Below are 144,179 nucleotides of genomic sequence, written 5' to 3'. Positions count from 1 at the left end.
TCCTTGAAGCATAGAATGAATGAAGATTACTAAAAAGAGCACTGCCATTGCTAGCAACAGGCCACAGGCTCAATGCCAACTTCTCAAGGCCTCAGTCCTGTTCTACAGGGTTTGTTATCAACCTGTTGTGAGAACCTGACCTGTGAATGGGAGCTTGGTGCCAGACATCTATTATGAACTAGAGTTTAATGTGGGATAACAGCAAAGGCCTTGAAAATATTGGAACAGGTTGAAAACCGAGAGCCCAACAGTATAAACAACTGGTTCTCATAGGATACAAGCTATGAGAAAGACTCCTCTGAGCATACCAAAGAACAGCAGCTAAGCAAGAGAATAACAAATGAGCAACAGGAGGCGTTTGCTGAGACCTGAGAAAGGAGGGCTCCACAGTACCACAAGGTGTGCGTACAGCTTAAGGGTGTAGTCCAAAGGCTGCCTGCCAGCTGTCTCGGGCAAACCATCATTATGGGGATCTGCAGTCATGATGTGGGGGTATTGACAGGGCTGCAAGTGTGCTACCTGCTCTCCCTGCCCGTGCTAAGGGTCCTGATGCCCCCTGCCCGCTTGCCCCATGATCTCTGGCTCCTTAAGGATGTCTTGACCTGCCAGCTCATCAGGAACATGTACATTAGGATCAGGTCCATGCATTTTTTTTCCCAAAAATATCCTGTGCCTTTTTCCTGTCCAGCACTTAAAATGTTTAAATAAAGCCTTACTGTGTCTAAGCTCAGTTCAGCTGATTATGGTTCCTGGGCAGAAAGGATGATTTAACAATAAGGTCATAATAAAATCTAACAGTTAGAAGCTGGGAAAAAAAAAAAAAAAAAAAAAAGGAAAAAAAAAGGAGAGAACTGAAATCTGAGGTAACTAACTTTGAAGCACTTTATCTAGGATGTGATAGGTTCACTCACACAAGTCTTTAAATCAAGTCTGGGTGCCTTCCTATGGATATGCAGTAGCTCATCTGTAAATTACAGGTTCCATGCAACAAAAGTTATTAAAATTCTCTCAGAATTCAAAGAAGTCAGACTGGATTATTATAATCACCCTTTCTGGTATTAAAATTTAGAATTTTGGTTTGGAAAGAGAAACTCAAACCTCCCATCCAAACCAATGATAGCTATAAAATGGTCTGTACTAAGCATCGTCTGGCTTACATGGTGTCAAAATAGAAATTTTCAGAATTAAGGGCGCTTTTGAAATGTGCCTCAACATTGGCAAGTTAGTCACTGAAGTCATTGACTGATGGTTACCTTTGATAACAGCTGACTGGGACAGTGAATTTACAAGCTGTTTTGTTCTCTTTTTTTTTATATTAATTTTCTGAAAATGAAAGCATGCATTGCTATTTGTAGTATTATACTTTGACATCATTTCTGGTATCTTTCTCCCAGTAGTTTCCCAGTGTTCAGTAAGCATGCTGAAGTTCAGGAGGACCTTTTGTTCATAGGTATTTTATAAGTAAGTCAGGGTGGAACCTGTAGTACTTCCGGCACTGTGAAAATCTAGATTTTGTATCTTCAGTACCAAAATCAGTAAGCTAGTGCTGCGTAGCAGGCAGTTTTCACGACAGCAGTAATGAGCATCCACATCTTACTTCAGCTGAATGGTATAAAACATTGGTCAAGCAAAGAAGCTGTCTTAGTACTTTTAGATAAATGTGTATCTCATTTCCCTCCATTATCTCCCAGATGTTTCTTGCTGGTTGGACATTGAAGTAAATTACGGACTTGGTTGTAGCCATACACAAAACTCTTAAAGTGGCTTAATTGTTTCACTGAGGTTTTGTTGACAATTTCTTGACTTACACGCTATGTAACCAGTCTCTCTGGATCATTTGATCCAGGGCATTGAATAAGAAGTAGCTAAATTTTCCTTTTCTCAGTGTCATAAATCAGCTTGTAGTAAGATTTGCAATTATTCTGCATAAATTAAGAAGTATACATTAAGTTGCACTGAAGCCTTCACATAATATGAGGCTCAATATAGCACATTTTAATTTGCTCCTAAAACCTGACATGGTATATGTGCATGTTAAGATGTTTAGATTGTTTATGCCATACCTCTATCTTAAAGATGCCAGCCTTGGATCAGAGCACTATCTGAAAGTTCACTTACATCTGTAAATGAACTACATGAGCTTTTCCTGTCGTTAGTTATGTTTTCTGGAAACAGTGCAAACAGATTTTAGTAGCAGGACATCTGCAGTTAAGATCCCTCATCCATGAAACTGTTTCCTAATATTTCTTCAACATCAATCTGACAAGTATAGGCTTGTATCTGACTGGTATAGGCTTGGGGAAGAGTGGCTGGAAAGCTGCCTGGCAGAAAAGGACCTGGGAGTGCTGGCTGACAGCTGGCTGAACATGAGCCTGCAGCATGTCCAGGTAGCCAAGAAGGCCACCGGCATCTTGGCCTGTATCTGAAATAGTGTGGCCAGCAGGACCAGGGAAGGGATTCTCCCTCTGTACTTGGCTCTAGTGAGGCTGCACCTTGAGTACTGTGTTCAGTTTTGGGCCCCTCACTACAAGAAGGGTAACGAGTGGTTGGAACATGTTCAGAGAAGTGCAACAAAGCTGGTGCAGGGACTAAAAAATGAATTGTGAGGAGTGGCTGAGGGATCTGGGGTTTTTTAGTCTGGAGAAAAGAAGCCTGAGGAGAGACCTCATCACTCTTTACAACTACCTGAGAGGAGGGTGTCGGTCTCTTTTCTCAGGTGACAAGTGACAGCATGCATGGAAATGGCCTCCAGTTGTGCCAGGGAAGGTTTAGACTGGATATCAGGAGGAATTTCTTCATGGAAAGGATGCTTAGGCATTGGAATGGGCTGCCCAGGGAAGTGGTGAAGTCCCCATTCCTGGAATTATTTAAGAGACATGTGTATGTGGTGCTTAGGGACATGGTTTAGTGGTGGACTTGTTAGGCTGATGTTTGGATTTGATGATCTTGAGGGGCTTTTCCAGCCAAAATGATTCTATTATTCTATAAATCTAAGTGTCTGGACCTAATGCGAATCCAATCACTTAAATCTGTAATGAGTCATGTTTATCAGTTAAACAAAATATTGGGATTTATTTCTGGAGCTGACATTTCAGAGCTTACAAAGCCAGATATGTTTACCTTTCTATTTGTTGGACTAGAAAGTGTAAAAATAATCTCAGGTCTCTTTGCAAATGCAAACAGATTCAGGGTCACTCATTATTCAGTTATCTTACAAACACTGGGATCCAGAGAAAATGTGGATGTTACCAGGAGATGTCCTTGATTTCTATGAAGACTGCTATTGAGAAAGGTGAATGTTAGTGGTAGAACAATTTTGCCAACCTCTACAAGTGTATTGTTTCACAGTGTTTTGCCTTCTTAAATCTCAGCATTTGGAACGGAGAGATTTTATGCAAACCTATAAGTCTGGATTTGCGAACAGTTTTCTTGGCTATATGACCAAGAGATGTGACCTATGTTTGACAAAAGGTGACCTGAATGCAACCTAAATGCTCAGAAATAAAAAGTAAAAAGAAAAGGCCCAGCTCCAGCTCTTCACCCTGCTTTTCAGTAGATTTTTTTTTTAATTGGACACTTGGGATTTCCAGTACCAGTAGTCACTTAGATGCATTCAGCAGAGGCTGTCAGTCAGGTTTCACAGGGCCAGCACTGAATGTCATCAAATTTTGCTGGTGTAGTCTTGGCAAGAACCTTGGCCAATAATCCACTCTCTGCCAAACCCCTTGAAGCTGTGGTAATTTTCACCATGATCTATATTTATTATCTAGATTGTGGAATGGCAAAATATAGCTCTTTAGAGATATATCTTTAATCTTCACTAAAGATTTTTACTGTGTTAGTATGTTCTTCACCTACAACACAGTACCAAGCCAACATACCTAGGAGTGTTTGGCCTACTAGTTTAATGTTTGAGCACAAGAACGAAGAGGCCACCAAAACAGATTCTTAATTTGCTATGATATCAGAAACACTTTTATTGTGAACATGGCTGGTAGTAAGCTTGCTGAAAATGTTTATTCTCAAATTATGCCAGAACCCTTCATGCTGCTCCAGCAGGGCATGAATGGTCCTGCAGGCTGGAGGAGCACCTTCTGGCCAAGGCTGAAGCACAGGCAAGACCTGTCCTCTACCTGCAAGAGGTAACTGACTGCAGTTACCCTCCACAGGGCTAATTACTGGAGCCCATCTCTTATGCTCACATATGCTGGGTACCTGAGGCAGGAAGAAAGGCCCAGCTTAAGTGCCATAAGGACAAGGAAAAGAAGAGTCAGAAAAGGAGTCTGGAGACCTAGACAAGAGGAAGGACAGGGAAATTGTGAAAAGTGCTTTGGCCTAGTGAGGAGATGGTTGGACAGGGAAGGACGATGATTGTGACAAGAGGAAGGAAGGTCTGGAAGCTAGTAGAGAAAATGGAAGAGGGAACCAGAGAAGACATGTTTGACAGAGGGAAGAGAATTTTAAAATGTGAGGTGAACAATGGGACTAAGACTAGTTGGATAAGTAGACGGGGAATCACTGATCCCTATCCTCAGTAGGTGGAGTAGGGAGATAGATCTGGCAAGAAGCAAGGTTGCAAGAAGAAATTAGGATAACCTGAATGAGAAGACAGAGAGAATTAATGAATCATGCATGTTGAAGACAAAAGCAAGGGGCAAACCGGGATAAGGACATGGAGTGGGAAAACAGGAGTACTGGGGCAAGGAAACGGTTAAAAAAGATTAACAAAGCAGATGGATGAACTCCAAAACTCTGCAATGTGATCCCAAAGAGAGTAGGCCACATAATTACACTCATACTCTGACTGACATGCAAAGACATTGTTGCACTCATTCCAAAGAAAACTATCACACTATATTCAACATTTACAAACAAAGAGCTGATTAAGTTGTTGATGAGTTTGGCAACAGACTATTGTTTGCACTTCCAGCCTGTTAGAGTGAACACCCTCTACAGGGAGTGACTTATGACTGAATTGTGGAGACTGATGAGATGAAATAAAACAACGAATAATTAAACAATGAGCACAACTTAATTATTTGGAAAGGCAGAGAACATATGGAGAATATAGCATTTGGTAAATGAAGAGAATAGGTCAGAAGAATCATAAAACTCTACATTATGTCTGTGGGGCTCCAAGTCTGAAAGCACTACTTCCAACATTTCAAACCAGTGTCGGTACTTAACGTCAGCCATCTTCCAATCTTTCTCTCAAATTGCTTTGTGAAGTTTTACCTCTAGATTTATAGAACCTGTTAATAAGCACTTGCCAAAACTCTTTGTACTTTTGCTGTCTATTGTCAGCAAAATCATACGGGAGAAAAAAAGAAAATCTAGCAGTTTCCTCAAAGTCAAAGCAATAAATAAACAAAGCTGATGCCTATGCATGTTCCTCTTCTTAAACATTTCAGATAACCTTTTTCTGTACTTAAAAGAAAGTGATACTTGCAGAAACCATTGCCACTACTCCTTCAGGTGCTTTTTGTTTGTTTGTTTGTTTGTTTGTTTTGGTGTGTGTGTGTGTCTTTTTTTCATGGAAAGTTGCTTTTAGGACTTGAATTTGTGGCAGAACTGAATTATTTTCCACTTCCGTGGAAATCCTGAATCAGTGTCTCTCTTTGAACTCCAGAGCTCCTCAACTCTCAGCGTCCTCTCAAAATATGCTGCGAATTGCTTTCATTCTTGGTCTGTCATCTGTTCTAGTCATATGCCCAGAGATGATGCTGTGTCTGATCACTTTCAAATGCTAAGGTGCTAAGGACATATCAGAAAATATAGATATTATAAAATTCAGACAAAAATTACATATATATATATATATATATATATAGTGATCTATAACAGATAGCATAATAGAGATCTCAAATGGTATGGTAGGTCATTGGGGAGGGATTGTGAAAGGAAGTCACAGGGAACTACCTGGAACTGTAATAGCTACCTGCAGGAAATAAGTGACTTGGAAACTACTATGTGCATATTAAATAGGATCACAGTGCAACATCTTCCAGCTCCACTGTGAGGGAGCAGAATATTATAACTTCAGCGAGTAACCTAATGGCAAGACCACAAGGAAATTGGATTATTGGGCCCCAAAGCTGATATGCACCAAAAGAACTTTTGCAGAGATATACTAGAGCAACTAAGTCTTGTGTTCTGTTTTGTTCTGTTTTCCCAGATGAAAAGATCACAGTAAGATCATACTTAATCAGTAGAGGTCTCTGCCTCTAATCAAACATGCTCTTATCCCCAACTTTTCCATGACAGTTGATGTCAGCTCTTAAATTTGCCATACATATTCATTGACCGCAATCACTCCTTGCCCACATCAGTCATCACTGACTACAGCTTCCTTTAGTATCTGCTTCTTGAAAGCTGTTCAGTCAGGATACTGTTTATTTTTTACAGCCTGTCACACTCCACTTTGTTCATGCTTTGTTGGCTTGTTTGAAACTTTCCATCATAAGAGTGAAGGTAGTAGGATGCTGGCAAATCTATCTTGAATTTATCTTGCTCTTTGTACCTTCCACCAGTGATAATCTTCATTAACAACTACATCTCCACCATAGTCTGTGATTCTCTTATTAGCAGCCTCTATAATTGAATGTATAATTGAGAAGCAACAAATTCCTCAGCTGTTATCTAATCAGATATCCACAATATGCCCAAAGATATCATCTCCTGTACTGGTCAGTGCTACGCAGTAGTATTATCTGTTGGCAGTGCATCAGTATTGTGCCACTGCAACATGAAGAAAGTGTTTTTCTTTTCTTTTTTTTTTTTTTTTTTTTTTTTTGCTCTGGTGCTCAAATACTAAGTAATTTTCCTCCAATCCTTCTTCCTGTGTTCAACTGCATATATACTGGACTATGAAGTATGTATTCGTGATATGTGTTTCTGTCTAACACATTCCTTCAGTTTGTGTTGTGTGGTTGCTCAGCTTTAGTGCTGAGCAATTCCTATTCTGATTCAATGCAATTCCATTTTGTTTCCTCCCCTGGAAAGCTCAGCTCCTTCTTCAAGACACATCTCCAGCACTAGAGGTTTTTTCCCAGCTGTCTTTCTGGTAAACTGAAATCATGTTTCCAGCAAGCAGCCCCATCTGTAATTAACGAATGCCCAAACTCACATATGGATGTCAGAGTTGCCAGTTCTTTAATGTAATTATCTATTCCTTCCTTAAATTCTTGGCTTAAGAAATGCTCTTCCCATGTACGAATTGATGGCACCAAACTCATTAGACTTTATCAGCTTCTTTAGCGTTCAGGCATCAGTCCTTGCAAGCCCCTCACTTCTCACATCTTTTCCCTCAATAATCTCTGTTTTCACTTTTCCGTTTTCAATATGTACTGATAAGATCTAGATACAGATAAAAAAATATTTTGTTATTTTTATTCTTAGAGCTGGAAATTCAGCTTTCTAGTAGCTGGAGTCCCTCCAGGCTTCTAATTTATCTGTTTTCTCATTGCTACTGTGTTTTGCAGTTAATTATAATTTCCTTTTATTGGTGGGTGTTATTATTGTTATTTCCACCCCTGCATCACATGCTGAGAAATACACAATAGGACTCTGTGTTTGTATAACTACATTATTTCTTTATGAAAAGGATCAACAAAAGAGGTTCTGTAGGTGCAGCCAGTATTGAAAAGCAAGCATGCAAACAGTTTAATATCTGGGTATTTACAGTAAACTCACTCCCCACCCCACACAAATGCACCCCTTTTCTTTCCCATCAAGTCACATGGAGGTTTCCTAACCCCTGAAGTCTTGCAGAACCCTGAGCCATAACAGAGCCACCCTCAAGGCACCCACTGCTTTTCAAGATTTTCATTCAGTCAGATTTCCAACATCTGCACATTCCTTTAGCAGCAATGTCTGTTTTGGCAGCTCCCCGTAGTAAAGCTTATCTTGGAGACTGGCCATAACCAGTGTTTCACTCCCCCAGTCTGATTCCAAATGTTTACTTTCAAAGTGCTGGTGATTCAAAGACTGCCAGTTGAACATGACTAGTCTTGATCACATTTGAGAATTATGTTAACAAATGCAGTTAAGTTTAAAAGGCAGCACTGTGCCACTTCAATATATATAATCCATATGTATATGCATCTCCGCAATACAATTTGAAATATTGTCATGAACCTACTAAGCATCAGATCATCAGTGAGACTGCTACTTAGCTGGTATAGATAGATTGATGCTCACACAAAAATATCTAGAACAACTGGCCTTGTTACTCTTTTTTATTCTCCTGGACAAATCATAAACTTATTTATGTTAATTCGCCCACTCCTGAAATGCAGCAAGTCTTCAATTAGAATGCTGCATGAAACACGTTCTGGTTGAAAGTGAATAATGCTGCTCTTTGAGACTGAAATGGCAAAGGGAATTCAAGTCAGAAGAATAATTACCCAAACTGGAGTTTCACCAAGATGCTGCTATTCTTGTGATATGTGTCATGGGATACCTCATGATCAAAAGCCTTTGTAATCTTGACTTCAGTTTTAAGCTTTTTTCTTTATTACTTTGTCTCCACCTAGTACCACAAGTGTGCAGCAGTTCTGTTCCTCCTTAGAGCAGAGTGCCATCTACTGAAGCACCACAAGTAACTTTAGGTCTTCAACTATTTTTCTTGGATGTCTCCTATCTAGCCATTGACTAAGCCTGATTTTGCTTATTTTTATGACCAAAACCTCAGAGGCATTTCTGACTAGAAAAATAACTCCAATTGAAAAAAAAAAACTCAAATAAAAGCATAAGAACACATCCCCCCACACCAAGCCCCACACTGAGAACCAAAAATTAAAGATCAAGTGGAAATCATATATAATACCAAAACATAGAAGTGTCTACAAATCTAGAAGTATGTATCCAAAAAAGCTCACTATATAATATCCATCCATTCAAGAAGCCAAAAGAAAGTAGAAAAAAGGAATTAAAAGGTTATTCAAAAGCAACAGTAGGGTAACATTTGACAGATCACTGAATGAATGGAATGTTTTCTTACAGAAGGAAGGGATCAAGATATAGGTACTTACTGAGTTACAATGCATATTAAATGAAGGAATCTTGAGTATATGCAATGTGATTAGGAGGAAATGAATATATTAAATTAAGATTTTTGAAAGCAGCTTGTGTCTTCAAGATGACCATGAAAAGGCTTAGCAGTTATGGTAATAGACTGATATGGAGCTGGGCTGGAAAGAAATTTAATCACATAAACAATTTTTCTGCCAATCAAGATTACGTTTTCCAATGTGAACTACTTCTGAGCAGAGACTGAAAATTCCTCCATTATTCTAAAAATATGGTTAGCTAGAACAGAACCAAGACTGTAAAAGAAATGACAGATGTGTAATCAGGAAAAGATAATAACAAGAATACACTTCACAAGAAAAGCAATTCCAGTTAGGAATAATAGAAGAGGTCTCCCTTTGTGTAAATGAAGACATCTTTACCATGGTAATTTCTGTCTGTCATAATCTACCGTAGTAAAATTAATGCAGGCCAGTAAATTGTAGCTTTGTAACAGCAACCTCCATACATACATTTGCATGAACGCTCTGTAATGACAGAAATAGAATACATAGGATAAGAAGTTACCAAAAATAGACTTGTAGAGTCACTGGCTAAAAGCTACCCGTCACTTTTGGTAACAAAGGGTAGCAACACGCAGAGGCTTAGACTGCAGGGAGCATGACTCTTCCTGCTGCTCTCGTGTGTCCTATTCCTACCTTTATAGCTCTGCAGGTGGGAAGGAGTGGGCTGAAAAGAACAACCACTTTCTGCACCATTAGCTGCTTCCAACCTCTTAAGTCATCATCGCATCAGATAATGTTCTGTGTCTCTGTTTTGCCAGTGGGAGGGTGACTTACCCCACAACCATGCTGATGGGACTAGAGATACAATTCATATAATAGAAGCATATACATGCATATTAGAGATTCACATTTAACTCCTGTGCTGTGTAAACTTACTAATTTCTGCTGTATGGAGAGGAATCAACCTTGTCCCAAGTATAGATAAATATGCAGTTGCACTATGTTCCCATTTTCATGGTGCTTGTATACTTTTATGTGTGAATAAATGACAGAGACACGTGCATTAAAAGAAAAAAGAAAAAAAAAAAAGTAAACATCTCAACCTACTAACAGTTCCAGAGGTTATCATGTGGTTGCTCATAGCAATGCCAAGTTACAAACGTGTCTTGAGTCAGAAGCCTGCACAAAGCACAGCACAAGGGAGAGGAAGTAAGGAGTGTTTTCCAAAAAATCTGCCAAAATATGCGCTCAAATATTATCATGGATACTGTATCATAGTTATTGAACTGTATTACCTTACCTGAAACCATATATACAAACCTATATTTAGTTATTTTTATACCTGGTGCTAATCATTACATCCTGTATTTCATACTATACACAGTAATGTCATTACAGTTCTCAGACCATGTACAGTGTAAAACTTTATCTTACAGACAATCTTGCAGCGCAGGAAAACCTCTGTACCTTTTGTGTATGCTGTACATGTTGCTCCTATGCACCTCTCTGAATTACAGCTTTTAAAAACAGGTCAGGTCTTGTTATATTTTACTGTCTCTCTTCCTAATGTAGCAGACCTGGGAAAATGTAAGAATAAGCACTGTTCTTTTTATCTGTATTCAATATACTTGTCAAGTAGCAGAGGAGAAATTAATTTATTTCAGTAGCACAGGAAAAGAGACAGTAATACAAAGGCATAGAAAACAATCTTGCAAAGCTTTAGTCGCACAGTTTATCTTAGGCTTCCTGAATGTCAATTTCTGACATCTCTAGAAATTGAGATATTTTAACAGTTAGCCATAGATCCTTCAAAAAGGATTTGAGCTGACAGAAATTCTGCAAGCATGTTAGGGCAGATATTTATTTTCTCTTTTACTGTCTTATTCTTTATCAAATCCAGCACTGGATAGGCTTTTCCTTGTTGTCAGACATTGTTAAGTGTGATTTTATCATCCAAAGGCTAAGATGTTTAATATGATTTAATTTGTCTACTTACATTATTATGCTGTTTGGACAGTATCTGAAAACTGATCAGGCCATGATGGCTGGGGCACAGAGATGGGTCATGGGTGAAACAAATAATCCTAGGTTTTTCTTTCCTCTTCCTTCAGCCATAAGGAAAAAGGTTAGGAAATCAGAATTAGGAAACAGGCCCCTTGGTAAAACTATATTCCTTTTCTTACACTACCAGCAAGATGTTATGTGGATGTGCATAACCCTTATCATGCCTAAACTTTTCTTTCTTTCTTTTAAATGGTCAGGGAGGAATTGGTTCCTCAGTGTCTTTGAATGACTACTATCATAATACATTTAGGTTTGTAGTCTCTAAGCATTATTATGGAAATAACAACAGACAGATAAAAGGTCACTATTTGTTCTTAAATATATTTCTTAAATTTATTAAATATATGTTCCTAATTATTTATTCTTAAATATGACACATAAATTTACAAAGTTACCTATAAAAAGTCAGTAGGAAATGAATGGACCCCATACAGTATTTTTTGCACTTGCTACTTATTAAGAAATAACCACAAAGAATTGTGGTTGTCAAAAGTATTGAGACACAAATACTTTTGCATTTGATATTGAGCTTCAACATTTGGAGTGATTTTTCTTATACTAAACTCATTTGAATCTTTCTTTTACTTAGGGAAAATAATAATAGGAAAAAATAACCACTGAGAATGATAATATTTTCAAAATGAAGAAAAATAAAACTTGAGCACTACCAAGCTTCTCAAAAGGTCATACCAAGTCAGGGAACTTATTAGAAATAGTAAAAGTGAATATGCTAAGGCCCTTTAATTTTATGCCTCTATTTGACCTCTTTTGTGTTATGTCCTTTTAATTGTATAACTCTATTTAACCTGTTTTATGCCTCTATATAACCCTTGTTAGTAGCTCATCTGTCTTGCTCTGCTCTTGCTCATTTGGTACCAAAGCTTATACAAAACAACCCAATATGGGGGTGGGATGAAGAGGTATGTGAATGATTTAATTCTGTGACAGATGAAAACACCTTGAGAAACTTTTTGAAAGGTTGTTCTCAGAGGTACCGTTGGTTAATTTGCCTGTAAAATTTTCAAAGCTCTAGTAGCGTGTTTTTCAGCTTACCTGAACATATGGAGGCATTTTCCTCACAGGTCATACATCTAAAATACTTTCCTTAACTCTGAGATTAATGCTGAATACAGGCATAGCTGCCTGGTGCATAGCATAAATTCCCTTTGTTAACAGCTACCAGCTAGGCAGGTCTTCCAAAAATTATTCTATATATCCAAAACAGTAGTGTCAGCCCATAAATCTCTGCAAAACTAAGGACCTGTTGGAGCCACTGTCTATCACCTGACCTTTACTGCTGAGGACCTTCAAGATTCACTGGCAACACGAACAGGTACCGCAGCACAACCCCAAGGCACACGCTGGGTGCACAGTGACCTGGATTTCAGAGGAGCCTAGGGGCAATGAGGTAGAAAAACGCGCATTGTTCCTTGCACCATGTACTAGTAATGCTCTGGCACCAAATTTGAGTAGTGACTTATCCTCTGGGTAGCTGAGCCATGAGCAGGGCTGCTCTAGGGTGAGCATCACACCCGCAGAACAAGGCAGGATTTTCATAGATGGAGAACTGCACAATGGTATAATTAAACATGTAATTAAGCATTTACTCAATGATTGAATTATTCCATTTACAGCCTGAGTAACATTCAAAGAATGTTTGTCACTAGCCAAACACATCATATTGTTTGACTGGGCAGCATTTCGTACCTCCTGCTGTTACTAGCTGGGTCCACCTAACTTCACTTGGAGATTACACAGTGTGAGCACATCTACACGTCAGGCTGCAACACTGGGACGTCCTTAGATGCATAGACTCAGAATACTGAAAAACGGAGACAAATGACTGAGCTGTTCCCTAATTGCTGTTACTTAGACTGCTTAGCAGCTCAGGTGACTAAAAAGTGTAAAGGTCTCTGACAAGTCAAATCCCAGGAGCTGGAGGAATGCTTTTTTTTTTTTTTTAATCCAGAGTGGGTACTTATTTAGATGACAATCATATTTCAAAGAATAGGTCAGCATGCTGGGATGTTTAATAACAGCAGTTCTCACCTGTGTGTGCAGGCTTGAACTGTCACACTGAGTCGTGTCATAGCTCTCACTTTGGGCAGCTGGGAGTGATCTTAGGGTTTTCAGTCGTCTTCTGAGGCACAGAACATCTGTTTAGGGCAGAGGTCAATTTTCTGTAATTGCAGCAGGAGGGACTGAGTATTGGCGGAACTCACTGCTGACTAGCTGACAGCTTTAAAATAAAATATATTTTCTATCCTTCCCAAAACAAGAAAAATGATAAAGAAACCTGGTTGTAAATGCCAGCTCCTGTATTAGGACTCTAAAATAAAGCCTATGCCTCTGTATTTGTTGAAAACGGAGCATGTGGTATCAAGACCACGGGCTGAAGATACACCCTGATGAGTAATATTACTATTTTTGGCCTGCAAATACCAGCCTAATAGTACCTCAGCGAGACAAAGGATTTGGGGGCACAAAATCCTAAAAATCCCTAAAATTCATCACCAAAAAAAAAAAAAAAGTCTTCAAGTGTTGACTTGATCTTGAAAGAGTTCTTTTTAAGCTGACTGAAACTGAAAGCTGTATCTAATTTATACCAAAAAAGCATCTTCAGGTTATTTACCATATTTGTAAGGAAGGGCAGTTGACATGGTATGACTGCATTTCCTACATGATGAAGACAGCTGGCCAACCAACCAGTTGCTTTGCAGTATGTTATTCCTTACGTGGTAACATCAGAGCTAGCTCAGACTCAGAGTATATTCCTGCATGAAACAACATTTTAAAATGTTATTTTGTCCAAAATTGGAAAGAATGAAGAGTATTTCAAAATTTACTACAAAACCTTTTTTTTAGAAGCATTCAAATAATCTCTGAAAACATTGTTCTTTCATCTCAATATTACTTTAGCTTATTTATTCCATATTCTAGTTATTATAAATGAAGCATTTAAATCTTAGAAATACTTCAGCCTCTATTTAATTTTTTGATTATTTCTCCTAGGCCTTCAAATTCATCGGTCTATTTATAAGCTTGATTTCCTAGATTCTAATTCTTTTGTGGAAAACTGCTTCCACTGACATTTTAAAAATCATATACTATTATATCTTATAAAATATATTATTAAAAAATGAGCAGCTACTGAAATCTCAGGCCACAATCTCATCTGATAAAGGTTTCCAATTGTGACTCATTACCCAATTCTTATGAAAACATCTCAGTGCTTTCTGTATAAAACATTTCAAGAAGCTCTTTGGCTTTGGGTAACCGCACGGTTGGGATGTGGGGTGCCACTTGCCAGCCATCGCTAAAGTCTGATTTTGTACAAAGTAGCCTCTTATCTTCTTGTGTTATTGCAGTCTGGCAATCTCTGACCTCTGGACAATGGATTGACATGACACACAGATGAAAAACATCTGTCTTATGTCAATATGGGCTGAAAAATTCACTGGGAAAGGCTATTCCCCCTTCTCTGCCTGAGACTTCCAGATGGTGCCTGAGCAAGCTTTCAGGCAGAAGGAAATGAAGTCCTCAGAGAGCTCAGTGACACCAAGGAGCTCCTGCTCAGTTGAGTAGCAGGTTTTTTAACACGCAGATTTATCTCCTCGCGTTTCAAGAGGCTTTAGAGTTTGCCACCATGGTCACCCCTCAGCGCCTCAGACAGGCCCCCTCTGCATCCTGCTAACAGCCAAGCCACCCGTAACACCCCCGCGGCCCTCTCTGATATTGGTACCCATAATAATCACAACGTTTAAAATAAAAACTCAAAAGCAGGTTTTGGTGTGGAATTTTTTATTTTTTAAAAGATTGTTACGCTTCTCCTCGCGACGCTTTCCTGCTCAGCCCTCCCCCGCCTTCCCTCTCGGAGGTACCGGGCCGAGGGCAGCCCCCAGCCCCCTGGGGACAGCCGGGGTCGGAGTGGGGGTCCCCAGGGACCCTCCTGGGGCCCTGCCGGGGCTGAGAGAAGCGGAGCGGCACAGCCCTGCCGGCGGCGAGGGGGCCGGGCGGAGGCAGGCCCGGCTGCCCCAGCCCCCGCCTCTCTCCTCCCCGCGGCCCGTTCATTCCAGCCCCTTCCTCTGCGCTGCTTTTCCTCCTCCTCCTCCTCCTCCTCCTCCTCCTCCTCCTTCTTCCCCAGCCCGGCCGCCCACCCGCTCGCACGCCGGCAGCGGGGAGGGCCGTGCCCGCCGCAGCCATGGCTGCCGAGGGGGTGGACGAGCGCTCCCCGCTGCTCTCGGCGCCCAGCTCCGGCAATGTCACCCCCACCGCGCCGCCCTACCTGCCGGACACCAGCCCCCGAGGTAAGGCGGGGACGGACCCGGGGACACGGAGCCGCTGCCGGCCTTTGTGGGTGGGTGGGTGGGCGGCAGGGGTGGTGGGGAGCGGGGTCGGATCCCCCCCATTTTGGCCCCGAGTCCCCCGCAGTACCCCGGGGGAGATGGGGGGACCCCGGCCCGGTAACGCCGTGTGCGCCGCGTAGGCCGTGCGCTGCGCCGGATTGGGTTCCCTAAAAAAACAAATAATACCAAAAAAAAAAAAGATAATAATAACCGCTTAGAGTCGCAGAGCAGGTCCGGACCAGTCTGCCTCATAACCAGCTCGCAGGTCGGAGCTTGCGAGGTAATTGTGGGACTTTGGTTTTCCCATTAATTAGGAGCTGGATTAAGTCAAAGATGCTTAGTGCGGAGTGCCTGAATTCAGTAGGGCGAGCTGCAGGGCGCTGACTGGGGGAGGTACAGCATTAAAGCGTCCAGGCAGGGCAAATAAAGCATCCAAATCGCTGTTTCATCCCTGGCCATCATCAGAGCACTTCAGCAGATGGGTTTGTGCCCTGGCAGCCGGGTACGGTGGTAAGGTAGCCCACTGCAGCGTGGTGGTCGATGCCCACGATCACTGGGATGTCCTTGCAAACTCATTTCAAGGCCATAGCTGGTTTGGGCTTTATTCTTAGGAAGAGCCAGAAAACACAGCTACGAATCTGGAATCTGGACTTAAAATGATGTGGTATTAACTTCTGCAGACTTACAGAAATCATCTTGTTGATCAATACTGAATATTTAGTAACCAGGTGAAAATTTTTACTTATGAAGCTTAATGTGACTTGTAAGCCTTCAATTTTAATATATTTTTTTTTATCCACTTAAACATTTCACAGCAGAAATCAAGGAAAACAAATCTGATGTTTAAGACTGAATAAGATTAGTGTAGCTTTACTGGCCTTTGAAATGTAAGATTACAGTTCTGCTGTCACTGGCTCCAGTGTGTTGGCTATTTCTCAAGGATTTTTATATAATTGTATAGATTTATTGCATATGTATGTAACTAGAATGCTACAAGTGAGCACGTATGCTTTTTGAATAATATTTAAACTAGTGGCCAGCTAGGCCTCTTTGCCTTGATATGAACATGTACTTCAGTTAGTGCTATGGCTGGTTAACTTCCATTTGCACAAACAAGTACCAGACTGAAAAACAAGAGAGTGTTTTTTTTATTATCATTATGTTTGCAATGAAGTTGTATAGGATTGCCATCATCCCTGAGGTTTTGTAGTTTAAAAATTCCAGACGTTCACTGTAGTTTGAAGTCTCCTTACTCAATATTTTTGTTCTTAGGAATCCTTGTTACTTTTGTGTACATTTCAATCTATTAAAAAAAAAAGCCTTTATATACTTGAAAAGTAATGAAAATGTATCAGATCAGTGACCCATGTTTAAACCTGGGTTAAAATGTGTGACCTAGGAACAAACTGGACCCCATGTGCACATTTTGGTTAGTACCCCTGTCCTGCTGTGTCTGTAACTCCTGTTAACTAATTTGGCAGCAGTGGCTGGGTGTGGTACTCGAGATAAGCAGCTTGTTCTCAGCGAGGAGGGAGTGTAAAGCTTTCTTTAAATGCCAAACTTCAAGTAAGTTTAGAATCTCGTTTAATCAGTTCACAAGCAACTGAACCTAGTACCACTTGATATATATATACATATATATATATATGTGTGTGTGTATATATATATGTGTGTATATATATGTACACGCATACACACATACTGCTTTATAAAACTTGAAGAAAAATATCTGCAAAGCAAAATTTTGCAAAGGGGTCACTTGGACCAAATAGCCCTAGTTCCCTTGCTCTGTACCTGTGTGCACCAGTTACCCTCAGAGAAAGCAGCTCCTGGGGTGTGCCAGCTAAACAGCCTTCTTATCTAACGGGCAGTCTTTATCTCTCTCCCTAACACAAGCAGGGTGAAGAAGCATTCTCATGGGGAAATGGAGTTTGTTTTTAAAGCCCATTTCTGCAGTGCTTCCTTGCTTGACACTACCAGAACGCCATGGAGCTTGAGAGGTAGAGGAAGGAGGAAGAAGCCCTCACTGCCCAAAACTACCACCTGAATGTACGCTAATAGATTTATCCCCATACTTGTAATTATCTGCTGTGCCCAATGTGTAATCCCGAGCTATAAATTAGAGAGGCTGTGGTTTCACAGTAGTCTCCTCTTCCCTTGTTGGGCTGCAACTGGGACCCAGCTGACCCTTTTCTGCACAAGTTGGTGGGTGGTTGAACGCTTGAGTCCTGGCCATGGCAGTGAGCAAGAAAAAATCTTTTAGATGCGGACACAGGGCACAGTGTTTAAGAAACTTTTCACATGGACAAAGGCAGGGACTGTCAGCTCTGCTTCCTGTAGCAGAGCGATTATTGTGTTACTCTTTTTTTTCTTTTTTTTTTTTTCCCCATTTGTCTTGTTTTTTCAGGCTTTTTCAGTCCTTAACTACCAGTCCCTGACATACATCACTAACTTTTTACCTCCACCCCCTCCCAGGTCAGCATAAAGCATCTGTATTTAAAAAACTACCCCTCCAAAGCCAACAAACCCATTTATATTTGACCAAGGTAAGCTGCAAGCAGTTCCCTGTGGCTCCTGCCTTTTGGAATATAAAAGGAGGAAAGTGCCCAAATACAGCAATTTTCTAAGGGTGAATATGTGTTTTCTTCCATTGCATCTCTCTCTCCTGTGAGGGTGATGGGGGAATTGTAAGTTAGAGTAAGCTCTACTGCATGGCAGGGTACTCTAATTGCTGTTGGTTTATTATTTTTTTAGAAGAAAAAATGGTAACATGGCAATAAACTAGAATGTCAGTAGCAGAATCCTGACATTCAGTATCTCATTAGATGCATTCTGAAACCTCAGCATGTATGTGAAATTTGTCTACCAACCATTCACATCCAGCACAGTGGACCTTCATGAACTGTTCCTTTAGATGTTAGCCTGTAATTTAAGCTGCTAAAAAATAGGAGAAAAAAAACAGAGAGACAAAAGTCATACCAAGTACATATGTTAATACGATTTGAAAGTGGCTAGTCTTTTTAGTAAGGGATAATGAGCAGAAAGCTGAGACAAGACAGTTCCTTTATTTTCCTTTTTAGCTTTTTCCCCCACTGTATTTCTCTTTACACTTTTTTTTTTTTGGGGGGGGGGGGGCACTTTGGTAGTTTTTCTCTTCTGAGCTTTTCCAAGTGCAATTCTTTAAACATGAAGGTTGCAGTGCCAAGATACTTCCAGCTTTCTGCTCTATAGCAAATGTTATTTGCTGCAGCACCACCCTGAAAAGCAGCCATTATTTGCTTGCTATTGTAAATCTGCTGAGGCAGCAGGACAGGAGTGAAGAGGCTGCTTACCTGGAAGCCAAGCAGCTCCAGTATGAGGCTGGAGAAGTGGTTGTCTCGGTGCTTGCATACATTATCTGACCAACTTCCAAAATCCAAGGAGTTGTTGCTTACAGGGAGGATATAGAATCTTGTAAATATCTGGAAGAGTATAGTTGCAGATTCTTAAAGTATTCCAGGATCACAGAAAGCTGAAAGGCTTGGGGATATGCCTTTTTTTTTTTTTTCCCCTCTCTAGTACCCTTGTTTGCCTTTCCTCAATACCTCTGCCCTGTGCTCCGCTGCCAGGAGTTGAAAACTCTCACTGTAAATGGAGAGGACCATACAAAGAAGGCCTGCAACCTGGTTGTTGCTTTACAGAAGTGACCTGGCAGCTGGGACTGAACCGCAATTTCTTGACAATGTTTGAAGAAGGTGCCTTTTCCCTGTTTTGTGTCTCCTTTTCTTTGTAGCCAGGGAGCGTACCATTTGCTAGCTGCAGAAGCAGTCAGGGAGCCTGCTTATGGCCAGCAAGCCCCTCGCAGCAACCTTAACTCGAACACTCACAGCTAAGATACTGCTCTTCCAGTTGTCTAAATTTCAGAACTGTTTTCTGCATTTCTTATGATCTAGTGGGCTTCAGATTGTTTCTGGTTGGCGAAGTATGTTTGCTATATTTTATAGGTTGATATTTTTTTGTTCTTGTTTTGCTTTTGTGTTTTGTTTTCCTGTTCTTGTGTTTTGTACCTTGCTATATCTTTTTCCCTGTATGTGGCAGTCTCGTACTGAAAATGCACGATTGCAGTATTGCAAAATAAAGCTACTCTTAAAATTTTTCAACTGTACGCTATAATTTCTCAGAAACAGAAAAAAAATCAGAAGAACATTCTGTTACCTGATATTTCTTAAGGATGTTGGTTTCTGCAACCACAATATCAAAGCTGAAGGTGTGAAGTTCCCTATCTCAAGTCGTGGAGCATCAGTCTGTGCGATTACATCAGAATTGCATTGCTGCATATAAGTGAATTTTGTCTCATCAATTCAAGTAATTCAAGTATGCTGGATGCTATCCTGAGATCCTCGAGATGTCCACCTGCCTCTGGCGAGAGTTCAAATGAAGTGCTGGGCTGGATTGTTTGTGGACCAAGTAGAAAAGAGAGCATGGAACAACGAAGATGCTGTAAAGCTTTGTGATGGTGTTTTGTATTTTAAGGACAGATGGAATTTCTTAAATCCCTCCATTTTGCAACATTGATGTTAAAACAGAGTCAAGGAGTGATGTGTGCCTCCTTAGAGGCTTAAATTTAATGCTTGGGCTTGTCAGCTTTGATAGTAGCCTGTGATTTCCCTCCACTTCAGCAGATACTGCTTTGTTTATAAGCTGAAAGACCGCTAATCTCATTACTTCTGTGAAGACTTCAGTGGCTGGTTGGATGTAATCCTGAAATAATTTATTGATGTCCAAGGCTGCAGAGTATTACAAATTTATATTCAAAAAAAGTTAATTATGAACTACTAAATATGCCTGTTCCTTATTTGTTTACCTGAAGAACCCTGAGCTTGATGAAATAAAACCTGTTACATGCCAAATAATCGTGGTAGTAAGCTTGTGAGAGTTTATGTGGAATTGTTTTCATTCCAAGGATTCTTAAACTGAGAAGGATCCTGAGCGTTTCCTCCCTCGTTCGTTGTGGGCTCGGGAGCTGAAATTGGCTCTTCCACAGAAGCACAAGGCTTCTATGTTCCCTGTTGTGCTACTCTAGTTTAAGTGACTAAAAACCCCCCTGTGCATCCATACTTTGGCTTTTGGTCAACAGAAATATCCGGAACCCTTGAAAGCAGAAGCTATTAAGGTTCAGTTCATCTATTTTCAAAGTGTTCTTTTGTTGGACCTGAAAAAAAGGAGCATTTCCCATCCAGGAGATGGACTGGTCTCTTGTAGGATCTGCTGTGTATGCCCTCACCTTTTCTTTTTTAAATGCTGGGAGTCCTGGCCTCTGTTATATGCACCGAGCATTGAGCTAGTTGGGGCTGAATACCTTGATCTTTACAGTGATTCATTTCCATAATTTTTCCTCTTTAACGAGACTTTTATTTTTACCCATCTGCAATGATTTCTGGTGGTTTTGTGTTGCTGATAAGTTTTATGTAGAGCTATGATTGAGGTACTGTTACACAGAATTGGGGGATATTATATAATATTATATAATGTTTTTAATATTATATACTATTTGTCTTATGTTTATACTAATCATTAACTTCCATGTTTTTTTTCCCTTTAATTCATTTTTTTTTCCTTGAGGTTGTGGCTGTTAGAGACCGTATTTGCTGCCTGTTTTAGGATCCAGTTTGATTTTTCACCTGAGATTTCATGATCTCTTACAGCAGAGCTTCCACCTCCATATACTGCCATTGCAAGTCCAGATGCCAGTGGTGTTCCTGTAATTAACTGCCGCGTGTGCCAGTCACTAATCAATTTGGATGGCAAGCTACACCAACATGTGGTTAAGTGCACAGTGTGCAATGAAGCTACGGTAAAAAATGGATTTTGAGCATTTTCTTTCTGTGGAGGGAAGCGGTGGGAAGCTGAATGGTGTCATTCATAGGCCCTGACCTACAAAGGGTGAGCCTCAGGCTGACATCCCTGCTGATGCCCTGTCAGTGCAACCCACTGCTAGTGTACCTGGCGTGCAAGTTCAAGGGTTGCTGGTACAACTAGCTGCCTTAAGCAGCTAGAACAAACCTTCATATTCTGACCAGCCATATCAGCAGGCTTTCATTCAGAGGCAGGGGACAAAAAGCAAAGGTTTTGTTTAAGTAATTACTCCTCCGTGAAGAAGGGCAAAATGTTTTCTGAAATTATTTTTAGTGGGATGAAGAGAAATGAGGACTTAATTATTTTTCGACTGGAAGAAACAAAGTTATTTAATCCATACTTTTCCCTGGATGTGTGTTTTCTTCCTGGAATTCTACTAGGTCAATTTGTTAGCATGCTAACAAACCACTACACAACAGTTTTGAAACACAGAAATTACAGGTTCTGGTCCACTTACTGTAGTGATCGCAGACCTTTTTGCTCTTCCTCCTCTTTTCTTAATTCAAGCCTTCAGCTTTTGAGCTTCTGCTTCTATTTTTTTTTCCCGTCTGGTTTTACTTTGGGGATCTGATAACTGGGGCACTCCAGATCTACTGGGGACATTTTCTTGCAAAATACTGGATTGTATTTTAGAAAAAGCACTTTAAATTATATCCAGAAAAAAGACTCCTTAAATCTGTAGGAAAACTTTTTCTTTTTTCACTTCAAGAGTAGAGAACCTTACACTAATACTCACTTTCCCTGCCAATATATAATGTTTCAGGCCACAGTATTATCCAGGTTTTGAGACTTGTGATTTTCTGTATGAAAGAGATCCAGAAACTCGACTGCCAGGTTTGAAGAAGATGAGTTCAATACACTTTAAAATAATATGACAGTTCAGCTAAGTCTGCATATTCTGGTAATAACTGAGAGCCAGACTTTGATCCTTTCACTTTTAAATAAACCCATTACACCAGGCAAAGAGGATTTCTTGATATGTTGATGTTATTTTTTAAAAATATACCACTACTTAAGTTCATTTATTTTTTTTAAATATGAGCTTAAGTCTCGTGTTCTTTATTGCTAAAATATGAATGCTTTTTTCCATTAGTTTTCAGAATTTCTTGTTACTGAAAATATTCCTGTGTGGAATTTTCACTTCTTCCTCTTTTGTGGGGGGAGGGAGGTAGAGGAAACTTTTAATTTTTTCTTGACTCACAAGTTTCCATCTGTAAGAGGAACTGTATTCCTCTGTTAAGAAGATCTTGTCAGTCTTAAGTTGTTCTGTTTTCTCATACTTTTAAGAGGAAGAAAGTGAATTGCTGTGACTTCTCATGTGTGTTCTGTGCTTTTTTTGTTTAGCCAATCAAAAACCCTCCTTCAGGGAAGAAGTATGTTAGATGTCAGTGTAATTGTCTTCTTATCTGTAAGGATACCTCTCGGAAAATAGGCTGTCCAAGACCAAACTGGTAAGAATAACATCCATAATTTCCTGCAAACTTAATTACTGCAAATGCACAGGTTGCTCACTTTGCCAGGTTCAGAGTGGGGATTTCAGAATGAAACAGGAAAGGAAGCAGTAGGTTGGCTTCGGTCCTGTCCTCCTTTCTTTGTTACACTGAGCTTTCAATCTCTTCTTAACTCTCAACTTTAATTTACGCATTGTTTAGAATAGAAACAAGCGTGATTGCCACAGTGGGCATTCTTACTGTTGGGCTTACAGTGTTAAAGATCCCACTGGGGTAGGAGTGTTTCATTTTCAAGTGTTTCAGCCCAAATAGGAGAGACTGAAATGAAAGCTGGGTCTGCAGATACTTGAACAGAGACTACCACACTGAGTGCCCTAGTCACCAGTCTGTTGTCTCTTCTGGTTTTGAGTCATAGTTTGAGGTGGGAGAGGGGGAGGATTTTTTTTTTTTAATTTCTTTTGATTACTATGGTATTAGGGAAAACCAATAACATTGGGAATCTTTTTGTAGAGGGAAAAGTGTTCTGGGAAACTTCGGTTGTAATGCATCATACGTTTGGTAAACAGGTTGAAGCAGAAGGTCTCCAATTTTATTAAAAGACTTCTTGAAAGACTGCATCTCAGCAGTTTTCCTAAGATAGCCTGTGTATTTGTCTTATTAAAAGACAAGTAAAATTGGAGTAGTTTGAAGCAAAGAGTTGGGGAGTATGCTGTAAATGGAAGGCTCTAGTTTGAAGGAAGGCCATCCAGCCTACGATGTTGGTTGCGTAAGTGTAGATAAGATGTAGTACAAGTTAAATAATACTTTCATTTTTCCCTTCTCTTTTTTTTTTTTTTTCATGGTAGGAAGTCTGATCCTTGTTTTGCTTTTTGGTTCTTAAAGTGGGTACTGTCGTTTTGGATGACAAATTGTATAATTAAGTTGGAAATGCACTGAACATAAAAGCAAATGCTTACGATCTAATTTTTTCCTCCAGGTGAAATAATTGTGTTTAGTCAAAATAGGGTGTTTTTCCTCTGATTCACTCAATTTGAACAGTATTTTTACCATACAAATGCAGAGATGCTGCTTATGTTAACTTGTTTGTCAGTAGTGTGGGAAGAAGCAGAATCTGACTTGGGAAGAAGAGTTAGATTATGAAAGAGCAGGGACTCTTTCAACATGTTTCGCATAGGCATGTACATTCCATTTCACAGGCTTGCTCAGCCTAGTTATTAAGATTTCTTTTTCCTGAGGAGTGTTTCTACCATCATATGACAAGTCTTTGATCTGTACGGGGTTCTGGCTTGTGTGGCTGATAGCGAAAGAATGTTTTTGAAACTGAATGAAGACACCTTAGAGAAAAACCAAAATGTGGTCCATCATCTCTTTAAAAATACTATTGTAGCTTAAAAGTATAACATATTTGGTAGTGACTGACTGAACTAATTGCTTCAGTGCATCATCCTTTTGCCTGCTTAATTACGTGTACACTTAATGTTCTTAACACAGTAGACGCATCATTACTCTTGGTCCAGTAATGCTGATCCCAGAAGAGCAGCCAGCTCAGCCTGCCTTGCCAGTTCAACCAGATGGAACTAGAGTGGTGTGTGGGCACTGTGGAAATACATTCCTTGTAAGTAAAGCACCAGATTCTCCTCACCAAAACATGGTATTGCTCAGGCTATTGTAAACACTTCTAAGAACGTATTGTCTCACTCTATGGCATCTTTGAGGAACTAAAGCTTCTTCTGTGCTCATGTTGCTGTGGATATCTAGTCTGTATTGGTTAATCTTTGCATTTCAAGAAAACACCTATTGGTTTTCCTGTGCATGCATGGGTAAAGCCCAAAGTCACTGTTTCCTCTCAGAGATACAAGAGTTGACAGTGCTGGAAGAGGAAGTTACACTTACTGGGTTCTGTTTGGGTTCACAATGATGGCTATGTTCTGCTGTGGCTAAGATGGCATAGTTTCTGCCTTTTTTGCATGGGACCCTGAATTCTGTTGATTATAGCACTAACCCATTAGTCTGTCTGTCAGTTGTTAATGATGTGGAGATTATGGTTTATATCCAAGGCTGGAAGTTTCTCCTGCTCTTGTAGTGGAAGGATGCAGAATACTCTTTTGTTGCTAAGGCATTTTTTCTTTTATATCAATAAGGGTCTGCTGTACTTGAATTCTGAGTTGGGAACGCTCTCTGCGATAAGTAAGGTTTAACTATTACCTAGGAGTGCTGAAATGTTTGTCGGTTTTCTTAGTTACGGGAAATAGCTAAGATCAGTGATACAGCTGAATGACCTGTGTTTAGCACTGGAGTGTTGTTGTGTTCCTGAAACAAAGGACTGTAAAATATGTGAGGGCCAGGGAGTACTTGAGTGCATTTCATGAAAGGAAAAGGGAAGCTTGGAAGGTGGCACTGCATGTTGTCATGTATCAGCAGAGAGAAAGTGATGGGTTCTGTAATGGAATAGACATGTTCCTTCAAATCCTTGCATCAGGCTTATGGTTCAGTGGGGTGTGTGATAACGGCTTAACTGCTATGGTAGGTGAAGAATGCAGGGAGCAAGGGATGGCTCTTAGTTTTGTAAAAGGGGAAATAAGAATTTGATTGTGAATTTACAAGTAGTGTAGTATCGGAGAAACCATTAGATGCTTGAGAAATTCTTTCTAGTAATTCTGCCTATATATTAAAAACATATATATATTTAATCCTATTATAAGCCCTACTGAAGAACAGTAGTCTATAGTTAGAGATAGCTGGAGTGGGTTTTCTGTTTGCTTTTATTTCTTTCTTTTAAATGCAAGTCTGTATGTGAACTTAATTAGTAAGAATATAATATTAAAAATAATGTTACTAACAGAAAATTACTGGACCTGTGGAAGAGAAAGGCCTTTTTTTTTTTTTTTTTAGGTATTTTTTAGTATAGTACCACATTACCACCTTAGGTACCTGCATAAAAAAAAAACTGTAGTCTGATACAGAGTCATAATTTTATTTTGTAAGGTAGTTATATTGTTTAGTGCTGTTTTAAAACTGCATAGGCAAAAGTAATGCTGTAAAAGAGTTATGGTATTAAATTTTATTTTGTTTTCTTAACAGAAAGAAAACATCTCCGTGGTTTAATAATTATTTTTTTTATTAGAGTCATGAAGTATAAATCTCATTAGTAAATTGCTGGACTAACTTTGGCTCTCGTAAGCATGGGGTTTTTATTTTAGTCCCATTTTCTTTCTCTATGGAGAGAGGCCAAGTTAATTTGGTAGTTTACACTTTGAACTGATGAACTGGTGAAATTCTGCTGTGAAAAGTTAGCATAATATAAGAAAAAAACACAAAAGGTTAGTATTGTGTATAAGTGCCAGATTAGGCCTTAAAAAGCTAAGGTTTCTAATTGGGAATTTGTGCATGTGACTTCAGATCTGATGGTTGCTTTAATGAACTGCATAACTTTGAAATTCATAGTCCTATCTGCTGGTAAGGCTGGTTTACAGTGTTTTAAAAAGAAACCCTCAAAATCATTAGAAATTTGAGACTTGTATTCTCTTATGAGAATCAAGAAATAAAACCTTTTTCTTACTTTATACAGCTTTCCCACTTTTCTTTGCTTCTGTCTTTTTCCATTATTAAGTTTGAGGTTCTCCAAATAAACTTCTTTCATTAGGAAAAATCAGCAAATTGCTTGGGGTTGGGAGTGAGCAGGGAAGCAACATATAGTAGCAGTGCTTTAGGAAATCTGGAAATTCAAGTTTTGTGAGGGTATATCTGCACTTTGGCATGTCCACACTGTAAAGCAAATATGTAACACTAGATGCATCTCTCAGCAACTCCATAAGGTATCTCCTTTGATTCACTTGGCAGTAAGATCATTAATATACATATATATATTAATATATTATATATATACATATATATATAAATAAAATTATATATATAATTAATATATTAATAAATACATTAATATATATATATATAATGTTATATATATAAACTTTATGTAGGGAGAAATATATTATTTTTACATACATAATTTTTAATATAAACTTTATCCATATATGAACTTTATGTATAAATGTAGTAGACAGGCAAAGCTAGAATGCCTGGGATGAGAAAGTCAAATTGCCAGTTGCTTTTTCTGTGTTGTCTTCTAAGGGTATCAACTTACCACCTTTCAAAGAGGTTATTTTTGTTATAAAAAACATGATTATGGACTGCTCCCTCATACCATGTGTGTAGTGTTCTTTTTAACTTATTAAAAACATGCTATGCAGCACCCTCAGGTTTCTCAATTGGGAAAATAAATTATTAGTGAAGTGATGCAATAGCTGAACTACGGTAGTTATTTGCATTTTGTTCATCAGAATATTTTTTTTTCTTGGATAACCTGATAGTAGCCTTATTTGTGTTAAAGTTTCCACTGTTTCTGGCAGATTTCAAAGTTGGACGCATGGAAAAAGTGGTAGAATAGAAATGGAGGGCAAGACAAGTGTTTAACTGTTGTGCTAAATCGCAGACAGATCTGGGTTGGGTGTTTTTGAGAGCTTCTGGACCTGTTCTGTGGCTGAGTTACTGTGCCTGCCAGCAGTAAATCACTCCCTGCATCCCTCTGCCAGGGGCTCTGCTGCTGATTTGTAGCCATCGGAGCCAGGGGGCTGAGCTGCATTTGGAAATGGTGGCAGGTAGGAGCGCGGGGGCCTGTCCCCCCATCCTCCTGTGACCTTCCTGCCTCCAGAGACCCTTGAGGGCCAGAAACCAGGAGCAGACTGCATAAGGCACAGGCTGGAGGATAAGCACTGTGCTCTGTCAGTTTGTGCTCTGTCAGTTTTGTTTGGTAAAACTAATCAAATAAAAAAATAGTTAGAAATAATTTAATTAAAAAAAAAAAACACTTAAAACGTTAAAACATTTCATTTTTTTCTAAAGAATTTAAATTTGCAGAAGTGTCTTGCTTTCCCCAGGGACTCCTGGGGTGGCACTGGGGTTAGGTGAGGAGCTTTTTTGGCCGAAGCACCTGTGTGTGGCTGGGTAAGTCAGTTTAAAGAACCACACTCTCTCATTTTGTCTTGTACTGAATGCATTGAGAACTATTCTAGGCTGAGAAGGTAGAAAGTTGTGTCATATTCTGCTAGTAATTCCCCCACCTGATGTTTTTTTTTTTTATCCCCAGTTGAAATGTGTAAGAGTTCTCTATAATTGTCTCCTAATTGGTGATGTGGGTAATCATTTATTGTGTTGTTTCAATTGGACGGGGAGCAGTTGTCTGTGGAAAGCTAATGTATCTAAACTCAAATTTTATTAACACCATGGAACAACATCAGGTACTTCAAAGCACTCTGGCACGTCCCTAAAAGCACCAGCTATAAGTGTAGCTTAAACTACTTGTAAACACACGTATACATATAAAAATGACCTTTCCTTACTTCGCTAATGTGATCTGAATTCTTGTAGTTTGAATGTTGTTAGTTTTTTTGTTCTTCCTACCAGTATGTCCTGTGCGTGCAGAAGGGATCATAATAGTTGGTGCTCCTGGTACTTCCAGGTAACTTGTAATGAAAACAGAACATGAATGCTTTTGAAGCTCAAATGCATTTGAGCTTGTATCAGTTCATGATTATGGTTAATAATTAATAAGGAATCTTAAATAAAACCATAGAAAGATCATTAATGAGTAACTTTGGAAATACAGTTGCCTACTCTGGAATAAAACAGTATACAGAAGTGAAGTTGAATTACAGATATGCAAAATGTAAGCCCTGGGTTTAGACTGGCTTCTATTTCTGGAATTGCAGTTTAAGTAGCTGAAAAACCATCGCTGAAGAGGCCTGGTGCTATCTCTGGTATGGACCACTGCGTGTTACCCAATGTCACTGAGGACACCTAAGGGAAATGAGAGTAGTTTTTGGCACAGATGCATGCAAATAATCAACTTCTTCCACGTTCCTGCTAAAGGAATTAGCTTTAATGCTCATAAAATGAGTTGCTCAGATGGGAGCAGAATTACAGAAGCTTTCGTTTTATCCTTTTAGGGATCAAACCAAACTGTGTTAAATCAGTTTGGCTGAGTCCTTGTTCAGAACCGGGGGGGTGGGAATAGTAGAGAACTTTCCCCATTAGAATTAAATAAAACTGAGGGACAGAGGCAGGAAAAATGTACAGTAAGCATTATGAACCAGATCCTTGCTCACAGAAAAAACTACTAGTATGGCTAGGCATTATAGGCCACATCCTCCGTTTGCTTGCATAGAAGATCATAAATTTGTTCTTGGTGCTGTGGTGTAGCTAGGTCCCATGTTCTCTGGGGCCTGTATGTATGGGCTCTGATTTTGATTTGTGTTTGTAGCAGTTAAAAATACGATTTGCTTCAGTGGACTGACTTCTGATTTCTCACAGAGATAAGGAGGATCTGAATGGAGGCATTATATCCTGGGCAATAGCTTCTAGGTGCTAGTAATTTGCAGTGTGACTCTTGCATGAATTATGAGGGGAGGGGAGAATTATGCTTAACAAGGAAACTGTGCTAACTCCCTCCAGTTGGGAAAGGCAGCAGGGAAGAGCTGCAATTACACTATAACTACTTACAGAGTGAAGAACAATGGTGTTACACCCTTGTTCAAGGCAAACATCTTTGAAATGCCTGCTTAATACCCGTATTACCACAGAAGGCAGTGTAAGAAATGCTGCTGTTTTTGTGCAGGTACATGACTGCAGCCTTTGTTGGAGGTAGTGCTAGGTGTTACTTCTGCTGAGGCTGTTCCCAGAGAGACTTTAGTCTGCGCATGGAAGGTTGTGACTATACTATGCATGGTTTTATGTATCACCTTTTTGAAATGTTAGCTAAGTAGCCAATAGCATTCTTTATTTTATTTGTGTAAAACTTGTATTTTAGAAAATAGGTGTCCTTGTTCTTTAATCTTTGAATGTTTAACTCAGCCTTCCCAAGTGATGCAAGGGTTGGGGAAAGATGGGAAAATGCACTTATCGGTAATTATGCCAAAGAAAACACATTTATTTTGATTCAGGGGATGTTCGTAGACTTGGAAGTAAGAGGGGAAAAAAACTGTATTAATATTATGTTGCCCATACTATGCCTGTGGCTGAAACCACATTACGTCAAGTGAATCTTGTAATGCTAAGACAAGTCATGGGAAATTTTCGCATGGAAATCCTAATCCTATGTTGCCACTGACAAAAGGGCACCCCATTTACGGAAGAAAGCAAGAAACAAGTCAAAGAAAGCCTGAGAAGCAAAAATGTTTTCACAGTGACGTTTAGCATGAAGTACAACAAACATTTTCTCAGGCCAGTTTTTCAACCTTTTTATTTTTTCTTCTTACAGTGGATGGAACTGAGGTTTAACACGCTAGCAAAATGCCCGCACTGCAAAAAAATGTAAGTTTTACGAAAGCAAGATTACACAATCTAACTTTAAAATAAGTTACCAGTTTCTTCCATAGAAGTCTTTGGAGTAAAATCTGTTTGCCATGCTGAGTATTTTTGCCATGTTCATCTGAATTTCAAGGCTAAAGAGCATGTTATGTGCACATGAATTTTCCACTGTATGTATGAGTCGGTAACTTTTGACAAATCCAACCTGGGTTTATTAAAGTGCTCTGGTTGAATTGTCAGAGGCAAAAATAAGCTGCTAACAATAGACAGAAATGGGTTGCTAAAATTAACGGCGGCTAGGAATATTTTTCTTACATCCTTGAAATTTTCATTTCAAACTCCTTCATGCAGTTAATCAGGTAACATGTTTAAAGTAGAATTTGAATCGTCTTATTGTGAATGATGGAAAGGAAATAAGCTTGTCAATTTCAAAGAGGTTTTACTGATTTCATAAACTCAACAACTACCTTATGTTAAGCATCTTATTAAGTTTGCTAGTTTAATATTTATAAACTGGAGTAACTCGTCTACTTTTTTGCTATTACTTCAGTAAGAGGGAAGTATTCCTTGTCAGAGAAAAATTAGAAGATGAGAGCTATAAAACGGCTTGTTTGATTTGGCTTTTGTTTTTTTCTTTTTGTTCTGAAGATTTGTTTTGCCATTTTTAGGAGAGGATGGCATTATTGGATTGGCATATATGGATTATTAGGTTGAAATAACGTTGATCTTAAAAGTTACAGCACCAACATACTTCAAATTTGTATGGAATGTCAACCACAGTGTGTGGAATACAACTTAAAAATCTTACTTCAGAGACTTTCTTGTCCTGCTGGTTTATTTACAAACTTGCCTTCCTTTGATAGGGAAGTGCAAGTTCCAGTTAAAGGAGCAAATGCTTTATATATTGGGAACAGAGAACTGCAGTTATGTGTTACAGGAAAACTAGCGGGTCCCTTAGGAAACAGGAGGCTTAGAATAAATGTACTTAAGCTGTTGGCATAGCTTGGCCTTCAGAAGTGATAAAAATCTTTTAGCAGAGTATTTGATAGAGAAGTCATTGTAGTGGTATGTGTAACTTCAGGAGTGTAAGTGATTGGGTACGGAACAGTGGATGTGTTTGAGTTTGCTGAGGTCAAATAAACTCAAGATCTTGATGAAATGTTGCTTTGCAGTTTTTTTGTTTGTTTTTACTGGCTGCAGTCACATTCATTTTTTTCGTTTTCAGGGCTGGGGGAAGGGCTGATGTTTTGTGGGGTTTGTTTGTTTGTTTTGAAACTAGTTGCAGTTAATGTTTTTTCTTATCACTTAACACTTAACAGCTAACCTCATGCCATCTTTCTTTTTAGACTGTCCTTAAGTACAGAATAATTGACTTGCTGTTTAACCTTTTGGGCTGTTGCTGTTGGGAGTTTTTCTTTTTCTTTTCCTCTTCCCAAAAGTTATACCATGTGATCTTTTGGCCTGCCTGCTGTTGATTTATGTCACTTGTATTTTAAAAAATAGCTGGAGTCAAAGATCCCTTAGCATTTTGTCTTCAAAGTGCAAAGCATGCTGTGTGTATGTAATAAAACTGGACTATCTCTGCAGTGCAGCCTGGGAAAGTGACATCTTAAGCAGCAGCTGAGTTGCAGAATACAAAACAGATTTTAACAAATAACCATTTCTGTCCATGAGCTGAGGATGCAAATCATTAAATACTATAATATAACTTTGAATGGATTGCTTGGTGTCTTCCTGCCTTTGCGATGAGACGGCCAGGAGTTCTGCACTTCCAGCAGCATAAACGCTTCTAATGCATGGATTTAGGGCACAGCATAGGTGAGGCAGAACTTTGAGCTGTGGTGATGGAATAAACAACCGCAGTGACCTGCTGCTTTCTCTCAGCCCTTTGTCCGAGGTCGCTGTATCTGTAGCCAGGTACACAGAAGGGAACCTGGGGTATTGCCAGCTAGTGCAAAACTTTCTTCATTAGTAGCTGACGGGTCGGATATAAAAGTGTTCGTTTCTTCTGTTGAAGCAGTTGGTGATTGTCACTTAAAAAAGGATAGTATAGATCGAAACAAAAGACACCTCAAGTACTGCAACAGTACGGCTTTCAAGAAGACATCTGTTGAGACTGAAATTCTCAAATACTTTTCGTGACTTTTTCCACAAACTTAAACTGCAGTGAATCTCTGCAAATGGCTTGTTTGTGACCACCTATCTGGCTGATGCAAACTAGATCTTAACACCAAGAATACCTTGTAAAATTGTAGGGATACTCAAGATTTATTTTACAAGAAGGTCAATAATGAACAACATTCAGAGAAAATGAAATGGTTGCAGCTCAGAGTACATAAATTAAACAGAAAATCCTTTCAGGCCTGGTTGTTCTACCTGCCACCATTGTGGTCCCAAATTTATTATTTATTTTATTTTCTGTCCTCTTTCCTACATGTAAAAATCACTTTTGAAAAAGGAAAGAAAAAAAGCACTTGTTAGGAAATGAGCTGCGATACAGCCTAAAATCACTTTTCTGGTAACCAACCAAATCTTTTTGGAGATGGATTACAAAGCTGCTCATGGCAATGTGGGTGAGGTGTTCGTGAAAGTCATAGCAACATGCATGTTATCTACTGCATCAGGACAAACAAATGTAGTTACTGAGGAAGTTGTTGCAATAGGTTTTTATTTTATTGTATAGACAGTGACCTGAGAACAGGGGGCTAAACTGTTTCTTTCACTGTTGTAGTGTTGTGTGTTTCAAAATACCAGTTGTTTGTCAGCCTGTTCTCCCACCTCCCCACCGGAAAGGAACCCAAATTAATTTACTATTTTTTGCCCCCATAAAACCCGCAGGACCTTTAAGCAAGAGAGAGGTTGGGATTCTGGCATTATTGCAGCCTCTAGTTCCAGCACTGCTTTTCACCTTCAAAATAGTGTCATTTTGATTTTTTCCTCTTAAAAACACTCCTAAAGGCACATCTGAAATCATGGTAATAACTCCTATTATTTGGAACATAAAGAGGCCCTCTGTTCTTTTCTGGGCCACTCCTTTAATAGACTCTGTCCCTTGTGGTTTTCCACTTACTACCACCTGATGCTTAATTGGCTTTGGTGTCTCTTCTGTACCTGCTACTGCTGCCTAAAGGTCTGCAGGTGTCTTTGCTTACTAAGCAGTAGCTTGGTAAGACAGGATTTTAGATTAACAAAATGGTTTGGGTTGGAAGGGGTCTTGAAGCCCATCCAGTTCCACCCTCCTGCCATGGGCAGGGACACCTCCCACCAGACCAGGTTGCCCAAAGCCCCATCCAGCCTGGCCTTGAGCACCTCCAGGGATGGGGCACCCACAGCTTCTCTGGGCAGGTGGACTGCTGCCTTCTCATTGGCTTTGTAGTGTCTTCACCCTCGTTAGTCACACAATGAAAACAGCTTCTGCTATTGAAAAATGTTCTTTGACCCTAGTTTTATTATTCCTGAAGTTGACTGTCAAACCTAGTGCATTTCGTATGTTTTGGGATATGGTTCAGCTTTCTTTATTAAAATTAGATTGTATGATTGTGTGTCTAAGTTGGGGTAGGTAGAATGAAACCTCACTATTTAGAGTGGCCCAGTGGCTAGTATCACTGAAAAATAAATTCTGATTTATCAGGATTGCTGAATATTCCCATGCTTGTTATGCGATGTTAGAAATTTACTATTTGTATTTCAACTTTACTTTCTGTAGGATGGAAAAAAATGCAGTTAAAATTAAATGAAGACTTTTTACTTTTCCTCCATCATTTGAGGACATTTCTCCCCCGACTTTTTTTATGGGTAGTAGGGGGCAGAGCTTGAGAGAAATATGAATGGAAAATAAACATGGCACCTTCACTACTATGGTTACAAAAACAGGATCATAAGTCAGACAGCTCTGAAAGTGAAGGTTTCTTTCCCAAAATGAACTTTTCCTGTGAAATATGGAGTGCAGTAAATATCATGCATATTTTAGGTGTGTTAAGCATGACATTTCTACCAGCTTGCTGGCTAGGTACTACTGATTTTAAGTTATCCAGCTCCATAATGGAAATAACTTTGAGTATAGAGCTGGCAAGTTCTGCAGGAGGAAGGAACCTACGATCAATTTGGCAAGCTCAGTGCTCATCAACTCAATTTTTACAGACTTGACTCCCTACTTTCCCTCTTACACAGCTTCTGTTCGGTTTTGTTTTCCTCCAGTAACTTGGAATTAGACAACACATTCCTCCTCTAGAATGGCTGTAGAAGTATTGCTGATAGTGACCATTAACCAGCAATAAGGGTGAGGGAATTTCCACTTGGGGAAATAGCAGTACCTATATACAACCCTTGCCTGACAAGATGAAGCTCAACCTGTGCACGCTAGTTTGAGGACTTTTTTTTTTTTTTTTTTCCTGGGGCATTTTAGAAATTCCTTGGAGAGGAATAATATTGGAGTAAAGCTGCTTAAGCCAATCTATTTGAAGGCTTTCTAAGGTGAATGCTTTAAAAATTCTAGTCACATGCAAAGCATATGAGGCCTTACTATGTGGTTAAGTAACTGGAGCCAGAAATTTGGTCAGTCATATGACAGATGCGCTACTTTAGTCCAGCAGGGCTTTCTTCTGTTACGTGTTTATCTCAAATATGTTGAACCATCATGGGATGAAAATGACTTTCTCTTGCATCTTTGCACACAGTACAAGAATCCCAGTATTTCCAAAGGCATGCCAATCTCCCAGAGTGGGAGCAAGTGCGCTTTAATGATAACATGCTTCAGGATGCTTTGAAACTACCCCTAAGACAGATGGTAAATGTTTCATGAAAGCATCTCGACCTCTTTGGCTCTTTCAGTTCTCTGTATTTCAATGGAATCAAGTAATGTTCCTCATTAGTATAGCTGTATGTGATTGGAAATGCTTGACAAATAAACCTTAAGTCAACCAATACTGAGCTTCTAGCCAAAACTTTCTAACCTGTAGTGAAGAACCTAACGTTTTATTAGCATTTTATATTCAATTTAGCTGAAGCGCTGTAGTAGTTTGTTTAATGCAGCAGGCAGAGACTGCTGTCTGTCTTGGAGTTGATAGCCTAGATGATGAGTGACAGAACTTCCAAGGGATTTATTTACCTTGGTTGCCAGCAGTGGTTTGCACAGCTAATTCAGCTTGCAGCAGAACTCTAAAAGAAAACTGGAAAGCAAAAATAACTCGTCAGATTTTTGTAGTTACTAAAACTGACTTAAATGTCTGAGGAATTCCTCATGCTGAACATGAGAAGTTTTTTCTCATGTTTCTGACTAAAACAGTTGGGGGGGAAGGTTGTTGTTTGTGTTTTTACTATTCAAGAAATGGGGTAGCATTTAGCCAATTCACAATACTGAGTGAAATATTCCAGTAAATAAATTGTGCAGATTGTTACTGTTAAGACAATTTGGGGCATGAGAACTCATTTCCTGGTACTTAGTTGCAGTGGGTGTATTAAAGACGTGTATTGATGAATTAAAAGACTAAAAGGTGTCTTACAACCTACACTGAAGCTTCAAAGCAAACTTGGGTTTTGCAGTCCAAAGGCTACTCAAGATTCCTACCTGGGTGCACTGTGAATCCTGTATGTGGATGCACACAAACCATAGGTGTGTTACTACTCTTTGTTGCAAGTACCTAAATATTGAGATTTTGGGTTGTTTTTTTTTTTTGTCCATCTTCATCTGTAGTGCCCCTTTAAACAAACGTGGACTCTCCTTCACTGTTCGGTATACTTGTAGAATTTATCTTCAATTCCATAAACTCAAAATGGTGTATATGTATTGCCATTCTCTCCCCTCCTCTCCCCCATTTAGACTGATGATACTTTTGTGTGGTTCTCTTCTTTGAATTTAAAGTACCATTTATTTTCTAACAGTTCTTCTGTTGGAAGTGCACTGCCTCGGAGACGTTGCTGTGCATATATTACAATCGGAATGATATGCATCTTCATTGGAGTTGGATTAACTGTGAGTGATGTACTGTTTTATACTTGCAATAGCGCAGAGGATCTCCCTGGACTGACTGCCTCTTCTCTCCCCCAGCATTTAAGCAAAACCTCTTAAACTTGTGTATTTTTGTCATCTCTGTTAAAACCACGGACTTAATCATCTGAGTTAGCTAGAAAAATGAAATGTTCCTAAAAGATCTTCACTCACTTTGAGATTCTTTTCTTCCTGGTGTTAAATTTTTCATCTTTCTATGAAGAATAGTTTTACTTCTTCTTAGAAATACCAGAATATCTTGCTCTCGCAGGGCTCTCAAAACTTCTAGGTTTCCAGAAATACATATTGCTGCATAGCCAGAAATATAAGTCTTGCTGCAGTGGAGAGGAATGGGACTCCAAAAAAGTTGGAACTTGTACAAATTATAAAGGAAAACACATGTTTCTAAGGAGTAAAACCTGATAATAAGCTATTTACAAACTAAAGGACTCACATTGCTATTATTCTGTTACTCAGAAAATTGTCTGGTTTACTTCATGCTGAAGTATCTGGTAGTGATTACTAGAGCCAACTTTTTACCCCGCAATCATAAAAATAAATATTGAGAAATGCCAGTAGTTGGACTCGTGTGATTGTCACTATACCTCTAACTTGTGTTACAACCTAAATAACATATGTGTGTGAGCTTAAATGAGTTTTGAAGGATTTTTCCATTTTTTTTCCTACTAAAAACAGTTGCACCCAGAAATAGAGACAGATTATTTTTTGACAACCTTCCTGAATTTGATCAAAATATTTCATCATGAGGTATGCCCAAGAGGCTTGGCATGTGCAGTCTCCATCCTTGGAAATTTTTGGCACCCAACCAAATTAGAACCCTGAGCAATTTGGCTGACCCTGCTTTGATCAAGAAGTTGGATTAGAGACCTCCTGATGTCCGTTCCAAGCTCATGATCACGATCCAATTTTAGGACCGTAAAATTGAGCTAATAAAATATTTGCTTGATCTTTAACAAAGTGAAAAAAGATGCTGAAATACTTCTTAATACAGCTTCTTCCCTGAAGAGCAGGTAGTGCTGTGTTTCACACTGTTTATTTTCTCTTTTTTTCAGGTTGGTACGCAAGATTTTGCCAGGCGATTTCATGCAACGTATGTTTCTTGGGCTATTGCTTATCTCTTAGGTTTAATCTGCCTCATTCGAGCCTGCTACTGGGGAGCCATAAAAGTCAGTTATCCAGAGCACAGTTTGGCATAGAGAAATTGTTAGATTATAGCAGATGAGCATCTAGTAATTCTGGATATTGCATCTTGGACACTTTTAAATCTTTCCTGTAAGGATTCCATTCTGTTCAAAGTAGTTCTAAGACTGGGGGTCTCTAAGAACAAATGTTCATTGCACTACATAATATGCAACTAGTTTGTTTTGCTGCTAGATTCCCTAGCTCTGAATACTAAAGCTGTGTTTACATGTTCATAACTCTGTCTTTATAGGTGTTGAATTTTATTTCAACAGACAGTATTAAGTTTTACATTTCTTTTGTTATGTTAAAATCAGTCTGCCATTTTTCTAGATGATCAGTAACAATTCAAAAGCGAGAGTGTTTATAAGTGTTTCTACAGTAGCTTCACATTTGTACTTAACATTTTAACTAAAATTACATTAAAGTGGCTTGCTTTAAAACCTAAGCAATAAGCATTTTGCTTGAACTGCTTACTGTATCTTTTGCCTAAGATCATAGTGACCTTATTCAGGAAATGAAAGTTACCAGTGTACTTCAAAAGACTGTGACACTGTTGCTAGAGAGACATTTGTAAACACTGTATGCTTTGAGATTTTCAGGTAAAGAGATGCTCTTTTGGTAGTCCAATTAAATTTCCACTTATCCAGGACTGGATTTCGGTTAGGATAAATGCTTTCTTCTCAAGGATCCTGGGACTTTGGTGGGTTTTTGTTTTTATGTTTTAACTGGCAAATCCTAAAAGCCATGCTCGGATTATGGAACTCCAGTTACTTGTGCAAGTTCCTTTACAGGGTCTAAGGGAAGCATTTCATATGACTTGTTTAGAAATACTTCAGTGTCACGTAGGTGACTATAAGGTGGTGATGGGTTGCCTCTTACTTTCCTTTGATCATGTCAGATTTTCCCTGTTTGGGAGAGTTATGCACTGGTCACTGCAAAGGGAGACACTGTAAATTCACATTTACTGCTGTAGTAAGAAAATGAGCATTACTTGGATCATTCCAAAGTAAGTCAAAGTACATCTAGTCAATTTAGCACTGACTTACTAAGAGAATACGGAAACAGAAAGCTTTTTCTAATGATGTATTCACAAAGGATTGAGGGACCAGTTCTTGCACTGCTCATCTTTACAGTTTTAAACAAGTTTTTGCTAAATTCAGAAGGAATGTCCTGAGTAATTTAGACTGTAGTCATTTAGGTAATGGGGTTGGATGAGTAAATTAATGTGGATGTTTCAGGGATACATGTAATTTAAATTAAATCTGTGTTTCTCCGAGGACAAAATGCTATTCAGATATGGATTTTGGAGCACAATAAATGTAAATGATCAAACTGTAAATGATCTGTCTTTGTATGATGCTAAATGTATAAAAGCAGTAGCTCAGGATTACATTGTACCTTTTACAAATAAACTAATAAAGAAATAAAGATTATTATTCAAACTTAATATATTTTGTTATTTATAAACAAAAATACAGAAGTGGAAGAATTCATTAATAATATGTAGAAACAACATAGATACTGTGCAACAGGAGTGAGCTTTGCCTTTTTTCCAAATGGCAGCTTCAGGAACGTGAACAAACTGCTGTTTTCCTGATGGTTTTGGTAGAATTTGGAGAAAATAAATAAGGGATGAGACCACTGTTGAGGTTAGCAAGGCTCTCCGTAGTCAATGGCTTATTGAGGGGAATATGGTGATGTAGTCTATGGATCGCTGTGCTCCTTTGCATCTTAAACCTTTGAATACTTTTTTTTCTTGTTGTTTTGTATTTCAGAATACTATCTGCACACTACATCCTGAAAAAGAGTAGATTGGGGCTGTACAGAAAATCATCCACTGCTTTTGTAACTTAAGAGGTTAAAAAAAAAAAAGCTGGCTATAATGTTAGATTAATCAATCAAGAAACTTGTACTTTTTTCTCCCCTCTGTTAACCTGTACTTTATTTCCTAGCTCATGCTTTTCCTTTTTCTTCTCATCCATTTTGAGTGGAAGGGAAGATACATGGACAGCATAATTTCTCTTTGTGCCATTCTCTCGATGCAGACAAAATATTTACTACTGTTTCCTTTTGCGGAGTAAACCATTGTAGTTATTTCTATAAAAATGTAAAACATTGTCATTACGTTTCAACCAATTTTTGGTACAGAAAAGTCATGATTTTTAAACACATAAAAACGGTAATATAGAAATCAAAGGGACTGTGATCTATTCCAGTTCTTGGTAACTTGTGGAGCAGGCTTGTTTGCAGACAGTCCTTGTCTTCTGTGCCAGATTACATCTCAGTCCATTAAACTTTCCTCTAAGCTTTAAACTTAAAGGATCCTGTCCTGTCCTTCCTGAAGAGGTTGAAGGTTTGTTTTTAATCACTAGTTTATTTTGTTGAATCTTAATGGTCTCTTCTGTGATGGTATTATTCTGTATTGGGTAGGGGAATTGGCTTTCTGAACTCACAGTGAAGGGCTCCTGTGCTTTCAGGTTTTATCTTTCCCCTTTTTGTTACTTTCCTTCCCCTCCTTCCCACCCAAGAATTTTTATACAAACTGATTAAAAACTGTTCAGACCGTAAAAACCCTATTTTCTAATTATGAACCCACTATGAGCATCTTAATGGTTTTGTTTGAATCCCTCATCAGTGGTGATATATCTCATTTTAAAAATAGAGACTAGAAGAAAGCGTTTCTGAAAGCATTTGCTGTTTTGATTATCAGGAGATCTTTGACATCAGTAGCATGTTGAAAGGAGATAAAGGTTTCAAATCAGCCAGATAAGAAATTCATTATGAAGTGCTTAGAGAAGGTGCTGAAACAACCTTGGAGCCATTATTGTTGGAAACTGGGTGATGAGCAATATTTACTTTTTTTGTGGTCTTTCAAACAGTGTATGTCTTCACACACAGAGGGAAAGACAAGGCAGCAGCTTAATACCAAATGTTAGAAAATCCCTGTAACTAACTATATGGACTTGAAAAAGTAAATATGTGAGTAGCAGCGAAGATGAGTTGTTGTGTTAGATCAAGCTAACTGCCTTTCAAGGCAGGGCAAAAATACTGCACTGAATGCAACATGCCCTCTAATCATCAGCAAGGCTTCTAAAAATACTTGTGAAATGTTCTTCTAAGCCAGTTTGTGAAATATAGCAGTAAAATTATTCAAAATTATCAAACTGGGGGGAGGTAGTTGGCACGTATTTGCCACTTAGAAATACTTAATGGTCTTGTATAGTTTGTGTGTTCTTCATCATCATGTGTTTCATTCATGATAAAAAGCCAATACAAACTGAAAGCAAGTTGACCAGCTGGATTCAAAGTCAAATTCTTAAATTGAGAGGAAAATACAAATAAGTAAATTCCACTGCAAAAATCCATAGCAAGGAAGGAATGCTTTCTAAAATGCCTTCTCCGGCATGACAGTGCAATGGGAGCACAGACTAGGTGATGAAACATATTTCTGCTTCTCTGATGTATTACAAAAGCCCTACCTGAATCGCTATCTCCAGTTTGGGATGATGCATTTCAAGTAAGATAACAATTGATTGCTTCTAATACGGAAAACTGAAAAGGATAACTGGAGATATTGGTCTTCTCAGCCTCCTCATGCTTTTTACAAGGGAATATTCAAATAAAGACAAGGCTGCAACACATAACCAGGGGATAAAAAGTGGACATGGAAAAGAAATGACATAGATTGAAAAGGAGTCTTAAGTTAGACTAGAACCGTAGGCAAAACATTCTTACAGTAAGGAAAGTTAAAATGCAGTTGTGAGGCAGCCATGAAGTTATAACAGTGCCCGTTAGGAATGGGATCGATGTGCTTAATTGTACCGGGAGAGGGAAAGTCACACCTCTCATAGCCTTGTTCCCCATCATATTGGTTCTAAGGTACTTCTGGTAGCTTCTGATGCCTAAACCACTGACTTGTAAGTTTTGAATCAATTATTAGATTAAATTCTAGATGCATTAAATATAATTAGAGGTGTTTTTTGTTTTTTTTTTTTTAAATACACCTTAGGTCATCATGAAAACAAGCACTTTTGACCAAGACCCTCAGATCCGAAACCAAGTTCCAGAAGACCAGACTGATGCAGTGCTTTTCTTGCTGTGTATCAACCTGTACAGTCTTTTCCTCTGTGAAGGTCTCCTTATTGACTTATCACCCTAACAGTGAAACAGTATTTTCCTCTTAGATCATATCAGGAATTAAATAAAAAGCAATAAAACAAAGCCCAAACTCTATTTTTTTAATGCATGAAAACTTTCTTTCCCAGAGTTGTTGAAAGTCACTGAGGATTTCATTTTCTGATTTTTGCATGTGAAAAATGTGGAGATCAGAGAATAACAAGTAATGACTGTTTGATTTGCATTAACCTTTTTTTTTCTTTTTTTTTTTCCTAAAAAAAATGTGAAACATCAAATTTACTTTGCTGGTTTGCATTTTTGGCCAAAAAGATTAGAGATTGACTGTATTTGCTCATCAGTACTCTGTCATAACATCTAAAATCCTTTCTGATTTCAATCATAGAAGAATTAAAGTGTGCAAAACAAGAGCTTCACAGAAGAGAGCCACAGCTCAGTGCCTCTGCTGGAAGGCAGGCCAGTGACGGGCTGTTTGCCTTGTGGCCCAGGTAATCAGCTGGCATCAGCTGGGCGATAGCACAGCTCAGGGACTGCAGTGGGGTGTCATTGGGGACTACAAAGGGTGACACTATAGGAAAGAAAATGTGAGTTTGTATTGAAAGCAAACTCAATCGGTTCACTCACTTGTGGAGCAAGTTGTTTGCTTTTCTGAGATTTCAAATATTTCAGTTAACCTAGCCTGTCTTCCTGCTTATTTTCTTTGTGTGATTTTGGTTTGTAATGGCAGTGTCTGAGGTTTCTCTTTCCGCCCCAAAAAAATAAAAAAAATCAGTCTTGAAGAAATGAGAACTGCTCTTCTCTTTGCAATAGAAAACTGTAATCATGGCATTTGGTATACTGCATAACTTTTTAAAGCTGGATGCTCATTAAGCCCTCTCAATACCAAGGTTTCTTTTCTTTCTAATAAAGTTAAAAATACATTTGTCTGAGCCAGGTCAGATTAAACTGTCCCCATTCCTTAGCCCTTCACTGTTGTCTGTCCCCGTGCTGTGGTTCAGCAGCAGTGCTGTACTGTCAGAGGGCTGTCAGCGATTGCACTTTAAGAACATCACCGGAGGAAAAAGCTTAGTAGAAAATAACTGTAAAACCACCTCGATTCAGATTACTTTCAGTGATTTTGTTGGCGCGGTTGACGTGCAGTTGATTGCTTGAAGATGAAGGAACAAAAGGCTGGAGGTCACGAAGGAGAGGGGAGAGAGGAACTTAATCCAATTGAAATTACCTGCAAGATTTTGTTATGGTTATTTGAGCCACCACGGAAGAATATCTAGACTCAGTTCCTTACAGCTTTAATCACAAAGGGGCTTTTTTGGGGAACAATGATGTTATTTGTTAGCCTGATTAGCTCGCAGCTTGTCGTGTTACACTTCACTGGAAGCTAGAAGGGTCTGCTAAGGAGGTATCCCTCTGTCATTGTCTGCTTTTTATTCATCTGTAGGCATTCTCGGCTGCTTTTGGAAAAAAAGGACATTTGGGCTAAACAGATCCTTGATCTGGGCCTGCACAGCTGTTTTTAGGGTTCCTTTTTAACAGATTATTAGCAAGAAGTGCATTCAGCTAAATCTTGTGAACAAACGTGGCAGCTCTTGACAGCATAATGGGTTGGAAATTGCTGATCTGGATGATGGATCAGATGTTGTTGCAATGATTTAGTAAAATGATTATCCAGTGGCTTTATTAAGAATGCTAACTATAAACAATGGCTAAAAGACAAAACTGGATGAGAAGCATGGGTTCGTAAGGACAGTTGCACATTATGGTTTTATTCGATAGAAGTGCATCTCTTTATGGAGAAACAACAATTTATTTCCGAATAAACATAATAATACCTCTTTGTATAGCTTTCTATCAATTTGTAATGAAATGATTGATGTTCCAGCTTGCTTAAAGTTGAGTATGTTTCTCAGTGTTTAAAAAAAACTGGGGGAGGGGCAGAGGCCTGGGGTTAGAAAAACACCTCAGAGGGCGTGCTGTTTATTTCCCTTGGAATATTTACTAGGAAAAATGATGTGGCTGATGGATTTTCAAGACTGACTGGAGTAGACGCTCTGTGAGAAAGAAGTTGCTATTAAGCTTAGGGGTCCTGGCCTGAAGACATGCAGCACGTTACCTTTGTAGTAAGACCAGGCTGAATTTCTAGTATTTCCAAAGCAACATCTTTAAATTTTCTCTGGTATTTAATGAAGTCTCTTATACATGTAATGTCCTTCTAGCTATGTTTTCAAACCTTTATTAAGGAAATTAATGTAGTTACCTGAATAGAAAATAAGCAGGGAATTTGATTTTATGCTCTTTGCCCCCCAAATTTTCCTACTTAATATTACTTTATTATTTTTTGTAATGAGATTTTCATATTTTTGTATCATTTTCAATTTTATATCTGTAACTGATACTACTGTATGTAAAATCTACCAGTCTCAAACTCTTGAAATACTTTGAATTTTTGCCTAATTAAGGGATGCCTGTATTCGAAGACATAAAACATAAAGCACCTTGAAGGAATGAATCTCAAATAGAATTTCTATCTAATATCAATCTGAAAGGTATCATGCACCTCCTGAGAAGCCCTGCAAGCTTAGAGCGTCTTACCCTGAGCAGGCTGCATGGAAAGGCACCCCAAACGCCTCCCAGGTGAGCCAACAGAGAGCACGCAGGTTTTCCAGAGGGGTCTGGGTCCGTGTTTCATTGGAAATGCAATCACCATAGGAGTCTGCCCTTCAGAAATCGGAGTTTGCTAAACTGGCATTCTCTGAATTTTTTCCCCATCACAAAATTTCTCAGCCAGCCCTAATCTGCGCTGAAGAGAGCTGTAAGAGCCTGCAGTGCTGTTTGCAGTTTGTATGCCTTTGTTGTTTAGGAGGCAGAAAATGGTCCTGTACCCTTTAACACAAATGCACACTATTGTTATTTTGATGGGAAGGCCAATGAACTGGAAAGTGTGCTTTACAAAATTATATTTAACTTTTTCTTTCTCTAAGATTTACCTGTCTTTTATTTCTGAATTGATGCTTGTAATGTCAAACATTAACCTTTTAGTTTAAAAAAAATAAATCCATCACAGGTGTCTGTCTCAGGCATATTTTCTGTGCAGTTTCAGTTTAAATAGTGCAGGTTTTTCCAGGAATGTGAGCAGGGTGAAAACTCTTTGTTTGTTTATGCTCAAATAAGACAACGGAGCCAGAAAATTCCAGCTATCCCTACCCGATATGTTGAAACAGTTTCACAAGATTAGTTGGCATTCTGTCCAGCATGTTTTCAACTCTCCTGAGAACGTGTGCTGAAATACGGCTGAGTTACAAGACTCCGAAAAATTTCCCTTGTGTTCTCAGTAGATGCTTGTTAGAAGATGCCAGCTGAAATCTCAGGAAATGTGTTTTATACTGGACAACTCCTGCTTCCTCTGAATCTGTCAAATTGGTACCTTCATTCCAGAGATACAAGGAATACAGAAGGCTTCCTGTAACTCCTCTTCCTCCCATACCTGAGAGAAGAAAAAGATTGCCTCCTCCAGTGCTGTGGACTATCTCATTGGCAACAAGAAGGAAGAAAAGAAATAACAAGGAGAGTCAGAATGAAGGAGTAGCCTGCATGAGCACAGTGATACAAAAGCAGATGCAGGAAGCACGATTTGTGAGAGTCAGGCCAAGGAACAGGAATAGAGGAAATCACACTGTGGAAAATGAGGAAGAAATACTTGATAATTTGTTGATAACATTAATTTCTGTTTAAGCCAAGCCTTATGCAGACTGCTCCTTTTCTGTGTTGTATGCCTTTTGGCATAGTATCTAGTCCGTAGAGGGTTGCAGCATCCCTCCAAAGTTTTAGTACTTCCAATCCCTATCCACCTGACTTCAAAGCCAAGGATGAGGATGGAGGGACCCTGGGCTACGAGCTGGGCTTTAATCTTTGCAACTGTCGTTGTCTGCATCAGTCTACCCGGTGTCAGCTAACAAGAGCTGGAACACCTACAGAAGCAAGAGCCCTCCTTGAGATTCAAGTGTACTCATGTTCACCACAAGTCCTCCATCAGCACCGTGTTACGTGACCGAGGGACTTTGGAACTCCTGGCAGAAGTACCCAGAGCTTGACAGTGCCTGAGGACATCCCGTGTGTCCCAGGAAGGGGGGAGCCAATATAAATTTTGGAGTTAAACCCATCACCCAATGGCCAAAACAACTGAGGAACAAGAGCTACAAAAGCAATCTTAATTTTGCATTTTTTAAATTTTAAATGAGTAAATTTATAATTTAATAATTTAATGCCACTTTACAAAGCCATTCTATGTAATATTGTGTTTAGATTGTCTAAACTGGACACTTGGATAGAGTTAAGCAAAATTGTTAAAAATGCATGCATGGTAAATGAAAAATCAAAGCATGCTATGAAATGGCTTAGATTTTGCCCAGAGATCTGGCTCACACAAAAAAACACCCACAACCCATAGGGTTCTCATCACTGCAATGCATTAATCTCTTCCTAAGTTTGTGTGCTGTCAGCCTTCTTCACTAGCCCCAGTAAGGTTAATGAAACTCACCCTGTTACAGGGCATCACTGTGTACGTACTGTCTTATACAGAGCTAGCACGAGAACTGTCCCCAAATCCATTGATTTTATTCTGATTAGAAAAACACTGAAGTGATCTTATTAACATATTGCTGAACAAAGCAGATGCTGCAGGTTTCCAGAAAAAAAAAATAAGGAGAATCTGCATTTCTATTCAAAATACTTGCAGCTTTGTTTAAAATGCAATTTTTTTTTTCAGCAAATTAGCATGTTTTGTGACTGTTAGCGAAAAGAAGACACAAACATTACATATGGGCTTTCCTTCCCAATTAGAAAAAATATAATGTAGCAGCTGTCATTTATAGTAAAGCCTCAGATGTACAAGCACACTAATTTATTTTGAAAAGGCAGAAATGGCCCAGTCATAAGACACAACATAGTTCTGGTATTGTGCTCATAGGAGGAAGCTTAACAAGAATGCTTTTACCACATCACCAAAGTAAAAAAAAATTAAAAAAAAATAGTGAGAATAAATTTTTTTCTTCATCTTTGTTTTAAAGTAAAATGCAGAAAATGTAATTGTTAAATATATTGTCATTTTCAAACCAATTTCATAAAACCAGAACAAAAAAAATATTGTGCAGCCCCTTCTGTTTCAAGTTACATTACAAATGGTCTGGAGCTATAGCAAAAGTTCACACAATTTAGTGCAATTGGCTTGAAGAAAATATATATATATATTTAAAGAGATCCAAACTGAAAGCTTGGCATATATCTCATTTTGTGAGGGAGCAAATGAAAGCTTTCTAATCCATAGTTTTCCACCTGACGGGTTACAGAAAGAATATTGCCAACTCTAATTCAGGCTTTGTCAAGTGAACTGCTGCATTTCCCTGTGCTTTTGCTGTTAAGAAGACAGAGCAGGTTCGGAGTGGAGAATTCTTATGTCATGCTTCACTGGCTGTGGGTAAAGCAGTGCTGCTGTCACGCACAGACCAAAGACTGGTGCTGCAGTGTGTGTGACACTGCCCATTTCCAAGCCAACGAAAGAGTCTGACTGCCCCCCAGCCAGCCAGCAGTGCGGTGATAAGAGCAGGAGCTTCAGCCCTGACAGCCAACACGTTACCACAGAGCAGTTTGTAATCCTGTTATGCCCAAAAGAGCTCATATTTTTTAATGCAGCATTAAGTGTATTGGACTGTTGCTAACGCTGATTTGATTTTTGAGAGCAGGCAAAGGAAGAAGATGATAAAATTTACAATTTAAATCTCTGAGTGCATGCTCAGAGAACAGACTGATTAACAAACGGTATTTCCTCCTTAGAAATGAGAACTTGATCTGACTTTTTGATTTCTTCTTATTTTTAGTGCAATGAGTCTAAATCCTTCTGATTGTGCCAGTTAGGGGACCACAAAAACACCGTGCTCATTCTCAGTAATGTCAAAGACTTCCGCTGTTCGTTTTGCAGACAGAGAACTTTTTCCAATCTACACACCGAACAGACTTGGGTATTCAAAAAATCAAATTAACTTTGATCCTTGTGGTGGTTGTAGGGCTTCAGTTGCAGAATAAAGTTTCTAGGCACTACTTTTACTTTTTTTGGTGTGATTTGGATTAAACCTATGTTTGGTTGACAGCATCAACAATGATTTTGTTTCTGGTCTGCTCCTGTGCCCTGTTTGTATTTGCTGTTTGGTGACCTCTGCCTTTGCCCCGCCTTTGTCAGCATTTAAGAAGAGCACAGTAAGCTACAGGATAAAACCCAGAGCATCTGGGTGAGAAAAACAACTTGGCCAGATCAACCTGCTATCCCAAGTTATGTTACCAGCCAAAATTCGATGGGTCCACTGCTATGTTGAAGTGGCAAGCTGAGGTGATTGAGCATAAGCAAACGACAAGTGTATTGCAGCATAAATAGCACTGTTTCTGTCTTCTATTAGCTGGGTAATCCCCAGTAGGGAACGCCAAGCCCCACAAAGCATTCATTTTCCCTTAGTGCACCCCGGTACTGTTTCAGTTTTAGGCAAGACACCGGCTCACCCCCTGCTTTGTCCTTGCCCTGCTCCCAGAGGGAGTTGGAGGCATGAATTGGGAAGAGGCTGCAGGGTGCTGCAGTAGTTCTCACAGTCCTTTTCCAAGATTAGCACATACCTGCTGGATATTACACGACACATGAGCTATTCTGGAGCACAAATACAGGTGCAAAGACAGAAAGGACTGGAAAGCACTTCTGCTGTACAGTGCTTTTAAAACTCTAATACACATGTACATAGAAAAACACAGAACCAGAGATGACATTATGTAATGCAGAAGATCAGTAAGTGCTAAAGTTACACTCTGGCTGCTGTCTGGTAGTTTGTCATTACTGTCAGATACACTCTACCACCTAGAAAAGCAGAGGGAACTGGCTTAGGACAGATACTAAACTGAAAGCTATAGAAATATTAATCTCTTGTAAATAAATTAAAACTTGAATGGCAATATATGTAAGAAACTTTATTCTGTTTCATTATAAAACAGTCCTACCCTGCATTTAGGAAAAGCTAAAAGAGGTCAGAATTCTTCCATTCCAATATTTGGTAATTTCCATTTAGCCATTTTACAAAAAATATATTTTAGGATGACAAAGCAAAGTTGATTTCCAGGGGTGAATTTTCATGAATGTTATTCTTACCCTTATAAATATATACACTCATCTGAATGCATAACAGTTATGTTGGAATTGTACTTCCTATTTGGCATGTAAAGTAAAATTGTCAACAATTTTGATAACTACTTTTGCCCACATCTGTGACATAAACAGATTATCATCATCTCAGTCCTGAGAAACATGAATGCGTAGTTTTAATGTGGATGAATTTTCATTCATGCATTTGTTCATTCATTCTTAGTTGAATATTTTTAGGACCACAAATCTTTCCTACCTTTTCTTCTGCTTTTGTTAATACAAAATATGAAATAAGCAAACAATAGGTATCTTGATATTTTCTGCTTGTCTATGGATATCCTCCTACATACACAAAGGCAGTTAAGCTGTTAGGAGCAGTATAGCAGTTTTCCTCCTCAAGGATTAACAGTCCTATAGCATCTTCTTCCACATTATCCAATGCAATTATACCAAAATAAAGCTCTGCATCTGAGATATGCCTTCCACATGCTAGTTCCTTCAAAAGAGGCAACGGTTAGCATCCCAAAACCAAAAGGGCAACTCTGAGAAGTGTGCAGCACCAGTGCTGGTGTGGCAGCAGCCCCTGATGCTGATGTAAAACCCGTGACATAATAGATCCTGCTGGTTCCATTGGCCTTTCTGCCTTTTAATCCTCCTGCCAGTAGCTTCTTGGATCCCCTCTGTGAAGCTGGAAGTGCAGATGATTCTCAGAGCCTACAAAATAAGGTCAGCTGAAATTACGATGTTCAGTGTCTACAGTCATTGAGAATACTCAGTTCATACAGCTCTGAAGGCACCGTTCAGTTTAGATTCTGTAATTAACCTCTATGTTTCAGTATTGCCAGCTCTCAATGATGAGAGATAAGCAAGGCAGTCCTTCCCTAAAATAATGAATGTTTAATTTTTATATATCTTTTATATGCCTATTTATAAAATTATTTTTATTTGCCCTTTGGGCATTTATTGGTATTTTTTTTTGGTTATTTTGATCCATGTTTTCAAGATTCTTCACATCCACAAAAATTAGAAATTTGGAAGAAAAATGTTGAGACTCTGTTACAATTAATGATCTCAGAAAATTAACTTTAAAGCAAAACACATAATCGTAATGAAAGAGAAGCATGAGAGTTGACAGAAGTGAAAGTTTTGTATGTGAAGAAAATATATTTGCATATATTAATGTGCATAGTATCATAAACATTCAAACCTCTTTTTAGTTACATGTTTTGTAATTACTAACTGCAGCAATAGCTTCCTCCGTTTAATTCAACAGTTCCTCTGGTCAATAAGATTAATCATCATGATTAATATTCTCAATTCTCAAATCTATGAAAAAGAAGAGAACATCATCACTATAGTAAATTGGTCAACGTCAGGAATAAGTGGGAGTAAAAAAGCATTTGCATTCTTTCCTTGTGCTGTTGCCACAAGACTAGCCACTAGTTCAGCTGAAGAAGTCACTTCACAAAGTAGCTGTATCACCAAAATACAACTAAAATCTTCTATATGCACACACATACATATATACACACGTCTTGCAGTGTTTTTTCTACTGACTGACAAATAAAGCATATAACACTGGAAATAATGTTTTTTTTTTCCTTTGTGGTGAATTTACTTTGAAAGTGGTCTTAGAAATAAAAATCTCACCCAAACAAGTAATGCTAAATAAATCACAGTTACATATGCAAATAAACTGATTGCACTTGGCTGCACAACTGATTGACAAATTACACTGAAAATGTCTTTTTAAACTTGCAGCTAAAAGTCTGCCTCCAGGCTAGCCCAAGAGTCCTTTCATTTTAGCACAAAGACATTACTTTGCTACTACCTGCCATCCATTTGGAAACTAAAATAATGTAAATTACAATTACATGCTCATTTAGATGTGCAATTGCTCATTTTTACACGTGCAATATGGATATTGTCTTTCATAAATGTTTTATGTTTTCTTGAACTGTATCTACTACAGGGAGTAAGTGCGACTGTGTGATGCAGGCTTCACGAGCACAAACACTAAAAAAAGAAATAATCTCTTCTATTAGTTCACCAAGTAGAAGCTATATATTTTTTTCTTTATATGTAGATTTTGCTCACACATCAATACAAACTTTATTCTATTTTTATTCTATTTTTTTATTCTATTCTATTTTATTCTATTCTATTTTTATTTTATTCTATCTATTTTTCTATATATAATTAATTTCTCATGAATAAATCTGTCATTGTTTCTTCAAATTAATCACTGTGTATATCGGATATTTGAGAGAACAATGGATAATCAACATGTAATGTAAGAACATAACATCAAAGGAAGTAGAAATTTCCACTAGGGTGGAACCAGCACCAGGAAAACTGGGAGGGAGTGGACAATGTGGAAAAAGAAAACATTAGCTTATGCTTTCAATTTCCACAGTCAGGAGCAGGATGCTCTCTAGTCACAGGCAAAGTATCACAGCAGGTTGCTGGGCTCTACAAAATGGCTGTGGTCCAGTGCTCCCTCTCTGCCTGTGGCAGAATGCTGGAAAGCTGGTCGCGCTGCTACTGCTGGTATTGCCAAGTCACGGGTGGCAGCGTGTGAGGTGATAACTGTTCCTGCTGGGATGGTCAGTGCCTCAAAACAGCCATTACCAGCCCTAATATTCCCATCTTCCCAGCAGGACCAGGAGCAACAAGCTTTCAAAATAGCTGGCACACACAACGTCTTTCCACTTCATGCCCTATCTCTGCTCCTGCCTGTTCTCCTTCCATTATACATTGACAGCAGCAGCACAGCCTACAGCCCCTGTGAAATATACATGTAAGGTCTTTACTTTTTAATTCATCCTTAGCATATTTAACCCTGCAAAAATACTGGAAGGATATGTGAGACTACATCACTGTACATGTATCATTTTGATACATCAACCACAAGAAAAATTGTGCTGATTGTGTGGGAATCTGTTTTGCAGTGCTTGACACACTTCTTACAAAAGCACAACAGCCCTGTGAGAAACTGTACCTTCATCTTGGTTGCCTCATCGATTTTTCTGTCAGGAGCTGTTCTGGAGTAGCAGCAGATATTTAATATTTATTTGTATGTACATATTAGTAATTAGTGCTGATTTAGCTAAGGGAGATGGTTGACATGAGTAAGGAGGTAACTGTTTTACATGATAATCTTGGGAGAATAGATGACATGGTTCAGAAGAAACGTCTGAGTATAATACACTTGGGAGAAATGACTTCAAGTCTTATCAAAATGGCAGCACGTGGGTTAACATCAGTGTAAGAATGAGACGGTGCACTGTGCACCAGGAAACGAGCTGGAAGATGGTGTGTTATGAGACAAGACTCCAAGTACACAACATCTTTATCTATCAGACACTACTTCAGGGCCAGTATCCAATTCCGCATACCTGATTTCAGAAAAACAAAATTCAGAGGTTGCAGCAAAGAAAAATCAAGATGCTTGGTGAAACAAACAAACAAACGAAATAAGTCTTTATATATAAAAACTAAGATTTTTAAGTCTTAACAATGGATATTAGTAATTGAATGGCTATTTAATTTATTGAAATACCTATAAATACCTATATACTTGCTATATATGTAATGAACTTGTATACTCAGTGTTACCTATTCTGAATCTCTGGAGTCAGTAAGTGTTATGATATATATATATATATACACATATATAAAATATATGTGTATATATATATATATATAAAGAATAAAAAAAAGGATTTTTAATTAAGATTGTGTACCTAAGTAACAAATAAGTTGACTACCTGGAATGGAGGAAATTAACATCAGTGAATTTTAGTCTGCCTCCTTGGTAGTTAGCAGGCCTTATCCACTGTTGCTGTTGATCACATACTGCAACAAAAATATATTTACATTTCAAAACCGTGCAGGACACCATCACTTTTGTGCCTGAGAAGATGGTGGCAGTTCCCTGGTGCCCAGTACCTGTGTGAGGAGCTGGTACCTTTGGGCAGGTTGGCACGGGCAATTTTCCAGGCTCACAAAACACCTGCCTGCTTTCTCCAGCCTCTGGATTTTCCTTTTCTTTCTGGATGGCTGTAGTTAGGGAGGATGAGTCACTTATTTTCTCCTTATTTCTACTGTTAACCTGTAATACCTGAAGAATGAGAACTTCATTTTGTAGGAGGGATGAGTGACTTGAGGAGCAAACAGACTGCGTTTTTGAACGAGTGGGAGACCTCATTAGCTGCCAGCACACCAAGGCAGCACCATGTGAAGAAACATCCAGACACCGACTGACCCCAAACCTTGCTTTTTATGGCCACCACGGCAACCTGGCCAGAAGTCAGGCTGGAGGAGCACACACACCCCCCTCCCTCCCACCCGAGGCCGGAGCTTTGCCCCCTGACCGGCCTCGGGCCACCGTTCAACGGCCGGCGGCGATCCCGCACCCGGCTGTGGGACAGCCGCCGCCCCGAGGGAGCGCCGTGGGGCCAGGGGAGCTGCCTGAGGCGAGGGGCGAGGGGAGCCGCTCCGGGGGGCGGCCACAGCGCAGCTGGGCACCCCCTGGGGTCCGCGGCCCGAAGGGGAGCCGGGGAGGGGGATGGCGGCTGGGCTAGGCTGGGGCAGGCTGAGGTGGTGCTGCGATGGTGGGTGACAGCGTGGATCTTGGGGGGCTGTGGGGTCAGGCTGAAACAGGGAGCCCCTCTGGGCAAGGGGGGCGATCTCTGTTCTGTACTCGTGTGCCCACCTCGGGGCTTGGGGGATTTTTTTATAAGAGTTTTATTAGTGCTCTTTCAGGGAAGCATTGACCCATACTGTCCCTGTGGAGTCCTCGTGAGCTCGTTGCTGAGAACACCCTGCTTCCTCAGATGCTCAAAAAATAATCATACAGAAATCCTGCTAGACCTTACTGCTTCTGCAGAGGGCTTCCTCGCTGCTGGGCCTTCCTCTCAGGAGGTGAAAAAAAAAATAAACTTTTGAGGAGCGATGTGGGCTTGGCAAGGGGAAGGCCTGGGGCTGCAGCAGGTGCCCCTGTAGTGATAGCCTCTCCTGGAGGCAGTTTGTTTCTCAGCTACTAAAGCTAATTTTTCACCACTTTTCTTGATTTTATTAAGATATTGTATTACTAGGATAATTACTATGATATTGTGTAAATCCGTATCAGGCTAGATGATTTGTTCAGAGCTCATCTAGCCTCCTCCTTCTACTGAAAGGACTTAAAAAGGAGGATGTGGAACTATTTCAATACCGTAATGGATTTCACCCTTTCCCAAACTCACTTCTCTCATTTTTTTTCTTCTTTGCCTACTTTGGGAGTATGTGGCTTCCTAGACGTTGTCCTCTTTGAAATCTGGGAGCAGGGATGAGGGGGAGGAGGAGAATTGTGTTGTTTTGTCATCACTACAAGTCATCTTGTTTCTATCTACAGGAGAAAGCTGAAAAAATACAGGTTTCCTTCATTGGAAAAGCTACCCAGCCTCTTACACGTTTTTTGCTGTTCTGAAAAAGTGTATGCATGTCATTTACAACCAGGATATGGAGGAAAACTTGTATTTTTTTTCATCTTCTGATGCAGCAAATATTACTGTATTGCTTTATGTGGAAATGTAGTCTCTAGTATAAATGTAGTTTAAATAAGCATTCCTAATTTGGATAAAATGAAATTTATCTTCCAGGTCAGTAGTCTCAGTTCATTCACCTGCACGAATTTTCCTTGTTGCTTTGACTACAGCTTTCAAGCCCTTCTTTTTTAAGCTGAGAAGGTAGGGAAAACAGGGAATCAGATCTGTTTTTTTTTTTTTTTTTTTTTCCCTCGTTTCAGTTTAACTATTTTAATTCAGATAGTAACTGACAGTTGGTTTGCTAGATCTGGATTCAAATTGTTTATGTGGGAAAACTTACTTGAAAATAGTAAAAGTTCAGTGTTCAAAAGATTGTAACATACTAAATGAACAGTTTATTTATTTGTTTTTTATAATGCAGAGACCATATGAAATGAGAGGGAATACTGACTGATTCATATTTTAAATAACCTAACTTTTATTTTCTGTTCCATATCAGAATTGGATAATATCTCTATAGTTTCCATTCTTGAACTTTATAGTTTCCTTTGAATCTTTTTTTGTTGTTGTTTTTGCAATTCTTCCTTTCTGTTATAAAGTCTTTTTGAAAAAAAATGAATTTCAGTACTGTTACTATGGTGCTGGTTGTTGTTTCAGTGGCAAGGAGGACTAAGCACTAGTTATGAGTAGCCATTTATTTACAGTGGCGAACTTCAGCGACTTTTGGTGTTTCTATAGCAGCTAAATTGAGTGGGAAGATGCAAATCCGTATTAATTTAACTAAACCAGACAGTAAAAAACAATTATGGAAGTACATGTATGTACATATAAAGAACATACAGCCAGTAGACTGTAAGGGGAAGACCAGTGCTAATTAATTTACCCCTGTTTTGATTAAGTTAACTGTTAGAAAATGCCTTTGTTTCCATCATGTGTCCCCATCTCCTTCTGCCATACCTACAAAAAGTCTTATTGAGAAGCAGCTAGGGCAGCTCAGTCAGAGGGAAAAATAAGGGAAATGTCTGATTATGTCTTTGCAAATTTTATCCAACTTACTTTGTCATCTAAGAAAGATTCTGTTAGGACTTGCTTTTCTTTCCTGCCCGATTGTTTAATAAATAGTATATGCTCTTGTCACATGTGACTAACAAATGATAGACTGCTCTTCTAACTTAACATCCATATGTGAAGCTGAATACTTTGTGTTGATTTCTGCTGCTTTTTTAAAGTGTGGCGCTTCAAAATGCTAAAGGGAGCTAAAAGGTTTGTTGGTAAATCCCTTCAGCCAGCACGACCTGTGCGTCATTTGCCTTCAAAACAAGGTGAGTAACTCACAAAGCCAAAACTCTTATTTCAGGAAATAAGAAGGGTGTGTAAGGTTTCTTGTCTTTTTTATTTATTTATTTTTATTGCTTTGTTCACACTACAGTGATGCATAACTGTTGTGCTCTGTGTTGGTCTCACTACATCACCTCTGTGATAAAATCTGATTTTAAACTACATCAGGTTTATGCAGAACTCTTCTTGGTGTTACTCGTATAGTTTGCCATCTGAATTTCTAGCATACTTCAGGAAGCTCAATCAGTCTTACCTATTAGATTTAGATTTCTTGGGTTAGTTGACTCCTACTGTTGAAAACATTAAATACACTTAAGTTAACAAATGGATTGTTTAATTCTATTGCAAATACAAAGTACTGCACCATACCATTGTTATCTAGCCTTCATAAAAGTTTTTTTTTTTGCTGACGAAGACCACGTGGTATTTATATAAGATGTATGTATTATATATATTTTTTAATTCTTTGTTTATGCCTCTTTGATATTGTTCATTACAGCTATTACTAAGTTAGAAATCTTTGGTAGCTAGAGAAACAATGCCAGTGTTGCTGGTGTGGACAGAAGCTAAGCGACATCATAAACTTACTTTGTGTTCAAGTTCATGGAAGAAATGGAAAGTTCTATTATGATGTTCATAGAGCTTTTAACTTGTGAATAGATGCCTGTATAATCGCTTTGCAGTTGGATTTCAGTAACGTTCTGCTGGCAGGTATCACAAAAATAATGTAGAGTCTAGTTAGAATATTTTTATCTTAATGTTTTCTTTTATCTTCACCAGCATCAACAATTACTTTCGAGTTTCAGACGGAGTTACCTAGCAACAGTCAAGTATGTTTGCAGAGTAAGGTTGACTGGGTGAGTACTGAGTAAATACTAAATGATGAAGTTGATGAAAGAGTGTGTTCTGGAGTACCATAAATTGGAGGTCAGCTGATCCTTCATGTTAGCAAATGAAAAGTACGGGGTATTTCCCCAACTAGCAATGTCCTTGAATCTGTATGTTATAAACTAGAATCGTTAGAAGTGTTTACAAAGAATTGAGACTTTGAGGAGTGCCTCGATATTTGTGTAGTACCTAAAAAATACATCTTATGAATTACTTACGTAAGAGTCTTTTGAAAGTCTGTGTGGCTTTTGTTTCATCTTCACTGAATTTAAGAGAGAGCTCTTTTAAAGTACACAGATTCAGTCTTTCTTCACTCTGTGTAAAAAATAATACTAGAAATATGTGTACATATGAGTTAGCACAGACAGAAATTGATTTGAGGCAGCAAACTCAGAAAACTAGCTATTTAAATTGTGTGTGTGTTCTAAGTTCAGTTTCATTGGCTGTGCCGGACTGGGCTGTAAATGGGGCTTAGCATTCAAAAAACAAAAGAGCTCTAGTGCTTTACTGCCGCCAAATACTTGGTTTTAGGCATCTTACAAAATGTCTTTCAAACATGAAATTTGTTGTAGCTGTTTCCAGCAAACTGAAGTTCGTAGTATTCCACCTGCAGTGCTTAAAGTTCTATAGTCTGAATTTGATTTTCTGTTGATTCTGCTTTGAATGTCCCTCAGAACATACTGGAAGTTTTGAATTTTTAATTTTTTTTGGTAACGCCAAGTATCTGTTCCTTCATCTTTTGTTTTAGTGTGAGTTTAATAATCCTATTGTCCTTTATGTATTGTATGAAGCTTCTGGAATCTGCCTTTGACTTTCTCTTTTCTTTCCTTTTTTTTTGGGGTGTGTGTTAAAGTCAAGGTGTTGGCAGCCTATCCTGTGAACTCTACAATTACTACTGCTACATATTTATCTTTGATCACAGGGAGGGAAATGAACAGTTATAGTTGGTCTCTTGAGCAGTGTGGATGTAGGAGAACAAACATTTAGAATAGTCCTGGGGGCTGCAGTGCGGTAGTACTGAATTTCAGTTTCATTAGTGTTTGGCTACATGTAGCTACATATTGCATTTCTTTGATGATGGTAGAGTTTTTTTTGTTCTTTAATTTTAGCCTTTTCTCCGGCATAAGATTCTGAGAAGGCTTTTAAATAATGCTCACTGTCAGCTGTTTTGTAGGTACTTCCAAATACCAGCTGATTAGTAAGTACTCAGTGAACTTGTTGATTTTAGTTGACAGGCAGCATTAGCCTAGAGGCTGGCATAGCAGCCTCACAGAGTATTTTTCTTAGAAAGGACTGTGCAGTAGCCAGTTCTGAAGATACCAAGGCCTGAATCTGATGACCCATTAAAGCATGATTGCATGCAAATTGGTGTCTTGCCAAACATTCTCCTGTGTTTTAAAAAACATCAGTGATCATCTGAGAAGGCTGTATGTTGTTATGCATTTGCTCTGTGGCTGCTGGTATGGTGAGATATGGTTCCCATTCCTAGAGCAAGATACATATTTCACTTCAAGAACCTGTTTTTCAAAATTATAATTGTATTAAAGCTGGTTTAAATCTTACTGCCTCTTTGGCAGGATAGCAGTAGTGCTCTGACTGTGCAATCATAAATCTTTAATTTTCTTTATCCCTTTTCACCCTTCCCACAATGCATTTCCTTTTGCACAAGATAAAGGAGCACACCACAGGGTACAGAACAGGAATATGTTGATGTAACACTTCATATTACTAAATGGTCTTAAGTAGTACTGACCTGTTAAATATCAAAGAATAAATATTCAAGTTGGCGTATAGTAGGATACAGGAAAATTAGGTTAGCTTTGGAAGGCTTGGTGAAACATGAAGTAAAAAATAAAGCAGATTGTATTTGCCACTAACATTGATAGATTTTAGAAAAATAAACTGTAGAAATAAAATAAGCCAGCTCTGACAAATGAGGTACCTAAAGCAGTGAAGGAACTAGGAAGAATATGGCAACAGAATTCCCCAAGCTGCTTTACTCAGAGGTATTTTATGTGAACGCTTAAAGCTGTTTAGATACCTGGCAGGAAAACAAACAAACAAACAAAAAAAAACCCATCATTATGGCACATCAGAAAGGTTAACGTTAACTCTGAGTAATCTAAAGAATAGTGAATTATGCCATGCAAGGAACTTGTTATAGCCTAGAAAAATAGAGAAGATCTACTGTTGATAATGAGCACAGTGACAGTGCTTGTGTAGAAGGTATTAGCCTTGATTCTAGGCAATTTCCAGTCAGTTTTCTAGTACAGAAGACATTTTATTAGTAAGACGTTAGCAATTTTTCTGCTTTACGAGGATTAACAGAATAAAACTGGTAGTTTCCACACTGTTCTGTACTCAATTTATGAGTAGTCAGAACAGGTAACTGTGAATGAACCGATGTAAATTTAACAACAAAAAATTTAGTTGAGACATGGAGCCTGTGGTAAATGTCCAGGTATTCATGTGTCACAGTGCATGTAGTATAGAAGTTTGGACCTTCTCTACAGGTGCTGCTTGCAACAGATACTAGCTGTGAAACTGCCTTTTGCTTTCGTACAGTTTTATCAGACAAACTGATGTTCAGTGGGTGGAAGTGTCTGAGCATCTGGATGGGACTTCTTCTGGATCTTACACAGGGAATAAAGCAAAGAATTCTTTTTATTCCTTTATGGTATGCAAATAATTTTTAAAGAAAAGATCTGGAGAGTGGTGAGTTCACTACCTCATATCTATTGGAGGTAGAGGAAAAAAAGGCCTGAAAAGCCTCCAACAGTCAGTATCAGTTCTAACTTGCTACTCCTTAAATACCGTTTTAAAATGGTGCTGAGCTTCAGAAAGACATGCACTGCTCAAGGGGTATTCTTTATAGATGAATTCCATTCTTCAGAGATGTATTTCAGATGAGAACATGTTTGGGAGTGTTCTTGTGAGTGATACTCAAATATTTAAGTTTTGGGTTGAAAACCAAAAATACTATAAATCTCGATATTATAAAGCAGTTGGCAGAGTGATGTGAGGGGAGCGTGGTGCAGGAAGAAATACAAATCTGTTGTGGTGACGTCTCACACATTGCTGTTAATTATGCATGCCTTTTTCTTGTATTAACACATTCCTTGAGAATGTATTAATACTCTTTCCCTTATCATACTTGGGAAGGAGCTTTTTAATATCTAAGACTCGCCAAGACTGGTTGAACATTACAAATCGGTTAGAATTAGCAGTATGTCTCTCTATTAACTTATTCATCTGAAATTCCTAGATGTTTCAGATGTGTTTTTTTTTCCCCCAGAAATTTTAGACAAATCAGGAAAAGATAACTGTCAACCACAGAAAATGGGAGTATGAGTAGAGTGGTGATAAGCTGATATGCTAGAAATATTTTGCCATTTCACAGTTCCTAGTCTCTGACTGCACTGTGGTCAGCACACCATGAAAGCTAGGTAGTGCAGTTAAGGTACAAATGTTGACTGTTACCTCTGTCCAGAAAATGAGATTTGCTTTTGACAAATGTAGGTGTTGGAGAGAATGTGAAAGAATGTGTGTGTCCTTATTTGTGTGTAACCAATAGTAACAAATGTCCCACGGGTTCACGCGAAACCTCTCAGGCATTTTACATTAACACTATTCCTATTTACAGTTCTTTTCTGTGTATGGACAAGACCGTCATCTTTCATCCATTGGCTGTTATTAATAACTACAGTTCTGACCGTGGTTTAATTTGTGCAAGTCTGTTTCCATAAAGAGGATAGTTATGAAATTATGAAAAGTAAAACAAAACAAACAAAACAACAACCGAATCCTCCTTTTTTTTTTTTTTTTTTTTTAGTGTTCACAGAAAGTGTAAAAGGTCTAAGATCTTGGCAGCTTGTAAAAGAAAAAAAATATTAGAATGCTAAAACTCTGCTACAACTTCTTTTAACTAAGAAACCCAGAAACATATATCCTCATTTTAATATCTTCAACAACAAGCTTCGTAACTTGTTTGTGAAATATATTCAAAAAAAAAAAAGTTTACCTAACTTTTTGTTTCCTCTATTAGTTATCTGAAATGACTGAAATGAAGATCTTAACTCAAAATACGATGCCTTGTCAACCAAACCAGCATGAATTAGAGACAAAAAAAGGTAAAATATTGCAAGCAGATCATTGTCAGATTTGTATTTTCTGGGTGGAAGACAAAGGAACTTTGCTGCATATTATTTTTTTCTGATTTGAGAGTTTGTCATCCTTCTATACCACAATATGTGAATGTTATGAAACTTGACTGTTTTTCATGTGACATTCCAGAGTAAGTGTAAAACTTGGCCATAACTGAGGTGGGAACCCTCCACTGGTAGACTTGCTTGTGTAGAAAGATGTGTCTGGGCAATGTTTTGTGAGTTCCTGTCTTGTAAAAATTGAGTGTAAACATTTTTTCATGCAAGTCCTGGTTTTGTGTAAGTTGCTTCTGTGTGTGGAAGTACAGGCCTGATTTGCATCCTCTGACCTTGCAGGGGGTCAGTCCTCTGCTGTTGCAGCAGTCATGGCATACAGTCTTTAAGATTATTGCATGCAAGTAATTTAAGAATTTAAGAGTTTGGCTTCTTCCTGCTCTTACTACAGTGCTTCTGAAGTACTAATATTCTGATGGCTAGAAATCACTTATTTTCTTCCATGATTTAGTCCCATCGAGTTTGTTCTTTTGTCAACACTGTCCTTAAGGTTTGTTCCTCTTGCTTTCATTGTGACTCTTTTCTTTCTGTACTGCTTGTCATTCAGTAGTCATAAAACATATATATTTTTTTCTTGGTCATGGTTTGGTAGGATAAAGCCAAACATTTACTTTTTTTTTTACATTAAGGAATATTCTCAGATTCCAAAATTATTCTCACAGCTGTCCTCTGCACCATTTGCTGCTTAATTCTTCATTCTTAAACATACCACAGGAACTGAGATAGTGATCCATATTAGGTCATCAGTTCACTGAGATAATTTTTTCTGTGAATGTCTGCACGTAAACAGGCATCTAAATTCGTCACCTGTAATCTACAATCCTTCATCCTGGAGACTTAGTTTGTTCTGTTGCTCTTAATACTCAAGAATTTAAAGAATTATGTTAAATTTTACTGAGTCTTTCCTGTATTTCCTCAGTCTGAGATTATTGTCAACCAGGTTCTTGAACCGTAATTCTCCACTGATGTGTGTTCCTGACTTGAAGGTAAAGTTATTTCTTTTGATCCTGGTAAATAACATTATCTGCTCTTTAGATCTGACTTGAATCATAGAATCATAAAATCATAAATTATCCCAGGTTGGAAGTGACCCACGAGGATCATCGAGCCCAACTCCTGTCGCTGTCCCCAGAGAGCAGAGCTCAGCACCTGCCCCTCCACTCCCCTCGTGAGGGAGCTGCAGGCCGCCATGAGGCCTCCCCTCAGCCTGCTCTGCTCTGGGCTGAGCAAACCAAGGGACCTCAGCTGCTCCTCTTAAATCTTCCCCTCCAGAACTTTCACCATATTTGTAGCCCTCCTTTGGATGCTCTTTAATAGCTTTATATTCTTCTTATATTGTGGTACCCGAGACTGTACAGTTCTGTGCTGGACTTGGCAATTTCTGTCTGTTGGTGCAGGTTTTCTGATCCTTTCTTGTTGATTTTGCTTGTGTGTAGAGACTATTCTGTTTTACAAAATCTTAATTTGTTTCTCATCAGATCCTGGTCTTTATAAGCCATCACTTTTTCAATCTTTTGTTAATTGTCATCCATTCTTTCAGCGTAACACAACTTTAGAGGTCCTCTTGTTCAGCTACTGCCTATAAATGTCTCCTCATTTCTTTTTTCTTTTTTTTTTTTCCCCTCTCCTGCATTGCAGCATGTAATTTCCACTGGAACTCAATTTTTACAGAGTTTTACATCTTAGCTGTACCTATAGTTGTCACCTAGGACAAGAAGTGAAGTTTGCCCATTTCTTGCCTCATTTCTTTCTTCTTCTGCTCTTTTTAAAGATTATCTGCTTAAAATGTGGACCATGGGCAGATATACCTGAGGCTGTGCTAGAGATAGTGGTACAGACTCGAGTTCTAACATGCTCATTCTAAGCAAAGCCCTTAACTGTTGTTGAGTCTGTAAAACTCTCAGAACTATTTCACTGGTACAAATTTGTTTGCCAGTTTATGTATGGCAGATTTCATATTTTTTTTTTTAGTTGTTGAAAGACAACCATGTAAAAGCTCCAAGAAGAGAGTGACTTGTTTTTTTTTACCTGTCTCACAGAAACATTTGCTACTTTGGTGCAAGTTACAAAGAGACTTATGGAGATTGTCTTCTAGGGCTTAAAGGCCAACTTGCGGTTAATTAGAACAAGCTATAGGGAGTCTGTCTGTAGCATGAAATTGGGTTCACTTTTTTTTGTTCATTTGTATTAAAGCAACAAACCTTTATTAGCTTGGAATAGTCCTCCTGATTAAGTAAGCCAATTTAATAGAATTAAGAGTGAGATGCTCTGTAATTTACTACAGATGTCCAGTGTCAGACTTAAGTTAATGCTGCTTTTAATACTGATTTTTACATGCATACAGCATTTCCACCCTTTTAATAAAAAGCCAGATCAGTTATCTGAATTCCAAACTTGAATGCATTAAACATCAACATTGAACTTAATTATGTATTCACAGAAAGGATCAAATACAGCAGAGATTTCCTTCTGGAGCTGTCAAGTGTTTCACTCTCTCAGAGGAAGCCAGAGTTTCTGCCTGATCATCCAATTGTACTTGAAAAACCAGTAAGTGTGTTTTTCCTGTTACGTGAAGTTATGAAAAAACAGTCGTGGAGGTTTTCACTAGCCATTTCTTATCTTCTTAAGTCTTATCTTACTGTTTGCAAGGTCTGCTTTTAAACTTTTTACTCTGCTTTGTGTTGTATGTGTGTAAGCCCCACCTGCATATGCCAGTTTATCATACAGATAAAAATAACTGCGTTCTCTGATTCTACTCCGCTGCAAATGGGGATGTAAATTATAAACCATTATTAGCCTGGATTTTGTTATGTAACAGCATGAAGTGTATCACTTAGGTATCATTCTTGGTGTCTTCAGCACAAACTATGGGTAGATGAACAGGAAGCCAAAGTGACATGGTAATAAGCATTTATGACGTTCTGTATAAATGTTTTTCATTATCCTGTTTTTTATTTTTTTTGGTGTGCTATTTTAATAGAAAACTCTTTTCAACTTGTAGTTATTAGAAATATTGATATGTAGAAATATTGATACTGTCTATCTTTATTTGGTCCTTTTATTCTGAAACAGCCAAGTCGTCTTCAGATCCTGGTTTCTGGTGGTCTCTATGTACAATGTTAAGACTTCAGGTGTCAAGGCAGTTGCTATTGCAGCTACATTTTGTCTTTTTTTTTCCTCCGTTTGCCTGACATAGCACATACCGGTAATTGTTCTCCTTGTAAAGTATTTTATTTTTTGTGGGTGTTTGTTGTACAGTTTTCCTATGTACATTGTATACAGTGTCACTAATCTGGGTCAGAATTTTCTTTTCCCCCCTTCAATTTCATTTAAGGAAGTGGTCTAGGCATTAAATAAATCTTGTTAGAATTCCTGTTGCCACATACTGAAATAAATTTTTGGGGGGATGCATGTGCCCTACCCAACTAGTCACTTTCTATTAAACATTTTGAAGTACTTGGGGATGTGAAGTTGTTCTGTATGGGAATCCAGGTATAAGAACCTGAACAGAACAGAAGCTGAACTTATTTGAGGAATGCCTTTACTCTGCCTGTTGTGAGTTAAACATCAGTTGGCAGCAAAACATCGCACAGCTGCTTGCTCACTGCTTCCCAGTGAAATGGGAAGGGCAAAAGAATTGGAAGGGAAAAAGTGAGAAAATTCATGGCTTGAGATAAAGGCAGTTTACTACGTAAAGCCAAAGCTGCGAGCACAAACGAAACAAAATAAAGAATTTATTCACTACTTCCCATCAGCAGGCAGATGTTTAGCTATTTCCAGGAAAGGGCTTCTTCATGCATAATGGTTATTTAGGAAGACAAACGCCATCGCTCTGAATGTGTCCGTCCATGTACCTGTGCCCCTCTCCTACCAGCCTTGCTGAACGTGACATCATTATGGTAGGGAATATCCCTTTGGCCAGGTTGGGGCTCTTGTGTTGGATGAGCCCTCTGCCAACTTCTTGTGCACCCTCAGCATACTTGTGGGGTGGCAGGGTGAAAAACAGAGGGCCGTGACGGTGTGTAAGCATTGCTCAGCAATAGCTTTAACAACCACGTGCGTTAAATGTGTTTGGTCACAAATCCAAACCAGCACTGTACCAGCTACTATGAAGAAAATTGACTCTCTCCCAGCCAAAACCAGTACGTCTGCCAGCTAATAGATCCTACTTTCGGGTTTCAGAGGTTAGTGTGAAAAGGTGCACGCTGAACTTGAAAAATGAGGAGTAATAAAACACATTTCAAAATTAGAAGAAAAAAATAAGCAAACATTTTATGGGACAGGCAAAGAACTGCATTATTTCCTCTTCTGTGTTGACTGCTTCTATTGATAAACAGTGATAAGACTTTCATGAAATACAAAATTGATTTTTCAGCATGGAGGTAGAAGAGACTTTGGTCTGATCGGAGTGTGGGAATCATTGGTGTGAAGACCCCCTTAAAACAGTGACACTGAATAAGCAATTTTTCTATCCAAGAGGGGATTTATCTCAAATAAGAATACTCAGAGCCCAGTATCCCATAAAGGGATTGAGCCTGTTAAAGATTTTTCTTATGGCTTCTTAAAATGTATGAATGGGAGAAAAGCATTTCATACTTCTCGACCATGTAATCTGAGAAAGTACCTGGAATTGAAGAAGTAAAGATAAATTCAAAACTATTCTAGCCAGTAAAGTGAAGGAATTTAGTCAGTGATTTCAGGCTCCTTCTCATGCAAAAGAAAGCTGTGTGAAAGCTGTCTCTCACTTTAGATCTTACAGAATGTCTAAGTCTAAATATTCGTATTTTTAAGTTCCCATTAGTTTAAAAAAAAAATCTTACTCATAGCATTTGTGATTTCTAGAAGGATAGGAGAGATACAGACTGATTTTAAGGACATCATGTAAGGAGTGCACTGCAAGACAATTTACTTAAACTGAACAGTAAATGGTGTTCAATTATTTCATTATCCATCTTTGGCCCTCTTCACTTGAGTTTCCTTCATGCAGCAGACCCTGTCATTACATGCGAAAATTCCCTGGTGTTGATTAATCCCACAGCACCCATGTTTCTACATAGAAACCAGGGGGATCGATGAGATGCATGGATAAATTAAATAAATGTTGTTTAAAAGGGGCAGAAGGAGCCCTCCAAGTACCTGATGAAAAACATGCAATGCTGCAGCGCATCAGTAGCTTGTATTTCAGGAGCAGGTGGCTATCAAGAGTTTCCTGCTGAATTGAATAGTTAAATGGCTTTTACCCATCTTAAAACTTTTGGCTCTGAGGTCGTGACTGAAGTATATGCCCATTTATAAGTGAAAGCCGTAATTACAGATGGAGGAAGCTTCCTAGAGTGACTTTTATAAGGGAGATGTGTTGTTACAGTTAGTTAGTTACCTGTGGGTTGCGTTTGTCCCTAAAGGCACTGTCTTTTTTCGAGAAATAGGATCAGCCCTACATGTACATAGCTCAGCATCTGAGCTGTATTGACATTACTGTGTTGACAAATTATGCCAGGAAGATTTCAGATCGAGTCTCCACTGCTAATGGAAGTAGAACAGTTTGAGTGCCCCACCCCTGGAATTGTTCATGGCCAGGCTGGATGGGGCCCTGGGCAACCTGATCTAGTGGGAGATGTTCCTGCCCGTGGCAGGGAAGTTGGAATTAGGTGATCTTTAAGATCCTTTCCAATCTAAGCCATTCTATGAATTAATCTGAAAAATACCAACTTGTTAAATGTACATCGGGTAGAAAAGGCTTATGAAAGTCGACTCATGGAAACTTGGTTGAAATGATCTCATCACTGAAGTAAGTTGAGGGTTTGTTTGTCTTGCAGGAAAACAGCAACCCTCTTGTTGACATATGCAAGAAGTGACAGGTAGTTTGGAAGATGAGAAATCCGTCAGTGAAGGAGCTACATATAATGTAGAAATTCAAGATTCTTAAAGGTGCCTAGAGATGAAAACGGGACCTTACAAAATCTGTGGAAATGCCTGTTCCTATCTGTAATTTCCAGAATGCTCTAAAAGGCAAACTACTTTGTAGTACCTGAGATGGTAATACAGTTGCAGTGAAAATAAATTATTTTACATTTTGGTGCGACAGAATTTTTTTTTCTGCATTTGTGTTATGCAGCTATATGGTTTGTCTGACCATAAACTTTAAACCAGTAGTTTAAAGTTTAAAGAGCCAGACTGAGGCTTCTTGCTTGCTCCTGACTTCCTTTCTTACCAGTAATAATGGAACAACAAATACTGCATCATATCTCATATGTGTTAGGATATGTAGCTTTCTTTTTTTTTTTTTTTTTTTTTTTTGTCAGAACTTCACTTGCTTTCACTCTTCACTTGAAATCTCCCTCTTGACAGAGGACATTCCTTAATATTCTGTGGATGCACACAGTCTTTCAAGGTACAGAGTATCTTGTTGCTAAGAGTTTACCTAAAATGAGAACTCTTCTTACCACAGGTCAGAACAGGGGAACCGTCTAAGCACTGTGTTTCTTGAAGCTCATTGTAAATAATTGCCCAGTGTTCTTGACTTTTCAAAGAGGAAGCAATGGGCACCATTGAGGAACAAGACAGGTTTTCATCACTTGTGGCAGTAAAGTGCATACCAGAACATAGCAGATGCTGTAATTTATTTTTGTTCAATTAGAATAGTATTTAAAAGTGAAAGCACTAGTTTATTTCTTTACAGCACCCTTCAGTTAACAAGCATCAATAATTGTTATTTTGTGCAAGTGTAATCATCTTCAAAACCTGCATTCAGACCTGCAGTAACATACTTTGGGTGGTGAAGGCAATTTTTAAACCTCTGTGGCAAATGGAAGCTAAATCAGATTATGTTGAATAGTAACTGCAAGAGTGCAGAAAACTTTCGAGTTGACTTTGATAGACCCTTGATTTTTTCCTAAAACTATGGAATTTAGGTAATAAACTAGTTTTTTTTTTTTAAATTATATATAAATATATTTAGCAGGAATTGTTAATTAAAATAAGCTTGCAAGTATATTCTGTTTGTGTATTGTTTGCAAGTGTGCTGGTTTAATACCAGCGGGTAGCTGAGCTCCACCACACTGCTCTCACTCCACCTCCTCAAAAGGACAAGGGTAGGAAATATACTGAAAAAAAGCTCGTGGGTTGAGATAAGGGCAGGGAGGTGACTCACCAATTATTGTCACAGGCAAAACAGCATAGGAAGATTAATGTAATTTACTGTGTATTGATAGCATACTAGAACAGTGAGAAGTAAAAGCAATTTCAAAACAACTTCCCCCCCATTTGCCCTCTTCTACGTCTTCCCCACAAGCAGGCGGCACGGGGGAACTGGGAATGGGGGCTGCGGTCAGTCCCTGATGCTTCATCTCTGCCACCCCTTCACGGTCACTCCCTGCCCCTGCTCCCCGTGGGGTCCCTCCCACAGGATGCCATCCTTCCCGAACTGAGCCTGCGGGGGCTGCCCACAGGCAGCAGCTCTTCAAGACCTGCTCCCACACGGCTCCGTACCACGGGGTCCATCCCCCAGGAGCAAACTGCTCCAGCACGGGTCCCCCACGGGCCACAGCTCCCCCCAGACCCCTGCTCCTGCGTGGGCTCCTCTCCATGGGCTGCAGCTCCGGCCCGGGGCCTGCTCCTGCGGGGGCTCTCCATGGGCCGCAGCCTCCTCCAGGCCACATCCACCTGCTCCACCGGGGGCTCCTCCACGGGCTGCAGCGTGGAGATCTGCTCCGTGTGGGACCCGTGGGCTGCAGGGGGACAGCCTGCTCCACCAGGGGCCTCTCTCTGCTTTTGCACAGCAGTTTTTTTGTTTTTGTTTTTTTCCCCCTTTCTTCAGTCTTCTCTCCCAGAGGCCCAAGCAGCATCACTCCCTGGTTTGGTTTGGCTCTGGACAGCAGCAGGTCCATTTTGGAGCCGTCTTGAGCTGGCTCTTATCTGACATGGGGCAGCTGCTGGGCTCTGCTCACAGAGGCCACCCCTGCAGCACCCCTGCTACCAGAACCTATCAGGTAAACCTGGTAGGGTAAGCTATGTTACAAAGAATGTTTGTTTGCTTGTTTTTAATCACTGGTAGTCTTTTGTAGTCCTGTGGGTCTTTTTCCCCGGTGTGCGTTGAAGGCAATTTCTGTCTGTTGCTCTCTGAAAACTCTTAAATGACAGAAACTTTTCAAACTTGTTCTTGTGAATGATTCATTCGAGTGTTTGTTTGCTAGCAAGCAAATGGAGACTTTCTATTAGGAGGACTTGTGGCCTACTTGAATGTCTTTCTCTCCTCCAGCACCTGTTTGACACGAAGCTCCAAGGAGATAATTTCTTACAACAGAAAAGTAAAACCATGACAAACCTGACTGTACCGTGTCAGTTTTCACTTAACAAATAAGCTTGCAGCAGTGTTAGACATCACTGCATTTCCTTTGTTGCTAGATCAGTAGTGACAAGAAACCATGCAGTACACTAGGCTGACATTATGGCATAGTAAATAAGTCAGCCAGACCTTCAGGAAAATGAGTAGTTTTAATTTTACTTTGCTACAGAGGCAAAAGATTTAAACTCATCAATGATCTGTCATTTCAGAGTGTAATGTGGCTATTGGGGTGCCTTTTCAGGATAAGCAAATCTGTTGTTGGATCACATAGTATCTCTGTACATAACAGTGTCTGTGTCATTAAAGGAACCAGTGATGGAAAAGAAAGCTGCAGCTGATACTTATTCAGTATGGGAAAGCTTTGGACTCAGAAACATTTACTTTTGCTGAGATGCTGTAAGTTTAAAGCTGAAATTTGGACCAAATGCGCACACTTAAGTTTAGGTGTGTAGCCATCACTCTCTGACACCCACGTTTGCTCAGAGAACCAGGCTGCATTGACTTTGTTGCCCAAGGGTTTGATTCAGTTGCCTAAAGGCAGACATCCATGCCTTGTGAGTCACGTAGAATAGCTGAAGGAGCACCATGGGGCTGGTGTAAATGACACACAGCCTATAGGAAACTTGTGTCCTTCTCAGCTAAGAGCTGGAGGCAAGGTGGGATTCCCAACCTCATGTGCACTAGGTGCTTTTGTTTAGGCAATCATTTTTAACTCAGAACACCACTGATAAGATGGCTTGGTTACATGCAAGTACCTGAGTGTGACACCTTTCTGAATTTTGGGCTCAGTCCAGTCCACAGCTTCTGGATTACAGAACCATAGTGCAATGAAGATTGCTTGTTTTTAGTCTAAATTCCTGAGTTTTAATTGCATGTGTCAGCATGATATCTGAGGTGAAATAAAAATGGAGAAACACTACAGGGAAGAAGATATTTTATTGAATGTGACTTTCGAGTTATTTTGGGGTACTGTTTGTAACCAGGGACTGCTAGATGAGTGGAGAGAGTGGTCTTTTAGTGTGTAGAGCTCGCCAACCTGTCGTGGAGGTGTGAGATTGGCATCTGAGCAGTACACACGCCACCCTGCCCAGGAACGAAAAGTAAGAAGTGACAGGTACAAAGGGACAACAGCAAGTCTCGTTAGGGAAGAACACATTTCTGCTTCCAGGATTGTGGTTGTGTATGCTGTAGTAGCAGTTTCTCTAATGACTTCTCAGTGAAATGCTAGTGTTAGGAGCTGATCTAACAGAAGGATTTGCTGAATGCTCAAGACATTAGGTTCAAAGCACATCAGCTGTGACACATTACATCTGCAGATCCAAAGCAGCTTGGCAGACAGGCACACATTTGCTCTTGCGAGGAAGGGGAGATAACAGGGGCAAGAGGGGCTGTTAAGAGAAAATGGCATTGCCTTGGTTTATATTGGGCAGTAAATTTCCTGAATGAGTGAAGTTCTGTATTAACACAGAAAGTTGTCCCTACATTTCTTCTCTTAATTAATGACTTACAGCTTCTCTGCAGCATCAGGCATTTATGAAAATGTGTTCAAGTTTATGCCCGTTTCTTCTGTAAAAGGAGAAAACAACATCATTAAGTAACAATTGTTTATTAATATAAGACTAAAAGTATTCACAAATACTTGGTCACGCCAATCAAGATGCACTTTTCTGTGATAGCTTGTCTGGACTAAATGTACACCGTAAACAGTTTAGCATAGTTGTCTTATTTAAGCTTTTACAATGCATTATTTCACTGAACTAGCCACAGCAACAGAAGGCAATAAACATGTTATTTTCCCCATTTTAAAATGGAAAAGATCGCATCCATAATATTGAGCAGTATCACATGATAAACCTCTAACCTAGCACACCTGTATACTGCTAAATTGATGTTATTGTAATGAAAAACACAACACGACGTTACTTGGAGCCACAGCTTCTAGTTGTTGTTGAGGACCCACCACGATGCTGAAAGAGAGAAGAGTTCATTTATTTGTTTCCATAAGCAGTATTTCTTTTTCTACCTCAAGTAAAAATCCTAAATAAAGTAGCTATAATGTGTAAGTCGCTGCTGGTTTAAAGAAATGTTCATTGTATATGCAACTCTATGAAAGCTGTATACTTTCAGGGACAAAACCTCTCCATACAGGGGAAGAATAGATTGGCCTGAAGCGACTTGGTCAATTAACAGGTGTGCAGGTGATTATAATAGGTCATGGTTTCTATTAACTGATAGTAAGCAAATTTCCTTTAGGATCTAACAGTCCTGAAAGCACGTCTTCCTGAGTCATTCTTAGCCAGGTAAGTATTCATTAGGATTAATCAGAGGAGTAAAGACTCAGGTTGTATCTTTTGTTGAGTCAGATTCAGATTGTGATATAGAAGTGGATCAGTTCTTACTTACCCAGATGTGTGAAAAGGCATAGTTGCATCTGACCTAGAGTAAATCTGTTTGTAGAATAGCCTATCTATGTACTCATTGAACAGATTGCTTTGTTTTTTCTTCCTGATTTTATGATGATACCAGTTTATTGTGTCTAAAACTCTTCCATTAAACCCACCTGTAGCATTGCAGCCAGCATTTGTTGCTTCACAAACACATTCTGACTGTCACATACAAATATGTTTTGTATAGCTCATGTATGGGAAATACTTCCCCCCCCCAAAAAAAACAACACAACAAACAAACAAGCCAGCACAACCACCAAACAAACAAACAAACAAAAATATCCTATAGATATCTGTAGAGACTTCTACATTATAGATAATCTACAAAACTGTGAAAACAGCCGTGAGCACATCACTCTGCACTGCGCCACCCCATAAGGAGCCAAGGTTGGGAGATGGCGTTTCTATGGCAACTGGCGGGATGCAGAGCTGGGGACCGAAATCCTTCTTAGCGGGCAGGGGGGATGCTCTAAGGAGTGTTTTGAATCCAATTTCAGACACTCCTGTATTTAGTCATTTATAAATGATGGTTACATTTTATTTTGTATTAATCGTATTTTCCCTAGCGGTAAGCAAACCACTCCTGGTCATACCCAGTCTGGTTCTTAGACACAAAGATGTGGGAAAGTGCTGCATTTTTTCCTACAGCCAAGTTTCTCTTAAATCCAGCAATTTCCCACTAATACATAAGATTTGAAGGGATTCTTGGTTCATTAAGTGCAATCCCTTAGTACTGCAGGAATCCCTGACATAACTGCAGGCTCATGAATTCTGAAAATTTCTTGTCTGCCTTTTTTTTTTTAAATATATATATATATATATTTAAGGGAGGCCTCAGGTATAGGACTAGGTATTTTTATTTTTAATTATGTGGATTTTTATTATTTTCGATTTAGGCTGTAGTCAGCCATATTGGAAATCAGGGCCCTGCACTGTGTCTCTTAGCTATCATCTCTCTGAAAAGGAAGATGCTGTATGCTCATTGGTTTGCATTAGAAATAATAATCTGGAATCTTTAGCACCCTGCTTTTCCAAATTAGGTGGTTTTTTTTTGTTTCTTTTGTTTTGTTTTCTCACCACACTTTATGATAGCAGGAAAAATGTACAGTAAATTGGTTACCAAGTATCAATTATTAACAACTAAGGTTCCCTTCTATCATTGTAAATACAATTAAACTGAGTCTTTATCAGGAGACATTTTTTTGCCTGAAAATCTTTAATTGGGTCTATTTACTATTCACAAATAGTATTGGATATTCTCGATGTTTTCTTAAATAGAATGTGCAATTGTAATACTTTGCACTGTATGAAATAAAACATTGTGGGTTTTATTCTTGCTCTTGCATTTTGTCTCTCCACTTAAAATAATAATAATAATAATTAAAAAAAACATTTGGAGTCCCTTTCTCTTCCATATTTTACAAAAGCAGAGCTAACTAAGGGTACTATTATGCAGTAGACATGCACAAGGAACACACTAATATAACAGAACTATTCATATACAATAAATAAAATATTGTGAAAGAATGATATTTACCAGGGACTAGCATTGTTGTAATGAGCTCTGGAGTTTCCAAGAAGTCCACGTTACTTCTCTGGAATGTCTTGCTGTAATTTGTTTGAAGGTGGCTAAATCATTGTAAAAATGAGAATATATCAAGTATTAATGGACTAAATATATTTATGTGCATCAGATTTGTTACAATTCAGGCCATAAGAGAGATTTTGTGTTTCAAAACTTAGACAGTGATGACAGTGGGAGAGGAGACCATCTTATATATAACGCAAGAATATGTCATTCTTGCATGTTATGTTAAATACGTATTTTTTTTTTTGTGTACTGTTAACTGGTACTCTGATGCTCACCTCTTGGTTGTGACCCAGTATAGCAGTCCTTATTCCAAATGTGTTGACCTGTGTTACTGGGGTTCTTCAGTCTTTCTGACAGTAAACTTTCCTGACTTGAACTGGGGCTGTGCTCAGAAGGGAACATACTAAGGCTTTTCCATCTGCTTTCAGAACAGTTTCTGACTACAGATTTAGGATTTTTTTTTAATTACTATGATTTTTTAGTATTAGTTATGGAAAACCTTTTTGTCTCCGCTCATTTTCTTAGCTATCTGCCTGCTTCAGGCTAGAAATCAGCTGGTAAGATTTTAGATCACCACAACTTAATCCTTCAGGCCCCAAAGAGACATTTTGGGAATCTGTCTGATGAGATTTTGTGCTGTGGGTTTGGGAGACCTTGGCAGAGCTCCCCGTGACTGCTCACATGCTCACGTGTTGCAGGGTGGTGATGCACCTCCTCTGTCCTTCGTTGGCCCCTGTTGCATCCTGTGTTATCACCACTGAACTATGCTGAAGTTGTTTCCCTACTCGTCTCTGATCAACTACTACCCATGTGATGCTGTACCTTTCTCTATACACTTTCAGACTTTTTCAGTCTGGAACTGGCTGTGTCTCTCTGCTGTTTTTGTCTATGACCTTCAGTATAATAGAAATTAAAGGTTTTTTTTTCCTTTTTTTCCCTGAAGTATTGTATATTTAGCAAGAGATTGATTAGCAGTAGTTAATTCATATTCAGTTCTTTTACACAATTGCTCTCTAACCTTCAAAACCTTCTCTCTCCCTCTAAACAAAACCAAACAAAACAAAACCCACACAACTTACCTATTCCAGGCATTGCTGTTCTCCCAGAACTCATAGACAATGAAGCGGGAATCATTTGGAAGTTTTTGTATGGAAACACTAGGAAACGGAGGGCAGAACGGATTGAGTCAAGTATAACAGAGCTATTGCACATATGCATCTTTTCCTACATGCCTTAAGAGTATGAATCAAATGCAGGGATTTTTGAAAGAAAACAACAACAGAACAACAATTGAACATTACATGAATTTTGAGAAGAAAACTGCAAATTATCTGAGCTTTTTTTTTTAAAAAAAAAAATTTATGAGATTTTAAAGGGTACTTTCATGGCTTTTTATTTATTAACTTTTAATCCTAGTAACTTTTATGATGGACTCATTTATGAAGCTCATTTTTCATATTGCTCCATTAGTTAGTGTCATTTATCCGAAGCAATGCCAATCAGTACTACAGAAAATTAATCAGACAACTGTGGTTCAAAGCAAATCAACTAATACAGGACATTGCACGTAGAGAACAGCTCAAGGAGGTTTACAGAGTGACTTGTGCTGCTTCACTGAGGAGTTACTTCATGAAGTCTGCCCTGTTCTGTGAGAGGTACCCTAGGTGCTGTGGAAGCAAATAGCTGCCGAGTATAAAGACAGGTCGATATCTATGGAAGACAAGCGTTGAAAATAATACATTTTGCTATTATTTACTTGTTTTTATGCTATTTAGCTTATTTATCATGAGTAAAAGGTGACCCATAAAATACTTCTCATTCTCTACACAGAATTGTCCTGCTTATTATCCTGAGCATATCAGCTTCATAATGTGTAGGGCAATTATGCATTTGGGTACTCAAATTGGTGTTTAGATATCTAGCACAAAAAGCATATATATGTATTTCTCCGAGTACCCAAGATTCCTCTGATCTTTTTACTGATGTGCTTGAAAATTGATCTCATTATGTTTAACACTGTAATAGGTAATGAATTTATAGGACTGACTGGATTTCTCCTGCTGTATGCAAGAGTACATTGTAAAATATAAAAAATTATTAAGAACTGTTGGGGGAAAAAAAAAAATCATGTCAAAGGCATAACCTGAAAACCAACCGGTAGGTGGCATTGCAGACTTACCAAATGCCTCTAAACTTCAGATGGAAAGTAAGTTTTTGCCATAATTTGTTAAACTGCATTCTGAAGTGGTGTAAGCTCTCTCCCTGACAGGTCTGCATCGCTGCAGCGTTTTGTTGGATGTTCATTTTCAGAAGGATGGGGAGTGTCGGTCTTTGTTCTTCCAGCTTACTTTTCTTTTTCTGGTTTGTATGAACACTGCTGATATGATCACCGTAAGTGTGATGATCACGCAGCAATAAGACTCATAAATTAGGGATGTGGCAGGCAGCCACTGAAGCCTTTGAATATATAGGAACCATATTGTGTACACACTATAAAAATATCTATTTCATAGTGGTCTACATAGTCATAGTGGTACACATAGTGGTAATGTGTATATTATTAGCTTTCTCAAGTCTGTCAAATTTAGAAACTCAGTACAATGGTGAGTCACTGAAACTTATTCTTAACTCAGTTCTAATGTTTTAGTTCATTCTAAAAGGAACAAAGCAAAAATACACTTTGTTTTAATGAAAATTTTGTTTTTTAATTTTTTTTTCATTCTTTATTATGAATGATTATTTATTTATTTATTTACTTTTTAATGACAACCTAAGGGAAAGATTTTCAAAGCTTCCAAGCAAAGAAGTGGCAAACAAGTTGCTACGTTGCTCACTTACCAGGTGAGCACAAATGCTGGATGGCAAATGAGTTTTCCAGTAAATGCGAACACCCTAGGAGCTTCCAGAACCTGTGAACTGGTGACCTGCAGAGCCTTTAAAATTTTTGTAGTATATTTGGGATATCCTGTCTGGCGTTGGCAGGGGCGTTGTGCACAGAAGCGGGAATGCATTTTTTTCACAGCAAGATTCAATTTTTATTACATTCATTGGATTTTGTGCGACTGCTGATAGTTCACACATCTACTTTGACATCTCTTTCTGATTTTTGGTGTCTTTGAAAAGTTCTGTCTTAAGACACATGCATAACCAGCCAGAAAAGAAGATACTACAGGTTCTTCATTAATAATCCATCTCTGCTTAGAGGTTATTCAAGAAAATAGATTATATACCTGTGTTTGGCCCCAGGACAGTAGCATTGTACTTACTGCAAGCAGCCACCCTGAGCAGAGGCAGACTCCACGTACTGCTTCAGAGCAAGCCGGAATTCCTCGATTTCCTCTTCTACTACGGACATTTGACGTTGAACAATCATTATGTGCTGGTGCAAAAATAAATAAATAAATAAATAAAAATTATTGCCATATTATCCAATGAACTCCCTATACTTTAAATGAAAAGTCTAGTGTAAAACAACAGAAAATGGGATCATCGAAGAAAACCCACAGAAGTTCCTTTGACGTTTGCAGTCCCTGTTTTAGCTCTAAAATAGAGAAGCAGAATTGCTTGTGGGAGTGGCTTTTATACCTAGACAAAGAAAAGAAACATCCCAAATAAGTGTCCACCCTAGAAAACTTGAGAGTTGTCTGAACCGTGGGTGCCAGAGTTGGAAGAGTGCAAAGCAAACGCTGATCTTTGGGATATTCAGTAAAAAGGTCAACGTGTGGATGAATCTGTACCCAGGCAGGTGTGAAGTATAAGATAACAAATTCCCATAACCTGAACTGGATGCAGTGATATGTTTCATTGAGGTGCTCTTGTAGCCTTTTACATTTCAGACCTCTGACTGAATAAGGTAGCTCATGCCAAATGATGAATAGAGAGGTTTTCTTTCTCCACCTTTCTGTAAAAAGGAATAATCTTCATAAACACTAGGCAGTACACAAGACCTATTTATTTTGAATTACTGTGATTATTATTTAGCTGTTGTAAGTAGTTTACACACTGATTCAACCACTGAAGCTCGTCAACGTTACTAATGAAGTATGTAAAGAAAGTCCATGTGCTTCCTAATTAGCACATCTTGACCTTTTGCACACATTTTGACTCATTTCTGCTTTGATTTTCAATACTGTTGTCTCACGGATTTCACAAGCAACCTGTCTAGCAATATTGTATAATCTCTTTTGGTTCTGAAATCTCAAAAATACTCAAATACATTAGCGCTCCTATATTCAGGGCTTTGAACCTAACAAAATGCAAATCAAATGCATTTGAAAAATAAACGAAATAGATGATCCATAAAATTCCTTATTTTATCACAGAGTTACAAAGTTGTGGGGTCTCCTCCTTGGAGCCCTTCAGAAGCCGCCTGGACGTGGTGCTGGGCACCCTGCTCTGGGTGTCCCTGCTTGGGCACGGGTTGCAGCGGGTGGCCTCCTGAGGGTCCTGCCAGCCTCAGCCACTCTGGGATTTTGTGTTTATTGCTTTATGCTGGATGCTCTCCCATCTTTCTTGATAAGGTTTCCTATGTCAGATTTGGCAGGAAGGGAGATTGTACTGGATTTGAAGTATGTATGTAGTGTTAGATGATCAGGAGCAGAGAAACTAAAACCTCATAGACTCTTTTGCCAAATCTGATAAATCTTGCCAATGATGCCTTTTTCCTTTTTACAGAAGCTGAGTTTTTGTCTGATTGTATCCTCTGAAAATAATATAAAAAACAGTATAAGATTTTTGTATGGGTATTTTAAATTTTATTATGTTGCCTCTTACACAATGTATTCTGCTGACTAAAATGGATTCTTTTTTAACAGAGATAAGTTGAGATTGTGATGTTAATACCTGGCATTGAAAATCAAACGTTTATTATCTTGAAGAACACTTACAGATCTTGCATTTTCTTCCAAAACTTCTTCTTCAAATGGCTCAAGCTTTAAGTCCTTTCAGGCAGATTAAAAGAAAAAAAAAAGTGTAAGTGCAATGCTGCAATACTACAGATGTATTCTGGTCTTAGCTTTTAACAAACTATTCCAATACTTGGCTTCTGTTATATTTCCAGAAATTATAATTAAATTCCTTCTTTATTAGCTGTAAGCCAAACACAAGCATTGCGGAATCTTGTGCTTTTCAGTGGTTAAATTCAACCCAGGTTGTTTGTAAAGTTTATTGTTATTTTATTTTTTTATAATGTTGAGCAGGTAGTTTTTCATTTGTAGCTAATCTGCTTGTTCATAAATGTACGTTGAACTTCATTCAGAGAAGAGAGACATCACATGGACTATGGAGAGGAGCAAGGATGATAATTTGAAATAAACGCTCAGCTCCTATTATATCATCAGAAAACTTTATACAGATGAAACTTCTTTAGGTGTGTTGTTTATAAGCAACTACTTTCTAGCATGGAAAATACATTCACAATGCTTCAGGTAAGATTTCTGATCTGCTGCAGTAGCCTCCAAGGACAGACAGAGCAGCAGCAAACAGATGCCTTAGTGAGGAAGCAGCATTCTGGCTGAACACACAACTGGATGCGTGCTCGCTCCATGAGTCAGTGATTCATGCAAACACCATCTAGCAGAGCACACAAAATTAACATTTTTGTACTAGGAACGCACAGTACTCTCTAACCCAGTAACATATGGATGTTCTAGTGCCTGAGACCCCTCCACAACTATTTGCAATAGCAGCTGGAGCAAAAATTAGTGTTAGCAATGCTTCGCTTCTTCTTGCAAACATCTCTTGTGTCACCAAGATAAAAAAAAAAATCAGCCTACAGCTGGATGAGGATTGATTTATCTCAGGTAGCAGGCATTTCACCGGCACAAATACCGTACTGGCTGCAAAGCCACCGAGAGGTGAGTGGGTGGAATTGAGATGGACACAGGGACTCCAGCAGCGGCAGCCACACATGAGCTGCTGTGCAGCTGTACCCCTCCTGCAGGCCTTGCATAGAACATGAAGGAGTGGGGGGGAATTTCAATAACTCATTTGTCAGCGCAGGCACCTCAGATAGTCCCTGAGGGAAAATGCATATTCCTGTGGTTCTCCTATTTTTTCAACGCAAACTTTTTCTAGGGAAAGTTATGGAAAAAAGAAGCAAGGAATGACTCAAGTTGTACTTCAAACTGTCTCTTAAGATAGCAAGATTATATTTTTTTTGGTATAACTTTAGAACTTGAGGGAAAGAGGTGACTTATGAGACATATTCATGGTTAAGTTCACGTTTGACAGAAGACAGATTGAGTTAGACAGCACTAAATCAGCCTTTCACTAGGCAGTTTTCCTTGCTTTTTCTCCTGCTCTTCTTTATCCCCCCCCAAACAAACAGACAAACCCTCACCACACAGAAACATAAACTGACTTTTAAAACCTAAGATAGCAACAAATATGAGTGAAAACAAAATAAATAGACATTTTCTGTACAGACTAATGCTACTCATCCTTTTACAAGCCATTGGAAGCTGTGGTATCATTGGATCAGAGGCGGGTCATTGCCAGAGTTTCCAGCATAAGTAAATGCAACAATATCCTTCTGTCATACAGAAATGTGATTTCAGATGTTTATAAATAGTTGGGTCCATGGTGATGTAAATGGTGTGTGAAAGGCTGTCAGTAGTCTGACTGTGGTGTATTCCTTGTGGTGTACTCAGTTTCTCATGGTGGGGCTTGTGGATGGGGAACAAGTAGTTATAAAAATGACCAGTAATTTTTTTTTCAGAATTTTTTAGAATTTTTATTAAATTAATCAGAAAAACTTTGCCTATGGAGTTGGATTGAGTTTGAGGAAGGAAAAGCATGCACAAAACCCAAACTTTTGGCTCAAAATTTATGTTTTTATTTCTTTTTTTCATTTGAAGTTATGCTTCCATTTTCAAGTTGTTATGTGTTTCATAGGAAGGGTTAAAATACCTCAAAGCAAAATAAAATGCTTATTTTTTAATTTGCCATTTTGATTTGTCAAAATGAGTTATTTTTGTTTTTATCTAGGAAATCAAAAAATTAGTTAATCTCGTAGCTTTACATGGAGCCTGAGCTTTATCTACTATTTCAGCCATTTTTTTCCAAACTGTGTTACACAGGTGACAACCTTAACTATCCCAGGATGCTGGTTTTTTGTATTATTACTGTTATGTGCATGGAGTGTGCTTTGTGTACATACAGTATGCGCGCATACAACATTAAAGACGCTTGACAATTTGTCAGCTCCAAAAATAAGTGCTGTAAATATTTAGTAGACTGTGCTCTCATGAAATAGGAATGAAGAAGGTAAAAGGAAAATGTAGGCACATAATGAGTGTTAGCTCACTTAGGCGGTGTTGAAGTTTCAGGCATTATTGATTGGGAAGATTGTCACTGGGATGTTGATGAGCATTTGTGGTTTCAGGATCGCATCATAAATCTTTACTGAGAGTGAGAGAACAACCAGAAAAACAGAAATGCACACCTTCTTTTCCAGCCTGTCAATCAGCTTCTGGAGTCTGTTTATCTGGGTCATCCACTGGCTGTCTTCCTCAGTCCAGCCTTTGGAAAACATAAGTAATAAAGAGTAAAATGTTACTAAGTGCTGGAACGTAGTATATTCATTTATTTTGTAGAAATGTTTAACTTAGCTTGCAAATTATTTTTCTTCTCAAAAGAATGTGCTGCAATTACTTCAATGTTCGTTTTGGAGTAACTAAGGTAAAGCATGATTTTGTCTGATGACAAAATGATTTTCTTTCTTCTTAAGATACTGTAGAAATCCAACACAGAAAGAAAACTACATGCTGATGTTACCCTGGGCTGATGTTTCCCTGGGCTGCATCAGGCAAAGTATCACCAGCAGGTGATCCTGCCCCTCTGCTCAGCACTGGTGAGGCCACACCTGGAGGACTGTGTCCAGTTCTGGGGCCTCCAGTACAAGAGAGACCTGGACATACTGGAGAGAGTCCATCAAAGGGCCATGAAGATGATGAAGGGCCTGGAGCAGCTCTCCTAGAAGGAAAGGGGCTGGGACTGCTCAGCCTGGAGAAGAGGAGGCTCAGGAGATCCCATCACTATCTGTAAATCCCTGAGGGGAGGGTGCAGGGAGGACGGAGCCAGGCTGTGCTCAGTGGTGCCCAGTGCCAGGGCAGGAGGCCCTGGGCACAAACTGGCCCCCAGGAGGCTCCCCCTGAGCACCAGGAGCACTTCTGTGCTGTGCGGGTGACGGAGCCCTGGCACAGGCTGCCCAGAGGCTGTGGGGTCTCCTCCTTGGAGCCCTTCAGAAGCCGCCTGGACGTGGTGCTGGGCACCCTGCTTTGGGTGTCCCTGCTTGGGCACGGGTGGCAGCGGGTGGCCTCCAGAGGGCCCTGCCGGCCTCAGCCACTCTGGGAGTCTGTAGTTACTTTCAAATACATCCCACAGATGCCGTATCAGATTTTTTTGTATAACCTTTAACAATTTAATAAATGAAATAATTCTTTTCCTTCAGATTTTGTATTTTCCTTTTCTGTTTTTTTTGTTTGTCCCCCTCAGCTGGGATGTAAGTCATCCCATGAGAATTTGCTTCTGTGTAAGTTATGTCCTCACTTTTTCATTCTTATCTACAGGCTATAAATATTACCTAAGAAATGCTGGCTCAACCAACAGTCCCAAAATAATATCCCAATTTGGCCCATATTTACATACATATATATATTTTTTTTGGTTCAGATCTTTGGCTACATATTTATTTTCCCTACGGTTTGAGCTAATATTTCCTGTATTAAATTGAAGGTTGATTTCTGTAAGTAAAGTACCTGAATGAGTTCACACACCTATATTAAACCTTTAAGAGGAAGACAAACATATATTTTTCTCTGTGTGTATGTTTATGCATATGTTTCGTATATGTCTAAAATGTGACATGCCTTACCTGTGTTAAAATGAGGGCTGTTCGGCGATAGGCTGTTGTTCCTTTGCAGCCTTCGAGCTGAACGTTTTCCTGGCCACTGAACTGAGAGCACCTCTGGTTTTGTTGGACCTTGTCTACACAGAAACACAGGACAGTTCATAAGTTAATGCATGTGGGAGAGCATGTCTCCTCTTTTTGTTTTCAGAAGCATGTTTTAATGTCCTTGTATCTGCCCCTTTAAATTAAAAAAGGACACAGACGTACTGAGACTACTGAATTCTTTTCCAGATTTTCACTACAAATAATCACTTGTGCTTTTAGTGACTTCAGTGACTAGACTAGATTGCTAGTCACTGAAGAATGAAAAAAAAAAAAAAAAAGAAAGTTAAGATGTCATAAACCTATCTTTTAGGGAAGGAAAACTCGAGGTCTGCCACAGTGATGTGGATCTGCCCTAGCCTGAGGAGCCAGTCCCACAGTGTCTTGTGGTTCATATGAGTTTTCTTTCACCTCTGCAGAGGAACTGGGATCATAAGAGGAGCTGAAAGTGAGGGATGAGCTTTAAATTGAGAAGATTTAACTATATTAAGGAGATATTTTAGGATGGTACTTGCTGCAGCACACAAACAGGATAAAATCTCTTAACTTTAAGCCAAATTATGGCAGTTTCCCAGCATGAAGACTCTCAGACAGTTTGCCCCTCAGTTAAGTTAAGCATAATTAAAGATGATTTTACAAAAGATCTCAGGCATCTGCAGTAGAAACTAACCCAGTTTTCTCCAAAATAGCTGTAGTTAAATCACAGAATAACAGAATCACAGAATCGTCTAGGTTGGAAGAGACCTCCAAGATCATCTAGTCCAACCTCTGTCCTAACACTAACAAGACCTCCACTAAACCATATCACTAAGGTCTACATCTAAACGTCTTTTAAAGACCTCCAGGGATGGCGACTCAACCACTTCCCTGGGCAGTCCATTCCAATGCCTAACAACCCTTTCAGTAAAGAAGTTCTTCCTAATATCCAACCTAAACCTCCCCTGGCGCAACTTTAGCCCATTCCCCCTCGTCCTGCCACCAGGCACGTGGGAGAATAGACCAACCCCCACCTCTCTACAGCCTCCTTTAAGGTACCTATAGAGAGCGATGAGGTCTCCCCTGAGCCTCCTCTTCTCCAGGCTAAATAACCCCAGTTCCCTCAGCCGCTCCTCGTAAGACTTGTTCTCCAGACCCCTCACCAGCTTCGTTGCCCTTCTCTGGACTCTCTCGAGCACCTCCATGTCCTTCTTGTAGCGAGGGGCCCAAAACTGAACACAGTACTCGAGGTGCGGCCTCACCAGAGCCGAGTACAGGGGGACAATCACCTCCCTAGACCTGCTGGCCACACTGCTTCTTATACAAGCCAGGATGCTGTTGGCCTTCTTGGCCACCTGAGCACACTGCTGGCTCATATTCAGCTGCCTATCAACCAGTACTCCCAGGTCCTTCTCGGCCAGGCAGCTTTCCAACCACTCATCTCCCAGCCTGTAGCGCTGCTCGGGGTTGTTGCGCCCCAGGTGCAGGACCCAGCACTTGGCCTTGTTGAACTTCACACAGTTGACCTCAGCCCATCGGTCCAGCCTATCCAGATCCTCCTGCAGAGCCTTCCTTCCCTCGAGCAGATCGACACACGCACCTAACTTGGTGTCATCTGCAAACTTACTGAGGGTGCACTCGATCCCCTCGTCCAGGTCATCGATAAAGATATTAAAGAGGACCGGCCCCAGCACTGAGCCCTGGGGGACTCCACTAGTAACCGGCCTCCAACTGGATTTGACTCCATTCACCACAACTCTTTGGGCCCGGCCATCCAGCCAGTTTTTAACCCAACGAAACGTACGCCAGTCCAAGCCGCGAGCAGCCAGTTTCTTGAGGAGAATGTTGTGGGAAACGGTGTCAAAAGCCTTACTGAAGTCAAGGTAGATCACATTCACAGCCTTCCCCTCATCCACCAGGCGCGTCACTTGGTCATAGAAGGAGATCAGGTTCGTCAAGCAGGACCTACCTTTCATAAACTCATGCTGACTGGGCCTGATCGCCTGGTTGCCCTGCAAGTGCCGCGTGATGACATTCAGGATAATCTGCTCCATGAGCTTCCCTGGCACTGAGGTCAAACTAACAGGCCTATAGTTCCCCGGGTCTACCCTCCGTCCCTTCTTGTAGATGGGCGTCACATTTGCTAGCCGCCAGTCGACTGGGACCTCTCCTGATAGCCAGGACTGCCGACAAATGATGGAAAGCGGCTTGGCCAGCTCCTCTGCCAGTTCTCTCAGTACCCTCGGGTGGATCCCATCCGGCCCCATCGACTTGCGTACATCCAAGTGCTGTAGCAGGTCACCAACCAGTTCCTCGTGGATAGCGAGGGCCACATCCTGCTCCCCATCCCCTTCCACCAGCTCAGGGTACCGGGTATCCAGAGAACAACTGGTCTTGCTGCTAAAGACTGAGGCAAAGAAGGCATTGAGTACCTCAGCCTTTTCCTCATCTTTTGTAACTAAGTTTCCCCTCGCATCCAGTAAAGGATGGAGATTCTCCTTAGTCCTCCTTTTTGTGTTGATGTATTTGTAAAAACATTTTTTGTTATCTTTAACGGCAGTAGCCAGATTGAGCTCCAGATGAGCTTTGGCCTTTCTAATTTTATCCCTGCACAGCCTCGCAACATCCTTATAGTCCTCTTGAGTAGCCCGCCCTCTTTTCCAAAGATTATAAACCCTCCTTTTTCTCCTAAGCTCAAACCACAACTCTCTGTTCAGCCAGGCCGGTCTTCCGCGCTGGCTCGTCTTTCGGCATGTGGGAACAGACCGCTCCTGAGCCATTAAGATTTCCTTCTTGAAGAGTGCCCAGCCTTCCTGGACTCCTCTGCCCTTCAGAACCTCCTCCCAAGGGACTCTGCCAACCAGTGTCCTGAACAGCTCAAAGTCAGCCCTCCGGAAGTCCAAGACAGTGGTTTTACTGGTCCCCTTCCTGACTTCGCCAAGAATAGAGAACTGAACCATTTCGTGGTCACTCTGCCCAAGACAGCTCTCGACCACCACATCTCCCACCAGTCCGTCACTGTTTGTGAACAGAAGGTCTAGCGGGGCACCTCCCCTGGTAGGCTCTCTAACCAGCTGCATCAGGAAGCTATCTTCCACGCGCTGAGTCTGTCCAAAGCACTGAGTCTGTCTGGCTTTTCTATTGCTACCTCAGAAAATGGGGAAGATTATATTTGGCTCAAAAGTATCACAGCTCCTTATCCTATACACCCAAGTTAGTGGGTTAAGTTACAAAGATACTTCCCACTCTTTTTTCTAGATACTTTTTCTACAGGGGCTATCCTAAAAGGCAAGTTAGAGAAGAAGCCTGTGATTGCTGCAGAAGATGGTTTAGAGCATCCAAGTTAAGCTCCAGCTCTGCACTGGCCATTAGAGACTTCTTTCTCTCCCACCAATTGTGTGGGGAGCCTAAAAAGAAGTATACATGAATAGATGGGTACTTATACTGAGCATACCCTGTACACCCTCATCCTCCAAAACCTGCTTGATCCTGTGGTCAAGCTGCCAGCACAAAACCCCACCCAGCATGTTGTCCATGTACTTAGAAACCTCATATCCAACAGCAAAGCAATCAAGAAAATGACATTTCCAATAAAAAGCATGAAAAAGCAATGTGTTTTGAAACATATGAAGCACTGAGATCTTCTTTGCCCATGAAAAAATAGTTTGTACTTTGCTTTCCCTATCATCTTAAACAATAACATACCGAGGAAAACAAATCCGTGAAGCCAAGTTCCTTTTCAAAAATATTTTGGTCCTTGATCCTACAAATTCTCATCTATGAGGTGATGCTGGGTATAGATTGCCCAGGTGATGGAGAGTTTATAGACTTAGGTGTAAACCAATACTGTGGGCCCCATGTTACAGCAAGAAGCTGTAACAAGCAACACCCTGTCTGTTTCTCAATCTTGGGACTGTTGTGCAACCAGGAATGAAAAAACAAACAAACAAACAAAAAAAACCATAAAGCTGGAAGAAGCAAACAAGGAGACAGTCAATGATGTTGGTAATTTCAGAGCTCTTCATCTTGCATTGCTCTGGCTTCTGCATTTGATATTAAATAGTCAATGGGTTTTATAAGAAGTCAAAGGAGCAGAGACTAGGATGCAACAAAATGATCTCACTCTCAGCAGTTCCTCAGCCCTACATGCAGCTCAACATAGGATCAGAGTGGAAACTGCCTGGATTCAATTTGAGGAAAATTCGTGTTACTATCAATGAGCTCCATTGCAGAATAAAAAATATATCCTTATTTCTCCAGTGATTCCCTACATCAGGGTGCTGGATGAAACATTAAATGGTCTCAGAGGTTGGTGGTGACCCCACTCACTCCTCATGCCCATCACTGCAGTTTGCTGACCTTTCCTGCCGAGTCTGCTCCTCCGTGGTCTCCATGGCACACTCCAGGGAGGTCTGGAGGGACTGAAGCTGGTTCAGTGTCTCCTTCAGAAGAAAACGAGTCACAAACTGCTCCAAATTAGAAGCTTCCTGATAGTCCTAAAAATTGAATTAAAAAAAAAAAAAAAAAAAAAAAAAAGGAAAAGGTAAGGATCTGCCTACTGTGTTAGAAATATGAGAGGGAAGATTCGGGTTTAGTTCAGAAAGGAAGCAGCTGGATGTTTTGGTGCTTATACATGCAAACTGCACAGGCAACCTGTATGCTTATGGATGAAAGGACCTCTGAATTTCCAGGTATGGACGCTGAACCCACCCAAGCTCAGAGAGGCCCAGGTACACACTTATACAACATTGTTTCTAGTCAAAAAAAAATCCACCTTTTCTTACATTTCCTAACTCCAGTTGATTGCAATACCATGTTACTTCTTAAGTATGGAAAAAACAAGATACGATTGACAGCTATAGAAGTGAATTTAAAATTTTTATTTACATCGACTCTTGTGAAAAGACATTTATCTAGTCTAGCGGCCTGTCTCTCTCCCATTGATTACGGGAAGAGGCTTTGAGCAGGACACGTGTTGAGGGATGCTGCCTTGAAAAGCACCAGCAGTTTGGCTCAAGGACTGCCAGTGCCAGAAATAGTGCCTTTTGAATGTTGCAGTCCTTGACGGACTTCTGTTCCTGTAATTTGCTTAATTATTTTTGAAACTGTATATCTACATATTTCATAATTATATGAAATGTGTCTAAGTGTTCTTTCAGTTGAAACTTGCTTATTATTGTACCTATATTTATCAGTCTGTAATGTTTCTTTGAACAACTACATTTTCAATATATTTAATGTGTTCAAAAATATTTATGCCTATTTTGCTTAGATAATTATAGAGATTTTGCCGTTGTAATCATTCTTTGATAGAGATGGTAGAACTAAGCAGTTCAGACAAGTCTCTGACTTAAAGCCCTTGCACCTCTTTCCCCAGGTTCCTTGTATCCATGATTTCATTCACAATTTCCTTTCCTTTCCTTTCCTTTCCTTTCCTTTCCTTTCCTTTCCTTTCCTTTCCTTTCCTTTCCTTTCCTTTCCTTTCCTTTCCTTTCCTATTTATCTTTTTTTCCCCATTCTTCCAGGTTTTCCTCCCTCAGCATTTACAGGCAGTAGAACATTCAGCACAATGATGCCCATCTGGGCTTTTCTTTCAACTTGTTAATGAATCTAGTTTTTGTCTTGTTCTGGGCCAGTGTAAGTCATGCCTTGCTTTGAAAGTTTCACTTGATCCCATCAAGATCTGCAAAAAAAATCAGCTCCATGTTTGAACACAGGCTTAAAACAGAAAAATGTCTGAAAAATTCATAGAGCTGCTCTCTCCATCGCACAAGGAATCAGATTTTAAGCTCTCCCCTTGTCTTCCCAATGTGAATTACAGCTGAAATGTCTTTCTGACTTTTAGACTTCTCTTTGAATTTGCTTGATTTTTGCATGTACATGTTTGTAATCAGAACACAAATATGGGATGTTTTGAAATTTAAATGTCAAGTAAAAGATTGTATGATAATTGCTTCAAAAGCACCTTCTCTCTATTCACAATATAGGCTATTAAGCTGGTTCCTGCTGGAAGACTTCTGCTACAGAAAAGTTACATGTTGAGCCCCCCCATGAACCATCAGAGTTACTTATGTAGCCAGGACCTTCATACTCATCTATATTTATTTCTTCTGCCTTCAAATGAATCAGGTGTGAGGCACTCACTCTACAACCAAAACACTTCTTATTTATAAATTTTTAAAAGAGAGATACTCATGACAGATTGTCTGTCTACCTTTTGCACAAATACCTGAGACTCATAACAGTCTTGTAAAGAACATTTTGGCAACCTTTATGAGTAGTACATCTTATTATGCAACAGGAAAGCTAATTTTTTTTTCCTTTTGCTGAATTTTCTGACCCCTCCATTGCAACTGATTCCAAACTCTGTTGCACCTGACAGAGATCATTCAATTTCCAACAGTTTTGATTCTCTGTGGTGTGTAAGAACAACATGTGCGAATCTGTGTAGTGTAAGCAGCTAAGTAAAACCCTGCAGCTGAGATCCCTGGTATGTTTCATTTCTCAGTTTTCACCAGTGCTTGGAAATGAACAAAACATGATAGAACTGACCATTTCTTATAAGTTTTTAAATATCAATGCAATCTCACAAGGAGAGGAGGATAATCAGTGTCTTAAAATTCTGTGTATCCAAAAATTAATCCTTACAGATACTTCTGTATAGTTTCCTGCTCACAGTCACGGTAAGTAAGATACCGGCATCCTGAATTACAGCTTAAATGCACATCATTTTGCAAACTGCTCAGGCAGGCCCTTGCTGATGGGGAATGATATAAACATTAGCTATGTAATACTTGCCAACACTTGTCTGAAGTTGGCTGCCTCCTAACTCCTTCAGAAATGCTTTCCTGTATGTGAAAGCTCTTAATGGCTTTTTAATAAGACTGACTTCAGGTTTATGCATACAGCAGGAGTTAGTCCTTTTTGTTCTCATTCTGTTGTCCCTTAGTTGTATCTTTAAAGGCTTCCCTGTGGAAAAGGTCCTTGTGATCTCTGAAAATAGTTTAGGGCTACCTTTTCAGGTACACAGAGTCTTTATGAAAAGATAGGTTAGGCAAGATGTTAACATCAACTCTGGAAGTCTAGAATTATCAACGACTCTTTCATTATATTAATATTTTACCAAAATATCGGTGTTTCCAACACATCTTGCTAGTTGGGCAAATGGCTATTCAATATTTTTCTTTAATTACTGAGAGAATTTAAAAATAAATAAATAAATCATTTCTACAGATATCATTTAAATTTCCATATAACTTTCCATCATATTTACAAACATGTTTAATTCATAGACTGAAACCAGTGGGAATATTTCTGTTGCTTTGAATGGGGTCTGTCTGTATGCCCCAATCAAAGGGTTCATCCCTTCTGCATGGATTTGATGTAACTGGGATTTTAAGGTTTGACCACCTTGCTGGTGTCCAAACCCCTACCCACTGACAGCTAGCTATTCCTAATGGTCCTTGTAAAATTCTTTTGTAAAAAAGATTATGCAAGAAGGTACTTAGCATATATAAATCATTAACATTATCATAATTCAAGCCATGGAGGGAAAAAGGTTTTCAGTTACAATTCAAATTACATCTCAACTCCAATTCTTAGCAATGAGGAATTACCAGCCGTGCTTTGTTGTCACTTTCCTATAGAAAAAGGCTTTAATTTCCATTTTGCTAAATGGGCACTCTTACAGCATTTCACCAGATGAAAGAAGATGTTAATTTTGAATTAAGAAAAGTGTGTACCGATTTATTAAGTGTACATTATGTTAGAATCAGCTTAGCTGGCAAGCAGAGCATTTGTATTGTTAGCCTACTGCACTGCCAATTAATAACGGGACACACTGATGGCCTCTGTACGTAAACTAGAAAAATGGCCTGTTTCCTGAATGTCATTAACTGTAAATTACAGTTCATTAGCATACACATTATACCGCACAACAGTTTGGGCAGTCCAAATGAAATAAGTCTGTGTTAACATATCGCTCTGGTTGTTGGTTTTACTGATTGTGAATGAATGAGGGCAATTTTCCATATCGCCTTCATCAAGAGACAACTGTGACCTTTGTGAGCAGCTAAGATATGAGTTTCTATTAATGCTAGTGAAAATACATATAATGAGTGATTTCCCTGTGGAAAAGGTCACCGTGGTCTTTAAAATTGGCTTACAGCTACCTTAAAAGGTGCAGAAAAGGTTCTCCTTGTACAAAGGCAAAGTAGGTAAGGCTTAAGTGTCTCCGAAGGGAGTTTACATCTCAAAGCTGCTACAGGTTAAGTGACTCTCTGGATCTTCTTGAGCCCTGGTTCCAGCCCACAGCCTCATGGGTGACTTGGTGCTGCACTGACCCATTTATCAGAAAAGGAGAAAGCTGAGGTGGGGAAGGAGGGGGATTACTGTGTTCATTTACTTGGGGCAAGCCAACTAAACACAGCTGGAAGAAAGAGAAAACTGAACTCATTTAGAATGGGTGGGATCTGAGGCAAAATCCCCACAAGCTTATTTGTAAAGGATATCTGGCAGTCATCTAGCCCAGCCTCTGTACAGAGCAGGGCCAACTTCTAAGCTAGGCTGCTCAGGGCCGTCCAACTGAGCTTTGAACATCTCTGCAGTTGGAGATTTTGCTATCTCTCTGCGCAGCCTGATCCAGCATTGTGACATCCTCACTGTGAAAATTATTTTCCATATGTCTAGTCAGCATTCTCCCTTCTGCAAGCTGTAGCTGTTGCCTCGTCCTTTTGCTATGCGCCCCTGAACAATTGTGCTGCCTTCTCTACAATACTCCTTCAGGTAGTAGAATTATGTCTTCCCTCAGCCTCTTCTCCAGGCTGAAGTTTCTATGCACTTTCACACTTTCATGCTTAAAGGCATGGTTATTAACTTAATTAATATATATATTTTTAAGACTATTTAGCATATCTCTACTACCAGGAAAATTTGAACATTGTCTCCTTCTGACGCAGTAAGTATCAAAGATCAAAAAAGATCAAAGGAGTTCCCAAGAGTTTTCATTACACAGATAAGGAGCTAGAAAGAGAGGAAAGGGGTGAATCTCTGGAATATGCTTGCACAAGTTCTTAGAATTCATTGCTTGAAGCTTTTTGAATTAATCTGCATTTGACTTGACTCACAATAACAATCATTATATTACATTTTTTAGATAGAAAATAGCGTGCAATGAAATTCTAAAATTTCATTTAATAATGTCCCTAGATAAAAATAGCTGTTCAGTCATAGGATTCTCTCTGCCTTCTAGCAGATATATCACTATTCTGGTGATATATTTAGCATGCATATATATTTAATACTGTCACCAGCATCCCTCTCCTCAGGTGAGTTTACAAACAGCTGATAAACAGTTGAGCATACAAATTTATGTAAAAATGATCCAGACTCCAATTCTAACCCCTGGCAAGTCTGTTTCATAAGAAATTAGGGAATGCAAAGAAATCAACCCACAGAATTTAGGTCATGACATCCATGGCCAAAAGAAAAGACTTCTGGATGGCTCTTTGTAGACTGCGTTTAATCAGTTTTATAGCTATTTTAGCTGGAGAAAAGAGAATATGAGAACCAACTGTGCCTGCAAATGGGAGCAATTCCTAAAAGATAAGTGCAGCAGGAGCTTAATGACAAGTTAATTTATTACTCTGATATATTGTTGTTACCAATTTTCTATCTTTGTTGAGTTTAAAAGGATTGTTGAAAAATTCCCACCAAAATTTTAACTTGCATCAAAGGCATCAGCCTTACTCCAACCTTTCAATTCTGTTTTGTTCAAAACCTTTGACAATTCTTCAGGGTTCAGACAAAAAAGTCTAGTCTTTAGGACTTAATGTTTATTCAGTATAACAAAGTTTTCTTTAGAATCCTCTCTCCTTATGTAGATGTAACTATGAACACTGCTAATATTTTAAAGGGGATATGTTTGGTCTGATACAACAGCTGAATGATGTGCCTGTGAGAAACAGAGGCGGGACTGGGAACACACCTGTAATTTCTTTGCATGAGCAGTATGTAAGGGATTTTGATCTTTATTTTTTTTTTCTAGAATTAAAAAGGAACTTCTTTTATTTATTTATTTATTTATTTATACTAAAATTATCTTCTTTTGTTCTTCTTTTGGCCAAAGAATTCATGCCCCCCCCTTTTTTTTTTTTTCTCTGTGATGAGGCCAGCTTCTGGGCGCATAAAGCCTAATGAGTAGGCAGCCACATCTTTCACTTGCTTTCTGGCCGTCTTTCCCTTTGTCTTCACTGTGAAAACCACAGATTTACAGAAAATCTTTCAACATTAATTCCCTGATGTGGTATTAGATAATAAATATTTTGTGATGCTTTCTGATGTGGAATTGAGAAAGTGTTCATTCTTCCTGAAACTCTCTCCTTTGTCTATGATCTTTTAATTGATGTCTTACACCTTCTAGATAATTATGAGATTCAAAACACCTTCTAAATAGTTATAAGAATCAAAATCCCTTGTCACTGTAGCAGAAGGACCTACAATATATGGCCAGTTAAACTAGTGAAATAGAGTTAACTGTAATTAAAAGATAGCCTGAAGCAATCAAATATACAAGAAGAATTAACTGTGAACAGTTAAGAAATGTATTAGGTTGCAGTAATGTATTTTTATCAGTTGCCTTCCACTATTAAAAATAGTCATTGCATACTGCCTTATTTCCACAGCTGCTCCCTCTGTCTTGAACTTCACTTGTCTACCTTCAGTCTCTTATGTAATCTTCATCATGAAAAGATTTATCTTTCTTTATAAGGAATAATAAACGGTGCACCTTTTTGTTCTGCTTTTCATTTCCAATGGAATCTGGTTATTTTGTTCACTTTAAAACATCAAAATACTAGATGGCTATGGTATTTTAGACTGAAACTGACCTGAAAAAATATAGTGATGAATGTAAGGAACAAATGAACTGGATTCAAAGCTAGTACGTGAATAAGCAGGATAAACTAATACCTGCCTGACATTATTCTCAGGTAGAAGGGATGTAATACAGTTTACATTGATTCTGAAAAAGGTGCATTTGCAAAAAGTGCAATTTCAAGGAGACTAAGACTACGATTCTATAAAATGTGATAATAAATTCTACTCATGGGCAAAAACTGGTGCCAGCCAATTTAACACAGATTTTGACAAAACAAAACAAAACAAAAAACAATTTGAAACTTCATTTTCACTCAGAATGTTAGACATGGAATTCTATTGTTGACATATGCTTATCTAGTTTTTTTTTCACAGTTATTTTGTTTGGGATTATAATTTGCATAATAGCTACTGTTACTATTACTCAAATTTGCAATTAAAAAAATCAAGGTATTCTGGTTTATAATGGGTATCAACCTACAAAAGAGCAGTGATTTACATAATTACTATAAATGCACCATCGGTAACTAAATTGCATGTTCCTGTATTACTGTTTCAGCTCCTATAATCTTCTCTCTTACTTTGACTGGTTCTTATTTTTAGACTATTCAAGAAGTTTTCCAATAATAACAAGGCTGCATTGATTTCCTTAGATTTTTTTTTGAGCAAAGCAGAAAAATAAATGATTTCATAGAAGCAAAGAATTAGATGTGCTGTGTCAGTCAATGAATGCAGCATCTTGTTGTTGCACAAAACACACTTCCTTTCCTACATTATTATAAGCAACATGTAAAAAGCAGTTTTTTTTTTTAATGTTGGTGGGTTTGGTTTTTGTTGGTTGGTTGGTTGTTTTTGGTTTTGTTGTTTTGTTTTGTTTTTCTTTTTGTCCCAAGTGCTTGGCAGACTATTTCAGAACTTGACTGCTCTAGAGAATAGAAATTATCTTTCATTTCCGTCTTTTTTTAAAAAATGTTTTGCACATTTAAATGCTTGGTATGAAGCAGTCATTTTTATTGCTGCTTAAGAGCTGTTTGCTAGCTTGCTGAGTCTGGTCCCCAGCTATCAGACAGATAATTTGGTCTCCCTCACAAAATAGTTTCAAAGGAGGGAAGAAAAGTCCCTCCAAAGAAAAGATTGTGAGACTGCGGTTTGAAAAGGAGAAAATTTGCAGCATCCCATCCCTCATTTTGTATGTTTGTCTGCCCTTCCTTTCAATGTAAGTTTGCAGTGCTTTTGTCTCCAAAAGAAAACCTGCATAACTATTTAAAGGAGAAGTGTGCACTCAGAGGTCATTTCTTTCTGATTCAGTTTTGAAAAAGTATATAGCACCTGATCTGGCCAAAGTGCTTTCCAGCTTTCATCTGTGGAGGAAATTTCTTGCTGTACTTTTGAGGAAGAAAAGCAGTATAAGATATGGAATGAAAACAATGAAATAAGACAAAGAGGAAAAGATTAAGGGGGAGTTCTCCAATATTTGTTTAAAAAAAATAATCCTATTGTGCTGACAAGTCTGTCCAGGAGGTTGCTATTGTGTTACAGTTAGTATAGATGGCAAGTGCCATCCACAGTGTGTGTGGGGTGCTCCACATTATTTAAATACTTTTTACTTTTTACCCCGCATTAAAACTATTTTAGAATCTGACTGAATATGTGTTATGTTGATGAGGGAGCAGTGCCTAAAGTAATATTTTCTTCTTATCTCACTTTTTATGGACTGCATGGAAATGATCAGCCTTGGGCTTAGTACAGAATAGGCTCCAATTAACACATGCTGGCTTTATTGGATTTGCATTTCAGAAAGTTATACAGGGTCAAGCTCCACTCTTACCCACTGGATGAAAGTTTCATTTTATAAGCACTGTTAACTATAAAAGCCAGTTGTAGTTTACATTTTTTAAAAATACAGAATCTATTCCATAATTTGCTCTTGGAATTAAAATATCTGATCTAATAAGTATTCCCAATATAACATAAGAAACAGCTTAGATATGCAGCTTTTTGTTGCTGGAGGTTGGATCATTCTTACAACAGGTCTAGCAGTCTTAAGTCACTTTGGAGACAGCTCCATGAGTGATACACAAACTCTGCATTTATGAGGAAAAAGGAACAACCACATGGCCACTTAGGGCTGCTCTCCCAAGTAAGCATCTCTTTCAGGGTCAGTTGCTCTCACCATTCCCAATTTCTACTGTTTCACCAACAGGCTGATGCAAAAAGTCTGAATTTTAATTGTTACTCCAGTATGTTAAGAGTTGTGTATGTCAGGGCCATTGTCATGTCCATGGTAGAGTAATGGGTTAGGAGAGGCTCAAGCCAACAACCATGGAAATCATGGAGAAGGAAGCATGTCCCATCCTGAAATCCACATTCACATCCATGCACAGTCACTTGGCTACCAGACAGGTATGGTTAGACTTTCAGCAGCACAGCCATATGAAATTGTCTGAAATGGCTCCTGCTTCCCTCTAAGACCTCACTGCATGGATGCCAGTGATGGGGACACATGGGGACACATGGAGACCACATCTGTCTGGAGAATGACCCTTTGTTTGTTCTTGGCAAGGAGGAAGGATGGAGGCAGGAGTACAGGGAAGTGTGCTTCAGCTAGTAAGAAAAAAAAAAAAAAGAACTGTGGATGGGTGTTTTTGACTTCTCATTACAGGAACTGTTGGACCAGGGTAAGCTGTCACCAGGTCTTCCTCTGTGTGACATCTCCCCTGGGAAAAAATGCTTCAGAAACCTCAGAGCTATTCAGGTACCTACAATGGAGTCTGGTACCCAGAGAGGGCTTCCTGATGCTCCTGGGTCTCCTGGAGGTCCTGTGTCCTATTTGCCAGGCTCATGCAGACATCCTGGACATACTGAAGAACCCAGGTTTTATAAAATATCTCTAGATGCTTCTGTTTAACCCCCTGAATACCTCTACATTGCCACCTTCATTTCATATGAAAATCATATTTTTTGTGATTAAATGAGCTTTTGCATGTTCAGAGTCTAGATTAGTTCACCACCATCAGCGGGTTGCATTTGCCATAAACTATAGACTACAAGGAATACAAATGAGAGAACAAAACTTGTTCGTACTGAATAGCTGACAAATAGCAGCACTTGCATGGTGTGATAACTTACGGAAGACAGATGCTTTCATCTGTTAGTTTCTGATTTTCAGTGTTCACAAGTTGCCCATTGAAGTCAATTGAAACAACATGTCAAGCACCTAGAAATACCTGCTCTATTTTCATCTGTGTATCTCATTACTCAGTGACTGATTGTATGCTGTGAGTTGCAGTTTCTTTTCATAATATTTTTATGTGACTGGAATAAAAATGCAGCTTGCCAAAAGTGTTATGTTTATTTGGTTAATGGAAATGTTAAGATCAAATATTTTAATTGAATATACTTCTGTGTCTTGTTATAAAAGATGTCAGAAGGAAAAAAAAAAGAAAGAAGCCTTCCAGTGCCTCTGTAAACGTTTGTTGAATCTTTAAATTTTAATATTTCCTGTACATAAGATGAAAAACAAACAGGATAAACAGAACTATCCCAGCTTGTACTTTGATCAGGAGAATATCAACCTGGCAGGTACAAGAAAAATAAGCGACACCAATCATGTCTGTCCTCACCACTCTTGGAAAAGCAACTTGCGCACACTCTCCATCCTGAGGAGAGAAATGATGAAATATTAAATAGCACAAGTTCCTCTAAAAATCCATAGGCGCGTTACCCTCCCTTGCATAAAGATAAAACACAAGGGATCAGCACCAAAACAGGAGGGCTATAGCTACCAGGCATCCTCTAGTAAGATGTCTTTTGTATTTAAAGTATGTTGTATACTAATGTAAAGTTTGCAATTACCAATAAATAAACAAATAAATAAAATATTTTCCCTGCTAGAAGGTGTTCCTTTCTACACCTGCATTTTCTGTCTGCATTTTTAGCTTAGCACCTTCCCTTCAAGCAGCAGAGCACTAGCCATTCATATACCAAGGAGGGTTTCCTGTTCTCCCATCTGATGTGCTGGCCTGTAAGTGTTTATCTCAGCAAAAAATCTGAAATTAGGATTTTTCTTCCCTCCTACTCATTGTACCACATCAAGATCTGGGAACACTCACACTTGCTTGAATAAGACTACCAAAACAGTCAGCTGCTGCTTAGTTTGGTTAGGCTGGAAGGATCTGACCCCAGAACGGCAAAGAAAGCCTGATTTCAAAGTGTTTTGATATTGTTGGAAGTCTGGAATGTTTTCTCCTGCAGATGACTCAATATTTTCATTTATCAGATAGTTCAGGACTGGAAGACTGGAAAAAAGTTCATTTTAGGAAAGCTGCATTGACAACCTTTTCAAATCACAGAGGTCAATAAAGTACACAGCAATTACACTCTAATTGCCTTGTAGGAGTCAGTTATCTGCCAATCTGTTGGTTCAAAAATATCTACACCTGGAAACAATTTGAAGAAACCAGGACAATTTGGTTGATCATGATTTAAAACTAAGGGTCTGTAATCAAGCCAAACTTGAATTGCTCTTTGTGGGAGATTTGTATGACTTAAGGCTGAACAGGTTGGGAATGTTTGTGAACAAAACCTGAAGTATTTATTCATCACTGCATATGATTTCCAAGACTCGTGGTGAGTTAAAAACAAACATGACCCCACAAGACAGTGTGAAGAGTCAAATCTATTTCATGTACAAAAGCTCTTTTGGTGTATCCTTTTGTACTAGATTTAAGGATATGAGTCAAATAATTTCACACAATTTGGTTTTATCAAATTTAGATATATATATATATATGCCAAAAAGTATAGATACTTTTTTGTTTTAATTTGGGGTTTTATATCTGGAATAAGGAACACTTATATATTACATTTTAATATTCTTCAGATGTTCTGATCTGCTGTTTATCTTTTCCTTGAAGGCTGACATGTCATCTTTCTCAGGGGTTTCCTTGGAAACGAGCTGAGCAGTTTATTTCAGGCTCCAGATCTGCAGCTGCCTCTAATGCAAAGTATCTACTGAGAACCAGCAATAAAAATTGGTTGGAAAGCAGAGATTTCCTATAGGAAGGACCAAGTGGTGATTGTTCATCTGACCATGAACTGGATAAACAAAATGAATAAAATACCAAGTTGCTCCTTTCCCTCCAAGATATTTAAGACTGCCAATCTGAAATGGTACTTTCTCTGGAAAAGTTTAGCAGAGCCTGACAGAGGCACCAAGATTTCCCAAATCCATGAAAAGTCAAAGGGGACAGAAAGCACACGGCAACCTTGAAGACTGATTTGTAGTCAGCCTCACGTTCTGCAGAGTGGAGTTCAGGTTCAGTCTGAGTTTTTACTGTCAACCAAAGGACACTGACATGTATAAATGAAAATGTTTTCTAAATATAGCCAGTATTCTGGTAAAATATTCACCTTTTACTGTGTCTGACAGTATGCGTTACCTTTGCGTTTTATTGCTGATAATGAGATGTAGTACTGAAACCTCTATATGCCATTTATTGATTTGGGAAGGACAGTGGCCTGGACTTATCTTTTGGTTTCTAATAGGAGATAATTTGGTCCTCGGAAATTTCATCCTGGTCATTGGAAACTGAGTCAGCCACTCTAGATTTGCCATGTCTTTGTAGCTTTCAAAGTGTGTAGGTCTTCAGTTTGGGGCTTCTCTTCTACACAGGATTTTTCCAATTAGATTTTTGCTTAGACGATGGTAATAAATGCTCTAGTGACTTTTTTAAGAACTAATAATACCTAGTGCCTATTTAAGGAATCAGGTTGGTACAATGGCATAGCCATGTCAAAGCTGTGTTTTGTATTAGGAGTGGAAGCCCAGCCTTTGCTTTGGGTACCAATCACTCATTTCAGAGTACTTGCTCATTTGGGCTGGGGAGTCAACTTGAGCTAGGAGCTACGTAACATCTTGTGTCTTATGGGCAATGAACATCATCTATCTGTTCTATCTAAATACACTAACTAGGTTTGGATGAACCTCCAGATCTGATTTTAGATGGGTATGTTTTTCAGATTTTAGACCAGTAACTTCAATAAAAGCTTGGAATATTAAAGATGGGAATTCTAATAGTTGCACTGCAATGGTTTGATTAGGTACTCAGGTGTCCTGGCTTCATCTGAGATAGAGTTAATTTTCTTCCTAGTAGCTGATATTCTGCTGTGCTTGGGATTTAAGATGAGAATAATACTGATAACACTTTCTAGTCCATTTTCTAGTCAGGCCAATGCTTACTTCTTACAACTGATCACTGGGACTCCTCTGTAATTATTTTCTGAAGTAATTCTTAAATGCTGTGCTCTATTTACTTCCAGTAGTTATCATATGATGTGTCCTGCCCTTTAGCAGCATTTTATACATGTGGCTAATCAAGCAATTGTGATTTTTGTTCCTGTTGCTGTTTTTTGAATTCTGTGTAGCTTGCGTGAACTAATCTGTTCCTCTTTAGCGTCCAGCTCAACAAGGCAGTGAGTCAGTGCGCATTCACTTTATTAGGGATGGAAGATGCACAGTGTGAACTGGGAGACATTCAGCTCACTGGCTAAAGCTCTAAATAAACAAGCTGCACTTCCAGGGGTTTATTTCGGCAGTTCATGTAAAATGTATGAGTGCTGTACTCTTGCAAATGCCTGAATGCCAAAGATAACAGCTTCGCTAGAGAAGTGCAGCTTTCTCCCCATTGATTGCTGATTGACTGAAGGATACAGACTTTTTCCCCCATGGGATCTCACCAAATACTTAGGCTAAAATTTTTAGGCTGTTGACAGCTTGCCTTCCAGTCAGTAGCCCTGTGGTGAGGGTAGCCAAGGAAAAAGAGCATATTACCAGATCTCTTTATGTACTTGTGATCAGACACCTGCCTGGGATGCAGGCATGAGCAGGTATGACTGCAGTGAATTGAGCTACCACAGTCCTTTTAAATCTTTTTAAACTATACTGGAGTCTACATTTAACAATAACACTAATACGATTCCCCAGTATGTCTCCAGAAGATACTTGCCTACCTAATTTAATGTCAGTTAGTAGCGTAGCTTGGTATTTGAATCTTTTACTGACATTTTTTATTTCAAAAACTTGGATTATTTTTTTCAAATTCAGACTATTTTCAAAAGTAGATAATACTTTCCCAAATTTGGCCTGGGACAGGGAACCCTCTCTGGATACTACAATATGAAGAACATCCTTCTGATCATTCACAAAGACAATTTTGATTATATCCAAATACTGTGATACTTGACTGTTTTGACAAGCCTTTTCCTCCTGGACTTTCGCTACAAAACCAAGTATATGTGGAAGAACTTAAATATGAATTAGCAACTTTGTCTAGATAAAAAAAATATTGGATACATATTCAACTAAACAAAATGAAAAGACCTTACAATTGTTACTTACCTTCTTTGTTTTGTCCATTGCCTTCAGTATGGTAATGTTTAAGTCTTCCAAGACAGATAGAACATTTTCATACTCTCCTAAGTGCTGGGAAAAATATTCTGAAAGAAGAAGAAACCCAAGTCACCTACTCATGACCTGAAAAACTGATATTTCCTTAAATATCAATTTAATGAATTCTGAAATCAGTTATAATTTTACTATTACCTAAATAAAAATACAAATTGAGCAAGACTTACAATGAAAGAGATGATTTTACTTTGAAATTTTGTTAATATTTCCCTCAAAACCATTCCTGGAGTACTTAAAAAAGATAAAAAAAAAAAAAAAAAATCGGTGCTTCAAAACATTTCCTTTCAATAGATGAATTGCCAAATTGACAAAGATTAAAGTATCAGTTTGAGAGCTGAAATAGACCTATTTTCAAAATGTCTACATTTTATTTCTAAAATGGATTTTTAGTTTAGAAATCTACTTCATAGTTACTAGAAGGAAATTAAGTTTCCATGTATATGTACTAAATCTCATATTCACATTATTACAAAAATGAATAACTCTGCTAAAGCCCTTAGAGGAGATGAGATCAAGCGAGGGCTGTTGTGAGTTGGAGTCAGCTGAGACCAGTTGTTTTTCTCTGAGAAGTGAAGAGACTGAGTTGTTCAGTTAAGCTTCTGGCCCCAGGTACTGTGAGTATATTTTCAGTAAATATGATGCATACAAAATATTTTTTATCAAAAATTGTGGAAATAACATAAATTGTAGAATATCCTTGTATACCTGTTCAAATTAAAGGATATTTTATCAGAAAGAGACAATATCAAATCATAGGACATAAATCAAGAATAGAACACATGCAAAACTGTGTAAAAGTTGTATTTACTAATGTCCTACTTATATTTGTGTCTGACTAAAATACCATAAAAGAAAATACAATTACCATTTTATCAATAGGCTTTAGAGATTCCACTATGTAAATTAAAAAGCTTTTAAAAAGGCACACAAACACTAAGTAGGTCTGTTTGATGTTTATGGAGTAGATCAGGGTCAATGGGACATACTGTCAGATGGTTAATATTGTGTGGAAAAAGGGATTTATATTAATACAAGGAATCTACTAGCCAAGAGAGAAGGCCAATGTTGTCTGTAAACACAGGTGATATTAAATCAAAGAGCGTGAGAGAGGAGGAAGGTTGGTATGACACCTGTGAGGCATCTCAGGAGGATCCAAACCAGGAAGGTAGCTCAGAGGCAGGGGGTTACACTGAGAGGAAGCAAACCTCATTTGGTCAGTGTGGAGTGAAATACAGCAGAGGGAGGCACAGGAGGGAAAATGTAAGAAAAAAGAAAGAAAACCATGCTAAAGCTAGTGATTGTGTCAAACGAGGCATTTAGACATAGAATGTCTATACAAAGATGAAAAATAACGTCTAAATGACAGGAAGAGCAAGCTTAGATGGGAGCTTTTTGAAATAATAAATAGCAATACTTTGAGGCTTTTAAGAGGTCCGAGTGTTTCTCTAGGGAGTCATGAAAGCATGAGGTTTCAAGAGTACTGGTGACAAAAGCTGGTATTGCCGAGTGGTTGAATGAAATGATTTAGGGAGAAAATGTGTTGTGCATTAGTATCCTGGAAATGAATCTTCATTTTGGAGGAGCTATGGAGATAAGTCAGAGGAAGCTGGAGACTAAATACGTGTTGGGTAAACTCAGTACCAGATTCACAAATGAGAAACACCCTAGTGGCAACCTGTGAAAGATTTACAAGGAAGCTAAAGAGCTCAGATATCAAGAGGACTGCTGAAGCTGCACATCTTTAATCAAAACAGGCAGGAAACAAAGTTAACACTGGGCTGAGACCCTGCCAAGCCCTCTGGTGAACTGGTGGGATTGGGCTGTGTGGGGTGGTGGTACTGAGCATGCCTCCAGTGGAAAAAAAAAAAAAAAAAAAAAACACCCCCAAATCTGTAAATCATTTGTGGAAAAAAGCCATGTTATTCCTTGGCCAGGCTTGCCTAATTTTGGTCAGATTCTCAGCTAGCAGAAGTCATCACAGCCCAATTCACTTTGTCAAAGTAATTCTATATTTATAAGCCACACAATGAGATGCCTCTCAGTAGGTTCTTGAGCATGAGCAGAGTCACCTCGTGGGCAAGTAAATGGGCTAGCACTCAAATCTACAGCGTTTTTAGGTTTTGAAAGTCTTCAGTATTATTGACCTTGGGAAAATTCAACAGGCCACTATTTGCCACTTTCCCCAGAAATAGGCTGCTTTTGACAAGTAGGACTTTTTTTTGACATTTTGTGGGAGGACTTGCAGAAATTTTCTGTGAATTCTTTCCTGCTGCAAGCAGAGCCCCTAAATCAGGGGCCATAAAACCAGGGGGAAAGCAAGCAGGGTCTCAGGGAAAAAGCTTCACGACACACAGCCTGGAACAGGGCACAGAGGTAGGTCAGTGTGCCAAACGGGGGGTCAGTCAAACTGCTGTTCTTACTGAACTGAGCTGGAGGAAAGTTCATTACTTTCCTCCAGTTGGATAGTAATATGAAAATCTTTTTCAAAATTACCAAAACACTCCTACCTTTGAAAGCAATGAGCTAACTAGAAAAAAATATCTCATATGAATGGGAAACAAGGTAAGGGTACCTGTCTTTTCATCAGAACAGAGAAAGATATTTTTAAAGCTCAGAAAATGTGAAGCATGGATACAGAAAAAATATTTTCAAGGTAATATCTGCTTCTAATGGATGACAGTCTGAAAAATTATAAACCATCTGCATTCTTCCAGTGTAGTTCTTTCAGTGTAATTTAAATATTTTCTGTCTGAGCTACAAAGGTTAAACAGAAAAAAGTATCATAACATGTGGTGTGTTCACTTGCACAGGGCTGCTGCTGGCATAGATTACGTTCTTGCTCAGCAAGGAACTTACCACAGAGCTCTTCTGTGTCAAGATTGCTGGAAAGATAAGAAGATAGATAGAGGGTTAATGAGCAAAGTAATGGTTTTTGTTGCAACACCAGAAATTGTTTGTTTTTCCCCCACCTGCACTCCTCTTCTGTGTCTGTCATGCTGGACAGCACAGCCCAGATTGCTCAGCCCTCCATGCTAAATGAAGGAAAACCCAATGTCTTTCTCCCATTTGCATTCCTCACCAGGCAATAGTCCTCCACGAGATGGAGTACAACAGAAGGACAAAAACAGACACAGCCCCTCAGCACAAAATATTACTAAGACTTTCTGGCCATACAAAACAGTTTCACCAGTAGTAACTGCAACAAAACATAGTAGTGAAATTAATGACATGAAATAATAGTTGTATTGCCATATTGCTAGGAAATACATATAAATATATAATATAAATATATAAATGTATGCAAGTATTCTATAAAATTCAAAATTGTTTATTTTACATAGATTTCATCCTGATCAACTTTTAAGCAGTTTTTCTCCCTCAGGTTTTAACAGTCAAAAGATAAACCATCTGACCTACAGCTCAATTCTGACAGTTATCATATTGACTTTTTTCCCAGGGAGGAGAAGCTGATTATTAAAGAAACTTAAAAGCATGAATGTCCTTTCTGAATCTTGCTGATGGGTGAATATTGAACAGCTAATTGCACTTAGGATTTTTTCACTTATCTTTTTAATGGGATTTTTTTATTGACCTTTAATAAAATGATGACACAGTACTATCTTAAAGTCAAGTTCTCCAATGTTAACTTTCATGTATTTGGTTTTTTATTCAGGAGAAAGACAGAAACAGACAAAAATTGCAGGATCCTGGGTTCTTACAAACTTGCATAGTCAGGGCTATAAAAACTTCTGAGCATTTTTAATTGATGAAGTAAATGAACCTTCCAAAAAACTTTTATTAACTAAAGGTCATCTGAACTGAATTTGTATGGGCCAAGTGGAATGGCTACAAATGGGTCTTGCATCTGTTTTTTCCAATAACCTTGGTGGCAGGTATAGTGAAATTCATAGTCCTTTAAGAATCAGTGCTGAAGGTGGGGAACTTAACCTAGGTCAGCAAACTATCTGATGGAAGAAGTGTCTACGAATCCTTAAAGCTGTTCACCACGGATCACTATGGCATCAATGATCAACCAAATTGCAATCACTTCCAGAACTCAGCAGTCATTTTTGAAACACCCCAAATGTTCACTCCTCAAATGCAGACTGAGACAGTGAAAACTGGAAAAATACCTGAGTCAAAAAACAGCAGCAAAATGCTACGATATTACATGACAGGTTATGTTGCATACATTTTGTTCACTGTCCCAATATCTTCTGCCTTTTCACATCTTCTGCCCTAATGACTTCTCTTTGTACACAACATTTCTGAATTTTCTAATTTGCATCCTGATAGCTGAGTTTAAAACAACCTTTAACATTGTTAGCCAGTCAAATTTGCTCTGTTTTCAAATTTCATATTGAAATCCATTCTGGTCCTACTTATTCTGCACTATCCTCAGCAGTGTGGTAGTGGTATAGCACCATGATATGGCTCAGAGGCTTTCAGCTTGCTGTCATCAGAACATCTCTGTTAGTTCCACTGACAAAAGCGACGCAGCTGCAAAATGGACTACGACTGAAAATGGAAATGTATTTAGATGCTGGATTGGTTTTCATTTAGAATTGGGCACCTGAATAATTAGGAAATTACTGTCCAAAGTGATTTGTGCAACAGCCTTCAGGAAGTCTGTGACAGAACATTGAAATGACAAAAAGAGCATGGATTTCACTCCAGCAAACTCTCTGTATTTCCTTTTCTATTATAAATACCCTTTGAAGCTCCATTGTTCTTGGCATCCTGTTTGAAGGGGTTGCTGTTCTAGGCAGGGACACTATAATTTTGTCTGCCACTGATTATTTTATTCTTTCAGAAATAATAACATGTTTCTTCAAGCAAAACAGTTGTGAACAAACTCAGGCATTCTTTTTCTGCACACAAACAACTTTGAGCACCCTGCAGGATGCTACAGAAGCAATTAAATAAGTTTGGAATATATTTAATAGTACAGGAGTGAGGTACACACCAAGGGGCTCTTTCTGCAGCTCAGTACTAGCAGTGGGCACCTGTTCGTCACTTCAGTGAGTATATATGCCAAGGATGCTTCTGCTTAGACCTATAATCTGGCAGTTATGAACATGTAATTTGCAATATTTGCTGGATGACTCACATCCAGGCTCCAGCACTCCACTCTTGATAAGCACCCAAAGCATAGGGTGCAGCCAAATGCATTCACGTCATGTCAGCACAATCATTTTTGTAAACCTCTGCTCTCAATTTGCTTTCTATCTACTAAATGCGGTCCTTTTACGTGCCTGGCTTTTGTCTACAATGCTCCCTACTTAACAACATGAACAATTTTTAAGGGACATATGCCACTGACTGACCGCAAGGTTGATGTTACCTGTAGCTCTGTGGCAGACAGGTAAGCAAATTCACTTGAGTGAACTGTGGGCAAAGTGCCTGTTTGTGGTACCTCTGGAAGAGGTACGTCGGCAAAGCAGCTGTGGGCACTCCTGGGTTCTGCCCACATTGGTCAGCCATGGGGTGGGACCAGCCAAAGTGGGAAAGTCAAAGCTGCTCAACTCATCCACCGATGTGAACCTAGTGATCCACAGCTCCAGCAGCTGACCTGACACATACTGACCCTGGCATGAAAGGCACCTCTAGGCAGAGGTACCAGGAGATCTGCATGTTTTCCCTGGGCCACGAGAGGAGTCACTGCCATCTCTTCAGCACAGGAATGATACACAGTGTGCACTCTGTCATCTAAAGCAGTGATATTATTGAAGAATCCAATACTATAGGAAAGATTTTATGAACTAACTCCATTTAGGAAATTCATTGCTACTACTGTCATAGTTGGAGAAGGATAAAACTTTCTTCTTCAAGTCTACTCTCAAGACCGAGAAGGATTGATTTCAGAGGCTTGAACCAACTCTTTTTTTGGTCCCATTTGCATGTCTCTGATAAATTTGGTTTCAGGGAGGAAAGTTGGAGGCTGGCATCTCCTATTGTTAAGTAGAGGCATATAATTTGTGAATGAAAGGAATGAAATGTTACTTAGACAGCGCAAGGGCAGCTAAACAATCATCTGTGGACACTCTCAGCCAAAAAGCTGTAAGCTCTTTGCAGGTCTTGCATCCCATTCTGCTTCAAGTCAGCCAAATGAGATAAGTGCTCCAACACTACAGAGTGTTGTGCAAAGACTTAGAATATGTGCCCTTCCATTTTATGGATATGCTGCTTCACAGCTCCTTTGCAATATCAAGGACTTTTTTTGCTCAGGGTTGCTCAAGGTCTCTTACCAGTGGAGGCAAAACTATCTTCTGCCATTAGCAGGATGAGGCATTGGCCTCTTGCCACAGAAAAGGGAGGGGAGAAAGAAGGGGCGAAATGGGGCAGAGCTCCTGGGGCTGATCCCTGGGAAGCCAAGCTTTTTTCTGCAAGGACACTGCTGCTCTTCAATCCAGGGCTAACAGGACCATACACCTTCTGTCCTTTCAAACACGGCAGCCAGCTTGGCTTTCACAGCTCTGACTTGGGCAGTGGAGCTGATGGCTGTTTTACTGCCCCATATTTTTCTGTACTAAATAATTATCTAGTTTGCTTTTACTTAGCTCCAGACCAAGCGATAACTTCGGAGTTGTCACTTAATGCTCTGCATGTGGCAGGACTACAGGAGAGAATAAAGGTTTTTTTTCCTGACAGAACTCACCTAAAAATACCTTAGTCCTTTGCATTAGTCCAGGATGCAATGAACTTGTCTAGCCACCTTAATGATCCTAGCCTCTGATCCTAATACTAATGATCCTGATACTAGCCTTCGATCCTGATACTAACAATCATAGTATCTCCGTTTTTAAAAGAGTTTTAATAATACTGTTAAAAGTTGTGGTTACTAAAATCTGTAAAGAACTGTGCAAGGGATGATTTTTTTAACAGATTCTCAGTCACACAGACCTAAACAGGGAGATGAGAGGCACCATCATGGTGGCTTTTTTTGCCACAAACTAGGCAAATTTTAGAGTTGTCACCCTTCAGTAGATGATAATGATGTTTTCAACTTTTGGTTTTGTTGCAAAATGATTTTTTTATTTTTATTTTTTTAACTGAGATTCAACAATTCATTGTTACCCAAAACATAATGTTCCATATTGGTTTATTAAAGTGTTTGTAAATGCATGTGTTGATAGAGATACTAAACTGCTGTAATTCTCTGGGAAACTTGGATTTATGGAAGAGACCAGGCCCTCAAACTACACCTACAATTAAGCAATGAGCTCAATTCTAAGACGCTAATGCTGTCTTCTGAAGAACTGATCTGAAATGAAGCATTCTAGGTCAGCTCCATTTAGGTCAGTGCAATTGAAACTATTCATTACATTTTGATTTTCCCGGTGTGAGCGAGTCTCTTATTTTCTGCAGAAAACTGTTTTTTACATTAAAAATAACCATTCATATGAAAAATTTCCAAGCAAATCTATTTGCAGCTTTTCTGTCTGACCGGAGGATATGTGTTAATATCAGAACTGTGCAAGTCATTCTCATTAAACTTATTTTGTTCAGTCATGAAATACTAAACTGTATCAGCTCCTTCTGAACAGTATCTTTCCTTCTTATTTGTACTTCATTTTCAGACTGATTTCTGTAGCTACTGTCTTGAAAATTATGAGAATTAGAGCCAATACCTGCAATTATCTCTCTTAAATAGTAGCAAACACACCTTCCTCATATCAGTGCTGAACCACGTAAAGATCTAGCTTTAAAAGATGGTCAAAAAATGATGTATTGTTTCCTCCTACATTTTTCTTTCTCATGGAATAATTCTTTTTTGGAAAAAATACTTTTCACTCTCTTGCAGTTCATGCAATTATAGAGTTTGTCTGTATCTCATGCTGTTTTTTAATAAATCTTTTTTGTTTCCTGATTGTATTTCCAAATTCATTATTTTTTTTTCTGTGTACTTGCATTGGACAGTGATAAATCATCAACAGCATGAGACCAAAATATGCCTCTCAAGTGAAACAAAAGCACATTATCCAAGGGACAGATAATTACTATCCTTAGACTACTGTCAAATTACTGAGGACTCATCATTATTATCTTTACAACCAGAGTCCTGAAGGAAGCTCTATGGTCCCATATAGCATGCATTTCCTTATAGTTACACTATTCAGTACAGGATTGGAGGCTAGTGCAGGTGGATGGGTTCCCATGGCTGCAAGGACAATGCTAACCAACACCTCCATCTCAGGCATCAGGTCGGCATCCTTTTGGAATGTGCTGTTACAGCAGACAGTCTCAGCACTTCTCTTTTGCCTCAGTGGAGGAAGCAGGGCTCTGCTAATGAAGACCTGGACAGGAGAAGGGGGGAGGATTCGCTTTGGGGCTCAGAGTCCTAAGTGTAGACATCCACATGTGCAGTGTGTGTCACAGAATCATAGAATCATTAAGGTTGGAAAAGACCTCCAGGATCACCTGGTCCAGCTGTTCCCCTACCACCAATGTCACCCACTGAACCATGTTCCTAAGCACCACTTCCAACCTTTCCTTGAACACCCCCAGGGACGGTGCCCCACCACCTCCCTGGGCAACCCGTTCCAAAGCCTGACTGCTCTTTCTGAGAAGAAATGTCTCCTAATTTCTAACCTAACCCCCCCCCCCCCCCAGTGCTAGTCCTATCTACTACTCCTATCACTAGTTACCTGTGAGAAGAGGCCGACCCCCAGCTCCTCACGCCTTCCTTTCAGGCAGTTGCAGAGAGCAATAAGGTCTCCCCTGAGCCTCCTCTTGTCCAGACTAAACAACCCCAGCTCCCTCAGCCACTCCTCACAGGACTTGTGTTCCAGGCCCTTCACCAGCTTCGTAGCCCTTCTCTGGACATGCTCCAGGGCCTCGATGTCTTTCTTGCAGTGAGGGGCCCAAAGCTGAAAACAGTACTCAAGGTGCAGCCTCACCAGAGCTGAGTACAGGGGGATGATCACCTCCCTGGTCCTGCTGGCTGCACTATTCCTGATATAAGTGTCCAACCTACCCTGCTATTCAAAGGAGCCCTGGTGTATTTAATGGAGTGGGGGATTTTCAGCATACCAGCCAGAAGGAGCTTGATTAATTGGACATAGTGCAGGCACTTGGCATTGTTTCAGATGCTCCAGCATCTTTCCCTCACCATTCATGTCCAAGTGCACCTTCTGTGTCATCCTGTCTGCCTTGGGCTGGTGTCTCAGGCTGACTGTGGGGTAGACTCAGGCACTCTGCTGACACATACACATGCAAGTGTTCATAATAGCAAGTCCCACCTTACATGTGCAGTGTGATGGACTCTTTCAAATGCCCAGCATCTGCTGAGAGCTGTTGGTGGCCAAAGCTCTCAGGCCCTCACCAAACTTGTCTCTGGCTTGTGAGTATTTTATCTTTAACTTGTGGCACACACAAAGGCTTAATGCGATACCTGCCTTCAGGAGGTTGTGTGTGCCCCAGGTCTGCCTCAATAGTCCTAGCACACCTTGTAACTAAGATCCTGGCTGAGGACTTCATTTTGCCAATGAGAAAAGTGAGAAAAACAAGTTTGATTCCCCACTGATTCATATGAGTCAGTAATCAGCTAAGCATTTATCGCCCTATCTCTCCGGCAGTGCTGCAGACTGAATCCCCTTGAGATCTTCTGCATATCTCTTAGTTTGTAACTTTGCCAAATATTCTCATTATCTTCTGACACCTTTTCCCTGAGGATGCCATTATGCAAAAAACAATTTCTATGAAAGTTATGAGTGGGGGGAGGGAACAGAGAAGGGTAAGAGCAAAATGGAGATGTACATTTGCAAAGACTGTTAAAACCTGTTCACTGAGCCATTAACCATTTCAAGAATTCTTGCTCTGCTGAAACACGGACTTGCCACAGCTGAGAGAATTTATCAGGGGCAGATTTACCAAGGAAATGAGCTGTAAAAGCATTCACCCCACTAACCCCAAATTTCAAAATTCTCCTGCTTAATTCTAAACATGTATAAAAAGATCTGTGCTGCTAATACTTTCCTCTGCTTTAAGGACAATAATATAGGTAAACAAAACAGCTGTACTTCTGCAGAACTACCTCCTCTGAAGCTGAACTGTGCTGCAATACTCTCTTGCATAATCAAGCTGCTTAGTGTTCAGTAAAGGTAGATGTGAATTCCAGTTAATGCAATTTATTAATTGTTGAGAGCATGCTAAGCCTACAAGTAAGGATTTTCTGAGTTGGGATAATTGTCTTTAAACAGCTTCTTCTGCAGTATTACAACCCCCAGGTAGCTGCACTGAGCATACACATGCATTGGATTTAGAAAACAGATGGGAGCTCATAGAAGTATTAAAATATAAACTAGGTAGTAGAAACAATGCATGCACTACTGAAGTACTTCAAATATCAAGTTTACAATAAAAATACCACTTATTTTCCTGATGCAGAAGGAAGAAGATCTTCAGACCTGAGTTTGGTATTTCGTATTATATATTTATTATTTAGTATTGGCATTTAGTAATAGGTATTTACTATTAGTTGGTGATATAGTGATTCAAAAGGGCCAGGAAACAAAAGAACAACTGAAATGTCACCAAAAATATTATTTAATATTTTAAAGTTGAAAGTCAGCAAAAGCCAGTCACATTCAATGATTCTTCATCCTAATTAATCTGTAAAATATTCTTGTGCTCCAATTTGCTCCTAAGTATAGTACTTAGGAGAATATGTAAGAACCACAATACTTAAGGTGGCAAGACAACTCCACTCTTCTCTTGTCAGCTTTATACTTCCCAAATATTGCCTTTGTAATTTTTATAAAGATAAAATGTCTCTTATAGTTAACATCACCAGCTTGCTTTCCCCATCTTCAGATAGTTTTGAGCATCAGTCTCTGATAGCCTTTGGCTTGAGATGTATCTAGTCATTTATGCTTCTGCCATGACAGTACAAACTGAAACCCAGTCAAAATGAACATTTCATGGTCATTTGATAGAGGAGTTAAAAAACCAGAATGCTCCAAGACAGCAGAACATGTGGGTATTCAGCTTCAAAATTTCTCAAGCTATGGCCTTCGGACCACGTCCTCCATGAGCTGCCTGGTGTCACCCTCCTTGTCAGCCCTGAAAAAAAAACTTCTGGTGTCTTTCCAGCACCTCTATTTGCTTCCAACACCCTCCCCAAATATGTGTCCAATTGGGAGGCAAAGATAAGCTCTTCCTCTTGCTCCTTCCCTTCACACAGCCATGCCCTCATGTTGGTCTAACTCATGCCATGGTGAGCTGGCTCCTACCCAACAAGCTGCAGGATCTAGCTTGGCCTCCTAACAGCCTTCAGGAGAGCTTAAGATGTAGCCTGGATACTCACAGTGTGCTTGTTACTGGGGTATCTGCAAAATGTTTAAAATGTTATGAATAAGAGAGAAGGATCACTGCACAAGCCTAGGCTGAAGCTGAACTCTTGAACAACCACTGCTGTTGATTTCTTGTCTATGCTACTTTTTTAAGGGGTCTTTACATACAGGAAGGACACCATTTATCAGTAGATGCAAGTGCTAAGTGCTGCACACTAGGAAACAAGAACAGGCAACAAGCGAAGGCATTCAGTGTCACCTGTGGTGGGATGCCTGATCCGTCCTTCAGGGGCAGCGGGAGACTCGGCTGTGACTGCCCAGACCTAATCCCTGCTGCACCCATGCAAAGCCTTGTCTCACGAGGGTGGAGTGCGGGCATCAGAGCCAGGACTCGCCGTAACAACTGCTTTACACAATTTAATGGTGTGTGATTGAGTAGGCATTGACCAAAGGTTTCGTGAGATCATGGAAATCAGAAATAGAAGAGACTTTCAGTTGAAAGTCACTTTTTCAATGTTTAAGTGGTCCAGTCTCCTCTTGTATCTGTGTGGTCTTTTAGGACACTTAAAACAAAACTAAACTAAACTAAAAAAACACATCAACAACAACAACGACCATCCAAACCAACAACAAAAAGAAAAACAACTATGTGAAGCCCTTGTGAACAGGTATGAGCTACTCTGAGCATGGGAGGAAATCTGGTGTAACTGTGCATCTAGGGGCACAGTTTAGGGACATGTTTTAGTTGGTAATATTGGTGCTAGGGGGACAGTTGAACCAGATGAACTTGGAGGTCTTTTCCAACCTTAAAGATTCTATGATTCTATGATCTAGTAGTTGGCCTATGAACTAGTTATTATATTGCTTTAAGGTTCAGTAGACAGAAGAGTCCTCCACAGATTTAATTGTTTACAGTTTATATTTTTGATTGCTAGCTCTTACAAATATAGTTCTTGTATTAAAACATCTTCAAGAAAGGTAAAAAATATGGAAGTACTAAAATATGGGGAAAAAAGACCTTCCTTTTTTCATGAACACACTACTTCACCTAATCTGGCTGTCTAAATAGTGATGGCATCATTATTAATCTCTTTTATTCCTTATTTATTTTGTACATTTGTTTCCATCTGTAAAAACAAAAAGGTAATGGAAGGTACCAAGGTATCAATTTGTATGGTGTGTCTTTTCTCACATTCACTTAATGATTAAGATTTTATAAAAAACATACATAGATTTTATGAAATAAAGAAAAAATCAGTCTATGTATAGCACACTCATAGATCACAAGATAAATATTCCAAATTATGTATTGAGGAAAAATCCATATAAAATGTAAACTTTCAGTAAAAGCAATGATCTCCCCTGGATGAATGACCTGTAAATATAAATTCATCCCAGCATAGTGACCTCCAGTTCTACCTATCTTTTGGAAATTTTATACAACGATATCTAATTCCAACTCAACTTTTTTTGTGGTTATTATGGTCAATTTAGCACCAATTGACTCTTTCTAAAAAGATAAGACCTGTATACACCAAACAGCAAGGTGCAGCAATCATAGTCAGTTAGGCAGACACAACCTTAATTACTGGAAAGTTAATCCCCCCTATTTTTGTCCTACTATTACATTGAAAATGATGACCACTTATTTTAGAGGTATTCCATACCCTGTCTTTGTATCAGGTGTGTTGCATTATCTTGGTTAGTTAATAACAGCTGGTTAATTTAGGTCCCTTAAGGATGTTAAACCAGTGGAAGTACCTTATACTTATGCATCTTTTCTTTTTGGAAGAGTGTTGTAGCAGAGCTGAGAAGGGAATTTAGGTTTCCTGAGATCCGCAGAAATCATTCCAAGGCCAGCTTCCATTTTCTATCTTCAGGCTTTGAAGCACAAAGACTCATGCACACAGAAAGTGAGGTTTTGAATGCAGGCAGAGTTAAAAGATTTAGTGCAGGTAGAAACAACCTGAAGTCTGCTCTTGTGGCAAATTGGTTATGAGGTCTTGAGGTACTCCAGAAATGATCTATCAGATCGTGATATACTTCCTTAGCTATCTGTCCTAGGCATTTATGTGCAGTGTAAATCACTGCAGTGCGTGAACACTGCATAACCTCAATCCTTACCAAATATTCCTAGGATAATGGAGCTACAGTCTGTATTTTGTTAACAGGGAAGTGAGGCAAAGAGAAGATACATGATTTGCCCAGAGTTTGACAGGGTCTGCATTTCAACTGGATAAAAAAGACTAAATAACCTGTACAAATCTTCTAACTGGAGACATAACTAAGTAGAGTTTTTCTTCCTCCCCGACTGAAAAAAAAAACACGAAGTACTTGGAGATTACAGGCACATACAAAGATTATCATTTCATTCCCTTGGGCAATTGTCAAATGAAAACATCACATAATAGATAGTTTTAGGATTATTTAATATGCACACGATTCTTCTAATGCTTGCATTACAAAATTTTCCAAGGTTCAATGAACATTTTGCTGCTTTTCTTAGCCAGCTGGTTAATTTAAGACATTTTACATAATCTGCCCTTTTCAGCAAATGCCAGCGAGTAAACTTTCAGCCTCCTTATTATATTTGCTTCATGTGATTTTTGTTGGAAAGCTATCCTAATAAGGAATTCCTGTTATACTGCCCAAGCTGTCTCTCTTTGCTGTATCCATCTGATACTTGGCATGCTTTATCTTGCTGCCTGCCTGATGACAGGGTTTTCAAAAGCAAAAAGGTGCTAAGGAAAGCTTTTACAAGTTCTTTTTAAAGCCTCCTCTCTCTTAAAGAGAGATCAAGTGGCGTAGAATGCTCTTCAGCTCCAAAGTCAGGCATTAAGCATTTTATCAGTTAACGACTTCAGGGGAAAAAAAAAAAAAAGCTTCTTATTACGGTTTAAATTTAAGTGTGTTTTCTTATCATCTATAGCTAGGCTCTACTCTCTAATAAATGATAACCAGGCAAAAGAAAGTACCCTTTATTCTGGTTGGAAAAGGTAATTTAGTAGGTTTTCCTAGTCTTCCACCTCTTCAACTCTCTGAAATACATGAAAATCTGATCTTTCACTGCATGTAATCTCTGTGACTTTTGTGCCATGCTTTTTGCCAGACTTTTCCCAGTCAGTGACACTTCTCTCTCTCTCATGCCTGCTGTGCCCCTTGCATTACCTGCTCTCAGCTAATAACTCTAGCCTTTGACAAAGCCTCCCTGATTTCCCAGGAGGAAAACCATAATGTTATTCTCACTTTCCTACATATTCCTACATATTCTTCAGATCCAGGTATTCTCCAATATATAGAAAAAAAACAACTTACAAATACTAATAATACAAATGTTACAAAACGATAATAATAAAAAAAAGCATTGTAAATAAAAAGAAAAGAAAAATAGGCATAAAACGTCTATCTTTTTTTCTATAGAGTTCTTACATGGTCATTGAGGATATTTGGCCCATTCAGGATGTTCCCTGACAAATGTAGACACACACAATCATGGTAACATAAACCCACTCTCATGCACAAATGTGGTAACATGAGGAAATCCAAACCTGTATGAATGAGTCTTTGAATAACAGGGACAAAAATTGATGTGAAGGGTAATAGGCTAAACAAATTCCCATGGTGTTCCAAGAAGCATGTGATTCATTTTGCCAGGATTAGATAGACTGCATACATTGTATTTGTTCCTCAGCCCTGGTCACTGGTTTTAAGAATCCCGAAGAAATTAAAATGTTACACTTATTTCTCCTGTACACAGTCCATAATTACTTAGCAGTATTTCTGCAGCCTTTGGCCTTAAATTTATAGTACTTAAGTACTTTAGGATAGTGTGGTAAATTAGGTAAATAATGATTAGCTTCTCTTCTTTTCTTATGCTAAAACATAATCTGTTTATATTGCTCCTTCTCCTGTACTGTCTACAAAGGTGAATGATATATTCAGGAAAACCTGTTTCTCTGTAGCATCGCAGTACTGAGAGTCTTCAATAATGGATACTTTAGGATGGCCTTGTGAAAAATACTCCAATGCTTTCATTTTGTGTGGGCTGAAAAATAATGATTCTGGGAAGGCTATTCCTGATTTACAGAAGCATAACTGAGCTAAGAAACAGATCCACAGAGTCATATAGACATTAACTCCTAGGGGATATATCCCTATGTTTATATCAATTAAGTGCCTATGTGAATGCTTTTAGGAATGCATAGAACAGATCCCAAGAAAGAATCCTAACTATAGGCATCTCATGTCTTCATATAATCACACAGAAAATACTGCAAATGAAAAGTACTTCATACACCTTGATAAAAAAACAACTAAGCCATTTTGACACCAAAGGCCTGTGCTTCTCTATGTAGACTGGATATTTAAATAAGTTGAAGTTAGCAGCACTTTGAATAGTTAACATGTGAATTCATTTAATTTTTTTTTGCTGTTGTTGTTTTTTGTTTTGTTTTGTTTTGTTTTTGTTCCCCCCACCCCTAATAAACATTTTTATAATGGCTAATGAAAACCTGAAGACTTATTTAGAATTTTGATGTTTACATGCCTGGAAGATGTTCATAAAAGATCAGAAACTAGGATACATATTTTCTAGCATACACTTGTGAAATATTGATCAGATTTCAGACTTCAATTGTTTTCTTTGCTTTCTTCACACTTTCTGGAAAAGAAGAGTAATTCCACCTAGACTGATGGGAGGTAAAATTTGTAAGGAGAGGATACATTTTATTAGACTAATAATGGTGGAAAAAAATGGACAAGATCTTAAGCACACAAGGGCTTGAGTGAGGCTGCTTTGGAAGAATGAACTTTGAAGTGTTTCCCACAAAACTTCAGGCCTTATGCTGCAAGGGCAGTTGGAAAGTCAATGGCCAACATCACATCTGGTCATTTATAGGTCTCCAGGGCAATGGGCCCAAGCTGATATTTAGGGCTAATGATTCACAACAGCCATGGAAACTGGATGTTTACAGAGGAAGAGCAGCAGAAGCTGAGGACAAGGGGAAAAAGGAAGGTTGCAATGATGTAGTACAGATATCCAAAGGAGAAAAAGTCACAGGAGAGTGCTGTCAGGAACTAGCCAAGGGGAAAGGCCAGTCTGGAGCTATCTGGGTTAATGTGCAAGTCCTAAATATTAAGGTAATTGCTGAGTTCATGAGTGTGAGGAAGAAATGTAGTAAAATCTCATTGTGTGTTAGTGTCTGGATTTTTACGAAGTACATGAATTACAAAATATCAGCCTGTGGGTTTTGTTTGCCTGTGGAAAGTAAGATAAACCCCAGGGACACAGTCAAATTTGACACCGGATGAGATAAGGTCCTATTACACTGTCCAGGGTTTTCTTATAGCGAACATAGGAGGCTGGGCAGTGATAGCATCTTCATACACTTTACTCTGCTGTACATGGATGGGAAAAGCAATACTGACTTTCTGTGTAATCACTGTTTGTAGAGAGAAACACAACCCATGCTGTGATTGCTACCCAATGTCTCCGTAACCTCCAAGAGAAAGAAATAAACAACCTTCTTTACCACAAAAATAGTCCAGTTTAAAAACCACTAGCTTAATAACACCCTCCTAATTAACAAGAGCTGTGAGACCTGCTGTGAATAACTGTTGATGGCCAGAAAGGGGATAAAAAGGAAATTCATTCTCTTCTTCAATCACTGTGTAAAAGAAAAAAATAAATAGCACAAGAGAGAATGCAATGGCACAATTTTGGATCTACTGAAAGTAATAAGCAAAGTTCTTTGTACCCTTAGCCTGTTGCCTCGTTTAGCCCAACTGTACTGGGGACATCCAAATTGCCTAAGTGATGACACCAACACTTGGTATCCCATGCCAGCACCAGACGGGATGGCTTTTGTTTTTTTTTTATTTTTGCATGAGTTTCTCAATTCTTGACCATGCTTCACAGAAATGAGTACTTGGACCAGATGTTGAGCAGGGAAAAAAAAATAACCAAAGCAATCATTGTCCAAGTACTTATTTCTGTGAAGGTGGTAAAGAGCTGAGAAAGTCATATTTAAGCCTGAAGGAAGCCACAGACCCACTTCCTTATTGACATGAGAGGAGAACACAGAAGGCATCCAGTTTCCAGCCCATGTTCTTAGTGCACAAATCACAGTTATCAGAACATACGTGTATTTCTGAAATGTTTAGAAATAGTGAAGTTGTAAAGTTTAGAGCAGTATGACACAGTCTAGCTTCCCTGAATCAGCTTGTTTTCTAAAATCATCCTGATGTCTTTTTTCCATTCTCAGGTGCAGACAGTAGCACTTTGATTGTAAGTAGTGGACACTTACTCAGTATTGTGTGTATCGATTGTGTGAAAAAGTTCATGTAGTTCTTCTCCACTCAGAATTCCATCAGCAAAGTAAGCTTTGAATTCATCAAAGGACAGTTTTCCATCATCTGGAAAAAGAAAAAAAAAAAAAAAAAGAAGAAATGGAAAGTGCCATAGTTTCATTTGTGGTTTTGCTTTTTTACTTCAAGCAATAGAAGAGGAAGCTATTAAAAAAAAACAACTAGCTCTTCAGATTAAACGTATAAACTTTATATATTTAATCAAGTCTTGTAAAGAACGTGTTAAATGCACCAGCTGTTGTAGTTTCAGTCCTCAGTTTGCCTGATAATTCTGTTATTCTTCCTCCTTCTCATCTTTCAAACAAAGATAGTTTGGATTTAGTAAATCTTTACTGACAAACACGTAAAGACAATCCTCCTGTCTTTGCTCTTAACCCATTCATTGTGGCTTCTCCCCATGCTGTTCCACACTTCTTCCTGCTTGCTCCCTGTCCATGTCCCTACCTCTGCATGGAAGATCAGTGGCTTCCAGAGACAGAGAAACCCCAGGAAACTGTAAAACCAAAGATTTCTTGAAGGAGCATGGTGTTTCAATGAAGCTGTCACTGAAATAAATAGAGCTATCTATTTATTTCCCTTTCCTTTTTTTTTTTTTTTAAATTAAATTAAATTTTATTTTATTTTAATTTTATTTCTTTCTGCTCACTGCCTCCTGCATGGGAGACTGAGACTCAAGTGCACAATTCAATAGCATCAGGGACCCGACCCTGGCTGTCCTGTCTGCCTAAGGATGTTAATAAATACACAGCACCGGTCTGCAGCATTTTGATTCTCTCTTTCTTCATAACATATGTCTTTTTCAAAAAGCTCTGTGCTTGGAGTGGAACTAACAAAACAAATTTAAAAAGCTTGACTGGAATAGGAATGGAATAAGAAGCCAGCTTCATGTCCTCTTCCACTACAAAGAATCTCAATTCATTTTCTTGGTCAGCACAGAAAATACATTTTATTTGCCAGCATGTAAATTGTCTGGTGATTACACAAAACTTTAGGAATGAGAAAACTATTTTGGACATATATCAGAAGTCAGTCGAGATCTGCAGATGGATTTTCAGACAGAATTCAAATTGACCATGTAATATATAGAGAAACCCAACCATGAAGAAGTTGACTTTTTATTCTCTGAGTACCCGGTGCTAATGTTTGTTTGGGACAAAAACAATCTCCACATGGATCCTGATCATCATCAACAACATGTTCATGTTGTTGGGAAGTGTCTACAAGACTAATGGAACTCAGAGGGAGGGGAAGTACCATATGACAATATTTAGAAGAACAGTAAACAGACGTACACTGAATCACGAGGAAAGAGTCCTTATTACAATCTCTACTACGTTATTTAGCGAGTCTGTTTCATCCTTGTCTTAATTTAGCTTTAATTATAGCAAGCCCTTGACTACATGAGACAAAATCCTTGAGTTGAGATGCGTTAAGACAAGATTAATTATCTGGTATTTCCAGGCTGTTACCACTTTACATTGAGGTTCTACCCTCCTTTTGTCAGATCAGTCTGTGCATAACCATGAATACTTTCTAAAGTATCTATTATATTTTCTACTATACTATTATACTAATACACTTTCTAAAGTAATCTAATGAATACTGCAGTGTTTCATTGAAGTAAGGATCATATTTGTACTTCACCTCCCTTAGGCATGTCTGAAATTCCAGAGAAGATACTATACCGAAGATACCTTTTAATAAACACAGATTTTTCATGGTTTGTTTATTTGGTTAGTTTTGTTTATTTGTTGTGTTGTTGTTGTTTGATTAATGACATCATCAATGGATAAAATGTACTACAATTTGGACAGCCTGTTCTGCCCATAGGCTGGCCATGGTTGCAGTGAAAGAAGCAGCAGACTCAGGCTATTGTTTGCTCTGGAAAGTAAGACTCTGGGACGTAGAGAGCATTAGACTCTATCAACTCAGGTCTCTGATCATGTCAAAATGAGTATTTAACAAATGGCAGGCAGCACAACTAATTTTTTTCTTGAATATGTAATTCCAGGCTAAGGCTAAGGAACCAATTAAAGGAAAAAATGTATGATAATTCTGGTGGCTGAAATGAACTAGAGCCTAGATGGGTCTTTGAATAACATTGTATAGAAGATGATGCCAGAAACCAACCAATGCTTGTCAGCAGGGAGAGGATATTAGAAAAAAAAAAAAAGAAAAAAAAAAGAAAAGTTATAAATTAAAAGCTGATCCCTCTGAGGCCCATGAGATTTGATCAGGGATTCCTCAGTAGCAGCAGATACTTCTGTCCTGAAGAGGAAGTGCCCTCTTTTCTTCTCTGGACAGGGGAGACTTCAGGAGAAGTCCCTAGGTCAGGCTGAGACAAATCCATGACTCCATGTAAAGAGTTATGACAATCTGATCCCTGTTGACTAGTGTATCTGACTGAGGTTTAAATGATCAAGACTGATAATCAGCAAACAAAACCAACAGAAAGAAGATCCACCTTTTGCTATACTTAGAAGTTGGAATGGTAAAGCAGTAACTTAAAAGTTAAATATTAACTTATCTAAACTTATTGAGCCTCTGCATGAAGCACAGACAATAAGTTCAGAGCCTAAGAGTTTATAACTCTGTTTGGGTAGCACTAAATTTGAGTTCACTTGGCTCTTTTTCTTCATTCAGTAACTTAATGAATCACTCACAGGCACAAAACAACTGTAGAGGATAAGGCTAAGATGCCCTAAGCACCAAATTAGTTCACAATATTGCAGCTTAATTTTATAGTGGTGAAGTTTTCATTATAAAGGCAGTATCTGAACCCTGTAACTACATTATGCATGGCAGCATGAACATTTGAAAAGTAGAGATGAGGAGTTTCTTCACTCTTTTACTTGTTCTTATTTCATAATTTCTTTGATTTGAATATATGGCTTCAAGTACATAATCTTCAAGAGGATTCAAATTGGACTAATTGAATGTCTGCTTCAACAAAAACATTTTGAAATGTTTCATATGAAAAGACAGATTGTAGATGGAGATAATCATCATTATGATCAAAATATAATGGCAAGATCTAGAAGAGCTATAAACCAAGATGGCACAATACTGTGCTGAAGGTAGGCAATTTTCTTTGACAGAACTGCTATGATTACCTAATTGGCAATCTAAATACATCTGCCATTTGGCACTGGTTACAGAGAATGAATATTAAATACCAAGCGTACTGAAACAAGCTAATTTTCACAGCTATGCTTCCTTTGGCTTATTACAGATATAATCAATTGCTTAACCAAACTGCCTCTGCAGCTTTAGCCTCTGCTGGGCAGGGTGTTTTGCACGACTTATACACACACCCAAGAAACCAGTGATTGTTGGCAACTTTCCTGAGGTAAACATATGAGTTTACTCATAGAACAGACTAGATATGACAAAAAATAAAATAAATAAAAACCTGAAACATCTGCCTATTTATCTCTTTTCTTCAGGATCATTGGCTTTACATCAATCCACAAAATCATTAATCTGCCAACAGCCAGATTGGACACTTTAGCTATTTTCTTTGTATTTTATCATCCAAAAGCAGAGATTCCCTTTTGCTTTGTTGCTATTTATTCTCAATAGGGCTTTGAAAGTCTTATCTCTGACACATCACTAAGGTTGTTGCTGGCAAAAACTAAGGAGCTTTGAACCTATTTGCTTACTTACAGACTTGAAGCAGTCGCATTTACTGAAAATAATAATAATAAAAAAAGAAACAACTGATTTTTTGGGTTATTTCTCTAATTTTGTATAACTGTTTAGCTAGTGTAACTAGGGTCTGAGCTGCTGGTGGCCCAGGCCACTCCAGCATCTCTTTGGTGCTCAGATGAAGCTCAGACCCAATCTGCTAGCAAGTGTTCCTTCTACTGTTTAATTGAAGACATGTTTGCCTAGCCAATGTGTTTTTCTAGTTTCCAGCATGACTTTTATTTTAAAGGATGCATTCCATCCCCTCAGCACTCCCTCCCCATGGGCACGCTTCGCTGCTCAGACAAAGCGAAGTCCCAGATAAATCCTGTCCGGTTTAAGCATTTCAGAGCAGCTGAGCTGGAACGTCTCTTACAGATGCTTCAATCTTTGTCACTGGCAAAGTGACAGGGGATGGATGATTTGTGAAAGAGAAACTTTTCTGAAGCTAAACATCCCTTGGACAAATCAGCCTTCAGCAATGTTTGTGCTGGCAACATTATCTCCAAGAAGCTGTTTTGCAAGCCTTGCTTGCTCTTGCATGTCTTTGATGGTTTTCAAAAGCATAATTTCTTCAAAAACAAGCACAGTTCCCTGACCTCCTTGGAGCTCAAAGGCTCCCAGCAGGCAGACAGAAATATAAACAATAAAATGTATCTCCCCATGTAGCACTTGCAAGTTTTATATTTACATGGTGTTTCGGAGGAGCCTTCCTTCAGGATGCAATCGTGTTCTTACATTTATTCCCTGAAAACTCATCTTTCTATTGAATAGATGTTTTATGTGCAAAATAGGCCCAAGCAACATCCCCCAGAATTCCACAAACACAATTAGACTCTATTTTGAATCATCCATGACTTCAGTGGACAACACTTCTGACAGAGGAAAGCCACATATGTACTCTCTTTCTGAGCTGAAAGATGACTTCAGTGAGCAAAACTAACTCAAGCAAACAATGAACAAAAGGTTCTAGTAATACATATTTGGCGTCTCCATGACCAAAGATGATGGCAAATGATGAGTCTGCAGCCAGCAAAGGAGGTTACAGTGATGCAAGGAAAACAGGGTGTCTTGCAGAGATTCTAGCAAAAGCCAGAGGGCAAGAGAACAGCTTCCACTCCCACCTATTTTGGGCTTCTGGTTAGGGCTGCAAGCCCTCCCCAGCAGAGAGCATGTTTGCTGACACAGCACACGTGAAGCTGCGGGCTCCACAGATGAGCTTCCAACCAGTATTTATGCAGCAGGAGCCATGTCAGATGGAGCTCATATGGCTTACTCCACTCAGAAGAGCTGAGGGAAGGAAAACCCCAAGGCACTAAAGCTGATCCCAGGACTCACCCTGGTGGGCTGGGAGTCTAAAAGCAGAGCCAGCCCAAGCAGGCTGACAGTACATACCTGCTGTATGGATATGCGTAAGAGGTTAGGATCAGAGCTAAAAGATATTGCCATTTCTCAGCCCTATACACAAATAAAATGGGGGATAAGCACTGAAACAGACGCAAAAAGTTGCAGAAAACTTGATGTATTGGTACATAGCACATAGGTTGGAATGAGACCAAGGAAGAGCTGACAAAATAACAAATTTCAGTGTGCCAGAGAGTATGCTGATAACATCCACTAGGTTCCAGGCATAAGGGGACACCTAAGAAGATTTCGGGCAAATGCACTAAGCTTTCTTTCACTATGATCTGTATCAAGTGCTCATATAACCAGAAATAATGTTTCTGAGATGTATTTAGGTAGATTGATGCAGTAGAATCTTGTGCAGGAAAAGTTTAGCACAAGTAACCGAGTGGTCCCAGGGGATAAACAGGAAGAAGACCTAGTGTTGGCCGAATCCTGTTCATTTAAATGCTCCCAACATAGCTGTGAAGAAGATAAGCTGCAGAGTGTGGTGGCTTCAGTAATGTGCTTTGAGTGCAGGGCAGGTCTGTGTGTCTGCACCCCAAATGGCATTTGCTGATGGGAGCCCAGCTGATGGATATTGGAGTGCAGGGTCTAGCCCCACAGAACCTGAAGGTCCCAGGGAAGTGGGATGCGGAATCCCACCCTGGGCAAAGCCTGGGCTGGTGTGGTGCCTGTGGATCCAGATGGTTGGAAAGTGTGGTGAGAGCCCCTGGAGTCTATGCTATGAGAGCTTTGCCTTACAATACCCATTTTATCAGTACTGATAGAACAATTTGGGAGCTCAAATCTGCAATGCAGCTGTTTGAAGAATTTCTGTGTTCTGACTCCAATTCAGGATATATTTTCTTTGAAGGGAGCCATTAGACATACAGCTCATACAGAGCCACTGTGATATTAAGACCTGGCCCTTCTGGGTATCACGTCACTTAGAGCTTCACCAAGGGATTCCTGCATGTAGGCGTTTTTCTCAAGGAGGGGCACACAGGACCTGAGACCCTGTCATGTTGTGACATATCTGGTCAGCCCATGTGTACGGAGAGGAGAGCCCAGGCACTGCTGCAGCTGCCACTGAGCAGAGCTGCTGGAGCAATTTGTGGGCAAGCTGGAGGTCCCATGAGATGACAGGACACTGAGGCTCCCAGTTAGGAGATACTGGACTAGGAAAAAATACTGAAATCAGGGACATGCCATGCTTTGTTTTGGTCTAATTCTAAACCTTTCCTTGAAAATAAAGTTTATTCCCATAAGTGGAAATATTCATAAAGCCTCCAGACTGACTCTGATGGTCCACATTAGAGTGATTCAAAGGACCCTGAGGTGCTTCCCCAGCCTCTCTCCAGCATATTCAATCTGTCCTCGGGGATGGCTCAAGTTAGCACTCTGGCTTACAAACCAGAGCTGCTAAATCAGTACCTGAGGACTGCTGTCAGGAGGCAGCCAGACAGGCAGGTGGGAGCTGTGCCAGAGCTCACTTGGAGCCACCAGCAGGCACAGCTGCCGGAGGACTCATCTGCAGAGCCAGTGTTTGTTCTGCAATGCCACCGTCAGTGAATAATGAATAAGAAAACATCTATTTTGACCTTTGCCAAATTGAGTCTAGACTGAGAGTTGTGAGATTTCCTCTTGATCACAGCGCAGGTGCAGCTCTGTGGCTTTTTGGTTATTCTGTGGAAATCTTGGCAGGTGACTCATGTGTGCACTCCGTGAATCAGTCCCTTCGGTTGTTGAAGCCAGCGGAAGCTGTAGGATGTCACCGCTGCACTCTGTTACCTTATTTTACAGAATCCTTTACTGATGACCCACAGTCTCTTGTCAGGCTGATATTTCAGGCATGGTTTCAGAGCTGTACTGAAATCCCCAGGCCACTGCAATCAACAACAGTTTTGCTGCTGCTGGAGTTCTGGGTTCTTTCCGGTGGGCACTGGAGGACTTTTCATCTGTTTCTTACGTTAAAGGCAGGAGAGAAGATGCTGTTGATATTATAACACTATTTTATACAGTTTGAATTCTACATTTAAAAAGAAATGTTACGTCCCTGCTCTGTATCATGGACATTACCCGGTGCTGAATGAAGACATACGACAGAATAAGATTAGCCTCATCTGGCTGCAGTTTACATTTTACGGGTTCTGTTTCAATTAAATAATTAAAATTTATATATTTTAGAAGGGAAGAAAAACTTTGAGTGAGTGCTTGTTTGAAATGCCAGAGGAAAAAAATAAACCAAACATAAATGCTTTGATTTTGGTATTATAACATTTTGTTGCTGTTCTGTGCTGGGTGTTTGATATTTAGGTTCAGCCTTCTCTGGAGACTTAGTCTTGCTCTGTCTAGTAATTTTTTAAATTTTCCCTCATCATTTGGTTGCAGTTATTCTTGACTGCCTGCAGCATAATATTTGCTGTGCTCCTTCCAGTTAAGGCTTTTTTTTTTTTTTTTTTTTTTTTTGTTAAGTCTCTGCTTCTATAGAAATTATTACCTTTGGTGTTTTCAAATATTTTCCTCTTAGGAGCTTTAAGGATATTTGAGATACTGCTTATACTCCGTGTCTCAGTGTTTGGTCATAACAGTTGAGTTGTATTTGCAAATCAATGACAGCGACTGCATACAAACCATCTTCTCTGGGCCTACTGTATAAGAGCTGCCCCTTTGAGTTAACTCCTGCTTGGGGCTGAGCCAAGGGATTAGGGGTGGGAGCTATACATTTGGAAGAAGACCATAAATATCAATTCATAACTTGTGGAGCATAACATGCTGCTGGGCTTGTGATCATTTTTTTTCCACCTCCATATGGATTTAGATCTGAAGCAGCCAGACTCCCATCACAAACAAGCTGGAGATAATAAAGTAGAAACACTGCCAAAAGGCAAGAGCAGCCTCCTTTTCCCACAGGAGGACAGGAACAGAAATGACCCCCATGACACAGGCAAAGGGAGACACGGGCATTTTGACAGTCAGACTGTTCACAATAGAATTTTTGCAAGAGAGCCTATATCTGAATTTCCCTTCCTGTGCTAACAGGAAGGAATTATTGTACAAGGCCATGCAAGCAGGGTGCATATCAAAGCTGCAAGGGCAGGAGGGGCCCCAGGGTGACCTTTACCAACTTATATTGTCTCATTTGTTGGCAAATCACTGCAAGGCTCATGGGGTGCCTCAGGTCCCTCTTAGCATATCAGAAGGTCACACACATGCGGCAACCATTGCTGACTGTGAGATGAGGGTTTTTTTTTGTTTGTTTGTTTGTTTTTCTTGCCTAAGAAAGACTGCATTTGGCAGTTCCAGTTTTGCATATTTCTGTACTTCCCCCCTGCTAGGCGGGGACAGGATTTTACTTTTTGAAAGGAATTTAGTGAGTTTGATTTTGCTTTAAATAGCAAAAGAAATTAATTAAATGAAGAACTTTCCTTTAGATGATTTTTCTCCAAATTAATTCTGTTCAAATCCACATTGTTTCCTTTGAACACATGGAGTTTTGTAAAGTAAACCAGACCAAAACTTCACTTTGACATGCAAAACCGAAACTTCTCCTTTTATAAAAATGTTGATGTGCAACATCTCACCTTTATGAAATTGCTTTTTTACCTCAGGGTTTTCTGTGGCTTTTGTTAATATTATGAACCACATATTTCTTATAAGTGTGATATCCCTTTTGTGTGCCATGATCTCCCTCTAAGAAAATCACACGACCTTTTCAGCTGCTGGAGAAGTGTTGATCTGATCCATACCGAGTGGAGCTGCTCAGCCATGAACTACAAATAGAGTTTATGAAGCTGATCATCTTGAGAAAGCTGTGGATATTTCCAGAAATGGACTGGTAATAGAATGATACACGTACCTGGGCTGGCAGAGAAAGAAGCCACCACCACCAAAGAAATAGAGTTTGTATGGCTTCTTTTAAATGGGGGAATGACTATTTGATAAAGTAGTTACTCATTTAAGCCCAGTTGTCATAAATCATTGTGATATGTCTGAGTAACAGCAAATCAGCAAGACTTCTTGGCTCTGGAGTCTTTTTTATTTTATTTTATTTTATTTTATTTTATTTATTTTATTTAATTTTAATTTTATTTTATTTTAATTTTTTCCTTGCTGTGGAAGGCAAACCTGAAATCTCACAGTCTGTAAGTCCACAACAAAAACACTCTCTCTTATAATGCTCCCATCTTTCAGTTCAATCCAACTTTCTCAATGCATTATTTTCTTGTTGTCAAACAAGTACCTAGTAAGGTTTTTGATGATTAGCTGCTTTTGGGGTATTATAATCTCACAGGAAAATGAATATGGCAGCTCTGAGAGAGTCCTATTAAAAGTGTATGGGAGAACTTAACAGATCGTGTCAGGGACAGGAACTTAGTATTTGTTACTGTAAGCCAATACTTGTTTTTCCGTAGCACAGAAAGGTAACACTGAAATTGTAAATATCCCATTAATTAACAAGAGTTAATTATCTGTATTGACAACAGTGCAAACACGTTAGATACGTGTTCAAATTTCCAATAACCTTTCTGAGAAGCTACTTAACATCCCAGCCTTAAAGCCAATCTGCTCCCTAATAATGTGGCAGGAGCTTGTGCAGCGCTAGATTAGCAAAGTGGAAGTCCCACAGGCAATTGATGGTTGAGCAAACATAATTAAGCACATAAGAGCTGAAACCATTTCAAGTTTATGGACTCGAATTAATTGAAGTAAAGTGGTTGATCTCAGCCACATTTCCCCCAATAAGATGGTGTAAAGCATCCATACATAGCTGTGAACTCCAGTGACTGAAGTCTCTGGGGCTGATGTGGCTTCTGGAACAAGCAAGTTTGTCACTGACTGTGTGAACTGTTTCCCCTATTTTAGTAGTAAAGTATAAGTAATAAATGGGGGGTAACCTGAAATAGGACTGGAAGTCCTCACCACTGAAGTGCTGTGGATCCACCAGGGCTGGGACAGAGCACTGAGCTCTCTGGATGTGCCTGCCGTGGTTTATTGGGAAATGCCGGGTGCTGCACACAAGCTGGAGCAGGCACACACCATCAGAGGTGGGCTGTGGGGTAGGACCGCCCTCTTATTCGACAGGCTTGGCTGTACCACCAAGCCGCTTGGTAGCCCCTTACTGCCCAGTGCAGCCTCCTGGAAAGCTACCCTCTCTATGTTCTCAATGGCATTTGTTGTGCCTTCAAACACCAGGGTGAACTTTGTCAAAACTGCCCAATAACTGACTTCTGAGGACTGACTGGGAGTTCCTCACCAGGGTTAAACTTCTCTGCGCTGTGGGTTCAGTGTTTCAGGAGAAGACCGAAGTCTGGCAAGTGCTTCTGCAGGAAGTCATGTCTACCTTCTTCCTGTACTTTGGTATTGCAGGGATAAATAACAGGGAGCTTGTATTTCCTTCCTATCCTGTAAGATCTGTCTCTGGTTATCTGTGTAATAGGGTAAGCCCTTCTGTGGTAGTAGCAGAGTTCGTAACACTCCATCTCACACTCTCAGTGGCAGTGGTGTCATTTCTCTGGTAGGGACGTGGCACAAAACGACAGCCCTGTGTTGTAAATATACAAGTTGAATTCAAGGCTTTACTCTGCCTGCTGACATGCAGAACAAACATATAAATGCAAAATGTAGGAAACACAAATGTGACTGCTGGATATGGCCTCTGGTGTTTTAAAAAAGTAATAAGATGGAGCTACTACCAAATATTTCAAAACTTCTTAGGAACATAATGTCGCTAAGAAAACACCCACATGCAGCCAAAGTGCAAATCAAACACACATGCCAAATCGTGAAAGCAAAAGATCTGTCCTTAAGGAACACATCAGGAGGATCAGTGCATGACGATATACATTGCACTGAGCCTACAGAAAGCATTAAATGACATGAGAGATGGCTGTTTTTCTTGTGAGGATGTTTAAAGAGTGATTTGAGAGGCTGTATCAACGATGGCTATTTTTTCCAAAGGAAGGGGAGAAGACAAGTGAGTAGTCTTACCATTCTTGTCTGCTCTTCTCAGTATCTAAATAAAAAGAGAGAAAGGAATCACTTTTTTTTTTAGCATGGGTTAGTAGCACACAATGCTGTGTTTAATGGGCATTAACAGTTTGAGTGCTGCACCATGTTTCACAAGACTGCATAAAACTGAAAAGCCTTTAGCATGCCTCCAATCCTTCTCTCACAGTATTGCTTTCTTTAACTCCTCCTGTGCTGTGTGTAGAGAAAAACAAGACCAGAAAAAAACAGCTTTATTTTCTATTTTGCATATAGCTTGTGAGGGTGATGTCCAGGCACAAAACTTGATTCCGTATGGCCATGGTGATTCTGGACTTGGGGTAGAGAGAAGCAGTGTAAGGAAGCAGAGTGAGGGAGGTATGAGGATGCTTTGTGCATCCAAGATGGTGAGAAAGACGCGGGGCCTGGGTGGGTGGAGGAGGCAAGGGGAAAAGGCAGGAGAGGAGCTGGGTGGCACAAAGGGATCAGACTGGGGGTGGGAGGCAGCAATGTCAGCTGTGTGGGAGCAAATCTCGGGTTGCTCTGATAGTAGAAAAAAGGTTTAGAAGAAAGGGGAGAGGGAAAGCAGAAGGAAGTAGCAAAACTGTGACCCACTTCCATGATTTCATTTATGGCCTCTGAGCTGAACTTTGCACTGGGCCCCATTTATGGCATGTGCAGTATGAAATAACTTAGTGAGATGACACCTTCCCACCCTGTATTCTCAGATAAATCAGCTTTCAGCATAAGGATTGGACTGTTCAGAGTTTTTAAATATTTACTCTAGACTGGAAATTTCCTCCTAATGCTAACTAAAACCATTTGGCCAAAAAACTAAATGCAGAGCAAAAGAAAGAGCATTCAAAGCATTTTTATTAGAATACAATAAAATCTTTCCAGAGTCTTTAACACATAAAATACCATCTTAGATTCATGGTTTGGCTGGATTTCGTGGAGGGTTGTTGTTAGTCATTCTCCCCTATCACTGGCAAGCAACCTTCTTTCCTTTCCTGTCACCCGAAGGAAAAGTCAAGAGTGCTTGGCAGTGTGCCCACCTGCCAGGATTGCATGGTGCTCCAGAGGAGCAGCTGTATGTGAGCAGGGATGGCAAAGAGAGCTACAGCACTGAAAGGTTTGGCATAAATTTTTTTTTTTTTTGGGGGGGGGGTTGTTTGTTTGTTTTTGTTTTGTTTTGTTTTCTCCAGCTGGAAATTGAGAGATTTGTGATATTTGGAGACAGCAGAGAAAACTAATGCTGTGAGATCTAAAGGAAAGGACTGGGCTTTGTTCTGCCCAATTACATGTGACAAAAGGGAACGGTGGGTGCGCCCCAGCCGATGCATATCAAAGGGGCTAGGGCTGGATCCTGCTCCTCACCTTGGGAGTGCCTGGGCTGAGCTGCCCATGCTAGGCATATGTGCAAGCATCTCTGATGGGAAAGGGCAAGGTGTGCTTCTGATAGGTGATAAATATGCCCAGCATGGACCCAAGCACTATTAATGGATTAAGAGTGGCTTGTGCCACAAGAAGCAATGGCCCTTGCAGAGCCAGACTGTCCACTACAGCCACACCAGGCGATGCAGCTCACACCTTGGGCGAGCCACCTACGTGAGCAAGAGGGCTGGCTGCTCCATCTTATGGATGTGTAGGGTTGGGAGCTTCAATTGACTAGCAGTGCCCCATAAATATGGTTTCAAGGTGGCAAAAAAATCTGGATAAATATATTTTTGGTGAAAAAATAACACTGCCATCCTATGGAAATGCTAAAATTGTTTGGACACTTGGTAGGAATTTTGACACAAAGGCAGGAAGGAGGTTATATTACAAACCAGGGCTCATTCCCACTAGGTCTCTGCCTGACTCCCAGTGGGACCAGGACCTCAGCATTTGCCCTTTCCATGCAGCCCTACCAGCAATCTCTTGCTACTGGTCTAAGTGTTTCTACAGGTGGAGGTAATTCAATGAGGGGTCATCAGAGAGCTGCACACTCCAGAATATCTGTGATATGAGTGTGCTCCCAAAGGAGGAAGGGGCTCCAGCATCCAGTCCCTGCTCTCAAGCAGGCAGAGCTGGGATTTCAATTCAAGCATTCAAGCTTTTCTTTTGCATGTAGGAGCAGAAGTGCAGATGTAGCCCCTCAAACCCCATCCCTTTCCTAGTTTTGTGAATGGCACAAATCCATAAAACAAAACCTGACAATGGTTTAAAAATTGCTAAAATTACACAAGTGATTTTGATTGGAATTAAATGTTTTACGTTGGGTGAGATAAGTTTTCAGTTTGTCAGATATTCTGACCATCTGCAGCTTCCCAACCCAGTGTATTGAACTAAACTGGGAGCAAGTTCCACTTCCAGGTTAACTCTTTCATGGCACCCTGTTTCTCTTCTGTCTTTGCAATCTATGCCTATAATTCTCCTGCCTCTCTTTAAAGAAATAACTGAGACTAAAAAGCTGTGTTTTCATTGTACACTTGAATGGAAATAGTAAGTCAACAAAGAGTCTGTTTTAAATTATTTCTTACAGAGGCTAGAGAAATCAGTAGGTGAGCAGACATGGTTTAAGTAAGATGCTGTTTGAAATAATTTGGAGAGAAGCCTTGAGATGTGAATGTGGTTGCATTAGATAAAAAATCTAGACAGAGGGCCCTTAAGACAAGTTTTAATACATAACATGCCCTTTCCAGCTGAAGTTCTGGACTAACCCTGGTATAAGAGTTGGTCTGAACTAGGTCAGAGCTATTAGTAGGCTGTGAATGGTATGAAGTTACATAGGTACACAGTTTTTTTTTAAGATTTAAGATTTTTAAGATTTTTTTTAAAGATTTTTAAGACTCCTGAAGGACAGAGGATACTTTAGAGATTGTTGGGCTGGAGTTTGCCTTTTATGCTGGACTTGCGTTGGACCAAAAAAATGCTCTGTACAAGGCAAGCTTAGACAAAAACCATTGCACCTGCACCCTGTGAGATGCTGAGCCCTTGGTGATGGTCCAGCACAGCACCCCTGAGGGGCACGATGGACAAATGCTCCTGCTGCTGCCTCGCCCGGCTCCCTTTTACAGGGCTGAGGGCTCAGTGCCGCTCTGCACATCGACCCTGGGCATCTCAAATCCGTCAGGGCCTAACGGGACACTTTGGGAAAAAACTCCACACTTCTGCAGGGTGATAAACTCTTTAGAGAAAAGCTCAGAAAAAAAAAAAAGTAAAAATCCAAGCAATGCATTTCAAAAAATGACAGTGTTTTCACCCAGTGCCTCTCCTAACCAGCCCCAACTTGCTAACCTGCTCTCCTGACACACGCACGCTGTTGGAAGGAAACTCATTTCCCAGCATAGATATTGGACATTAAAAAAAAAAAAAAAGAAAGGAAAGGGGAAAAGGAAATGGAAAAGGAAAGCAATAAGGGGAAAGGGAAAGGAATAAGGGGAAGGAGAAAGGGAAAGTGAAAGGGAAAGGGAAAGGGAAAGGGAAAGGGAAAGGGAAAGGGAAAGGGAAAGGGAAAGGGAAAGGGAAAGGGAAAGGGAAAGGGAAAGGGAAGGGAAAGGGAAAGGGAAGGGAAAGGGAAAGGGAAAGGGAAGGGAAAGGGAAAGGGAAAGGGAAAGGAAAGGGAAAGGGAAAGGAAAGGGAAAGGGAAAGGGAAAGGGAAAGAGTGAGAAGGGAAAGGAGAGGGAGAAAGAGAAGAGGAAATAGAAGGGGAAAGAGAAAGGAAAAGAGAAAGGAGAAGGGAAAGGGAAAGGGGAAAAGGAAAAAGAAATGGAAAAGGAAAAGGAAAAGGAAAAGGAAAAGGAAAAGGAAAAGGAAAAGGAAAAGGAAAAGGAAAAGGAAAAGACACACAGCCTTTTCCGGCTTCACCCCCTTCCACCCTGAGGAGGAAATCAAAGCCTCACCAAAAAAAAAAAAAAAAAAAAAAAAAAGAGAGAGAGAGAGACCCTCATCCGTTAAACGCCTTCAATTGCTGCCTTTGGGGGTCATGACGGCAATTGTGCCCCGTACTCACATCGCGGAAGATGCGCAGCCCCGCGCCCAGCTCCGCCGCCATCCGCCCGCCGCAGCCGCCGCCACCGCCCGGAGCGGCGGGGCCAGGAGGGGAAGGGGGGCGGCAGCCCCGGCACCCCCGGCCCCCTCCCGGCCCCGCCGCCGCTCCCCCGGCCCCGGGGATGGCTGCTTTGCCGGGGGGCCGGGCCGCAAGCTCCGCCCGTCGGTGGCTGGGTCCTCGTGTGCGTCCTCCGTGCTATGGGGCAAGTCATTGGGAGAGAGAGAACGGAGAGAAAGAGAGAAAGAGAGAGAAAGGAAAGAAAGGAAAGGAAAGGAAGGAAAGGAACGGAAGGAAAGGAAGGAAGGAAGAGAGAGAGAGAGAGAGAAAGAAAGGAAGAAAGAAAGGAAGGAAGGAAGGAAGGAAGGAAGGAAGGAAGGAAGGAAGGAAAGAAAGGAAGAAAGGAAGAAAGAAAAAGAAAGAAAGAAAGAAAGAAAGAAAGAAAGAAAGAAAGAAAGAAAGAAAGAAAGAAAGAAAGAAAGAAAGAAAGAAAGAAAGAAAGAAAGAAAGAGGGAAAGAAAGAGAAACTGCCCTCAAAGACCTCAAGGGATCAAATGGCCTCTGTTTGGAAGCCCACCCTGGGACACCTCTCCCCAAGTGGTGTGCTCCAGTTTAGGAGGTCTTCCCTCAGTTTTCCTGGCTGCACTCAAAGGACACCTCTTTCTTCTTCTCACCCTTGTGGTTGCAGGGAAGAGCTTGTAATGTTCTCCACAGCTGCATTTTTGTGTATTGAATGTGCTTTCATGGCTAAACCTGATTTTTCTTGAAGAAAGAAATGTGGTTCTTGCAGACTTCCTTTGTCAGGGCAGGTTTTCTGCTTTCCCCATCATTTTGGCTGCTTTACCCTCTGATCTGGTCACTTGGGGGAGGTCTCACTTCAGTTACAAGACCCCAAACTGAACATCCTTTGGGGTCTTGGCAGCACAGACAGGCAATCGGGACTATTTGTGTTCTTACTTCTCCAACACAGACACCATGAGAAAACATAAGCTGAGTTCTACAAAAGCACAAAGGCTTGAAAATAAGGTCCTTGACTATAATATGCCCCACAAGATGGCCTGGCCAAAATCAGGGGCAGAGGGGACCTGGGAGCACTGGGAGCACTGGGGCAGAGGGGACCTGGGAGCACTTTCTAGGCTAGATCAAGTGGGGAGCTGTGGGATGGTTCAGGGTGAGGGCAGGTAAGGAGGAGGAGGACAACGGTTGATGGGGAGCATATCTCTGGGGGAAACTCCCCCTGTGTAATTTCAGGCACATGCTGAGACATTATTCATGTAATGGGGAATTCACCATGTGCTGAAAGCTTTAACTTCAATTTTCACCATTCCTGTCAATTTAAGACTGGGTCTCAATGCTATTTTATCATGGCTTGCTCTGTGCGGATGCTCCTGCTTCTTCCACTTCTGTTTCCAGGTTTCAAAAGAAAATCTGACATAGCAGGGAGACATTTGTCCAAAAGGAAAGACAAGGCATTTCACAGGGTGAGAAATTTGTATCCCACTTACTACAGATGGCTTGAAAGAGATGGAAAATCATCTCAGGTTATTTTTGCCTTTTTAATAATACTGAAAGGCTTTTATTTAATCCGCTTCTTATGACAGAAGTATAGATTGCCATTTCTTTCCAGACAGAGAAAAGAAAAAAGTCTGAAGGCTGTCTCAAGAGCCATGATTGTGAATGGAGATAGGGAAAAACTTCTCTAGACTGTATATGGTCTTTTTTTTTTTTTGTTAAGTGTTATTAGAAGAAGAGGAATAGTGATGCATATTTAATTTCTATCTTGGAATGAAAGGACATTTCTTGAAGAAATAATATATTTCCCCTTTGATTAGTATTAACATTTACTGTGCATATTTTATATCCGTCTAGAGAAAACATACTTAAGACCAGGGAGAAAAAAAAAATGCATTCCTGAAATTTTTAGGGCAAAAATTGAGATTAAGAGCAAGAAGAAAAACAAACATATGAAACTTACAGGGTTTTTATTATATAAGTAAGCCTTATTTCCATTATCAAAAAAAAAAAAAAAAGACTTTGCAACCCACCTTTTCATGATACAGAAATGTGGAAGCACTATTTGAGTAATCATTGTTAGACACCATTTAGCTTTAGGGTATAGACTAGCAAACAAATTTGTGAGTGGAGTAGGCATATAACTTACTGATGACACCTTTCTATACCACTTTAACATTTTTTGAAGTATTATCTCAATTTTAATAGTGCAAGCAGGGCGAAAGCTCTGAATTTCACTGGCTTCCCCAATGCATTCAGTGATTCCCCTCCATCTCTGAGCAAGATGCTATGGGGAGGAGGGCAGGGGGAATGCAGCCTGTGTAGCTGTGGTTGGTGCTGTGTAGTGTGGTGGGTTGCTGAAATATCCTCGTGGGGTTAGCAGAAGTCAGCACACAATGATCTGGTCACTTGGGCAGCCACAAGCAGCCACAAAGCTGTGCTGTTGGTAATCTATTAAAAGAAATGGAGTTGTTTCGTGTGTGTATGAGGATAAAGCATAAAGCTGTTCCCTCTTTTTCTTGCTGTGTGCCGCATCATTAAACTTTCATTTAGAAACCAGCCTACTGTATCAGCATCTTCGCTCATGTGAAAGGAAAAGAAGTGGCCAGCCAGTACCTAATGATTTTGCCCTTTTATCTGGAAAAACAAACACATGAAAACCTGCAGCAACAGCTACCTTACACTTAGTGTGCAGCGGGCTATGCAGCAGGAGCCATCAGCACTGAGATAAATATAAAAGCTTCCTTTATACTGAGGAAATGTAAGCTGTCTAACTCTCTAATACGGTTTCTAAATCACTCTGTGATGGGTAGCTATGTGTGTTGCCTTTAAATGTCAGGAAGAGCGGTATATAATCCTCATGTCAAAGTATAACCTTTCCAACAGAAGAGCAGTTCGCACGCTACAGTAGCCCCTGGGTCTGTAATGAAAAGCACTCTTTGCCCCTAGCAAAGGAAATGGATCCCCTCTATGGTCCTTTTTTGACTGTAGGAGTGGGATGGTACTTACCAAAAGAACTGAGTTAGCACAATACGATGTCCCTCTACCTCTGAAAACATGTTGTTTCATCTTGGATTGAATGCCTGGTCTGGTGCCACATAGGCCAACCCCCAGACAGCCTCTGGTTTGATTACTCATGTGCTCCCTCATGGCTTTTCTTGTCTATAACAAGATATAACAACAGAGAAATTTCATGTTATATGTGTGGCCGTGGCTTGTTATATGAGCAGTAGCAGAGGATGTTAGAAGCCACCTTTCTTTTCCATCACCTTGTGTCCTGAATATGGACTAACCTGACCTCACTGAGGAGCCAGTATCTTCACAACTCCATGTTTCTGTGGGTGGGAGTGTGAGGATGGAAAAGTGAGTCCTGTTCCACAGTGGATCTGTGCCAGTGACAGCAAGGATAAATGAACTAAATCACAAAAGCAGTGATGGTGTGCCTGGCAAAATGTGTCAACCACCTGTATGGCTATGTCTAGTTCATCAGATGAAAACTGCCCCAAAGTTCCCAGCCCCAGGAGCTCACTTTGCCGTGATCCCTCCTGGGGCACGACCTGAGCCTGGCCCCACAGCCCACTCCTTTCCCTCTGGTCCCATGCCCACTGTTTGGTGGAAAGGAAACCCAAACACGAGCTGGACCACAGCCACAGTGCTCTGCAACAGGAATCCAGCATGGACAAGTAGGATGCAGGGTGTACATCAGCAGGTGAATATGAATGCTGTCTGGATTGGAGCTCTTTTCTAGTTCACCGGGGAAAGAAATATAGCATAAAGCCATAATTAAACACGGGGAGTTCAGGGAGATGATGGTTTCCTTGTTGATAAGAGCTTCTGCAAGAGGAAACCATACAGCTTGCACTGTAACATTATTTTGCTTTTCTTATTTATCTTCTCTTGTTTATTTGCTGCTCTTCCTATACCTGTTTGGGAAAATCACTGACAGCCTACTTATTCAATCTAGTTTTCACATAGGTTCCCAACACCATTTTTTCTTATCAGTTCAGTGCCTTTGACTGACTTACCGCCAGGAGGAAATGCAAGGCTTGGGATCTCCTGGGATCTTGGGCAGACTTTGGAGCAGCAGCTATGGACCTTAGTCTTGCTCTATGCCCCCTCCTTTCCATCTGTAGGAGACACAAAATACTCCTGCGATGGAAAAGGATCAGTATAAATATAAATGTAGTAAAGGTTGTAATTACTGAATCGTGCATTACTGGGTCAGTAATGCACAGCAGTGCACTAAAAGTGCCTGGGTAAACTACACGGGCATCATTGTACATGGAATATTGGTTGTTCATTACAAGATGTAAAACACATGTTTTTATCTATTTATGTATATTATTTATTTATTTATGTAGGTATGTATTTATTTATTTATTATTTTTACACACTTTGACAAACATCCAGACAATTTGGTAGCTTTTAGACAACTTTTTAGGGACATGTGCAATGCATAAGATGTGTGATGTTAATCAATATACCACTCTGACTGCTCTATGCACATCATTCTGTTTATGACCAGCCCTGCAGGAGCATTTTGGAAGCAAACAGTGCAATAAAAATGACTGTAATGGGGCACCCAACAGAGACTATGGCTCATGTTGAGAAGTAGCCTGCTGTGTGGCTGGATGCCTAAGCCAGATATTTACTTAAAAGATCTAAGAAAAGGAACAAAGGAAAAGATCAAAACATGACAGAGTCAGAAGCATAACAGCACAACAGCACAGTGAAAGAGAAACACTTTCATTCCTTGTATTTGCAACATTCCCAGGGAAAAAAAAAAAGAAAAAGAAAAAAAAAAGAAAAAAAAAGAAAAAAAAAAGGTAGAAGGAAATTGCTATTAACAGTCTGCAACTAGAGATAATTTCATTTTTAATCCAAACCCAAAGGAATCCAGTTCACAGTACTCATCAGACTCAGATATAAGCAATGGTCCTGAGCAGACCATAAACCTCAACTCCTTTCTCCTTCAGAAGGGGGATCATAGGGCCAGCTGTATCACAAAATTTTAGTCAATAATTATTTGCTGAAGAAGTTTGCTGAAAAACGTAAGGAGGCTCCACAAACGGGTTAATTCGAGCTATTAGGGTCTTGTTCCAGAGTGTATCAGAACAAGCTATTGACTACAGAGCAATTTTAAGGGGCTGATAATTATTCAAGAGCCTGATATTTGTTGAATTGTGTAAATAACTACAGTTCCCCACTTACTCCATGTCTATACACCATCCCACCAATGCCCACATATGAGTAACACGTACTGAATGAAAAAGTGTTTGAGAATTGTCACTGAGAAAAATGCCAGGCTTTATGCTTCATGCTTGGGCCAGAAGTAAGCACATATCGATGTATATGTACACAGACACAAAAAAATGGTGTAAGCTATAGTAGTTGAACAGCAAGTTCAGCTTACAGCGTAGGTCTTCATTTCAGTGTGATGCAAGCATAGAAAGTGACCTGTCATTAAATGCCTGCTTCTAAGGCTCCATTTTTTCAGGCTGGAGCAGAGGGATATTTAAAAGAGAATAGCTTACTGAATTCAAACTAGCAAAAGAAGAGTACTTCTTTTGGAGACCACTGCGGATGTGTCTATGTTGATGGTCTCAGGCAGCAGACCCAGGGACAGGGCAGCTCTCCTGGGAATGGCACATCTTTCTCACCTGTGTGTGTTCAGCAAGCCCAAACCATGCCATACCTGGTCAGGGGGTGAGGTGGTCTCACCCCACCATGCACAGCTTTCTGGCCAGGCAGCTGCACTCCTGGGCTTCTGGAAGCTGGGAGGAAAGGAAGAGAAGTCAGGCAGTAGGTAACACAGGAGAACAGAACAACTGACAGCTATGCCTCATTGGCTTCTGAGTTTCAGCATGCAGGTGTGAATATTAGGCTGGAGCAACTGGACCACTGCTGGTACCACTTGTAATGGTAAATGCCCACTCCTACAGAAGATGTTTAATGTGCAATACAGCAATCTGGATCGATGTGTAAGAACTATGACACAAAGTCACACTCTGCTTGTCCTCTGAGCATCTGTGAATTTTGGATTCATTTATCCATGACTGCTTACACTGGAAACTTTCAAAGGCAGGTTACCTTCAGCACAGGCTATTTTTCAGGAGGTGAGAGCAAGGTGAGTTTCCTTGGGGTGAGCAGGAACGGAGACAGGGTTTTTCTAGGTGTGCTTGAACCACCACTTTTTTGGTGTGCAGTTGGTGTGCTCTGATATTACCATGTTGTTGTGTGAGACAGGCAAAAGGTTGTCTTGCTTCTGGATTTACATGTCAGCTTGTTTTTGGACTTTGGCAAAGCATTAGTGCATAACTTCTGCCTTTGGTGCCCAAATATTTTACTAGGTGCAAGCCATCATCCTTCATATGCAACACTGCTTTAAATACATTAATCTAAAAGCAAGGTCATGCATCTGGGTTTCTCAAATACAATTCTCTAGCTGGATTTGAGAAAATTGGGAATATTTTTAGCAATATAGCATTATTATTGTGGTTTTGTGAAATGAAGAATTTTCCCTCTACCTTTGCCAGGCTGCCTCTGCTCATGAGGTACACAGCTCCCATGAAGCAGTACCTGATGCGAGGATGCCAGATCTTTTCCTTGCTTTTCAGCCTGATCTCCCCCGGCAGTTGTTGATATTCTGCAGCCAGGAACAGCCACCTGGCTTCTTCCAGCTCAGTGATTTCATCCCTTACAATCACGCTTAGAGCTCAGTGCCTGCTGGCAGACTCCTCTCCTTCCCCCCCAGTGGGCAATGCTCACAGCCTGGTGGCATGTCCTGTGGTAATTCTTACCTGAAGGAAAGCCAAGAGCTCTTCAATATCTTAAGACTGATGTTTGTGATCCTACTATTACAGTGGTAGCTGACACTGTTTTGCCTTCAAAGGATTTTTATTTTTTATCTTTTTCCAGCGACTGATTTTTTTTTTCAGTAAAAGCAGATAAGGAGCCATTTTATTTCAAAAAAAATCTCTAGCAACTTTATACTGCCAGAGTATTTGGTGACAAGTGCTCTGCTTGCTCCCCAGCTGTTATCACGATCAATTCTAGGCTAAGGAGAATAATGCAACAAAAGACACAAAAAGAAGGGGGTGGAATTAGGGTGTGATGTTCTCTGCTGCTGATTTTAACAATAATGAGTACAATTAATAGGTGTCTACTTGAAGAAATATATGTTTCAGTTCAGCTAAATGACAGAAACACAATCTTTAATCCAAACAGAGTTCAGCTTTGGAGAAATTAGTGTCCTGGGTAAATTTCTACCCAACTGCAACTCTGGGTTAGAATTCAAGATAATTTCTAGTAATAAAAGTCAAAGTTTTGGCCTGCTTCTACATATCATGCTTCTTTGGAGAAATTATACATAAATTATTCCCAGAGAGATTCTACTTACAGATGGAATTTGAGATTGAAAATAACAGTAAATAATTTGCAGAAACACATCCCACTAATGCTGTATTTATCACAGAGCCAGGCCTGTGAAGGGTGGTTCAATGCCACCACGCTAGCCCAACACCAAAATAACCAGGTTACAGTACTGGCCATATGGCAGACTTTCTGTAAGGTCCTAGACCACTAGTTTAGTGGCACTGGTGTGCTTAGGAGCCCTCAGGAGCAGGAATTACCCTGTCCATCATCCAGGTCATTAATGAAGACATTAAACGGTACTGACCCCGATACCTGGGTACACCACTAGTGACTGGCCTCCAGCTGGCCTGGAGAGGCTGGGAGAGCTGGGACTGGTCTACCTGGGGAGAAAAGGCTCAAGGGGGAATCTCATCACTACTTATAAATGCACAGAAAGGTAGGGGCAGGAAAACAGAATTCTACAGATATATGATCTCAAAGCATGCTCCCTCTGTGGTGCTAGCAGGGAACCATAAAGAAGACCTGAGGATGTGTGTTCTCTACAGAGGCCAAAATACACAAACCTAATCATCAGAGGATGCAACAAAACAACAGTGACACTGCATGTGTTTCACTGTGAGAGACATTTTTAGCATTCAGGGACTGATTGTACAAATGCCATTAAAATTAATGGGAATTGCGAGAATGAGTTTTCTACATGGGATACTTATCCTCTGAAATTTTATAGACTCTCTTATCCTCAGTTAAAAACTAAGTAGGTTATACTTCTTCAGTCTGTTTCAGTTCTGAGTTACATTAATATAAGAAAAGAATAATTATATCCTTTGGTGTCAGTTTGTTGATCTCTGGAGAGTGCCCTGAAGCAATGCTGCTGGTGTGATTACAGGATCTAATGGTACAAGATAAGAAGTTAGCTCCTTTCATTTCAGTTAGCATGAGACTGGTAGGAATCAACCAGTATTTTCCCTTCCCTTCCCTTCCCTTCCCTTCCCTTCCCTTCCCTTCCCTTCCCTTCCCTTCCCTTCCCTTCCCTTCCCTTCCCTTCCCTTCCCTTCCCTTCCCTTCCCTTCCCTTCCCTTCCCTTCCCTTCCCTTCCCTTCCCTTCCCTTCCCTTCCCTTCCCTTCCCTTCCCTTCCCTTCCCTTCCCTTCCCTTCCCTTCCCTTCCCTTCCCTTCCCTTCCCTTCCCTTCCCTTCCCTTCCCTTCCCTTCCCTTCCCTTCCCTTCCCTTCCCTTCCTTCTCTTTCCTTCTCACTCTTACCCTTCCCTACCCTTCCCTACCCTTCCCACTCTTACCCTTACTCTTGCCCTTCTCCCCTTACCCTTACCCTTACTCTTATCCTTACCCTTACCCTTCTTCTTTAGAGCTTTAAGTGTGCATTGCTTCCCTGAGAAAGATTTTAGTCTGAAGACTCAGCCCCCCACATCATTATGGGATTCCTGGAACTGCATCCTCTGTTTGGAGGATTAAGCCCTAAAGTAGATATAATGCTGCCATGCATGAAAATGACACAAATATGGGAAGACCCAGAGGGGGAAGAGCATTATTTGTTCAGATCCCTCAGGTTGTTCTGAAAATTTTATCCATGATTACCAATGAATGTCAATGACTCATATTCTTATACTAGAATAATACTTACAAATATCAAGCCAGGCACAACAATAACAGTCACAGGCATTTTCCAGTTAAAATGAGGGAGACTGTCAACCCAAATGAAAAACTTCATAATTAAAGTTTCAGATCTCATTTTAAAAAATGTAGCCTTTTGAGAATCACCTCACTTTCCAAGGAAGAGAATGGTTTGCCTAGATGAAATGCAGCATCTTTGGAAAGGAGAGTTTTTCATTTGGATGCTAGACAGAATTCTGATTTTCTACAGGAGGACCTGACTAATAAAGTTACTATATTCCTCCCCTTTGGATAAAGATTAGATGACTGGATATAGACATTTCTGATGAACATATATTGATATTTAATGAGTTTATACTTAGAATTCAATTATTTTGCCATAATGGGACCTCTTCAAATCTCTGGCATTTGTGACAATTAGCAATGAATATGACAGTATATAAATGGATGAAAAGTTAATATTTTTATTGCAGACACTCCTAGAAATCTTAATCAGCCTATTATGCTAAATACTGAACAAGTACAGGACAAATGGCAAAAATAGCTGGTGAATGTACAAACCACCCCAATAATATTAAAAAGAACAATATAAGTATAATGAAATTCTACCTCCTTGCATAGTCCTCAACATATGTCTGCTTCTCTTTACCTCCAATCATCTCTTCATTTGTTAGGGAGATAATAAAAGACATATGCTAGAGATAATAAACCTACACCATCCAGTTCCCTGAGATACATTGCTGGAGTAATGACTGGGTTAAATTTCCATAATATTTTCTGGGTCATTCAGAGCAGTGCATTTATATCCCATAAACCCATGTTAGTAATACTGTTGTCTCATAGAGTGTATTCATTGCCTTGTGGATTGTTTTATAAAAAGACTGTTTTCAAAAGTTCATTGGTATCTGACACTGAATTAGGGATTCCTCTCAAATTCTTTTGCTATTCATAAATGGAAAGTAGTTGCAAATGGAGTTGTCTATGGGATAGCAAGAGTTGTTGGTATTAAAGAATTTTGCAGTTTTTAAAAAATATATCACTACAAAGCTATGTCATAGTCATTGTAACATTCCACTAAAAATAATCTAAGGTTGCAGGATTCTATCACATTTTAAATGAGACTGGTTTTCTTGTTCAAAAATCCTTTCTGCTTTGAAATGTTTTGTAAATATATAAGTAGATGGTTATTGAAAATAAAAGATTTCTGATTTCTCTGTAGTTTAAGGGCTCAAAGAACATTGCTCTTCAATTAGAAATAAGAGCTTTTTCATCAAAATAAGATATATTTTGCTCCCCTCCCCTCATCTATCTCTAATTGGTATCAAATACGGTGTCAATATTTAATTGTAATCTGTTAATGCCGGCCTGATTCATCCAGTTACATATAGCTACTACAGCTGTGCCATCTTGTGGTCTGCACAAAACCTGGAAGGTTTTGTGGATTGGAAATTTATCAAAAATGAAACAACTTGTCATCACTTTGGGGCCCTTCACTACAAGAAAGATACTGAGTTAGTGGAATGCGTTCAGAGAAGTGCAACGAAGCTGGTGAAGAGACTGGAAAACAAGAGTTACAAGGATTGACTGAGGGAATTGGGATTGTTTAGTACGGAAAAGAGGAGGGGAGACCTCATCGCTCACTACAACTGCGTGAGAGGAGGTTGCAGTGAGGAGGGAGTTGGTTTCCTTTCTCAGGTGACAACTGATAGGACATGAGGAAACAGCCTCAAGTTGCACCAGGGGAGGTTTGGATTGGACATTAGGAAGGATTTCTTCACAGAAAGGATGATGATGCATTGGAATGAGCTGCCCAGGGAAGTAGTAGAGTCCCCTTCTCCGGGGGTATTTAAGAGATGTGTGGATGTGGTGCTTAGGGACATGGTTTAGTGGTTGACTTGGAAGTGTTAAGTTGATGCTTGGACTTGATGATCTTAAGGGGCTCTTACAGCCTTAATGATTCTGTAATCAACCACAGGCAAGAAAGCACAAATTAAATGGTACACTGCTGAGCAATACTTCAAGTGCTTTGTTAAGAGAATCCTTCACAGACAGATATATGACCAAAGTTTCAGGTTGGCAGGATCCTTGCTTGGTGTGCAGGGAGATCAAGTGTTGTCATTGTGACAACCTGCTTTT

The 144,179-nt window shown here is 39.5% G+C and overlaps 3 protein-coding genes across 6 annotated transcripts; 2 read left to right on the top strand and 1 right to left on the bottom strand.

Annotated features, from left to right (window-relative positions):
- Positions 1-15,165: 15,165 nt before the first annotated feature.
- PIP4P2 (phosphatidylinositol-4,5-bisphosphate 4-phosphatase 2) lies at positions 15,166-42,248 on the top strand. 4 transcript variants are annotated; one of them, XM_035546428.2, is made up of 8 exons: positions 15,223-15,406; positions 21,130-21,278; positions 22,685-22,791; positions 24,283-24,406; positions 30,107-30,159; positions 36,037-36,127; positions 37,216-37,253; positions 41,355-42,248. In XM_035546428.2, the coding sequence occupies exons 1-8, from the start codon at positions 15,301-15,303 to the stop codon at positions 41,362-41,364; spliced, it is 678 nt and encodes a 225-aa protein (XP_035402321.1). In that variant the 5' UTR covers positions 15,223-15,300; the 3' UTR covers positions 41,365-42,248. The 4 variants fall into 4 exon arrangements, with proteins under 4 accessions (XP_035402319.1, XP_035402318.1, XP_035402321.1 ...); XM_035546427.2 differs by lacking the exon at positions 41,355-42,248 and adding an exon at positions 39,121-39,214; XM_035546426.1 differs by lacking the exon at positions 41,355-42,248 and having other exon boundaries at positions 15,166-15,406; positions 21,133-21,278; positions 37,216-38,792.
- A 9,520-nt stretch (positions 42,249-51,768) lies between these two features.
- C2H8orf88 (chromosome 2 C8orf88 homolog) lies at positions 51,769-66,479 on the top strand. Its single transcript, XM_050708783.1, has 6 exons — positions 51,769-51,901; positions 55,411-55,503; positions 56,300-56,376; positions 60,453-60,537; positions 63,065-63,171; positions 66,441-66,479. Exons 1-6 carry the CDS (start codon positions 51,769-51,771, stop codon positions 66,477-66,479), a joined length of 534 nt encoding a protein of 177 aa, XP_050564740.1.
- Positions 66,480-70,562: 4,083 nt separating this feature from the next.
- Positions 70,563-133,072, bottom strand: NECAB1 (N-terminal EF-hand calcium binding protein 1; the record flags this gene model as incomplete). The annotated part of the gene is made up of 12 exons (XM_050708782.1): positions 70,563-70,935; positions 72,953-73,044; positions 74,086-74,163; positions 76,273-76,385; positions 77,893-77,946; positions 80,451-80,527; positions 81,882-81,994; positions 86,295-86,431; positions 100,210-100,307; positions 103,135-103,160; positions 117,878-117,986; positions 132,994-133,072. Coding segments are annotated over 12 exons (1,005 nt in total), but the record flags the coding sequence as incomplete, so codon positions are not given.
- Between the last annotated feature and the right edge of the window lie 11,107 nt (positions 133,073-144,179).

Source organism: Cygnus atratus, chromosome 2, assembly GCF_013377495.2.
Source record: "Cygnus atratus isolate AKBS03 ecotype Queensland, Australia chromosome 2, CAtr_DNAZoo_HiC_assembly, whole genome shotgun sequence".
Taxonomy (NCBI): Eukaryota; Metazoa; Chordata; class Aves; order Anseriformes; family Anatidae; genus Cygnus; species Cygnus atratus.
Note: the sequence above shows the minus strand (reverse complement) of the source record. Positions and strands in the feature narration are given on the sequence as shown.

Bases quoted from the DNA above. Each gene is read 5' to 3' on its own strand.
- C2H8orf88 (XM_050708783.1), top strand. From the start codon at position 51,769: ATGGTTGACATGAGTAAGGAGGTAACTGTTTTACATGATAATCTTGGG. The intron at 55,504-56,299 runs GTGAGTAACTCA...TATCTTCACCAG, and splicing joins TCATTTGCCTTCAAAACAAG to CATCAACAATTACTTTCGAG. The intron at 56,377-60,452 runs GTGAGTACTGAG...TTCCTCTATTAG, and splicing joins TGCAGAGTAAGGTTGACTGG to TTATCTGAAATGACTGAAAT.
- PIP4P2 (XM_035546425.1), top strand. From the start codon at position 15,301: ATGGCTGCCGAGGGGGTGGACGAGCGCTCCCCGCTGCTCTCGGCGCCC. The intron at 21,279-22,684 runs GTAAAAAATGGA...TTTTTTGTTTAG, and splicing joins CAGTGTGCAATGAAGCTACG to CCAATCAAAAACCCTCCTTC. The intron at 24,407-30,106 runs GTAAGTAAAGCA...TTCTTCTTACAG, and splicing joins ACTGTGGAAATACATTCCTT to TGGATGGAACTGAGGTTTAA.